We start from the raw sequence: 113,524 nt of genomic DNA, 5'->3' as shown, positions 1-113,524 counted from the left end.
ATGTTCCGTGTAATCTAATGTGTATTATTTACACCGTGTTTTGCAATATGTCAGTAAAACACTGTTGAAGAAATCAGAAATGAGCTTCACGATTTGTTTCCAGGTCGTGAAATAAGTTCAAGCCTTCTGTGTGACGAGTCAGCATTTCAGCCACAAGATTACCTCACTGAAGCATGTTTTGAAACATCTTATATGTAACTTAAAAGAAACAGATAGTGGATAGGTATATACCTTCATTGGATCACACATATTGAACACATTTTCTAAGGATGCCCGGGGTTGCTCCACGAAACATTATCACTTTGGGTGATCATTTTATTATCGACTTTGCCCTTCACTCTGAGGGCCATCTGTGATACGACCCTAGAATACGTAGAGGGCATCATGGAAAATAGTAGATGTACAGTGCTCTAGAGTCCGAAAACGGCTAGAGACGCATCCTGACTGACAAATATGACCTATTTCGCAGTGGAATAAAATCATGAATATTACTGAATTCCCTGCCCTTTCGTCTTTGATGTGTTGGAAAATATTCAGAAAAGCATCGCAAATATACTGATATATAAAATGCCATACTTGCCTCACGCAAAGTTGTCCTAATAACAAGGTTTCCTATTGTTACCTCTACATCTGTTGGCGCCCAGTGTGTGAACATCCAGACTTGCTGCCAAGGACATATCCCTTCTCCAACCTTGTTGGAGAGTCTTCACGGTCTCTACTGAGATCTCGGAAGACAGCACTTAATGGGAAATGTCCCATATCCTGTTTGGGAGGGATGTAAATCGGATTACTTTAGAGTCCCTATGCTGGTGAACGTACAACAGCTTGAATATACAGAATCTCATGGACTCTGTACATGTCCTGCATTTATTAATCTGTGTAATTGTAGAGTACTAGAATTCAGCAGAATTGACTTTAGCTGAATTCAACTGTTAACAGTACTTCCCCGAAGTGTCCTCACTGGAAAGGGTGTCTACCTGAATCCTGAGTGTGGATTGAAAGATGGTTAGTTCTTGAATAATTCAGAGATAGAGAGAGAGGCGCTGGTCTGCACTTATGAATCTGCTGTCCCGGAGCAGGAATCTGCACTAGCAAATGCCTGCGAAGCAGGTATGAAGAAAGAATATTTTCTTCACTGGTATTCTTAACTGAGGTCTGGAGACCCGTGAAAGTACCGGGTAGAATAGGCCTTCAGCAACCCATGCTTGCCATAAAAGGCGACTATGCTTGTCGTAAGAGGCGACTAACGGGATCGGGTGGTCAGACTCGCTGACTTGGTTGACGCATGTCATCGGTTTCCAATTGCGCAGATCGATGCTCATGTTGTTGATCACTGGATTGTCTGGTCCAGCCTCGATTATTTACAGACCGCCGCCATATAGGTGGAATATTGCAGAGTGCGGTGTAAAACTAAACTCACTCACTCACTCACTAACTAGTACAAGTGTAATGATTCATGGTAATTTTTCAGCAGCTTTTAGCCACTGAATATGCTTTAACTGGTGAATTATGCGATTCTACATTGTGACGCGTCTGGCCGCTATGGGTTGTCTGTTACATATGAGAGCAGAGGTGTAATGAGTAGCGTACTCCGGGTGTGACAGGGTTACAGTAAAGTGTCATTGGTGTTGGTGTTGGTAAACCTACCTATCTACCTGGTGCTGTTTCATTCAAATTGCGTTCTGTGCGGATATGGGATTTAACACCATAAGCACCGGACGGTGATCATTGCATTGGGGTTTTTTTTGTTTCCAAATCTGCATTTTTACTGTTTAGAAGTATCATATTGTCAATATGTTTTTAAGCATTTTCAGAAAATAAGTTTCTTACACGTATGTTTTAAATTTTTGCCCAGGTTTCCCCATTAAAAATGTTTTGAGCTTGTGTTCAACGAAAGTTATATAAATTATCTGAGGTGAACTGTCAGTCAGCACACTGCAGTGTAATGCGTTGTGAAACAATATTATGTTTCTCATGGAGTATACCAGTCATGGAGTAGACCAGTGGAGTATCTGAGACTCGCTGGAATCTTCAAGAACTTACTGACAGAGGTAGATACAGTTCGTTTGATTTCATCTGAGACCAATGAATTGTTCACAGTTATCACGCAATCATAGTTGGTCTGTCGATTTGATGTGCCTGTGCAAAATTCGTTTTGAGGCCAGTTTTTAGATTTTGTGGTAGCGAGTAAGTCATCGATCTCAAATGAAATCAAACGGACGGTAGCTATTGATGTTGATCCCTTAGATTCATAGGTGGAAATGTCAGCTCTCATAGAACAGCATGTCTTTGCAGATTCTTTAAGCGGACTTCACCCTTGTGTGATGACGCCCTTCCATGTCTGTATGCCGTACACAATTCACACACACACACGAATCACTACGACCCAGGGCCCTTATTTTCGAAACGTTCGTAGCCCGAACAATTCTTAAATTTGATCGTAGCCAATGTGTTAAGAATGAGCTTAAGAAGTTCGTAGGGCTACGAATGTTTCGAGAATAGCTAGCCAGGTTTATACGCTACATTATACGTTTTATATGGTTTATTCAACAAGACACGTAGGATATCGGCCCATGGTGCAGCGGTTGTGCAGCAGCTTCAATACGTATTGCCTACATTAACAGGTTTGTCCTAAATTACAATGACTTCTCACCAAACATAGCCAACTTTCTTTCAATACTTGCTTATGATCACAGGGACCTGCGTATGTGTAGATTTTTATAATCATCTTGGATTTATACTCAAGGCTCTTCGTGAAGGATACAGGAACACATTGTGACGGTATAAACACAGAGTAACTGGCTCCGTCATTCGAATAGACATGCCAGAACCAGTGTGCGAGATATGGTTTCAGTGAAATATTCCCTCACTTTACATTACACGTAATATTGAATTGGACAAGTAAACTCTTATATTACAACGGTGTTTTCAACTTCATTATGTAGAAATGAGTGTCCTTATGATCACAGGGACCTGCGTATGTGTAGATTTTTATAATCATCTTGGATTTATACTCAAGGCTCTTCGTGAAGGATACAGGAACACATTGTGACGGTATAAGCACAGAGTAACTGGCTCCGTCATTCGAATAGACATGCCAGAACCAGTGTGCGAGATATGGTTTCAGTGAAATATTCCCTCACTTTGCATTACACGTAATACTGAATTGGACAAGTAAACTCTTATATTACAACGGTGTTTTCAACTTCATTATGTAGAAATGTGTGTCCCGAAACCAAATAACAATTTCCCAATGTACCCGAACGTCCCTGAAAATTGTAACCAAATACAAACCACTCGGATCTTGATCAGCACATAGAGAATCGAAATCAAGAAATCCGGAATATGCTGACTGTTTTCAAGTATGTCACACGCACTGTTACATCTTCAGAGGCGATTCCAAGGTAACGTAGATTCAGAGCCAGGTGTACAAGCACAGATCTATATAGTCACATTATATAAATGAACAACTGAGTCAACTGAGTCAACTGAGTCAAACGTTTATGTGAACTGTAAATAAATACGTCAAAATCCTTCCCATCAGATAGCTCTGAGTATCGATTGTATGATTCATGATCATGTGTTTACAACTTGTTGTTAATATAGTAATGACACTAGATGAAAGAGTTAGGGTATCCTGCCTCACCGATGACAACAATCATGAAATACCACGAACCCTGTGCAAACACAGATCTTGAGGCAAGAGTAGAAATCTTCAGCATACAGTACAAATACCAAATGTACCAACGCAGATCTCCAGTTATAAATATAAGCACAGATCTTCAAAGATGAGTACAACTTGAGTCTTCGAGCACATATCTTGAACCAGCTGTGTGTGGCCTTTTGCCTCGACATAACGAAGATCAAGATTCAGGTTTATTGCAGAAGTACACAAAAAAACCAATAGTAAGTGATTGTCTTCCATGGGTCATTATCTTTCGCAGGTCCGTTTCTTCCACAGGTCAATGTCTTCCATAGGTCCTTGTCTTCAACGGAGCATTTTCCTCTACGCGCCACGGTCGTCCATGGGTCATTGGTTTCCACGGGTCATTGTCTTCCGCGGGTCATTGTCTTTCATAGGTGATAGTCTTCCGCGGGTCATTGTCTTCCATAGGTCATTGTATTCCACGGGCCATTGTCTTCCACAGGTCATTGTCTTCCACGGGCCATCTTGGTCCAAAAGCATTTACTAGTGGAATGTGCGTGCGTGCGAGATTTATGTTTTCATGATTCATGGCTCTGTTTTCCCCTGCTTCACGACATGCAGTGCAGCTACTCAGCACATCCACCAGTGCCGATTGTGTCGCTACGGACAACCGACACCAGGTCCTTCTGTAGCATACCTTGAACGATGTTCTGAAAAACAGCATGTACCCACTGATGGATTGGCCATAGCTTTGAATAACTCAGCGTTAATGTTACGAATGAGTGAGTTAATATTAAACGTCACATCGGCAATTTTTCAACCATACTGTGACTGTTTTAAGTGTTTCGTTAATAAATTCCAAATAGTTTCAGAGTTTCAGAGATATGGTCCAGTGAAAAATGACAACAGACAGACGGACGAGCTGATTCCTATACTTCCCCGTATTGTAATATGGGAGGATCAAAATGCATGGGTACTTTTAAAGTTTGAGAAATTAAAGGAATCAGTCATCGGGTTGATACAGAGGTGTTCTGTCGGAAGCGTGCAGCACGAGACAACTAAGTCGTAAATAGTCGTAGGTATCTCGTAATTACGACTGAGCAACTGATACGTACGACATAGTACCTCGTAATTACAAAATAACTATCTCGTATTTGCGACTTAGTCGTCTCGTGCTGCACGCTTCCGACAGAACACGTCCGTATCAACCCGGTGACTCATCCCTGAAACTGAAACTATTTGGAATTTATTAATGAAACACTTAAACACACACTTAGATCATATTGTGAATTGGTGCCCTTTGCTAATTTTATTTGTGGTTATCCCTTGATGACTCTTGTATACTTTGTTCGAGGTTATGTTACTAGTTTGTTACTCCACTATAGGATAATTCATAGATGAGGAACTTCAAGCTTTCTTGAGGAAGAGAGCTGTACCGGAAGAAACAATAAAGAAAATGGTTGGCGATAAGGTTTGTAACTTTATTAGTATGTTCTAGGCAATATTAAAAGAGTGAGTGAAGTAGACCATGCTGAAAATTATTTATCATGTAGTATCATAATCAGAGAGATTTTCTGAAACTATCAGTATAAATACATTACATACATACATTACATACATATATTTCCTACATTACATACATACACACACACACACATACGTACGTACATACATACATACATACATACATACATACGCACACATACATATGACAGACGAACAAACAGATAGATAGATAGATAGATAGATAGATAGATAGATCGATTCTTATGTTACGCGTTCAACGAAATGAATTAACTTTTGTGCTTAAAGTAATCAGCGATCTAAACCTTCGCGACTATCTGCCTTATTCAGGTGACAGAATAGCAGTAAAAGATTTTGTCAGCACAAAGAAGGAGGATAAAGGTAAGGAAAGGCGATCTTCGCTACTACAGTCTTTTCGGAAAAAGCTTCTAATGAAGAAAGGTAAAGATCCACCTGATTAGGATGACAACTCCCCTAAAAAGAAGGGTCTGTGTGGAAACACTAATGCAAAGAAATCTATAAGGAAGATAGAACTTGGCTGGGTGAATTTCGACTTCTCTGCAAACACATACAAGCAGGTTAGAAGGAAAGGCGGTGGCAGCACCAGGAAAGTTGACATGTTCAAACATGCAACCAAGCCAGATATCGAAGAAGCTGCCAAGTCAGTCTTCTTCCATGGTGGGAAATCAAAACTCGGAAAGTTAGACAGTTCTACGTTTGATGTCATGGACTTCTCAGAAGACATTATGAACACACATGAGACAGTAGGTGAGATGTACGATCACACAGGCATGAATATCTTGCCGAATTACCTTGCCAGTAAGATGACTGATGAACAAAACGAGGATCATGTTAACATCACTCCATCTGAACCAGAGGACATTTCAGGGGAAACAACTTCTGTAACCTGTACCGCAAGCGCAGTCGCTAGCTGCAGTTTCAACATAACCGAGACTGAATCTGAGTTCGAAAGAATCATTGACTCGACGGGAGCAGAAGGTGCCTCGAACCTTCCTTATTTGGACGAAACAGACACAGAAATATTTTCTAAGATAGCAAATGTAGAACCCGCTAATGAAATCACAGTTCCGCATAGCCCACGGTCTGCATCACAGATAATCCCACTGGAGATGACGATCCAATGTGGACCATTGGCCTTTTTGGAGTTAATCAGATACTTTAGGGATCCTTACATACTGCATCATGCGCTGTCAGTCACCCGGATCTTACCCAAAGGAGGCAAGGAAATGACGGAGGATACCGGAGGAGTTCTTAGAGATATACTGAATTCTGACAAGCATTCTATGATAAACGTACTATGGGGAGAGACATTAAGGTGTCCAGTTTAAGACACGATTTTGGCGCTGAAGAATGGAGATCAGTGGGAAGAGTTTTAGGATATGACTATATGAACACTGGCTACTGGCCAATAGAAATCTCCCAAGCTTTCATTCGACAGAGCATGTTCTAAACTATAGAGGCAGATGAGCCCTATCGGATGAGTGACTTCTACAGCTACATTTCTTTTCCTTAGAAGGAGATATATCAGAAGGCTACAGAAGACTTTTCAGCTGCTGATACTAAGGAACTACTGGATGGCCTTGAAAACCACGATTGTCGATCAGTCGTCACTGCAGAGAACTGCAAGGATGTTCTTCGTGAGATCGCTCACAAAGAGATTCTGCAGATACCAATATTTATCTCTAAATGTTGGAAAGAGGTATTCATGAGTCAGCGCATTTCAGCAGACAAACTGGAGGAGATCTACACAACAATGGTTCCAACTCACAAATCTGTTTTGAAAATGCTGCAGTTTCCAGAAAGTCTAGATGTTCAAGCACATGGTGTGTCAAAACTAATTAAGAGATATGTTAGGGAGCTCGACCCCACAAAACTTTCTCATTTCTTGCGCTTTGGTAGGGGATCGGATTATATGACTGTTCCAAACATGAGAGGGCTCAAGAGAAGTCCAATAGTCAGAACCTGTAGTTGCAACCTGCAGCTAGCTAGAAACTATGAGAACTATATGGAGTTTAGATCGGAGTTTGACAATGTGCTTGAGAGCAACATTTGGATTATGGACATTGTTTAACTTTAATGTTTTCAGGACACTTACATGTGCAGTTCACGCACGGAATTTATTGTGTTTGAGATGGTGAGAAGGTTACATCTTTATCAACCGTTTTGTTTTGTTGTTTTGTTTTTGTTCTTTTTTTTACATATCTCATTATTTTCAGCTACATGACGGAGAGGATAATGCACAATTTGTGCATTTGAATTAAAGAGTTATTAACGAACATATATTAGTATCGAAACCCAGGTGGGGTTCTATCGTGTGCTGGGAAGAATCATTTGCAATTTCACTGTTTACGTTTGAATGATTTCAGTCAATAACTTAGACCAGAATGCTGGTCTATTTAGTTCTTTGTTGTTAACTCTCATTTCTTTTGTCGTTAGATGTTATTCTGGCTTATGATCTGCTGGTGATGCCCAGCTCAGACATGAGTATGCCAATGGGATCGACATAAGTTATCAATGTTTATCGTGTTAACGTTTTTAAGAACATCCGATGATTAAGCTCATTTTGTTGCATAAACTGAAAACTGAGTTGCTTTTCTGAAACCTTTAGTTTAACTAATATTTTGCTGACAGAAAATGTCAATTAATAGCGCAAGTATGATTGAAACGACGGATGGTCGTTATCATGTGGTAAAATTAGAGACTAATAAATACAGCTGAGTCATTCTCAGACTCCATAATATGTAATATCAAGTTGTTGAAGTGAGTATATGTTTATCGTGTTAACTTTAACAAAGTCTCAGTAGTGGCAAGGACTTGCAAGTGGATGCATACGTTTGATAACGAGTTTGCAAGAAGACCTTTATCAGTCATCAGTTCAAGGAATACAAAGGTAACTCACCATTAAACATTACACATAAAAACTGAAGAACATTCTTTGTGTACTCTACATGCTAGGTTCAGATTTAACTGTACAGTCATAAACATACACAATTAGTATAAGCTATCTGGTTTCAAAGAGAAAGATCCTGAATAAGGGTTTCGCGTAGATCTGTGTAAAGTTTTAAACCTTCTTCTACACTCTCAGGCATTTCCAAGTTCTTGTTCGTATACAGTTTACATAGTTCATGTACGTCTGATCCTATGGGTAACGTTTGCGATAGATACACTCTTTTTACACACATCTATTTCACCTCATCTACTGGATGAAGGTAGCTCCGAGTGTTATAAGAGGCAGGCAGCATGTACATGACAACAGGACGGCGGCTATGAGGACAGTTCTGGTTCTTCGTAGGTCGGATGTGGTGCGTGTTCCATGTATGAGCCATAACGTCAAGTTCCTCCTGTAATGATTAAGATGTTGTTAAGAGACATACACATGTGATCTAAAATTGATATTCCAGTTAGCTTCACGTTGAAAGACGAAAGATTTATTCCCGATTTTAAATGTCTCTCAGGCAGCATAATAAAACCAGTTTTAAGATATAACATGAAGCAACCATTCCTGAAGTAAAGACAAGAAACAGAACTGCAGAAGGTTAACATCGAGAAAACTACTATCTGTCAGAGATGCAAGAGCATCCACCCAAAACTGACAACACTATTTCCTAACAAAGCTCCCTGCACTTCTTCCACGTAAGAAAGTAGCCTTCTTTGACAAGAATTCTTGCATCTGAGCAACATGTCCATTTTCGGTCCCCTTGTCGCCTCTCATTACAGATGGGTACCCTCTCCTCTCTCGAATCGCTTCTATGTAGTACCCAGCAATAACTCGGGGATCATATGACCTGTCGTGAGAAACCATCAATGCATCCACTAATGCATAGTCTTGAGTTTGAGCTTATCATACGAATCCATATGCCAAAGATAATCTGGTCCACGCGCAAAGTGTTGTCTCCTCCTTAGGCGTCTTTGAATTCTGAACTGGACACCTTCTGGATCTAGAATGCCCATTAAGATTTCAACACTCTCCCTGGATCTTGGTATGCCTTTGTGGAGACACTGGAGATGCATCCATCTGTATCCCTGCACCTTTGTGGAGACACTGGAGATGCATCCATCTGTATCCCTGCAGGTTGCCAGATGATTTAAGCTTGTCTTCTGTAAATAAGACTGCTTCTAAGACGTTAGAGTAAAATGTTCTTCTGAAAAGACCCAGCGATCTTAAAGTTCTTTTAAGTGTCCATAAACGTGTGCATATCCCAAGTAGCTGAGTTAGAAACATCAATATATGTTTGTAACTTAAACCTATATGAAAGTAGAACTTGCACAAAGTTGATCTATCCATGACTTGAATCACTGAAGAGAAACATACATATTCATGTATGAATATTTTGCATATTAATGCATATTTAGTGCTGTTACGGTTAAGAATTTACCGTGACAACAATTTTACAAATCCCCTGGTAAACCAGCAAAACAGAACAAAGACAAGTTGTAAACGTTAAAATTCTATATTGTTATACGACGAGAGCAAGATATACAGAGTCACAAGTCAAAATAACAGTGCAGATTTCAGGTACAATTCAAGAGAGACAAAATCTAAGTCAGTGGGTCACAAAAATACAATATATCAAACTCACCAAAGTCTTGATGTGAGAGGGAACAGCTATGGCAAAATGTTAACACAGCGATCGGTGCGACAGTAGATAATGTAGATTCAGGATTCCAAGTGTTGGCAGGATTTGATTATCAAGCGTGGCAGAGATCCAGCAAACATGAATGAATGTCAGTGTCAGTGTGAGTGTCGCCTTCCACACGGCAGCCAGCCTATTTATATATAAACTAAGTCACTTCCCGAAAGTTCGGGCACAAACGGACGTCGTCAACACTGTAGAATGGTCTCGAAACAGTATCCCGGAAGTGAAACATCGAAAACTAGGAGCAGATAAATTCCGGAATGCCAGAATGCCAAAAGTGTTGACCAGATATTAAAACGAAATATGACCCATAATATATACTATTCAAAACACTAAACATTGTGACCCAATAATAATTAATACTGAATTAATAAGAAAATATACAGGAAATACACACTCGTAACAGTGCATACTACTTTACAGAGGTTTACAGTGAATAGTTATGTTTGAGTGTCTCATTTTGTAATTCCCCGTTAACGATGTCGGAATAATAAATCAGCCAAAGATGTACACACACAGTAAAATGATTTTATGTACATACCTAAAAACAACATTTGAGAGCTCAGAGCACGAATGTCGTCCAATTGGTGAACCCAAGAAGCGGCAACATGTATAATAGGAAGACTGTATCTTAAGTCATAATTACGACTTGACATGTAATTACGAGTTGTCCTATCGTAAGTACGATTTTATTATGTCGTAATTGCGAGGTACTTTGTCGTAATTACGAGGTAGTAAGTCGTAATTACGAGATAAAAAAACAACTTTTTGGTGGCACTAACCGGTTTGCGTAGAAGATTTATCTAGGTTTCAAGAAAAAGTCACAGGTAGAATGGATCACGTAGACAGCAAAACGAACCAGGTAGTCAATATTTGAAGTGTCTAAAAGGTTGAATACATAGGTGTTGATACCAATATTTCAGCCAATCACAACACAGATCGTAATCAAATTCCATCATGTTAGAAGTGCAGGGTTTAAAACAGTCAGGAAAACAAACCGCATAGGAAAAGTGTTTTAATCAGAACTAATCACATGTATTCACAGGGATCAGAGCAAGGATTTTCATACATTAATCAGATGCATAACTCATTGTGGTAGTGAACAATTGAAAAACATATAATAACCTGTCTGCTTTTTAGCGTAACAGGGAACATGTGTATGTGGGAACAGTAACAGGCTTGTCATAACACTTACCAAACACTGTTGAACTACTCGGACCTGTAGTCTGTAGAGGCAGGGAATGCCTTGAAGCTGTCGTTCCTGATGATGATTTGAGAGATTTTACACGCGCTTAGGTTCCCAGCCAGTTTGTCTGACCGAAATCAGGAGCGATTTTGACCCAAAGATATCGCAACCTGAAGGGCATTTTGGGGTTTGTATATTTATCATTTGTGTGATTTTGTTAACTGGAGCGAGTCTGGACCAGACCAGACAATCCGTTGATCAGCAGCATGAGCATTGATGTGCGCAATTGTGAACTGATGACGTCTCAACCAAGTCAGCGAGCTTGACCACCCGATCCCGTTAGTCGCCTCTTACGACAAGCATGGATTGCTGAAGACCTATTCTACCCCGGTCCTTCACGGGTCTTTTAATTGGAAAATTTACCAGATGTTTTATTATTTACATATCTATAACTATAGCGCACATATCCATACAACTATTTCTTGCTCAAGGCGCTGGCATTTGTTTCCCTCGATCACAGGAAGTCCGTCTGAGCGTCTCATTGGATGTCTGTTATCAATCTCCCTGGGGAGTACACAACTCGACTTGCTTCCACTAGGCTCACCAAGTATAACATGCCTTTTGAAATAACAAGTATGGAAGTATGTTTTGAGCGTTTTTTTACGTTAGAAGATGGACGTGACAGTACGTGGACGTGACGTGGACGTTACAGTACAAGCTCTACATGTCTTTTGAAGGCAGACAATATCATGCCCGTCGTTGTTGTCAGATCTAATGAATTTCGATTGCACAAGTTGCACATATCGGTTTCGATGTAACGGTTTTACACAATCCCTGGCTGAAGGCTAAATATTAGTATAGTACCTACGAGTGTAAAATCAAACAAAAGTCTAAATGTCATGGTGAGTAAAGTATCTGATAATATATGCTGTCATAATATGCGCGCACACACACACGAGCACATGTTCAGCTGATATGGCATCAGGTAAAAAAAGTCAGATTCTAGGGTGGAAGGTAATACTCCTTATCGTTGTTGGATAGGTTATGAAAGGATATAATTCGGAATCGGTTTCATAAATTACTTGTGTTTAATATACACACTGATATAGTTTATAAGTAGTGTCTCTTGTAAATGATGGGGCGATTCTCAACAGCTGCTAAAAGCGGCGTAAACCTCGCTTACACAACCCGTAGAGATCTGGGTTAGAACTGATCTTCAGAAACGATGTTTATCGTAAGAGTCGACTAGCTCGATCGGGTGGTCAGGCTCGCTGACTTGGATGACACATGTCATCTGTTCCCAACTGCGGCGATCGATGCTCATGCTGTTGATCTTTGTCTGATCCAGATTCGGTTATTTACAACCCGCCGTCATATAGCTGGAATATTGCTGAGTGTCTCTGATAATACGGACGCATAATACGAGCGATGGAAAACACACTGACAATAACTGATTCGGGTAAGAGTTTTCACTGATGTTGGCAATATTCCCTTCTGGCGTGTGGTGCAGGAGACGGGACTACACACATTGAACTTAAGTCGGGAATCGAATACCGGCGTCGTGAGAAATGTCGTTAACCACCTGACTACCCCGACTCCAGAAGAGTGTGTGAGTAAGTAAGTTTAATTGTTTAACTTTAATGTTTTCAGGACACTTACACGTGCAGTTCACGCACGGGGTTTATTGTGTTTGAGGTGATGAGAAGGTTACATCTTTATCAACCGTTTTGATTTGTTGTTTTGTTTTGTTTTTGTTTTTTTGGGGTTATGTTTACATATCTCATTATTTTCAGCTACATGGCGGAGAGGATAATACACAGTTTGTGCATTTGAATTAAAGAGTTACTAACGAACATATATTAGTATCGAAACCCAGGTGGGGTTCTATCGTGTGCTGGGAAGAATCATTTGCAATTTCACTGTTTACGTCTGAATGATTTCAGTCAATAACTTAGACCAGAATGCTGGTCTATTTAGTTCTTTGTTGTTAACTCTCATTTCTTTTGTCGTTAGATGTTATTCTGGCTTGACATGATCTGGTAGTGATGCCCAGCTCAGACATGAGTATGCCAATGGGATCGACATAAGTTATCAATGTTTATCGTGTTAACGTTTTTAAGAACATCCGATGATTAAGCTCATTTTGTTGCATAAACTGAAAACTGAGTTGCTTTTCTGAAATTTTTAGTTTAACTAATATTTTGCTGACAGGAAATGTCAATTAATAGCGCAAGTATGATTGAAACGACGGATGGTCGTTATCATGTGGTAAAATTAGAGACTAATAAATACAGCTGAGTCATTCTCAGACTCCATAATGTGTAATATCAAGTTGTTGAAGTGAGTATATGTTTATCGTGTTAACTTTAACAAAGTCTCAGTAGTGGCAAGGCAAACTTGCAAGTGGATGCATACGTTTGATAACGAGTTTGCAAGAAGACCTTTATCAGTCATCAGTCCAAGGAATACAAAGGTAACTCACCATTAAACATTACACATAAAAACTGAAGAACATTCTTTGTGTACTCTACATGCTAGGTTCAGATTTAACTGTACAGTCATAAACATACACAATTAGTATAAGCTATCTGGTTTCAAAGAGAAAGATCCTGAATAAGGGTTTCGCGTAGATCTGTGTAAAGTTTTAAACCTTCTTCTACACTCTCAGGCATTTCCAAGTTATTGTTCGTATACAGTTTACATAGTTCATGTACGTCTGATCCTATGGGTAACGTTTGCGATAGATACACTCTTTTTACACACATCTATTTCACCTCATCTACTGGATGAAGGTAGCTCCGAGTGTTATAAGAGGCAGACAGCATGTACATGACAACAGGACGGCGGCTATGAGGACAGTTCTGGTTCTTCGTAGGTCGGATGTGATGCGCGTTCCATGTATGAGACATAACGTCAAGTTCCTCCTGTAATGATTAAGATGTTGTTAAGAGACATACAAATGTGATCTAAAATTGATATTCCAGTTAGCTTCACGTTGAAAGACGAAAGATTTATTCCCGATTTTAAATGTCTCTCAGACAGCATAATAAAACCAGTTTTAAGATATAACATGAAGCAACCATTCCTGGAGTAAAGACAAGAAACAGAACTGCAGAAGGTTAACATCGAGAAAACTAGATCTGTCAGAGATGCAAGAGCATCCACCCAAAACTGACAACACTATTTCCTAACAAAGCTCCCTGCACTTCTTCCACGTAAGAAAGTAGCCTTCTTTGACAAGAATTCTTGCATCTGAGCAACATGTCCATTTTCGGTCCCCTTGTCGCCTCTCATTACAGATGGGTACCCTCTCCTCTCTCGAATCGCTTCTATGTAGTACCCAGCAATAACTCGGGGATCATATGACCTGTCGTGAGAAACCATCAATGCATCCACTAATGCATAGTCTTGAGTTTGAGCTTATCATACGAATCCATATGCCAAAGATAATCTGGTCCACGCGCAAAGTGTTGTCCTCCTTAGGCGTCTTTGAATTCCGAACTGGACACCTTCTGGATCTAGAATGCCCATTAAGATTTCAACACTCTCCCTGGATCTTGGTATGCCTTTGTGGAGACACTGGAGATGCATCCATCTGTATCCCTGCACCTTTGTGGAGACACTGGAGATGCATCCATCTGTATCCCTGCAGGTTGCCAGATGATTTAAGCTTGTCTTCTGTAAACAAGACTGCTTCTAAGACGTTAGAGTAAAATGTTCTTCTGAAAAGACCCAGCGATCTTAAAGTTCTTTTAAGTGTCCATAAACGTGTGCATATCCCAAGTAGCTGAGTTAGAAACATCAATATATGTTTGTAACTTAAACCTATATGAAAGTAGAACTTGCACAAAGTTGATCTATCCATGACTTGAATCACTGAAGAGAAACATACATATTCATGTACACAATATGTGACAGTCAGACTTGTTATTCAGTAAGGCCCTAGGGACCTTAATGCATATTTAGTGCTGTTACGGTTAAGAATTTACCGTGACAACAATTTTACAAATCCCCTGGTAAACCAGCAAAACAGAACAAAGACAAGTTGTAAACGTTAAAATTCTATATTGTTATACGACGAGAGCAAGATATACAGAGTCACAAGTCAAAATAACAGTGCAGATTTCAGGTACAATTCAAGAGAGACAAAATCTAAGTCAGTGGGTCACAAAAATACAATATATCAAACTCACCAAAGTCTTGATGTGAGAGGGAACAGCTATGGCAAAATGTTAACACAGCGATCGGTGCGACAGTAGATAATGTAGATTCAGGATTTCAAGTGTTGGCAGGATTTGATTATCAAGCGTGGCAGAGATCCAGCAAACATGAATGAATGTCAGTGTCAGTGTGAGTGTCGCCTTCCACACGGCAGCCAGCCTATTTATATATAAACTAAGTCACTTCCCGAAAGTTCGGGCACAAACGGACGTCGTCAACACTGTAGAATGGTCTCGAAACAGTATCCCGGAAGTGAGCAGATAAATTCCGGAATGCCAGAATGCCAAAAGTGTTGACCAGATATTAAAACGAAATATGACCCATAATATTTACTATTCAAAACACTAATGAGTGAGTGAGTTTAGTTTTACGCCGCACTCAGCAATATTACAGCTATATGGCGGCGGTCTGTAAATAATCGAGTCTGAACCAGACAATCCAGTGATCAACAACATGAGCATCGATCTGCACAATTGGGAACCGATGACATGTGTCAACCAAGTCAGCGAGTCTGACCACCCGATCCCGTTAGTCGCCTCTTACGACAAGCTGAGTCGCCTTTTATGGCAAGCATGGGTTGCTGAAGGCCTATTCTACCCCGGGACCTTCACGGGTTTCAAAACACTAAACATTGTGACCCAATAATAATTAATACTGAATTAATAAGAAAATATACAGGAAATACACACTCGTAACAGTGCATACTACTTTACAGAGGTTTACAGTGAATAATTATGTTTGAGTGTCTCATTTTGTAATTCCCCGTTAACGATGTCGGAATAATAAATCAGCCAAAGATGTACACACACAGTAAAATGATTTTATGTACATACCTAGAAACAACATTTGAGAGCTCAGAGCATGAATGTCGTCCAATTGGTGAACCCAAGAAGCGGCAACATGTAGAAATAGGAAGACTGTATCTTAAGTCATAATTACGACTTGACATGTAATTACGAGTTGTCCTATCGTAAGTACGATTTTATTATGTCGTAATTGCGAGGTACTTTGTCGTAATTACGAGGTAGTAAGTCGTAATTACGAGATAAAAAAACAACTTTTTGGTGGCACTAACCGGTTTGCGTAGAAGATTTATCTAGGTTTCAAGAAAAAGTCACAGGTAGAATGGATCACGTAGACAGCAAAACGAACCAGGTAGTCAATATTTGAAGTGTCTAAAAGGTTGAATACATAGGTGTTGATACCAATATTTCAGCCAATCACAACACAGATCGTAATCAAATTCCTTCATGTTAGAAGTGCAGGGTTTAAAACAGTCAGGAAAACAAACCGCATAGGAAAAGTGTTTTAATCAGAACTAATCACATGTATTTACAGGGATCAGAGCAAGGATTTTCATACATTAATCAGATGCATAACTCATTGTGGTAGTGAACAATTGAAAAACATATAATAACCTGTCTGCTTTTTAGCGTAACAGGGAACATGTGTATGTGGGAACAGTAACAGGCTTGTCATAACACTTACCAAACACTGTTGAACTACTCGGACCTGTAGTCTGTAGAGGCAGGGAATGCCTTGAAGCGGTCGTTCCTGATGATGATTTGAGAGATTTTACACGCGCTTAGGTTCCCAGCCAGTTTGTCTGACCGAAATCAGGAGCGATTTTGACCCAAAGATATCGCAACCTGAAGGGCATTTTGGGGTTTGTATATTTATCATTTGTGTGATTTTGTTAACTGGAGCGAGTCTGGACCAGACCAGACAATCCGTTGATCAGCAGCATGAGCATTGATGTGCGCAATTGTGAACTGATGACGTCTCAACCAAGTCAGCGAGCTTGACCACCCGATCCCGTTAGTCGCCTCTTACGACAAGCATGGATTGCTGAAGACCTATTCTACCCCGGTCCTTCACGGGTCTTTTAATTGGAAAATTTACCAGATGTTTTATTATTTACATATCTATAACTATAGCGCACATATCCATACAACTATTTCTTGCTCAAGGCGCTGGCATTTGTTTCCCTCGATCACAGGAAGTCCGTCTGAGCGTCTCATTGGATGTCTGTTATCAATCTCCCTGGGGAGTACACAACTCGACTTGCTTCCACTAGGCTCACCAAGTATAACATGCCTTTTGAAATAACAAGTATGGAAGTATGTTTTGAGCGTTTTTTTACGTTAGAAGATGGACGTGACAGTACGTGGACGTGACGTGGACGTTACAGTACAAGCTCTACATGTCTTTTGAAGGCAGACAATATCATGCCCGTCGTTGTTGTCAGATCTAATGAATTTCGATTGCACAAGTTGCACATATCGGTTTCGATGTAACGGTTTTACACAATCCCTGGCTGAAGGCTAAATATTAGTATAGTACCTACGAGTGTAAAATCAAACAAAAGTCTAAATGTCATGGTGAGTAAAGTATCTGATAATATATGCTGTCATAATATGCGCGCACACACACACGAGCACATGTTCAGCTGATATGGCATCAGGTAAAAAAAGTCAGATTCTAGGGTGGAAGGTAATACTCCTTATCGTTGTTGGATAGGTTATGAAAGGATATAATTCGGAATCGGTTTCATAAATTACTTGTGTTTAATATACACACTGATATAGTTTATAAGTAGTGTCTCTTGTAAATGATGGGGCGATTCTCAACAGCTGCTAAAAGCGGCGTAAACCTCGCTTACACAACCCGTAGAGATCTGGGTTAGAACTGATCTTCAGAAACGATGTTTATCGTAAGAGTCGACTAGCTCGATCGGGTGGTCAGGCTCGCTGACTTGGATGACACATGTCATCTGTTCCCAACTGCGGCGATCGATGCTCATGCTGTTGATCTTTGTCTGATCCAGATTCGGTTATTTACAACCCGCCGTCATATAGCTGGAATATTGCTGAGTGTCTCTGATAATACGGACGCATAATACGAGCGATGGAAAACACACTGACAAAAACTGATTCGGGTAAGAGCTTTCGCTGATGTTGGCAATATTCCCTTCTGGCGTGTGGTGCAGGAGACGGGACTACACACATTGAACTTAAGTCGGGAATCGAATACCGGCGTCGTGAGAAATGTCGTTAACCACCTGACTACCCCGACTCCAGAAGAGTGTGTGAGTAAGTAAGTTTAATTGTATGTCACACTCAGCAATATTCCAGCTATATGGCGGCGCTATGTAAATAATATCGAGTCTGGACCTGACAATCCAGTGATCAACAGGATGAGCATCGATCTGTGCAATTCAGAACCGATGACATGTGTCAACCAAGTCAGCGAGCCTGACTGACTCCAGAAGACCGTATATGAAGACCACGATACAATTTTGCACTCATAGTTGCAAGACTGGCAGGGTAGCTGATATGAACACGTCAGTTCCTTCTACCAAGCAAATATCTTCCAAATGTTTCCAGGAAAGTGCGGTTAAATGGCAAAACCTTGGAACTTGTCAACAACCAAATACCACACAAGACATTTAATAAGCAGGCAGATGGCAGTACGTGGGAACACCTTTGGATTCATCGTCATCCTCGACGCCAACATAGCGGCCTGCCAATCACACGGCCATGGTACCATTGTTGGATAATTATAGCAACATTAAAAGGTTTAGGAAATGAATGTTTTACGTGGTGTTTATTATCTGAGAAAGTATGTATGTTAGAGGTGCTTGGAAGGACGGCATTTACGGAATACAGGAGTGCACAACATATTTCCATTTGCTAATAACACAGATATGTAGACTTATTTGAAGTAAGGCATTTACGGAATACAGGAGTGCACAACATATTTCCATTTGCTAATAACACAGATATATAGACTTATTTGAAGTAAGGCATTTACGGAATACAGGAGTGCACAACATATTTCCATTTGCTAATAACACAGATAAATAAAACAAATTAATCATAATTATATACTCTTTAAAAAAGTGGGTGAACCTGAACTTTGAAGTGTGGTAGAAAGAAAACCCATTGAGGAACGTTACAATGACATTCATCTTGTGTATGCAGCATCATTTCACGTTATCACTACACGCAAACACAATGCATGGGAAGGACGTGCACAACTTGGGAGCACGTGCATTGAGGTGTCATTATGAATCTTCACTATGCAGGTCGATGAATCACTGTAGACCATTGTTTCCGATGATTTTCTTGCATCTGTGCATGGTCAGAGTTTTCAGGGTCAAATCACACACTACTGACTGAAAATTGTAAACCTGAAATTTTTATGTCATACTCCTAACAAGGGGGGTAACTGAACGAACAGCTTTGCTTTGAATGAAATCCATGTGGTGATGCATTCTCAAAACATCCATTATTATTGTATCGACAATGATTTTTACCGCTGGCGTATTGCTAAGTGCGGCGTAAAACTAAACTCACGAACTATAACATTTGTCAGTGACAGCTCATAATATGTCAACTGTTGTATTCCAGAACTGCACCAGAGTTATGTCGTTTTCTTGACAGTTTGAGTCGTTTCTATATCGAGTGATTTCATACCGGCTTATTTAGTTATATATAGTTTTGAAAGGTACTTATGGTTTTGATAATTACTTAAATGCGAACAATATGTGCGGCGTTTGATAACAGAACTATTTTCACATGAAACACATGATCCTAATGTTAATTTAAGACGTCATTGTAAGTGTACTTGGTGGAAACCCACGAACTTTCACAAGTCTAGTTTGTGCATGATGCACACGTCGGCATTTATTCCGCAACGCCAACAATTTTCAATAAATTTTACTGTCACAACGATACGAAGTAGGTTATCAGATGCTCAGTAAATCTGTTTCCTGCAAAGCAAATGGTCGGGAAATGAGTGTACACTACGCAGTTGTCAGTCAATAGCTACAGGGAAACCAGTAGGTAGAAGGATGTGGACAACCAATGGTGACGTTAGATCGTGGAGATAGAGCTGTGTTGAGGCTCATTCGATTAGAATATGAAGTACGCATTGGTCCTATGACAGCCGACTCCTTCTTTATGAAGCTGATGGACGCTTGAGAGTTTGGAGGCAGCGAAATCCAGTAAGTCTTGGATCCAGCTTTCCCCTATTTTGAAAATCATCCTCTTGCTATAAGATTTTTAGGTATGGATGTCAACGCTAAGACACAAAGCCCGATTCTCTAGCTTGCTCCATACTTGAAACAGGTACATATAATTAGTGTTTGCGATAATGTCTATTGAAAAGTTGAAGGAAACTGCCCCTTTTGTGTCTTCTTGTAACAGAAAACAATGCCGCTTGACGAGAGTACGGTGAAAACCAATGATGGAAGCTTACCGTTTGCCCTGGTGTTGTATATGAGGCATAGAACAGAGGATAGAAACTTCACAAATAATTTGCAAAATAATCAGAACAGTGGGGTCAATCACAGTAACGAAGCTGGTACGAAACCCATCCGTTTTCAGACGTCATGCTGAATGATGCATTGTCTCTGTTGTAGAGGGCGCAGATAGCCTGTTGTTTGTTGTAGCTATACATGTGGCAGTTTCCGTGTGCCTGGCACTGTATGCCACAGTGTAAGCTACTCCACGCCTTGGTCTCGTATAACAGCCCATCGGAGTACCTCCCGCTCCGACTAGCAACTCCATACAGCGACTCATACCCCTCACCTGCAAACACAAATATATTTTAAGAGTTATGATAGCCAAGAACTGTAAGAAGCTTACCGTGGACGATGCTTATACCCCTGAAGAAGCCTGTAGGATGATTTCCCAGTATTTGATCAATTTTCCAATGCCTTCATTGGAGCTTGCAGCATAGGTAAAATCTCTAGACCGAAAGAATTTGTGAATTGAGTTAAGGATGTTCGCTGGGCTCGTTTTGAACTTCAGCTCAAACTGTCGTATTCGGGTCATGTTAACGACAAATATAATAAATAATATTCACTAACATTTTATCGTGACTGAGTATTTTACCATAATTATCGACGCTTAATATCCCTCGAAATATAATAATCACTTTAAAATCGAAAGCTAACACTTATTTTACGACTGCCGCAAAGCAAATGTTTCTATAATACATTTCTTTCCTCATAACCGTGTTTCTCATGTGGTTTTGTTACATTGGTTGGCTGTACAGTGATTTACAAATATAAATGATCCTTGAGATTTTGGTCATGTAAACTACCGGTTGTGCGATACTTTTGAGCGTAGCTGAGTTAACTTGAAGCGCCAAGGGGTTGATTCGTATGCAAGGTTGTTATTTAGCCTATGTTCCAACTATGATGGTTCAAACATGAATGCACTCATAAGTTAAAGAAACGTTATGAAAAGAAGTGCTGTCTCGGGACGACCCTGCATCTGTTCAGTCAGAGCAGAATGGTTAAAATGCAACGATGCAAAAGCCTTCTAGCGCCTTCTAACAAAATGATAACATAGGGGTACAGAACGATTAGATCCACAGATAGATCCGTACTGGCGAAAAATATCGGGGTAAGTGAAATACTTAAATGTTTAACGTCCTGATAAAACGTGAAGTGTCTGTTAAAGTGTGTAATTTAGGACAGCCATCTAAAGGCCAAAAACTATACAGCCAAGTCATATCATACTTATTTGTTATTATTTACATTATAATAATTTGCATTCTTCATCAGTATTGCAGTGTACATTGCCTTGTCAGCCACCGTATTCCTCTTTGACATTTCATTTATACAGATACAACATTTATAGATACATTAGACATGTTTGTATCTGTCATCATATCCACTGTATGAGGAAGTGCTATTGTTTCTTTATCTGCCCATTGTTGAATCTTTGTCTGTCTATTGTTGTCAAAACCTGCACATACATGTGTTCACATCTACACTGGAAGTCCAGTATCCCGACTGCCTGTGTAGGGACGACCACGAGCAGGATTATGCCACTCGTAGGAAACGCCCTGGGTTGAGCTGGAACTAGGCCCACCTCATTCATGTATACTTGTTTGTCATGTTTTGTGAAAGCAGCAAAAGAAGTTTGAACCCAACTATGCCTTCATCTTCGTCAACGTATTGTTCGTCTTAATTATGAGCTAATTCCTCAGCCACGCAACCGGTTCATATGTCTACCGGTCGTCAGTGTGTTTGTCTATGTCCGTAGGATGACAGAGGACTGTCAGTCAACCGTCATCTATTACCTTTTTGGTCGTTTACTTCAGAATACTTCATTGTCTGCTGTTTGTTCAAAGGTTGTGCTCGTCAGCTGAATGATCAATACAAAAAATAGGTACTCTACTTGTTGTTCTATGTCGCCATCACCAACCAGCGCTTCCCATTGTATTCTATGAGACAACACACCACGTTGAACTATCCCCAGTCTGTTGGATGAATTCCTGAAATTGGCGCTATTGATCAGTCACTATGTTGGAAATAATTACTTCGAAAATTGCTTCCATCTTCTTATCTCGAGGCGGACACGCAAATAATTAATGCAGTTTAAATACAATAGAAGGTAATTGATGAATACACATTATCTGATACAGGAACCAGCGTCGTTAAATGTCATATACACGTGTGTGTTGCGCACTCAGGAACATTTCAGCTATATATGCTAGTCTGTCAATAACCACATTTGGGGCAGAAGATCCAGTGATTAACATCATGAGCATTGATTCTACTAGGATAAGATGGAATGTATCAGTCAGTTCATCGAGCCTGACCACCTGTTTCCGTTCGTCGCCTATATATCACGTGGGCGTGTGGGGTGATATGGACAATATAATTCACTTTCTCAGGGAAGAAGGAGCAGAGGAAGAACCTACCCAGAATGTACTCCACCGTGTATACATATGATGACACACTGAACACCTCAATGGGTCTGTTGATTGGTTCATCAAACACCAGCTGCGAGCCCACAATGCGACCTTCACCGAACTTCAGGCGACCTTCACCCCACCAGAACCAGAACCACCTATAAAAGATTGGTAGCACAGCAATTACACAATAATGAATCAAGATTGTTGGAAGGTATTTCGAAATCGCATGTTCCTGAATACTCAATCTCATGTAGAAAGTGATTATAATGTAACGAATGTTTCAACTTTCCCAGTAAAGTACCGTTTCAACTACTGCTGATGCTTTCTACATTCCAGCAAGTAATCGCCAACATACAACAGGCCCCCCTAAGTAATTGAAGGAATTACAGCAAATTTGAAGGAATTGCATCTCAAATGTAAACAAACGCAGCCCACTCTCGAAACAATTGCAGCCATATCGGCAATTTAGCGGTAATAACAGAAACACATCGGCCATATCGGAAGCAATGTCGGTAATACTTGAAAGTTAACGCATTCGGCCGTCTTCGGAGATTTTTCGGCTCACATCCGTGATTTGTCGGCCGCGAACGGAAACTCACGCAGCAAAACATGGCGTCGTTCGAAGAAGCACCCGTCTCGGTGAGTTTTGTTTTTAGTTCCTACTATTACATTTTTATACTTATCCATCTTTGACCACCCTTGTTGAATGCGTTTGGGTATGAGGTGTTGTTGGGGCTATAGCTTATAGTTTTAGGAAAAGACTGTCACTGCAGAAGAGTGTCACAAGTCATGCCCCTGGAGGTTCAGATGTAAACAACCTCCAGGGGCATGACTTGTGACGGAAAAACAGAAGAGACGAGATAAAGAAACAGCAAGGGAAGGAGCAAGAACTTTGAACAGACGGAATCGGTGGGTACGTCGGTTTCTTCATGTTTACATTTGTTAAGCTGTAAGAGTGCGTATCAATGTTGATCATTTGTTTTTATTTCTATTTCTAGGATTTCTAGGGCCGGAAATTATGTTTCAATAAATTTGCTTGATATTTGCATCTAAACCGGGAAAGGCAAGTTTATTTCTTTTTTGTTGTTGTTGCTGCAGGCATAAACAAACGTTTTGAGAGTAATGTACAAATAATTTTACAGAATCCTTTCATTGGGTCTCAAAGCATGATTATTGACTTAAATATTACTAAGTTCGTGTTTTTCCTCCAGATTAGTTCGAAACTGTCTTGTCAGGTTCTGAGGTTTTCTGCTGTCATATGAAATTTGTTCAAGTATCTGTCGTTCCTCAGTGCTAATGAAGCAGTGACTGTTGTCAGATATCCCCATTTGATCTCACTATCAGTGACCTGATTTCAACATATACAACCCGAGAGCAGAACACGGAGATCCAATTCCTCGCGAGTGCAAGACAATCCACTGACCAGAAAAAAGAATTTCTGTGACAGAGCGTTTTCTAAAGCAGGTCGTGTCTGTAGAATAACTAAATATTCAGAACATCAAATACCTTGAACTATTCAAATGTTTTGAAAACTCACTATTTTCACGATGCCTTTGCGAAAAAAAAATTGGAAAAGATGATATATAAATACGAGCTTTATTATTACTGTGTTCCATATCTTCTCTGTTTATTCATGCTGAAAGGCTTCTGGGTTCTACATCGCAGTACGTTGACATGAAAAACTGAGCCTAAATCAATGTGTTAACCTGTATATTGTATATTTGTCTTACGTTTGTGTAGTCTCCTTCTAGGCGATGCAGCTGGGAGGGTTTCAGGTAATCATATTTTGTTTCACCTCATTTCTCATTTGCTCTCACGTTCTTTCATTTCATTTTTCTGTCACTTCTCGGCGTTTGTGAGATGTGTGATTTCCCCACGCAGTCAACACTGTCTGCACACATGATAACTATACAAATAATGACAGTATAGTGAAAACTGTCCAAACCGGCATTTGTCCAATCCGGCAAGTTGTCAACACCGGCATACAATCTCAGCCCCATCCATGGCTTGAACATTTGCCATCAGGTCTACAATTCAGCACTTTGTCTAAACCGGATTTATTCTTCAGTCCCAAAGCGTGACCGTTTTAGACAGCTTCCTCTGTATAAGTGAAACATATTATGACAATGGGTAATTCATCATTCTGCTAGGGGCCTCAAATCAGAAGCAGCACACCACTTTAACTTACTCTGTATCCCATGAACGCCCATTCTTCATGTCACTTGTCAAAGGGAACGGAACGGACGAAGTAAAACGACAAGGGTCACGGCCACTACGATACAATAAGCGTGTCCGTCTGTGGGATACAGGGTGATAGTCCATAATTCAGTTCTTCAACTCTTGTTTTGACTGTGTTCGTAGAAAAAGGGATAAAAAAACTTCAAAAGCATATTTGACTGATTTCCATAGCAAGACACCTATGTCTTTCAAAAACAATATGTAAAATTCAACTTCAACTCTGGTTTGAATATTTTATTTAATTTCCATAAGACACCCAAGTCTTCAAAAACAATTAAGGCCGGGCGGGACAACTTAGGAGTGGCCAGCGAGTCCTAAATTGACACACAGAAGGGAGCAAGCTGCAAAGACATACTTTATATCATTGGAAAGATCTCGAGGAGATGAACACGAAAAGTTCATGTGCCAGTGTGTTCACGTGCCAATAAGCTCACAAATTGGTTCTGAAAATGCATTTCTGCAGACATTTCTGGCAGAATTTTTTCCTGCAGAAATTTCTGCCAGAATGTTGTTATTTCACTATCAGAATTATCTTAATCTAACAAAATTAGAGACTATAAGTAATGATACTCCTGCGTGTGTGGTAGTTTCCAAGTAAAAAGCACTTAGCATGATCAACTGATCTGATATTTTTGTTTCGCTACCAGAATTATGTTAGTTGAATAAGATTAAACACCATCGTTCTATAATTTAATATAGACTTTCTTTAAATGATATCGTTTTCCTATTCATTTTTAACACAGTTGCAACTTCTTAGTGGATTCACGTCGTGCAAGATTAATTTAACAGTATTGGGGTGCATTTTCCAATCCCAATAAGCCTACATTGTTTTTGTATGCGATATGGGTTGAAGTCGAATACAGACGAAATCGGACATATACTAGATGCATACAATAATAACAATGTAAGACATGTGAGCCATAATTTGAATTCATCAACATGCTCGAAAAGACCAGCGTAACAGATGAGATGATAAACAATACCTATGCGACAATGCATCAGTGTTCAAAGTGACAATACTGTACTGAAAATGTAATTGCCTCGTTGAACCAATGATTTATGCCGAAGTGGCCACCGAGTTTTCACACCTGTTAACTGGTGGTTGATCAGATTGTCTCTATAAGCGGTCATCGTTGCGGTTCGGTTGTCCTTGAGTGGACACTGCGGTTAATAATTTCGCAAGCCAGAGAGCGGCCACTCGGGGAATACACCGAAACAATGTCAGTTGGTGCTGCATGGACAATAGACGTCTTATAGAGTCTCTCCAGTATGTTTTGTCGTTTCAAGGTCACATGCAACACAAAACAGTTCTTTGCACATTCTGATACAGTTCGGTAACAAATTATCTTAAATACAAATTAAAGTTATAAAGCTGAAAAATAACGCGATTAAACAAAAACATGTAATCGAAGTTCAAACGCTTCATCAGCGCCGACGGGAAAAGTGGTTTCACCACCCGTGCAGTGATTAGCTTGAACCGGGAAGCCAACTCGTTAAAACACAAGTGATGTGTGCAAGATTATCGTTGCGGTCGAAGTGGGAGAACAAGAGATGTTTCTTGTGGTTACAAGCAAACAAACTACCTCCATTCTTCCCGGATGACTGGGTCGGACGGAACTGGGTGCAAACTCAGATTGTCAGTTTCAAGTTCTGTACGTACAAAACCCAACATTTCAATACATAATATTTATGGATAACAACTTCTTCTATTGTATATGCTTAGATGTTGATGGATGAGTCATAATGATTGGAATATTTTCAAATAGTTTAGCACTGTATTTTGTACGAATCCAAGAGTGACTAACTTAAGTCTTTCTATTCCTGTTTGAAAAACGTGTAACTGATAATATGACGACGATACACTAGAAAACTGATATAAAGTGTCATCATCACAGACACATTTATACAATTTAACATTTCAACCAAAGACCTTTGTTACGAAAACACGCCAATCAACTTATCTTACTAATTTCTGTCATGATGAGATGATAATTAACTTACTGGGGTCTTGGTGAAAAAGGGCACCAATAACAAATATAAACGGGATATTGTACCACGTTAGTCATTCTTGAATGGAATTTTGTCCAAAGAATTTTTTATATGGGATTTTGTCCGTTCCCCAATGAGACGGCTGACAGTAACATGTTACTCCGCGGGTCTTTTTAACCATCATCGATGTAATGGCATCTTAATCCTCGGTTCACAACTCAAGCATGGCGCAAGAGTTTCCTTAGTTTGTTTTCAACTTACGTTAAGAATGTAAGACACGCATACGCGGTATCGGGTTATATTAATAATAACTTCGTGTTACCTGCATATAGCAACGTTTCTGTGTAAGTTCTTATAGCATGTTCATGCTAACAGTGACAACAACCAAGTGATTAGAATTATCGAATGCTGTGACAAACATAATGTACTTGAATAACAAGGAGTAGATAATTGGATCAGGCCAGGTGGGAACTAAAAACAACAAACAGTGCAGCCATGAAGCAAATAATCAAGAGGCATTAAGTACTAAAAACAGTAGTAAACGAACGGGTGCTGATTGATAAAGTCTGCCTCATCCGACCTCTTTGCCAAGAGGTACGCCTGAAACATAGTGTATTTGATAAGTCTAACACAGAACTGAACCAAAACATCTAATGACATAATGATATGAATTGTTCAAATTCCCCATACCTGTCCTGGAGGTAATAACATCATCATCATCCTTTTTATTACCTGAAGTTTACAAATACATGCAAAACATCATGAGGATACTTTATACCCACAGAAGTGTACATACTATTTTCAGTTTCCTGCTGATGAATCAGATATTCGTATTCTGATGCAAAAATACCCCAAGCCCAACAATTCAGATCATAAATTCATGTGTCATAATTTATCTGATACAAGTGAAAGGACGCACTCTTCCAAATATTTAGCCTTTTAAATGTATTTACACAGAATTGTATTTGTCTAGATAGTTTTGTGACTATGATTGTACTATCAAGAAGACATCATCTAAAGAAAGTCCATAATAAGGTATCCAAAGAAAGTCTGTAATTTTATTCAATTAAGATAATTCTGGTAGTGAAATAAAAACATTCTGGCAGAAATTTCTGCAGGAAAAAAATTCTGCCAGAAATTTCTGCAGAAATGCATTTTCAGAGCCAATTTGTGAGCTTACTGACACGTGAACACACTGGCACATGAATTGTTCTTGTTCATCTCCTCGAGATGATATAAAATATGTCTTTGTAGCTTGCTCCCTTCTGTGTGTCAAGTTAGGACTCGCTGGCCACTCCTAAGTTGTCCTGCCCGGCCTTAATTTGCAGAATTCAACGGACAGTACTTTTCATGTTTTTCATATCCTTTAGGGCTTGAAGGCTTTCATTAATAAAAATATCGCCCTCATATGTTTGTTGCTTTTCAAGAGACAATCTGACATCTGATTCAACACACATGTCAAGATCTTCTTTCCAATTTGTATCCTGTTAACTTGTATACAGACAGAGAAACATTATTTTTATCAACCGGTACGTTGGGGTAGCCTCGTGGTTAATGCGTTCGCTCGTCACTTCGAAGACCCGGGTTCGGTTGGGTACATGGATACAGTCTGCGAAGCTCTTTTGAGGTGTCCCCCGCCGTGATATTGCTGGAATATTGCCACAAGCGGCATTTTCTGGTAACAGGTTACATTGGATATGGTCTGTCATAAATCCTAGGACCTGAACCTTTGTTTCAGTTTTTTCGTACATCCACCTCGTACTTAAAACATGCATGATCGATTGTGGATTGTCATATCTTCCATGTCTAGACATACCTGTATAAAACACTCTCCAAAACTGATTATATCCCCTTTATTGCTGTCTTGTATTTGCATAAGAACTTGTGTGACGTATATACTATGTTGTGCATAGGAACTTGTCTTAATTATTTTGTTTATCTACCTTATAATGTAAGATTAGGCAGCATCCACTGTGGAACGGCATATCTTCCTTGTAGCATTCCGAATTCATATTCGTGCGAAATATGTGTCACAATATGTCAATACAGGTATATTTTCCATACCACAATCTACCTTTAAAAACTTTTATTTTTTTATTTGGGGTAAATGGTTTGCTAGGTCTTCCATGTCCTGATGATATTGTAAAAGTGCTCGTTATAATATGTATCATTGATAGTGGTCTGAATGTATCCTCCATGCTGTAAATCAACGACCTTCAAGCACCTGATTATATAATGTATAAAATTATTATCTCGATGCCATTACACATCCGTTCCTTGTTAAACCCGTATAATATTAGTTATGAATGATCTGTGACATGTTTTAGGACTCCAGTCTTTATTTTGCATAGTCTCGTACAACGCAGGGACCATGTTGTACACTGGGCTCTCTCTTAAACCTTTTGCACATTTACTATGCAGTGTGTAATTATGCATTATTGACCATGGAATGATGCATCCCTGGATATACATGTATAAATATTCAGTAAACCGCCAAATACCCTTGTATTTGCACGCCTCTGTATATTGCTTGGACCATGTTGTACATAGGGCGGATGGCCCACATAAAATAAAGAGAAAAGAAAGAAAAGAAAAGCTACAAGCGGCTTCAACCTAAATTCAGTCACTATTTCCATCACATAATTCACACGTCTTTGTAAAGTTTTTTTTTTCTTAAGAAAATATTCTGTGTTTTTCTCCCCTTCCTCGTACCGATTTCTTTACTTCTGTACGTTGTCTTTACTGAGAGTTTCTAATTCAGATTTCTTCTGTTAGGATTCTCTATTCATGTTCATTTAAATTTTGATAGCTTTGATTTTTTGCAAAATGTTTTTGTTTTGATTGAACGTGAGAATGATTAATAGTACTGTTTCCAATTTTCTCTAAAAGATTTTGAAAACTGTCTGGTCAGTTTATTGAAAACTGTGTGGACATTATACCTTTATTTTCAGCTGAGATGCAGAATTCGTTTATTGTGTCGGGGATAATTCCATTAACAAGCTTTATGAATTGTTTGTCACTCAGAAGAGAGTTATTGAATTTCCAATCGCCAGGTTGCACAGAGAGTTCTAGTGATTATAAATGTACGATCTGATTTGTAGCTAATACCTATTAATGAAGATTTAGACAAGTACATGGCATCTTCAGAAATAGGAAAATCTACTTTGTTTAAGGATATTTGCTTTGCGCCATGTATATTGCATTTAATCGGGAGCGAGTATTCTCCATGGGTCAACTGACACTACAGTATCTTTCATTTCTTCTATTGCCTATTAGCTAAAGGATTATTTCTGTGCTTATGATGGTTTTCACTCGCGAGAACTACATCTCATTTCAATTACAGGCACCCGTGGCGAGCCACCTCCTCGTGGTGGGTGCTGGGTAACGCTAAGAGCTCGCCGACACCCCCGTTGTGGACCCGGGGGGATATTTGGTCCACCAAGCCGTTTGCCGTGGGTTGCCCTGTGTCGGCGGAGGAGGGGATCCTGGCGGTTGAGGGCAATAAGAGCAGGACCGGTGTTCCTGTTGCTCAATACACCACTTTGGCCCTGACTTCGCCTAGACGGGTGGTTGTCATTGCACAAATTTTAATTGGACTTTTACTTTCGGTCTTGGCTTATTTGTTCATTGAGTTTTTCTAATTTTAAAATGCATTTCAGTTCTGAACTTTTGCCTAGAGTCTTATGCCGAGAAGGCGGTGGCTCATGCGCCAATCTGGTAGATTAATTATTTATAATTCTTCTGCTGGAGTATATCATCCTGGTATCCTTGGTGCTGCAAGCTGGAGGCCCGCTTGCTATAGCATTGTCCTTGTGATACTCCGTGGTGGGTTGGGGGAGCTCTGATGATGAACCATATTACACTAACCATGGCTTATGAAACTCCAATAAAAAAACCCATAACGTCCACTTGATATTTGACTCTGTTGATACTGACCATAGACCGTCTGCATCGTTTGAGTATTGGCCGCGTTTCATTGTGATTGAGACTCCTGACAAGACACCGTTAAAGTTGAACCCCTTTGCTGTATCTAATGGTATTCAAGTTATTGCTGGGGATGTGAAGAACATAAGACGCTTACGTTCGGGTGCCCTGCTAGTCGAGTGTGGGGGAAAAGCAGCAAGCAACAAATCTGATGAACATTAAATCTTTCGTGGGCATTCCGGTCACGGTCTCTCCGCACAAAACCTTGAACACGAGTAAAGGTATCGTTAGAGATCGGGATCAATTGTTTGCTGATATGTCGGACCTTGATATAGCGTCAGAAATGAAGGATCAAGGTGTGCTCTATGCCAAGCGCTTTTCAACTCGGAGAAACAACGAAACCATCAAAACCAATACCTATCTGTTTACTTTTCAACTCAAAATGCACCTAAATCAGCGAAGGCAGACTACTGTAACATTCAAGCTGATACCTACATCCCCAACCCGCTAAGGTGTTTTAAATGCCAGAAATATGAACACGGTGTAAATACTAGCACATTGTCTGTTGTGTGTGTTCACTGTGGTGAGAAGACCTTCGTCATTTTAATGCGTATCATTGTTTTTCACCTCCGGGTGATAGGGCCACTGGCGGATCATCCATTCTAGTCAAACAAAATGTTATTCAAAGTCCTGTTTCACTTAATACGAATATGCAGGTTGTTGCAGTGAGAATTACTTAGTTTACATGTAGCGTTTACGCTATACTCTCTCTATATTTCGCCGTCTTCGACGTTTGCCAAAACTGATCTTCACGCTCTCTATGACCAACTCCCGACGCCATGTAATATAATGGGAGATTTAAATGGGTACAACCCACTCTGGGGTAGTGTAACTACAAACACTAAAGGTAAATTGTTGGAGGAATTTTCTTCTGACAATGATTTATGTATTTATAATGACGGTTCCAGCACGTATTTACACCTTGGTACATGGGACGTATTCTGCTCTCGACTTGTCACTCACAAATTCGGAACTACTAAATGAATTCGAATGGTCAGTCCACGATGACCACTGTGGAAGTGACCATTTTCCTACTATACTAAAATCTGTAACTCCATCTGATGTTCCTCCATCATCAAGGCGGAATTTTATAAAGGCTATCTGGGCTTTATATGAAACACTGTGTGCTGAAAAACTTAAATCTGAACGTTTTATTGATGTTCCTGATGCTATTAAATGCTTTTCTGATGAACTGAACTCCATAGCTGATGAGTGTATACCAAATTCCTCTGCAATTCCACATACTCAGTATTCGAAAACCATGGTTCAACGATGACTGCAAACAAGCTAGGAAGGCAAGGAATCCGTCGCCATCCTATGGTGCATAATTTAAATAAATTTTAAATTTTAAATGCTAAAGCACGGCGTACTTTTAAACAGAACAAACGCCAATCTTCGTAAAATTATGTATCTAAAATAAATTCGACGACGCCCATGTCCAAGTTATGGAACATGGTCCAGAAAATTAAAGGTAAAGGTACTAAATCTACTGTCCATCATCTTAAACATGGAGATCAGTTACTTACGAATAAATCAGACATTGCAAATCCTCGCTAAACACTCTTCCTCTTCTAATTATTTACCTAAATTCCAGCAGTATCAAAAACAACAAGAAAAGAAAACTATTAATTTCACCTCAGACAATGGGAAAGATTATAATGAAACTTTTTTCTATTCATGAGCTCCATACTGCTCTTGATCAAGCTCATGATACTGCTACAGGAGCTGATAACATACATTACCACCTCCTGAACCATTTACCAGAATCCTGCCTAAAAATTCTTCTTAATATTTTTGATGATATTTGGACATCGGGTAACTTTCCTCCCTCATGGCGTGACGCGATAGTAATGCCAATACCTAAACCTGGACGTGATCATACGGATCCGTCCAATTATCGACCTATTTCACTAACTAGCTGTGTTTGCAAGACCATGGAACGCACGATAATCGACCTGTTTGGTACTTGGAAACGTTATCACAGATATACAATGTGGTTTCCGTAAAAACTAAACTACAGTTAGTGCGTTTGGAATCATTTGTGAAAAATGCGCTAATTAACAAACAACATGCTGTGTCTATCTTTTTTGATCTTGAGAAAGCATATGACACAACCTGGAAATATGACATTTTAAGAGATACACATAATTTCGGCTTGCGAGGTCGTTTGTCTGAACTCATAGCCAAATTTTTAAATAACAGATAATTTCAAATCCGCGTCGGTTCTACCCTGTCTGATCATTACAATCAGGATCAGGGTGTTCCACAAGGCAGTATTTTGTCAGTCACACTTTTTAGCATCAAGATCAACAGTTTATCAAAAGTTTTAAACGATTTAATAGATGGATCTTTATTTGTGGATGATTTTAATATTTCTTGTCATGGTATAAATATGCATACTACTGAACGGCAAGTACAGTTGTGTTTAAACAAAATAGATAAATGGTGTCTTGAAAACGGCTTCAAATTTTCTAAATCAAAAACCAATTGTATACACTTCTGTCGTAAATACAAACCCCATAAAGACCCAGAACTATTTCTAAGTGGTACTCCAATCAAAGTTCTTGGGCCTTATTTTCGACTCACATTTGACCTTTTTGCCGCATATCAAATCCCTTAAAGCCAGATACCTGAAGGCACTCGATTTATTAAAGGTTGTTTCAGATTCAAAATGGGGCGGGGATCAAACTACCCTTCTTCACTTATATAGATCACTGGTCCGATCTAAACTTGATTACGGCTCCATCGTATATGGTGGAGCTCGTCAAAGCAACCTAAAACTACTTGATCCTGTGCACCACCAAGGCCTTTCTCCTATCGAAAGTCTATACGTCGAAGCTGATAAGCCTTCTCTCACCCAACGCTGTATAAAACTATCTTTACAATACATTACAAAATTAGCTTCTAATGGGTCTAATCTCGCATTTAATTGTGTCTTTAACCGTCTTTTTGAGGATTTGTATAACAAAAAGTCTTCCCTTGTTCCGCCTCTTGGGCTCAGAATTAAGCCATTTCTTGCTGTTTCTAGTATTGAGCTGGAAATTATAGCTCCTTCCCGACTTCTTTCTTCTCCTCCTTGGCAATTGGTTAGGCCACAAGTGGACCTAACATTAACTACAAAAATCAGAAACTAATGAATTACAATACAAACAAGAATATAATCAATTAAAACATAATTATAGCAATTTTAAATCCTTATTTACAGATAGGTCCAAGGACGGTGGCGCAGTGGCGTGTGCCACTGTCATTGGATCCAGAACAATATCTTCTAGATTACCAGACAACAGTTCTATTTTTACAGCAGAAGCTAACGCCATATTAACAGCTCTTAAATATATTGAAAGACACCCTAAACGTAAACAATATATAATCTATTCCGACTCTCTTTCTTGCCTACGGGCGATTAAAATATTTCTTGCAAACATTCACTTTTAATAGAAATTATTAAATTGTATAATGATCTTGCCACTGGCCAATACGACATCGTCTTCTGTTGGTTACCGAGCCATGTAGGAATCTCTAGGGAACACACTGGCTGACCTTGCTGCTAAGGCAGCACTCAACAAATCTGTGACATCACTTCTTATTCCTTACACTGATTACAAAGCCACCATTAGATCTTATATCCGTGATCTGCAGAAGACGTGGGACACCCAAGTGGGTATCAATAAATTACATGAGATAAAACCTTACATTGGTTATACCCACTTGGGTTGTCAGTCCAGATTTGAAGAGGTCATACTACGACGATGTCGTATTGGCCATACCAGATATACCCATATAGATACCTGTTAAAAGGTGAGGATCCTCCATTTTGTATCCCTTGTGATGAGAGAGTCACGGTCAAGCATATCCTGCTTGACTGTTGAATTCTCCATCACAAGGGATAGATATTTCAATGTCAGAACCATCAAGGATCTTTTTACCACTGTTGCTTCTCATTTAGTTATTGGTTTTTTAAAAGAAATTGATTTTTGGTTGAATTTTGAGTAATATGTTCTGTAAATAGATGTATTTTAAATATTGGTAGCTTAGATTAGTAACTTGTATTGTTAGTGGCTACACCCTCAAAGGGGGTTGAAGTATTCTAAAACTATTGTCCTCCTGAGTAATTCCCAAAACATTCGATGTAAATTTAAATCTACCACGATTTTAATCGTAGTATTCTTGTCATTTTAAATTTGGCTAGCATTTCGTACACTCGCCAGCAGCTGAAGGGATGGTGTAAATCCAGCTAGGGTCCATGCAGGTAGCAAAGGTACTGTAAGTCCCTATGGTCCCTAGTATGGTGATCTACCTTCGGTTGTTGGCGATCTATAGCCCGTGTTCTATAATGTATTGTCTTCTTTAATTACAATGTTTTAGTTTTTCATGCTGGTTTTATATTCATATCTGTCATATTCTAGTGTTTTTACTGTCCTTTGTCGACAGGTTTTTATATTCCATTTCAGTGTTAAGTTCCCGTCACGATATGGCTGAAATATTGCCGATGTGACGTTAAATATTAACTCACTCACTTTCAAGTACATCATAAATTACCTACCTGGATTAGTTAGGGATTTATTACAACCCCATGGTCCTGCACAACGTACTATATCTCCCAGAAGATCGATGTGCTTCAAATTACAACTGTAGAGCAGCTTGATACAGTCAGTGTCAGTGTATTATGTTGTTGTAAAATTATCTAATACCCAGAACGTGGAAGACTTAAGAAGGAAGGGTATATTGTAGTATATTGTATTGCTTAGTATATTGGAGTAGAGGTAAAGATACACTGAAGTAAGGCAAGCCCCGTTCTATTTCTTCTTTTACCGATCTCACCGGTCGTATTTTATTTTTTTAAGAATAAGAAAAAAAATCAGCTACAAGTTTTGAAGCAAATGAGCAAATATCAACCTTCAATAGATTTTTCTTAAATGGCATGACACTGCGCGTACCATACCCAGGTGGTACTGTGTGGTGACGAAATCACAGATTACAGATTATATACACGTAGAATGGTTAAACTAACTCTCTGGCAACTGCACAATGTACGAAACGAACGTATTTCTTGAACATTTCTTCCTTTGATATTTTACCTTCGCATGACACTGTCACACATGTATCCACCGTAATGCACTAAATACTTGTATTCAAATTGAGTAAGTGGCGACTTAACAGGAAACCACTTAACCTGAACATTATGCCTAAGCTAGGATACACGAGTATTGGATTTTAACATATTGAAAAAAAAATACTAATCGTTTCAGTTTTTATAATCTGTGCAGTTTGGACATTCAGTGATCTTACCTGAATTCATCACAGTCTATCCCTCGTGGATTTGGGAAGAATATCTCAGTGCTGTAACATTCACTACACTGTCTTAACCCGGTCTCTGCTCTCCTCCAGGTACCAATCTCATAGGAGTTGGTGGGTGTTCCGTCCCCTAACCACACATGTGCTTGGTCACAGGCCTTGATCTGCAGTGGGAGATTCGTACACGACCTGATGTCGACACCATACTGGGAGGTGTTGATGAACTTCCAGTCTCCAGGTGACTTTATGTGCAGAGAAGCTAAACACAGATGGCGATGTAGGTCTGCAAGGTAGGTAGCTACATAATTGTCACGCTTCATCAACATTCAAACTTTATCACAAGCATTTATACGGAGTAAAATGATTCTGGCCAATCTAGAAAATATCCGCCACAATGAATGGAAACACTAAAAAGTAGAAAAGCTAATGTAGAACACATTTTGATATGATCACCTTTGATATTATAGAGCGATAAGCAGACCAAGAGCAGCAATACGATAAATCTGGAAGTCATTGCGAGAAGACGCCCAAGTCCCTGTTCTACGTTACAGAATCCTGTAGCCTTCTACACAATACTTACCTGGTCGTCGATGAGAAGTTACAGATCAATATGTTCTTGAGTTAAATGAGTTCCAGCCACATTTCTACCATAGGTGCTATACGATGAATCTATAATGCCATGTTTGTCGTGAGTGCGGCAATTTTGTTCCAATTTATTTCACGGTGGGTAGCTGTCGTGGGAGAACGAGTATTTTGATTAAATTTGCCAGATTCCGAGATTGTCAAGCACATCATAAGATATCTCTGTCATTCAGTTTGACCAGTTTCAAATTATGTGACAATTGCTTCTTACACACACAACAATCGGTCATTCGACCTTTGTTGCAAACCGCTCTGCAAACGGGTTTCCGACCATTGTAGAAGTAAAAAAATGTAACAATTGTCGACAATGTCAAAAAGTGGAGTATACTATGCAAATATATCAATATTCCTTTTAGAAAGTCGGGTACCATTTCCCAGAGGAGACCAAAGTCAACAAAACTAGTCTAGTCTATGTACAAGTATTATTGTGTTGATTTAATTTTTCAGAAGTGGAAAGGAAGACACATTATGTAATGACCTGCATCTGATATGATTGTCATAAATATCAATAAACTAATGCCAAGATAATGTAGAGATAATTAAGAGAATGTGTTGATGCATTAGACAAATATTATGCTCATTACTGCACTGGGACTAAAGACTCATATGACCTCTGACATTTTACTTTTGACATGTGCAGACTGACCTTATTTAATACTGCTGATAGAAATACATATTCATGATAATGTCAGAAGTGGACAATCGTCGAGATTTCGCAAGGATGTGGGAAGGGTTTTGTCGTTAATGTTTCCATATCCAATACTCTAAGCTAAAGGAATGCCGTGTTTTGTAACTGCAACAATTCCAGCGATGGTATTCCTGGTTGACCGAACGGAGGTGATGATGGTGGTGACGGCAGTTGTTTCTCCAACAAGGAAGTCACAGTATCGATGTAGCATACCACTATCTAACATATACTTTTTCATGTGGATAGGTATTGCAATTGATCTACTATCCTGTTTATCTCTAAAACACTTTAATGTAAAGATTCGAAGCACGTAAACTGCTTACGCTCAAGATACAGATATATCTTGTGTATCAATATGACTCAATGCCCCAGTATGCACTTAGTAATTAGTAGATACAAGTAGATTCCACAAGTGCTTCTGTTAAGGTTACAGGCAAACATAGTGGGAGAATGATGCGTTTAACAGGTTTAACAGAATCGTTCTGCAGATATTGTACAGATGTCGATCTGAAACACTAGCGATTCTGTGTGTGGCACAACACACGGGGATTGTATTTGATATTCATATACAGTATGCTCTGTGAGTCAGAATGGCTGAGCTACAGTCAGTAATATACCAGTTATATGGCGGTGGTCTTCAAATAATCCTACTTTACCTCACACATAAATGTCGCTGTCTGGCTGGCTGAATGAGTCCTGTGAATAAGCGAGGTGCATTGCAATACACCCCGCTGCCAATAACAACTGACCACACCAAGGCTTCTCCATCATCGATGATCTCCAGGGTATACCTTACGATACATTTCCACTATATCTTGTATGCATCAACGGCATACAAGGTATAGATTTTATTACCTCCCTTTGCTGACGTTTAAATCCAGTCAGATGTCTACGCTGAGCGTACCAATCACAACTCACTTTCGCTTCTTAAATTATCTAACCGATTAAACTTGGCAACACAAATGATGAAGAGGAACTCTGAAAGAGACAGAATGAGTTCTTACACGTATTGTTTTAAAGTTTCAGATCTGTCAATCTGTTTGTCTGATTTACTTCAAAATCCGAGTCGCACTGCCTACAAACCATCGAGTCTGCAACCGCTGTCTTTGATGTCACTGGCAAGGTAGGTTGTAACGGCGGTTTAGCTGATTGGCTACTGTGAGAATGCGGAGCCAGCAAAGGGAGATGCATCGAGATTGACAAATATGACCTGTTTCGTAATGCAATAAAATTATGGATATTACTGAATTCTCTGTCCCTTTCGTCTTTAATGTGTTGGAAAATATTCAGCATATTAAGCACAGCCAATATACTGATATATAAAATGCCAAAATTGCCTCACGGATACCAAGTTGTCCTATCGCTACTGGTTCCTTAGGTGTGGCACCTCTATATCTGTTGGTGTACAATGTGTGAACATCCAAACTCGCTGCCAAGGACATATCCCTTCTCCAACCTTGTCGGAGAGTCTTCACTATCTCTACTGAAATCGTGGAAGGCAGAACTTCCTGGGAAATGTCCCATACACTGTTTGGGAGGGATGTAAATGGGATTTCTTGTCCTTGAGCTGGTGAACCTAAAACAGCTTGAATATACAGGGTCTCATGCCCTGTATTTAGTAATTTATGTAATTGTAGAGTACTAGAATTCAGCTGAATTCAGCTGTTCAAAGTACTTTCCTGAAGTGTCCTTACTGGAAAGGGAGTCTATCTGAATGAGTCCTGAATGGGGATTGAGAGGTGGTTAGTTCTTGAATAATTCAGAGAGAGAGAGAGAGGAGGAGGAGAAAGAGAGAGAGAGAGACTGTTCCGCTGTTATGAATCTGCACTATCAATTGCCTGAAAAGTAGGTATGAAGAAAGAATATTTTCCTTCACTGGTATTTTTAATGAGTTCTGGAAAGTAGATTGGAGCAACGTTCGACCCGTAAAATGATTTCATGGTAATTTTGCAGCAGCGTTTAGACACTGAATATTCTTTAACAGGGCAATTATGCGATTCTATTATTGTGACGGAACTGGCCGTTGGAGGTTGTCTGTCAGATGTGAGAACAGATATGTAATGAGTAGTTTGTGATGGTAATCTGAGTGTGACACGATTACAGCAAAGTGTCATTGGTGTTTGTGTTTGTGTTTGTGTTTGTGTTTGTGTTGGTAAACCTTCGTAGCTACCTGGTGCTGTTTCGTTCAAACTGCGTTCTGTGCGGATATGGGAGTTAACACCGTAAGAGTCAAATACAACTGCCGGGCGGTGATCATTACATTGTTTGGTTTTATGTTTTGAAATCTGCATTTTTACTGTTTAGAAGTATCATATTGTCAATATTTTTGAAAACAACATTTTCAGACAAGAAGTTTATTACATGTATATTTTCAATTTTTGCTCAGGTTTCCCTAGTAAAAATGCTTGGAGTTTGTGGTCAACGAAAGCTATCTGAGGGAAGGGGAACTGTGGGTAAGCACATTGCAGTGTAATACGTTGTGAAACAATGTTTCTCTTGTCATGGCGTATACCAGTGGAGTAGCTGAGACTCGCTGGAATCTTCAAGAACTTACTGACTGTATATATAAGGTAGGTATAGTCCGTTTGATTTCATTTGAGACCGATGAATGTCTCCCTGTCCGATTTTTCTATCCCTGAGATTTGAAAGTAATTATATAATATGTCCCTGCTTGATTAGTCCATCCCTGTTCATATACTGATCAACGCTTCAACGAGTAAATTGCGTAAAATAATCCTGCTTGATTACTAGTATTCTATCCCTGCAAATAAAAGTGAACACTTCAAGGAGTAACTGTGGAATACCTGCCTGATTCATTATTCTATTCCTGTAAATACTGGTGAACGCCTCAACGAGTAGTAGTATAATTACTCTCTGCCTGCTTATACCATCACTGCAAATATTTGTGTACACAAGGAGTAATTGTATAGAATCTCCCTGCTTGAAAATATTTTGGTGAACACTTCAACGAGTTATTATTTACTATCCGGGCCCCGTTTCACAAAACCCTCGTAAGCCTAAGATCTCATAAATTTTCTCGTAACTTTCGTACCTGCTGTACTGTAACATAGGAAGTAGGAATGTTACGAGAAAAGTTACGAGACCTTAGGCTTACGAAAGTTTTGTGAAATGGGTTCCTGCTTCTTCATTGTCCTCGTCATCCTCACCCTTTCTTGCCATGGATTTCAACACTTATAGAGGTTTGATACCGAATGGAAAGAGAGTCTTCTCACTGGTGGTGATTAGAGTCATATCTGGAATATGTGTCGGTATCTCGTTTGTGAATATAAGTGAGCATTCAAAGTTCTACTCACCCAAGTTGTGACAAGGTGGCACTGACAGTTATTTTATTTGCATCACAACATCCTGCAGCGACCAGGTTTCTGCAGGCATCAACGCATAACCCCGGTCAAAGATCAGAGAGGGTATTCACAAACTTGCTCTTCAACTCTTTCAACAAGCTTTCTATCAAGAAGTCGGTACAGGTCAAAATCGGTTGACAGGTGAGGGTGAACTCCACTCCAAGCTTTTTCGCGGACGTGCCTGAATGAACAATATATTAAACAAAAAGTATGGAAACGCCCTAAAAATCAATAGCCAAGTACAAACTTAAACGTCATTTATACTGTAAGGCAAATGCAATTATTTGTATGCTTAAAGCTTAATGGCAGTGAAGCAACTGATTTGAGTTTGATTTAAATGAAATATTGTCAAAACAGCGAAAAACAATGGTGCTGAAATACACCAACACCATGTTTAAATCAATCGCCAATGTGTGGAAGACACACTTCACATACAGCTTGTGGCAACGACTCCTTTGCATCAAGCTGCAGACAATAATGAAGCCTCACAACGCCTTCACGATTCACAGCTTAGAGCTCCGTTGAGCTCCCATGACAGAGGGCACAACCTTTGCACGGTTACAGGATACAATCATTATTCATCCAAGCCAAAGCCTAATGCAGTCATTTTATTCAGTTTACCGTTTTATGTATTTTCTGCAACTCGTTTCCGGGCACGTGATACCAATATTTCAACCATGCAATCACAACATAGAGCGTCATCAAATGCCCTCATGTTAAAAGTGAAGGGTTTCAAACAATCAGGAAAACAAACAGCTTAGGAAAAGTGTTTTAATCAGAACTAATCACATATATTCACGGGTATCATAGCAAATATGTTCATACGTCAGTCCGATGCATAACTCATTGCGAGACTGAACATTTGTAAAACAGATAACAACCTGTCTGCTTTTTAGTGTAACAGCGAACATGTGTATGAGGGATCAGTAACAGGCTTGTCATAACACTTCCCAAACAGTGTTGAACTACACGGACCTGTAGTCTGTAGAGGGTACTTAATGTCGCGTGATCTGCTAGCAATTTTGTTACCTCCTTTACAATATATTTGATGGTAGATTTTATGTTACCGAGTGGTCCTGGGACATTTAAATTTGGTACTAACTTTGCCACTTTTTGGAGATATTATTTTTTGGGGGGTATTTATTATTTCTTTTTGCAGGCTTTTGACTTCGATTTTATATAATGCAATGTTTAAGTTAACTTTGGGTGGTGGAGTAACCTGGTGGTTATACCGTTCGCTCGTCACGCCGAAAACCCGGCTCAGTTCCCCCAGTGGGTACAATGTGTGAGGCCCATTTTTGGTGTCCCCGTAGTGAATTTGCTGGAATATTACTAAAGCGGCGCAAAACCAAATTCACTCACTCACTTCAGTTAAGTTCTGTTAACTTAGTTTAAGTGCCGCCTTGGCGGCTTGGCTGGGTTCCACGCGAACTGTACCTTTTTTGTCTAAGGCCTTATCCTGTGTGATTTTCAGTATTTCGTTTATGAATTTAAGTAGACCTTTGATATTTATTATTGCCGAAAGTCCTCTGAACGACACTGTTAGAATTATAATTTCATCGTGTTGTTTGTCGAGCGGGTCATGGATTGCTGTCACTATGCCCATCAGTTGATTTGTTAAATATTGATTGGTTGTCGAATATGGTTTAGTTTGTCTACAGCGTAATCGGTGTCAAACCTGCGTCTTCTGGCCCGCCTGTGTAATCGGGGCACCAGTTTGGTTAGCCAGCCCTCGAAATTAACTATAACGTCGGCCCTATGGCCCGAAGCCGACTGAAATCCACAGTTTTTGTTTTTTGCAGGTCCATATGGCCGGCAGCTTTTCATCCACATGCAATAACTAGGAGTATTATTTCCATATTAAAACATAGTCCCTCCAAATTCTGATAACACAAATCTTTATGGTCCTGGGCTCTTAGGGTCTGCAGCTTTCCAGGGTTAAGGACTGACCAGTGCTTAGCCCTGATTACATATAATTTTGTGGGTAACAAACTAACCATATGAATGGAAATGGAGTTCCACGGAGACCAGAGATTCTGAAACTGTGGAAATCTAGACTTGCTTCATTCAAAGTTATAGCATTGCAAAGAGTGCTTGGTAGTAGGGAAAATAATGTGATTCAGGAAGTCTGAGACAGACTAGGTTAACTGGTTGTAATGAGATAAGTGAAGTTCATTGCGATGTGCGTGTGATTGTTTTAGGGCTTTCTTTTGTATTCAGTTTTGAGTTCAATTTATTAAGTAGTTAGTCGTTTAGAGTATTGTAGTTTATGTAGTGAAAATCTCTTTTGGATCTATAATTAGTGGCCTATTTATGTGCATACAGATAGTAGGGTCTCCTTTGTAGCCCACCAGTTAGAGCGACTAGGCAGTGAAGGGTATTTACGTTCTTAGTGCAATAAGTCCTTATTGTTATTTAAATACATTGTTATCTTTGTGCATTAATCCAGTTATTGGCTTCATAAATCTATTGTTATTTTTGCACATTCTCCTTCCTTACATCTACCAATTTCCGATTCCAAATAATGCATAGATATTGTGACGTTTCAACAAGAATCAGTAAAGTTTAATTGGGGCTCACCAATACGTTATTCATGGCGAAAAGAGAACCTGTCACTTCCTTAAATCCAGCGCTTCGATCACTCAGAGACACCATGCAGTGAAATACATATCTTCACAGAACAAAACACATCAAGACACTGAATCTTCTACATTGAATTAGCTATGTAGTCTCATTATCACTTTACTGCATTGATTCAAACTGGTAAAACTATGTACTTGCGAACACTGCAGCGGCGGTGCGCACGTTTCGTTTTAATATTTGGTTATTCATTTTCACTATACTCTTCAGTCCGGCTCAGCCCGGCTCTTTGTCAGATCGCCATTTTATGCAAATTGAGGCGGAAGTGTTTCGGTGTGTTTTCTGTGTTTGGGCAAAATAGGAGGCTAAAGAGAAAGTAATCACATATCTGAGTATACGCAGCAAAGTAAAAATATGTCGGTGTACTACACGGAATATTTTTAACAGACGTCATTTGGTATGTATTCGATCTGAACGATTTTAATTGTGCCATTTGAGTCGATGTGAAAATGATGCCTTATAGTTGCACGCTGAGGACGTATTCAAAAGAACAAAATACGCTATACGACCAAGCAGTCGATCACGTTTTGCAGACGATGTTGGAACGCCTTTTGGCGTGCAAGATTGTTTTTGTCAGTGTTATTACATTGACATTTCAGAAGCACTTTAGTCGCTGTTTATCGTTGTTACTTGTGTTACTTAGCAACCAGATTTAGAAATTACCAAATTCTACCATGCAGAGATTTACCGGAAAGTATTTATGCTCAACTGCCAGAAGCATGGCCGTGTGTCTTTGAAGTATTAATTTCCTGGTGTGAATCCTGTTTTTCGGTTGACTAGTTAAATCTATACATCTGTCATGACAGTGTCACACAAATTATAAATTTACTTAGGGCTACATGCACAATATATAGTGATTGTCATACGAAGAATGTGCTGACTACAGAAATCTGCTCAGTGCCTTCACTTGCTGCCGACAGCCTTAACTCGTCACTGACGTCAGTGTGGTGAACAAGGTGTAAGTGAGACAGGTTCAAACCATGCAAGGTAACACTAGGGGGTCAGTCATTTAAGCAGATCGTTTGACCTGTGGTAAATAATAGTGCAGGAATGGTGGGCACAGACCTCAGCTAAAAAGTGACTTAATATATATGAAAGGTTTGCAACCATTTTTCTGTTTAAGTGCTTCAAACCCATTCTATGAACTAATACTGGTATTATATTAGTAATATGTGTTTTATTCATTCTACAGGGTACATTATTCTCCCCTTCCAGCTAATATCTCTTTCTTCCTGTTGCTGTTTAACAATATTAAAAATCGGTTCCAATAAGAAATATTAAAAGTTTCCCTTTTAATGCATTTTATAGTTTTGAGAAAGTTTACACGTACAGTGATTAAAATTTCTCATAGCATGTTTTCAAAATTTTTAAAATTCAGAATATGAAATATGAGTTTTAGTTTTAATCATTGATAAGGCCAGACCAGTTTTATTTCTTGTTTTACAGAGTGTCAGATCCTGGTAACCTGCTGTATTTTTTCAAGAATTAGAATAAAAATAAGAGTGAATTTTCCCTCTCAAAAAATAAAATCTTAATGTTTCCATTGGCCAAAAATGTAAACTGACAAGACAATCTCTTGTTAGGTTGTTTTTTGCCCCATATACACTTCATAACTTGTCAAATGTAATATATTTTGAGTACTTAGATGGAATAATACTTTGATGGTAATTATATTTTTATTTTGTTTTACCTCCTACCTTTGGGTCTTCTGAGCACAAAAATCCGTCAAACAAAAAATAAAATTGGTCTGGCCTTATCAATGATTAAGACTGAAAGTTATTATTAACTTTGAGTATGATCACTGAACTGAAAATGTTTTAAGGGACCATGCATAATTTATGGCAAGGGGGATGCATGATGACAAGAGTTAGTCACCTTTTGTTCTGGGGTGTAGAGGGTTATCTATTTGTACATGAATACAAAGTGGAGGTGAGTTCAGCAATTTTGCACATAAATATTGCTAAATGTATGGGATTTGGTGTCTTCACATTGTACAAACTTCACCACCAAAATCATAATCACCCCTCTAGCCATAAATTATGAATTGTCCCTAAGGCAGATTATGATTATGCCCTGGTATCACATTTTGAATACTATCCTATTTCCTCTCAGAATCAAAAATGTCTGACCTCATGGGATTCTGATACTGCTGTGTCTGTCAGAAGGTGCTATTTTCCTGAGAACCCTGAATCAAGTTACATCACATACACATACATCAGTCCACATACGGGGCATTGGTTTGAGCAAGGATGGCTGTCACATGTTTCGACAGGGTGATGTATGTCATCAATCTGGCCAGCTGCATGGTTGAACTACCCATCATATGGAGATTCCCTTACGTCTATTTTCAAAGTGGAGGTGGTGAGCATTTTAATTTATAAAGTTATGTCAGACACTGTTTATCTCACAGTAAAAGTTTTGTACCTGTATGTGCCTTCTTTAGCCATATTTTAAAGTTGCATTTGTGTAAAAACTCTAAAAACTTGAAATAGTCATGTTTATCCATACAGTGTGAGTGAGTGAGCTTAGTTTTATGCTACACTCAGCAATATTCCAGCTATATGGTGGTGGTCTGCAAATAATCGAGTCTGGACCAGACAATCCAGTGATTAACAGTATCAGCATCGATCTGCGCAATTGGGAACTGATGGCATGTGTAAACCAAGTCAGTGAGCCTAACCACTCGATCCCGTTAGTCGCCTTTTACGACAAGCATAGTCGCCTTTTATGACAAGCATAGTCGCCTTTTATGACAAGCATGGGATTTATCCATACAACTTCAACATCAGTGTTTGTGCTACGTTTCAGTAGCTATACATGTTCATTATATTGTGTGGAACCTCTGGAAACTTGAAGTAGTCATGTATATGAATGACAAGTCTTTATGGATCATTGAAAACAGTATAAGTACCTAAAATGAAACGTACAAGAAAGGAGTTGATCATCCATAAAAACTTGTCCTCCCTATTACTTACAACTTTGAAAATGCCTCTCAAACAGTGATGTAATGTATATCATTACAGCTTCAACATCAGTGTTTGTACTAGGTTTCAGTATGTATACATTGTCATTTTTATTGTATTAGATATTATATCAGATTGAGAGAGTCAGGACTCATATAGCTTACTCTTGTGGCATATTTCCAGGTGTGTTCCTCATCCCATACTTGTTGGCCATGTTTGTGTGTGCATTGCCTGCCACAGTGTTGGATTTGCTCTTCTGTCAGTTCTCCAGTCGTGGTCCAGGACGTAGGTGGATTATCTGCCCTTTGTTTCAAGGTGAGACATGGTCATGTCTGGCACTACTAATTCAAACAATAAAAAGTTTGAACTGATAAAAAGTACATCTGATAAGTTGTGGAAGTCAGGTGAGGGCTAGCTGGTGTGTCAACTTATAAGCTGCTCATGTGTGACATAGTTTAAGGCATTGCTGATTATGTTTTTGACATGCTCATGGATTTGCCCAGTTGTAAGTTTTTGAAGTCAGCATCACTTCCGCTTTCATTCCACTGATACTGAAATGCTGTGATACACCTGGATATTCAGTACTGTCCGTGCAGCTTTAAACCCAACCTGCTGTGTCACTCACAACTAGTTAAAGCTAGTGTGACCAAAAACTAAAATGATGTCAGAGTGTTTAAGGTGTTTTTAAGTAACATGCCATAATACTTTTTGTGACAGACGCCAACTTTTGGCCAGGACATATTCAACTTACTGCTCATCATGAGTTAGCAATAACTGCATTGTAAAGTTAATGTTATTTCAGCCCCCTCTTAAGGACAATGAATTGCAAATTTCATGTTTGCTGTCTTCTACACTCAGAGTCAAAATGATTAGGCACTTATCTTGTGATAGCAGATGTGCTTTCCAAGCCACACAAGACAAGTTCCAGACCAACTGGCATGGACCATAGATATCCTGGGAGGGACTTCAGTCATATGCGTTCGCTCAACCTGTGCCACCTAGCAAAGAGCTCTGGAATCCTAGAAAAGGTTATGCAAACAGGGAACACGAGACTGACTTTGGTAGTCTCAGGGCATTAGTGGGAAACACAATCTAAAACTCCAACAGATGAAAGACTACCTTACCAGAAGAGGGTATTCATTTGGAATGGCCAAGACTGTCTCTTTAGCTTTGAAAGGATCTGTCTGGAGTCTTTACAAATAGAAGAAATTTGACCAGTTTGCATGGCTGAAGAGAATCTCAGCAATAAAGACTACACATTCTCAAGTTGCAGAATATTTGTGTCATTTGAGACATTTCAAAGGCTCCTCTTTGGCCACTAACTTAAAGGACATAACTTCTGTCCTGACAATGAACCTAGGAACCCAGTCCACTCTGGTCTTAGGTGGGACTTTATGATCCAGAGCAGCCTGACTGAAACTTTCATATCCCAGCTCTATCTTCGGGCAAGAAGTTACAGAAGATCTATCTTTGTGCCCTGCTAGAGCTCTGACAGTTTATCTAAAAACAAAATCCCTGAGAATAAGGATCGAGTGTTCATCACTATATCGCCCAGCACTTCTACTGAAGTCTCGAGAACCACAACCATGTTCTGGATTAGAGCAGTGATTCTGAGCGCCTACCAGGTGGTGGGACTTAATTCTCCTAGGGCATCCAGTCTGCATGAAATAAAAGTCATAGCGCCATGGCAACTGCTCATGAGTACAAGTCCATCAGTCATGGATGGATGCTTCTGGTAGTCTCAAAGTGTCTTCGTAACCTGGTGACTACATTAAGGACTTTCATAGAAGGTGTCGCAGACCCAGTTCTGTCCCTTGGTTGTTGACAGTGCTTTCAAGAAGATAAGAACTTGCCCATATTCATGCAAATTCAGTGAAGTGACTGTCCCATAACCACTGATTGAGAGTCCATACCCCCATTCTACTACATAAATCAGATCATGAGTATCGATTCAGTTATTATGATCTTTTCTTAACATACAGATCAACTCAAGACAAGCAGACAACAAATTTGACATGCATCTTTAAAATCCACAAAATCTTGTGATTTACTTCTTTTGTATAAAATATGTGGTACCTTGTGTATCTGCATCATGAAGATTTACTTAACAGGGGTTAAAGGAATAGTATTTATATGTCCTAAATAATTAGCTGAACTTGTCCTTCCAGCTTTCAGATAGATCTAAGCAAGTAATGTCATGATAAGGAAAATATGTATTTTGGGGTATAAAGATTATATAATGACACTTATCCTGACTCAAAGATGCAGTTCTTTCAAAACCGTCTCCACTCTCCACTAGCTTTGGCAGTAAGTTTGGATTTGAAAATGGACAGAGTGACGAGTCATTGCACTATCATGGTTTTGATGGTACGCATGTACAGGATGTAGTGCATTTGGGTTTGATGTTTTTACTATTTTCAAGAGACGTTTCCACTATAACTTGAGCTGAAAGAGACAGAAGAAAATAATGTAAGTCAGGATGAGTATAAAATATCATATTGATCCCCAAAATATCATATTTATCATAAAAACATTTTCCTTGTTGCAGGTATAGGATACGGCATGGTTGTAGTCAACGGTATCGTCAGCATCTACTACAGCGTCATCCTCGCCTGGAGCCTCTACTACCTCTTTGGTACATTCAGTGAATTCCTTCCATGGACCCTGTGCACCAATGAATGGAACACTGACCTGTGTGTTGGTGTGAACAGTCGAACAAATTCATCCTCTCTTGTCAGTGGTACAGGGTTATCGCATATGAAAACGACAACCTTGTCTCCTGATGTCACAACTCACATGGTCTCATCTTCCGAGGAATACTGGAGGTTTGTTATTAGGCAAATTCTGTTTAACACTGAAAACTTGCTGAATTGGAGGATGGACTTTTACTTACTTACAGTTTTTGCAGAAATTATTAAGAAAATCTTAGTTCTCAATACTGATAATAGAATATTAAAAGTGGTGTTACACTATATACTGAATATGGGAGGCAACTCATATAGGCGTTAGAATGAACCCTACTACATCAAGAGTTATCTCACCTTTAGTAGCAGATGACTTCCTTTAATGACATGACAGATTTGACAGCAGATGAGAAAATAAAGCTGGTTCTAGATGATTTTGAAGAGGGTATGGCTACTGCAGAAGGGATAGCTGGAAGCCATGACATTCTTCTGTCTACAGTATATAGAACTTTAGACAATATTCATTCAGGAGTTCGGATTGAGCACAAGACAGGGACAAGGAGACCATTAAGTTCAGTACTACTTATCATAAAGTCTTGGTCAGACAGGGAGTAGAGGAAAATCCAATGGTACAGGTACAGGAGTACCAATGGTACAGGCCAGAACGATGCCAGCATTGGCACGTTTATGTGATGTATGCTGGGTACAGATGGTTTACTGTTTCCTATCTGGGCGTTTAGGCAGTGATCATCATCAGCAACTGGTTCCTCTACTGGCTAGAGACCAGTTATCGCCATTTTTTTATGATTTGCTCCATAACTTCGTAACAGAATGAAATTAAATTTGTCATGATGATAGATCAGCTATTTTTTTATGATTTGCTAAATAACTTCGTAACAGAATGAAATTAAATTTGTCATGATGATAGATCAGCTATTCACCGATGTTTTCTGCTTGTTTACAGTTGCCGATCGTGTTTTTTTTTAAACGTATTCAACATGAAGCGTGGTAGTGTAGGTTGTGCTTTCCCTGCAACTAACAAGACGAATTTTTGACATTTCTGAATTCTTTATGTCATTCACTTATTTTGACATAAACTTGGTAATAAAACTATCGTGTTTCAAATCTTGACATGCTGAAGAAATTTCATTTTTGGAATTTGTTTAAAACATAAAGAAATTTAAAAGAACAAAACTCACTCTCAATGTGAATGTGGATGCTGATATAAGCTGTTGAGAAAATGGAGATGTCATCGAGGGGTTGAACTTATCAGAGTTGACATTTCGGGTAGTAGTTTACAGTTTTTGCAGTGTTTGTTTTCTTGGGGAAGAACAAAAAGATAAAGGTGAAAATTGACAGTTACAGTTTGTCAGTATCGTCTGCATGTAATCTGTCGAGTCCATAAAACGGAGATGCAAATTTGGGTCAGTTCAGAGTTTGGTGATTGAGTCTTGGCATTATGGATATGTTCAGACAAATTAAACTCTGCACTTTTTATAGACTGAGTTGTAAAGTCATGTAGATTCACAACACGACCAGGATGATATTCATTCAATTCTCATCGTTTATGAAATGTCATGGCAATACACTAATGGTCACATGACATCCCCCCCCCGATGTGTTTGTCTCTCGTCTTCTGAGGGATTCATATTTGTAGCGTCTACAACGTAAAATACTCACAGTAATTTTAACTCTTGTAACCTATCATTTTTTGGATGTATCAATGTGTGAAATACTACAGAAGTACGAGTCAAGATGTATGCGCAAGCGCTACAGCCAGGTGTTGGCGACAACTGGTCCGCAACAATAACTGGTTGCTAGGCAGTAGTGATATTGACTGTAGAGAGTGATAGCAAGGATTGTGAAAGTAAGTAGTGACTGATGTCTGTATTTCATAAAGTTAGTAAACCGAAGTAGATAGCATAATCATTCTTACTGTATAAACAATTCAGTTACAAAATGAAATGATTGAGTTTTTTTCTGTAGTGTTGTTTTCCGTGACAAGTTCTGTAATGAATCCATGTTTCCATGTATTGTCTGAATGCAACATTAACCACACTGACTCTGGTCCCCTGTTTAATGAGGTTAACTCAGCCTGATGTCTATGCCATTTGACTTCCTGGTCTTGCATATTGTAGAGTAGGTCAAGTCAAGCCGAACATGCTGTAGCTGTGAAGGCACCACTGCCAGGACCTAAATTTGCAGTGAATAACCAGTTTTGTGCAATTGTACATGATGTGTTTGTTTGTACATTTCAGCAAACACTTGCTTCAGATGACCACTGGAATTGATGACCCAGGAACTGTTCAATGGAAGCTGGTGCTGTGTTTATTGGGAGTCTGGTTGTTAGCATTTATCTGTATCTTCACGGTCAGGATCAGGACGTCCACTGATACGGTATTGTTTGTGCTTTATGCTGTAATTGTGAAGTACCCAGATAGCATTCAGACGCTGACCCAGCATTGGCCGAATGTTTATCAATGTTGGGCCAATGTCTGCCAATGTTGGCCTATCTCTAACGATGGAAAAATAACAGAAGTTTGTTGAGATCTCATCCTCAGGACATTCAGATTGTCGGCTCCTAGTAACTTGTTCAGAAACATCCTGGACACATTTCCTGGTCTGCATTCAGAAACGTCATTCCTGTTAAAAGTCCAGTCCTGCATGAGAGTTTTCGGGATGGGAACATTTACGCATTTCTGGATTTTACTGCAATTGTCTATTAATGTTTTTTTTTATTATGTGTTTGTCACACATTTCTTAATGTTTTCTGTTGAAGAGCTGTCCTTACAAAACCCCTAAGTTAATAAAACGTGTTAGGAACTTATGTTTACAATAGTGAAAGAGAGAGTGTGACCTGAGTAATATACTGTGATTTTTCCTCTGGGTTCTAATTTCCCTTAGTACAGAAGGTAACTCTCTATATGTATGAGATGAAACATTAGACATTTGAAAGAGGAATTAAAGAATGAGTAGCAAATTCAGACAGGTTCTAATTTCCCTTAGAACAGATGGTAACCCTCTATATGTTTGAGATAAAACATTAGACATGTGAAATAGTTACTAAAGAATGAATAGCAGATTCAGGCAGGTTCTAATTTTCCTTAGTACAGACGGTAACCCGAGACTATGTGTGTGAGATAAAACATTAGACATATGAAAGAGTTACTAAAGAATGAATAGCAAATTCAGACCAGTGTTATTTTTCTTCAATAGTTCGGCTTACATGCATGTCAGTATGACAAATTTCTCTTAAAAAAAAACCATTTTCTTTCTGATTTCTTTTTCTTTCTGTAAAGTTTTCAGAAAAGTCAGTGCAAATTGAAATATGAGCTAATGGGTACTAGAATAGAGGTTTGATACTCAATATTTTCTTAAAGATTTTTCTATAACATGTAAGATTTGATCACATGATTCTACTAGTTCTAGTTAGTTAATTCTTGGTTTTAGTTTCATTTAAAACTTGAGGTTCATGACATTTGTGAGAAAGTCACTATAATAAAAGGGAGACTGTGACAAATTGATGATTCATTTCATGTGAGGATTCATTTCAAGTGATAATCAGCTTAAATCTGTTTGGCCTGAATAAGCGTCTGCTTTCATATACTGTCACAGAAGTGTTAAGACATTTTTATGCAAACTCAGCATGTGATGAGGTGACCAAAGAACCATTGGAAACCATGTTTTGATATGTTAAACAGGAACTGAATTGAAATCTGAGTATCGTTTATCTTGTTTTAAACAAGCATAGACTCATTAAACATTTCCTGTATATTCTTTTATTGTAAACATAAACTGATAAGCATATACCTTAATGCTGTGTGTGTACGTCTTTAGCACCTTGTCAGTTGACATACGCGTTTTTGCAGGCTCGTCATCTTGCTGTCATAGGTGTGTATGTGGTTCTCGTATCTATGCTTATTCGTGGATCGCTGCTGCCAGGTGCCGGGGAAGGAATCAAGTACTACTTTGTACCCCAGTGGGAGAGGTTCTTAGATATTAAGGTGAGCTTTTCTTTTTTATGTGAACATCATGCTTCTAATGTTTTGTCTTCTGTATGAAAGATGTAGTGACTATTAATATTGAACAAACTCTCAATTCTTTTTCAGAACAGGTATTTAGGGTACATATATGCATGTTCATTTTCTGCCATTGAAAACGTCTTATGACATTTGGAAATATTTTTTTAATGAAAATATTGTGCAAGTTAAAAAGCAACAGTTCTCCTGTCCCCTTCCACCTTGGACTATCTCAGTCAATCTCTGTCAGACTCAGTCAGACAGACAGCCTCTGTCAGTCTCTGTGTCAGTCTCAGTCAATCTCTGTCAGCCTCAGTCAGCCTCAGTCAATCTCAGTCCGCCTCAGTCAGTCCCCAGAAGCTGGTCCAAGACCCAAGTCCTCCTTCACATGAAGCCTCGGTCAGACTCAGTCAGGTTCAGTCAGCCTCTGTCAGTCTCTGTGTCAGACTCAATCAATCTCTGTCAACCTCAGTCAATCTCAGTCAGTCTCTGTCAGTCTCTGTGTCATCCTCAGTCAGTCTCTGTCAGCCTCAGTCAATGTCAGTCAGTTTCAGTCTGTCTCAGTTAATCTCTGTCAGCCTCAGTCAATCTCTTTCAGCCTCGGTCAGTCTCAGTCAATCTCTGTCAGTCTCTGTCAGCCTCAGTCAATCTCTGTCCGCCTCAGTCAGTCCCCAGAAGCTGGTCCAAGACCCAAGTCCTCCTTCAAATGAAGCCTCGGTCAGTCTCAGTCAGTCTCTGTGTGCCTCAGTCAATCTCTGTCTGCCTCAGTCAATCTCTGTCAGTCTCTGTCAGCCTCAGTTAATCTCTGTCAGTCTCTGTCAGCCTCAGTCAATCTCAGTCAGCCTCAGTCAGTCCCCAGAAGCTGGTCCAAGACCCAAGTCCTCTTCACATGAAGCCTCGGTCAGTCTCAGTCAGTTTCTGTCAGCCTCAGTCAATGTCAGTCTGCCTCAGTCGATCTGTCAGTCTCTGTCAGCCTGCGGTAAGGGAGGTAATCCCAGGTGAGGGTGCGTTGTATGACAGATGATGAAACATGTTTAATTTTTAATTTGTGCAATATTTTGTTTTAAAATACTGCTTACAACTGTCACAGAAAAGAAATATATGTACATCAACAAAGAGTCTCTTCAAAGACTAGAAAACACTGTTGGAATTGGATAAATGTATTACAAAAAAAGCTGAATTTCATTTTGTTTTTCATCATTGTCTTCAAGGTGTGGCGTAATGCTGTGGCTCAGGCCTTTTTCGCTGTGAGCATAGGGTGGGGAAAAATGTCAAACATTGCAAGCTTCAACGGGATTCATAATAACTGTTACAAGTAAGGCCAATTTGCTGTTTCTAAAGGGCTCATAGTATGTCATTTTCTTTGATGTCTGTATTGCAACATATCCACCACTGGGGCTATTAACACTTGAATCCAACACTTCATGAATATAAGTGATAGTCTTGTTACAGACCATTTCAAACCAAATCATAACTGATGTTTACTGACTTGGATACACAGTTTCTGTCTTGATCTCGTTCTCAAATTGTTCAACTTGTTCTTATATTTCGGCTTATAATTTTCCAAGAGTCTTTGCAAATATATCTTAGGGTTGTAGTGCAGCTTCTCTATACTACATTTGTGTTTGGTTTGTGGAAGATCGCTCATATTCTGGCAGTTCAGTTCGAGATGAGATGCCATGAATGCAAGTAACAACCAACTAGTAAGCCAATGTTTAGAGGCAAACGTCAGTCAGTAGAGTGATTGAGTGAGTTTAGTTTAACGCTACTTACAGCAATATTCCAGCTATATAGCAACTGTCAAGAAATAACTGAGTCTGGTCTAGACAATCCAGTGATCAACAGCATTGATCTGTGCATTTGGGATCTGATGACATGTGTCAACCAAGTCAGCTTTTAGAACTTTAAAGCCATCCCAGACTTGTGGAGATTCAACTATGGCTGTTGTGGGGGCTTTGTCAAATAAATAAATTTAGCAAATACATTTATACTTTTCAGAATTTTGGCTTCTTATCATTTAGACCTCTGAAGGTCTGGGTAGAATAGGCCTTCAGCATTCCATGTTTGCCATAAAAGGACTGCCACCATATAGCTGGAATATTGCAGAGTGTCGTGTAAAACTAGACTCACTCACTCACTCACTCACTCACTTAAAATTTATTTATTAATAAAGCTGAACATTTTGCATTTTATATATAGTTCGTAGTTGGTAATTCGTTACTGTAGGACATACATATTTGGGCATGTCATTATGTTTCTTTCCTGTTGAATTGGTTCGACAGCAGCACTGAGAAGATTAATTTTCTATAAATCAAGTTGATAGTATGATATTGTTGTAAACTGCGCAAATATGTTCAAAACAATATTCCTATATATGTGTCTTTTTTTCCTTTCAGAGACGCTGTAGCGATTATTGTCTCAAATTGTCTCGCCAGCCTGTTCATAGGATTCATCGTTTTCTTGTTCCTGGGTAATATGGCCAACGAAACAAAATTGCCAGTCTCAGACGTAGTAAATGGAGGTGGGTGTGATTAATATACAAAATTTCCAATATGGATTCAGCATTACAACAGTCTTGTTTGATATATAATAATAGTCTATATTTAGAAGTTGTTGAGTAAGATAAGGACAAACTTTATATGAACAATTTCTTCAGTCTTGAACAACGTTACTTCACCTGAATATTAGTTGTTATCATACCATTACAATAGTGTCTGAAACATACTTGGTCCATCTCATTGTACTGAGAGTTGTGCAAAATGTTGATATACCTGCCACGTTGCTACGTAGACTTTGATAGTGACAAAACCTGAACTGTTACAAAACTGAAACATGGCCCAGAGTGACTGAGCATGGTTTTACCTGGATCTTCACGGATGTCAGAGAGGAAGTTTTATGCCACTATTCGGAATAATTCAGCAACATCACAGCAAGGGACACAAGAAATGGGCTTCATTCATTGTATCCATGTTTGGAATTGAACTTGAATTTGACCATAGGCTACCCCACTACCATTTGTGCCATGTAATAGCTAGTGTTGACTGTAAGCAGTGTCACAAGTGTACAACGAAATCTTGCTTGGAAAAGCAAATGTGTTTCATGACATCTGCTGTTTCCCTGTGAGACTTACATATTTATTACAGCACACTTAACGCTGTCAGAGAGGTACTTGAAACTGAGACTGAGAGTATTTTCATTCCATATCAATTATATCTAGTCATTTCAGATACTATCTTGTATTTTGAAAAGAAACTTGAAATGAAGAGAAGATAATCTAAATTATGGGAATAATGAACAAATAAATGAAATATCAGGAAATTTCTGTTTACAAAATATCAAACTATCATCCTAGTAGATCACAAATTAAACCCAAAGCTTCATTAAGAAAACCTGACTTTTATGTTATTGACTTCAGGCCCTGGTCTAGCAATCATGGTGTACTCCAAAGCTGTGTCTACAATGCCTGGGTCTCAACTCTGTTCGGCCATACTCTTTCTGTCGCTGTTCATCATCGGTCTGGAAAATGTGGTAGATTTTTAATACTATTGATTTCCATTTATGATACTATTGATTGCCAAATATTTGAATTTCCCCCCAGGTGTGAACTGGGAAATATGTTAAAACACAAACACTGTAAGTGATGTCAAGATTTAACTTTACTTATTGCCGAGACTCTGGAAAACAGATTGGATTCATATGTTAAATGGGGATGGTTGACAGTGAATAACAGTCAGACAGGTAGAATTGGATGCTAAAACAATCATTTGGGATTGATGAGTGTTGACAACTTCTACTGTAGTTGTCAAACAAAAGGTAACGGGGAAATGTGCTGCCAATAACAATTATGTTCTCAAATTACCTAATTTCACAGATCTATATGTATCAAAATGAAGATGTCATTATGGCAGTATTGGGATAAGGTTAAATATTGCCCCTTACTGAGTGAGTGAGTGATCAACAGAATGACTGTCAACCTATGTCAACCAAGTCAGCGAGCCTAACTTTAATGACAAGTGAAAGTTACTGAAGGCCAATATTCTAACCTTTATCTTCATGGGGACCAGTTACTGAATTGCCAGATACAACAAATAAAACAATGTATAATACTGATCATGACAACAGAAAACAAGAAGACACAGTCATCAATATCCCATGCATTACCTCCAATTTCAGTCTAAGTCACACACAAATATTTTATTCAGAATTCCAAAACTATCAAAAGGCACCAGTACACCTCTAGATCTATCCATGTGTCAGGTTTGGTGAAGAAATATTGAACAGGTTTAGATTTCTGCTGCGGAAAAAATAAATGTGCACGGACAGACGGACGGACGGACAGGGTGCATTGTAATACCCCCTGCAAAACGTGTTGCGGATGATAAAAAGGTTGGTTCTGTGGCAAGTTCTAGCAAAGAGCTTTACAATGAAGGTGACATGTGGTTTACATGAAAAAGGTGAGATGTGATTACAGATGTGTGAAGTAGAATGTTTGCTACTACAGTATATGGACTACGTCCATGTTGTGCCAGTGTTGTGATGAGGGATTAAGTCACTGGATGCTGTATTATCGGGAACTGTATTATTCGGAGCTATATTATTTGGAACTATATTATTCGGAACTATATTGTTAAGTATGATTTGAATTTACTGAGTTCATTTGCTGATTTTAGCTCACTGATATTATGCTGATTACTGTGTTCTCTTAATCGATGTGAGTGAACCTGATTAATTTGTTCACTCAGTCAGTGCCATACAGTACACTTACTTATCTTACATATTGTATGAATACCAGTGTGGGTATTAATGTTGCATAAAATTTTCTTATCCAGATTCTATGCGTCAATTCAGTTTTGGTTGGCATGTATGACGCCTTGAGAAGAAGTACTGAAGCCTTCAAAGCGGTATTATGTTGTGCTGGCTTGATACTGGGACTCTCCTGTATTACACAGGTGAGCAATGTCCATCATTCAGGTGAGCTATGTCCATCTCAGGCGGATCACTCAGGTGAGCTATGTCTAGCTATGTCCATCCCACCAGGATCAATCAGGTGAGCTATGTCCATCCTAGCAGGAATTCTCCATCATTCAGGTGAGCTATGTCCATTCCAGCAGTATCACTCAGGAGAGCGATGTCCATCCCAGCAGGATCACTCAGGTGAGCTACATCCATCCCATCAGAATCACTACTCAACTCAAGTGAGGTATGTCCATCACTCAGGTGAGCTATGTCCATCCCAGCAGTATCACTCATGTGAGCTATATCCATTCTAGCAGGAATACTCCATCACTTAGATGAGCTATGTCCATCCCAACAGGAAATCTCCATCACTCAGGTGAGTTAGGTCCATCCCAGCAGGAAATCTACATCAATCAAATTTTTATGTTCTTTCTAGCATGTGTGACTTTTGACTTAGATCAGTCTTTCCACAGTTAGCCCCTCATGCAGCTGAATTATGCCTGTAAAAAGATTTGTTAAAGTTAGTTTTCCCTATCAGACTTTGTACCTCCCCAACTAAATACACCGTTTACACTGTTCCAGGGAGGAATCTATGTTCTGTCATTGATGGATTGGTACATCGCCAGTATATCAGTCTTGGTGCTGGTGGTAGCAGAAGTGCTGGTTCTGGCATGGATATATGGTAAGCAGGCTTTCTACGAGGAGCACATTCCTTGTTATGTGTTCTTTGTATAAAATCATGTCAGATTTGTACATCAGTATGATCTATCGAAAATGCTGATCACCCCAAAATTCTGGTAAGACTGGTAAGCCTGTAGTAAGCCTGCTCTGACTGAGATGCTCTGTGATTCAAAAGAAGATAAATTGTCCGTTAAATTGTTTATGTATAGAATAATGTTAGTTCTACATATTCTAGCATGACATTGTGGAATAGTTGATTCTGATTGGTTGATTGTTGCATGTGACTGTCCTTAAACATGAATCGAAGGTTTATCAAATTACATGTAGAACCCTTTACCTGTTTATGAATACATAGCACTCGTGGACACTGTTGTTTGTGAACAAACATGTCTACAGAATCAGACCTTGCAGTTGTCATCTTGGTAACCTGTACAGGATATTTGGAGAAGAATTTGATCTGAAATCAGAATGGTTCAGTGACAAGCTACTGGAACCAACTGATATGAATGACATTCTTAAACAAGAGAAGACAGGTACATCTAATAACCTACAAAACAGTCATCACTTTAAATGACATTTACTGGTTTAAAATCACCAGCTAAAGGACCAAAATTATAAAAAACAGAATACCTGCAAAACTGGGGTGCTGTTGACAATGCAAGCTTAACACAATGTCAGTGTATGGGCTTCACAAACTGTACCCACATGGGGAATCCAACCTGGGTCTTGGACGTAACTAACAGATGCTGTAACCACAAGACTACACCACCGTCCTGCATTTTTGAGACAGCAGAACCATTTAATGTTTAATGTTGAGTATCTCTGTGGTCAAGGTATTGTTGGGGTCTTGTTAATGCACATCACGAATCAATGCCAGTAGGTTGGTTGTTTTCTTGCCATAAAAGGCAATTATGCTTGACGTAAGAGGTGACTAACGCGATTGGGTGGTCAGACGTGCTGACTTGGTTGACACGTGTCATCGGTTCCCATTTGCAGAGATCGATGCTCCTGCAGTTGATCACTGGATTGTCTGGTCAAAAAAGAAACTTCACAAAATGTAATTTTTAAAAATATTGAATAATTTGTCTCTTACATCTATGTACCCGAAAGGGAATCCCTATCTTTCGACTCTAGAAAAAGGTAAGCAAAACCCACTCAAACGAATCCATTCGTTGTGCAAATGATGTTAGTGCCCAATCTGGTTTTGCACGTTCAGTCGATCATGTGATCTTTGCATTCAAAGTTTTCTTCATTTGCACATGTTTGCATTGGCCTCAAGAATTGAAACAAGAGTTTTAAACCACTGTTCTAACGGTACTGTAAATGCCAAATTATCAAATGTGAAACGTGAACATGCCATTGGCATGTTGCAAGCGGGAAGATCGGTTATTGACGTTGCAAGAGCAATGGGATGCATCCATCATACTGTGTATGACTTGCGAGATCGTCTACGTCACACTGGCACCACTTCTGATCACCCAAGGTCGGGTTGTCCATGTGTGACGTCACGATCAGAAGACCGTCAGTTTGTCCTACATCACAGATTTCTGCCGCCTACGCAAACCAGGGCTGAGATGACATATTGTAGAGTAGGTCAAGTCAAGCCGAACATGCTGTAGCTGTGAAGGCACCACTGCCAGGACCTAAATTTGCAGTGAATAACCAGTTTTGTGCAATTGTACATGATGTGTTTGTTTGTACATTTCAGCAAACACTTGCTTCAGATGACCACTGGAATTGATGACCCAGGAACTGTTCAATGGAAGCTGGTGCTGTGTTTATTGGGAGTCTGGTTGTTAGCATTTATCTGTATCTTCACGGTCAGGATCAGGACGTCCACTGATACGGTATTGTTTGTGCTTTATGCTGTAATTGTGAAGTACCCAGATAGCATTCAGACGCTGACCCAGCATTGGCCGAATGTTTATCAATGTTGGGCCAATGTCTGCCAATGTTGGCCTATCTCTAACGATGGAAAAATAACAGAAGTTTGTTGAGATCTCATCCTCAGGACATTCAGATTGTCGGCTCCTAGTAACTTGTTCAGAAACATCCTGGACACATTTCCTGGTCTGCATTCAGAAACGTCATTCCTGTTAAAAGTCCAGTCCTGCATGAGAGTTTTCGGGATGGGAACATTTACGCATTTCTGGATTTTACTGCAATTGTCTATTAATGTTTTTTTTTATTATGTGTTTGTCACACATTTCTTAATGTTTTCTGTTGAAGAGCTGTCCTTACAAAACCCCTAAGTTAATAAAACGTGTTAGGAACTTATGTTTACAATAGTGAAAGAGAGAGTGTGACCTGAGTAATATACTGTGATTTTTCCTCTGGGTTCTAATTTCCCTTAGTACAGAAGGTAACTCTCTATATGTATGAGATGAAACATTAGACATTTGAAAGAGGAATTAAAGAATGAGTAGCAAATTCAGACAGGTTCTAATTTCCCTTAGAACAGATGGTAACCCTCTATATGTTTGAGATAAAACATTAGACATGTGAAATAGTTACTAAAGAATGAATAGCAGATTCAGGCAGGTTCTAATTTTCCTTAGTACAGACGGTAACCCGAGACTATGTGTGTGAGATAAAACATTAGACATATGAAAGAGTTACTAAAGAATGAATAGCAAATTCAGACCAGTGTTATTTTTCTTCAATAGTTCGGCTTACATGCATGTCAGTATGACAAATTTCTCTTAAAAAAAAACCATTTTCTTTCTGATTTCTTTTTCTTTCTGTAAAGTTTTCAGAAAAGTCAGTGCAAATTGAAATATGAGCTAATGGGTACTAGAATAGAGGTTTGATACTCAATATTTTCTTAAAGATTTTTCTATAACATGTAAGATTTGATCACATGATTCTACTAGTTCTAGTTAGTTAATTCTTGGTTTTAGTTTCATTTAAAACTTGAGGTTCATGACATTTGTGAGAAAGTCACTATAATAAAAGGGAGACTGTGACAAATTGATGATTCATTTCATGTGAGGATTCATTTCAAGTGATAATCAGCTTAAATCTGTTTGGCCTGAATAAGCGTCTGCTTTCATATACTGGCACAGAAGTGTTAAGACATTTTTATGCAAACTCAGCATGTGATGAGGTGACCAAAGAACCATTGGAAACCATGTTTTGATATGTTAAACAGGAACTGAATTGAAATCTGAGTATCGTTTATCTTGTTTTAAACAAGCATAGACTCATTAAACATTTCCTGTATATTCTTTTATTGTAAACATAAACTGATAAGCATATACCTTAATGCTGTGTGTGTACGTCTTTAGCACCTTGTCAGTTGACATACGCGTTTTTGCAGGCTCGTCATCTTGCTGTCATAGGTGTGTATGTGGTTCTCGTATCTATGCTTATTCGTGGATCGCTGCTGCCAGGTGCCGGGGAAGGAATCAAGTACTACTTTGTACCCCAGTGGGAGAGGTTCTTAGATATTAAGGTGAGCTTTTCTTTTTTATGTGAACATCATGCTTCTAATGTTTTGTCTTCTGTATGAAAGATGTAGTGACTATTAATATTGAACAAACTCTCAATTCTTTTTCAGAACAGGTATTTAGGGTACATATATGCATGTTCATTTTCTGCCATTGAAAACGTCTTATGACATTTGGAAATATTTTTTTAATGAAAATATTGTGCAAGTTAAAAAGCAACAGTTCTCCTGTCCCCTTCCACCTTGGACTATCTCAGTCAATCTCTGTCAGACTCAGTCAGACAGACAGCCTCTGTCAGTCTCTGTGTCAGTCTCAGTCAATCTCTGTCAGCCTCAGTCAGCCTCAGTCAATCTCAGTCCGCCTCAGTCAGTCCCCAGAAGCTGGTCCAAGACCCAAGTCCTCCTTCACATGAAGCCTCGGTCAGACTCAGTCAGCCTCTGTCAGTCTCTGTGTCAGACTCAATCAATCTCTGTCAACCTCAGTCAATCTCAGTCAGTCTCTGTCAGTCTCTGTGTCATCCTCAGTCAGTCTCTGTCAGCCTCAGTCAATCTCTTTCAGCCTCGGTCAGTCTCAGTCAATCTCTGTCAGTCTCTGTCAGCCTCAGTCAATCTCTGTCCGCCTCAGTCAGTCCCCAGAAGCTGGTCCAAGACCCAAGTCCTCCTTCAAATGAAGCCTCGGTCAGTCTCAGTCAGTCTCTGTGTGCCTCAGTCAATCTCTGTCTGCCTCAGTCAATCTCTGTCAGTCTCTGTCAGCCTCAGTTAATCTCTGTCAGTCTCTGTCAGCCTCAGTCAATCTCAGTCAGCCTCAGTCAGTCCCCAGAAGCTGGTCCAAGACCCAAGTCCTCTTCACATGAAGCCTCGGTCAGTCTCAGTCAGTTTCTGTCAGCCTCAGTCAATGTCAGTCTGCCTCAGTCGATCTGTCAGTCTCTGTCAGCCTGCGGTAAGGGAGGTAATCCCAGGTGAGGGTGCGTTGTATGACAGATGATGAAACATGTTTAATTTTTAATTTGTGCAATATTTTGTTTTAAAATACTGCTTACAACTGTCACAGAAAAGAAATATATGTACATCAACAAAGAGTCTCTTCAAAGACTAGAAAACACTGTTGGAATTGGATAAATGTATTACAAAAAAAGCTGAATTTCATTTTGTTTTTCATCATTGTCTTCAAGGTGTGGCGTAATGCTGTGGCTCAGGCCTTTTTCGCTGTGAGCATAGGGTGGGGAAAAATGTCAAACATTGCAAGCTTCAACGGGATTCATAATAACTGTTACAAGTAAGGCCAATTTGCTGTTTCTAAAGGGCTCATAGTATGTCATTTTCTTTGATGTCTGTATTGCAACATATCCACCACTGGGGCTATTAACACTTGAATCCAACACTTCATGAATATAAGTGATAGTCTTGTTACAGACCATTTCAAACCAAATCATAACTGATGTTTACTGACTTGGATACACAGTTTCTGTCTTGATCTCGTTCTCAAATTGTTCAACTTGTTCTTATATTTCGGCTTATAATTTTCCAAGAGTCTTTGCAAATATATCTTAGGGTTGTAGTGCAGCTTCTCTATACTACATTTGTGTTTGGTTTGTGGAAGATCGCTCATATTCTGGCAGTTCAGTTCGAGATGAGATGCCATGAATGCAAGTAACAACCAACTAGTAAGCCAATGTTTAGAGGCAAACGTCAGTCAGTAGAGTGATTGAGTGAGTTTAGTTTAACGCTACTTACAGCAATATTCCAGCTATATAGCAACTGTCAAGAAATAACTGAGTCTGGTCTAGACAATCCAGTGATCAACAGCATTGATCTGTGCATTTGGGATCTGATGACATGTGTCAACCAAGTCAGCTTTTAGAACTTTAAAGCCATCCCAGACTTGTGGAGATTCAACTATGGCTGTTGTGGGGGCTTTGTCAAATAAATAAATTTAGCAAATACATTTATACTTTTCAGAATTTTGGCTTCTTATCATTTAGACCTCTGAAGGTCTGGGTAGAATAGGCCTTCAGCATTCCATGTTTGCCATAAAAGGACTGCCACCATATAGCTGGAATATTGCAGAGTGTCGTGTAAAACTAGACTCACTCACTCACTCACTCACTCACTTAAAATTTATTTATTAATAAAGCTGAACATTTTGCATTTTATATATAGTTCGTAGTTGGTAATTCGTTACTGTAGGACATACATATTTGGGCATGTCATTATGTTTCTTTCCTGTTGAATTGGTTCGACAGCAGCACTGAGAAGATTAATTTTCTATAAATCAAGTTGATAGTATGATATTGTTGTAAACTGCGCAAATATGTTCAAAACAATATTCCTATATATGTGTCTTTTTTTCCTTTCAGAGACGCTGTAGCGATTATTGTCTCAAATTGTCTCGCCAGCCTGTTCATAGGATTCATCGTTTTCTTGTTCCTGGGTAATATGGCCAACGAAACAAAATTGCCAGTCTCAGACGTAGTAAATGGAGGTGGGTGTGATTAATATACAAAATTTCCAATATGGATTCAGCATTACAACAGTCTTGTTTGATATATAATAATAGTCTATATTTAGAAGTTGTTGAGTAAGATAAGGACAAACTTTATATGAACAATTTCTTCAGTCTTGAACAATGTTACTTCACCTGAATATTAGTTGTTATCATACCATTACAATAGTGTCTGAAACATACTTGGTCCATCTCATTGTACTGAGAGTTGTGCAAAATGTTGATATACCTGCCACGTTGCTACGTAGACTTTGATAGTGACAAAACCTGAACTGTTACAAAACTGAAACATGGCCCAGAGTGACTGAGCATGGTTTTACCTGGATCTTCACGGATGTCAGAGAGGAAGTTTTATGCCACTATTCGGAATAATTCAGCAACATCACAGCAAGGGACACAAGAAATGGGCTTCATTCATTGTATCCATGTTTGGAATTGAACTTGAATTTGACCATAGGCTACCCCACTACCATTTGTGCCATGTAATAGCTAGTGTTGACTGTAAGCAGTGTCACAAGTGTACAACGAAATCTTGCTTGGAAAAGCAAATGTGTTTCATGACATCTGCTGTTTCCCTGTGAGACTTACATATTTATTACAGCACACTTAACGCTGTCAGAGAGGTACTTGAAACTGAGACTGAGAGTATTTTCATTCCATATCAATTATATCTAGTCATTTCAGATACTATCTTGTATTTTGAAAAGAAACTTGAAATGAAGAGAAGATAATCTAAATTATGGGAATAATGAACAAATAAATGAAATATCAGGAAATTTCTGTTTACAAAATATCAAACTATCATCCTAGTAGATCACAAATTAAACCCAAAGCTTCATTAAGAAAACCTGACTTTTATGTTATTGACTTCAGGCCCTGGTCTAGCAATCATGGTGTACTCCAAAGCTGTGTCTACAATGCCTGGGTCTCAACTCTGTTCGGCCATACTCTTTCTGTCGCTGTTCATCATCGGTCTGGAAAATGTGGTAGATTTTTAATACTATTGATTTCCATTTATGATACTATTGATTGCCAAATATTTGCATTTCCCCCCAGGTGTGAACTGGGAAATATGTTAAAACACAAACACTGTAAGTGATGTCAAGATTTAACTTTACTTATTGCCGAGACTCTGGAAAACAGATTGGATTCATATGTTAAATGGGGATGGTTGACAGTGAATAACAGTCAGACAGGTAGAATTGGATGCTAAAACAATCATTTGGGATTGATGAGTGTTGACAACTTCTACTGTAGTTGTCAAACAAAAGGTAACGGGGAAATGTGCTGCCAATAACAATTATGTTCTCAAATTACCTAATTTCACAGATCTATATGTATCAAAATGAAGATGTCATTATGGCAGTATTGGGATAAGGTTAAATATTGCCCCTTACTGAGTGAGTGAGTGATCAACAGAATGACTGTCAACCTATGTCAACCAAGTCAGCGAGCCTAACTTTAATGACAAGTGAAAGTTACTGAAGGCCAATATTCTAACCTTTATCTTCATGGGGACCAGTTACTGAATTGCCAGATACAACAAATAAAACAATGTATAATACTGATCATGACAACAGAAAACAAGAAGACACAGTCATCAATATCCCATGCATTACCTCCAATTTCAGTCTAAGTCACACACAAATATTTTATTCAGAATTCCAAAACTATCAAAAGGCACCAGTACACCTCTAGATCTATCCATGTGTCAGGTTTGGTGAAGAAATATTGAACAGGTTTAGATTTCTGCTGCGGAAAAAATAAATGTGCACGGACAGACGGACGGACGGACAGGGTGCATTGTAATACCCCCTGCAAAACGTGTTGCGGATGATAAAAAGGTTGGTTCTGTGGCAAGTTCTAGCAAAGAGCTTTACAATGAAGGTGACATGTGGTTTACATGAAAAAGGTGAGATGTGATTACAGATGTGTGAAGTAGAATGTTTGCTACTACAGTATATGGACTACGTCCATGTTGTGCCAGTGTTGTGATGAGGGATTAAGTCACTGGATGCTGTATTATCGGGAACTGTATTATTCGGAGCTATATTATTTGGAACTATATTATTCGGAACTATATTGTTAAGTATGATTTGAATTTACTGAGTTCATTTGCTGATTTTAGCTCACTGATATTATGCTGATTACTGTGTTCTCTTAATCGATGTGAGTGAACCTGATTAATTTGTTCACTCAGTCAGTGCCATACAGTACACTTACTTATCTTACATATTGTATGAATACCAGTGTGGGTATTAATGTTGCATAAAATTTTCTTATCCAGATTCTATGCGTCAATTCAGTTTTGGTTGGCATGTATGACGCCTTGAGAAGAAGTACTGAAGCCTTCAAAGCGGTATTATGTTGTGCTGGCTTGATACTGGGACTCTCCTGTATTACACAGGTGAGCAATGTCCATCATTCAGGTGAGCTATGTCCATCTCAGGCGGATCACTCAGGTGAGCTATGTCTAGCCCACCGGGTTCACTCAGGTGAGCTATGTCCATCCCACCAGGATCAATCAGGTGAGCTATGTCCATCCTAGCAGGAATTCTCCATCATTCAGGTGAGCTATGTCCATTCCAGCAGTATCACTCAGGAGAGCGATGTCCATCCCAGCAGGATCACTCAGGTGAGCTACATCCATCCCATCAGAATCACTACTCAACTCAAGTGAGGTATGTCCATCACTCAGGTGAGCTATGTCCATCCCAGCAGTATCACTCATGTGAGCTATATCCATTCTAGCAGGAATACTCCATCACTTAGATGAGCTATGTCCATCCCAACAGGAAATCTCCATCACTCAGGTGAGTTAGGTCCATCCCAGCAGGAAATCTACATCAATCAAATTTTTATGTTCTTTCTAGCATGTGTGACTTTTGACTTAGATCAGTCTTTCCACAGTTAGCCCCTCATGCAGCTGAACTATGCCTGTAAAAAGATTTGTTAAAGTTAGTTTTCCCTATCAGACTTTGTACCTCCCCAACTAAATACACCGTTTACACTGTTCCAGGGAGGAATCTATGTTCTGTCATTGATGGATTGGTACATCGCCAGTATATAAGTCTTGGTGCTGGTGGTAGCAGAAGTGCTGGTTCTGGCATGGATATATGGTAAGCAGGCTTTCTACGAGGAGCACATTCCTTGTTATGTGTTCTTTGTATAAAATCATGTCAGATTTGTACATCAGTATGATCTATCGAAAATGCTGATCACCCCAAAATTCTGGTAAGACTGGTAAGCCTGTAGTAAGCCTGCTCTGACTGAGATGCTCTGTGATTCAAAAGAAGATAAATTGTCCGTTAAATTGTTTATGTATAGAATAATGTTAGTTCTACATATTCTAGCATGACATTGTGGAATAGTTGATTCTGATTGGTTGATTGTTGCATGTGACTGTCCTTAAACATGAATCGAAGGTTTATCAAATTACATGTAGAACCCTTTACCTGTTTATGAATACATAGCACTCGTGGACACTGTTGTTTGTGAACAAACATGTCTACAGAATCAGACCTTGCAATTGTCATCTTGGTAACCTGTACAGGATATTTGGAGAAGAATTTCATCTGAAATCAGAATGGTTCAGTGACAAGCTACTGGAACCAACTGATATGAATGACATTCTTAAACAAGAGAAGACAGGTACATCTAATAACCTACAAAACAGTCATCACTTTAAATGACATTTACTGGTTTAAAATCACCAGCTAAAGGACCAAAATTATAAAAAACAGAATACCTGCAAAACTGGGGTGCTGTTGACAATGCAAGCTTAACACAATGTCAGTGTATGGGCTTCACAAACTGTACCCACATGGGGAATCCAACCTGGGTCTTGGACGTAACTAACAGATGCTGTAACCACAAGACTACACCACCGTCCTGCATTTTTGAGACAGCAGAACCATTTAATGTTTAATGTTGAGTATCTCTGTGGTCAAGGTATTGTTGGGGTCTTGTTAATGCACATCACGAATCAATGCCAGTAGGTTGGTTGTTTTCTTGCCATAAAAGGCAATTATGCTTGACGTAAGAGGTGACTAACGCGATTGGGTGGTCAGACGTGCTGACTTGGTTGACACGTGTCATCGGTTCCCATTTGCAGAGATCGATGCTCCTGCAGTTGATCACTGGATTGTCTGGTCAAAAAAGAAACTTCACAAAATGTAATTTTTAAAAATATTGAATAATTTGTCTCTTACATCTATGTACCCGAAAGGGAATCCCTATCTTTCGACTCTAGAAAAAGGTAAGCAAAACCCACTCAAACGAATCCATTCGTTGTGCAAATGATATTAGTGCCCAATCTGGTTTTGCACGTTCAGTCGATCATGTGATCTTTGCATTCAAAGTTTTCTTCATTTGCACATGTTTGCATTGGCCTCAAGAATTGAAACAAGAGTTTTAAACCACTGTTCTAACGGTACTGTAAATGCCAAATTATCAAATGTGAAACGTGAACATGCCATTGGCATGTTGCAAGCGGGAAGATCGGTTATTGACGTTGCAAGAGCAATGGGATGCATCCATCATACTGTGTATGACTTGCGAGATCGTCTACGTCACACTGGCACCACTTCTGATCACCCAAGGTCGGGTTGTCCATGTGTGACGTCACGATCAGAAGACCGTCAGTTTGTCCTACATCACAGATTTCTGCCGGCTACGCAAACCAGGGCTGAGATGTTTAGAGGTCAACTGTCCTCACAGACCATTCAAAACCAGTTGGGCGCTGCCAACCAACCTCAGAATTTGCAGGAACTTGGTGCTACCTTGCAAGAGCAAAGGCGCAGAATCCCCAACCACGTGTTCACAAGCATCAGGCAGTCCATGAGGAGACACTGTTTGGCAGTGGTGAATGCGTGGGGTGGCCTTACACAATATTGAACTGAGAAATGTCAATTTTATTCATGTGACATTCTTTATACCCATATTTTGGAACGGTGGTGTAGCCTAATGGAACTGATAGTGGCACTGTCGGTATATCGAGTACATCACACAGCATCTCATCTCAGCAATGAAATAATAACAATTTCACGATCTTACCATCTCTTGTTCTTTCAAAGTGCCCTGAAGAAAGAATGTGAAGTTTCTTTTTTGACTCAGTATATGTCTGCATGTTCTGAAACAGGTGTAAACCGTCTGTACGATGATCTGGAGATGATGATTGGCTACCGGGTGTCTCCTGTCTGGAAGGCCATGTGGCTAGTCGGCACGCCTCTCTGTGTCATTGTGAGTTTTCATTTATTGTAATTTGATTGAACCAAAATGTGGAACTGGGTATGGTTTTTCTGTAGTAATATCAGAAGTGGGACAAAAGAAATGGGATTCAGATATTACACCCATGTGGGAAATTGAACGCTTTTCTTCAGAATGAAGAAGAAACATTTTAACAAGACTTCCACATTGCACTATTAAAGCATATCAGTGCACCCAACTGTAGTTTGGGTAAAGTTGCTGTAAGGCGTTACTTATGTTTTATTTACTTGTGATAATGTAGACCAGCTCACCAATGGTTAGCTCTGGCAGACTAACTGACATTGTATTGGAGAACGAAATACATGTGATGCCATTCTTTGTTTGTTTGTTTGTTAGTTTGTTTATTGGAATGTTCTTATGACAGGTGTTGCTGATAGGCGGCCTCATAAATCTTTCACCGGTCACTCCTGGCAAGACAGGTTATCCAGCATGGTCTCAGGCCATTGGTTGGGTCATTGCCATGTGCCCTCTGATTCCAATACCGGTAGGAATGGTGATCGCCTTTCTGAAGGAAGAAGGTTCCAGTTTTAAAGAGGTGAGAATAATGGCCATGGGCAGCTCATCATTGAGATGAAGTGAAGGGGATGTGTGTTAAGATTACATTATTGAGATATGGATTGTTTATATCTTTGATATTTACCCTTCAGAGACTGATGAAAGCTACAAAACCTAGAAAGGAATGGCACAGAGGTCAGACAGAAGAAGAAGAAGAGGCATGTAAAGAGAAGGAGGATTCAAATCATGAGCTTGATGACATTAGTTCCACATAGATTTACAGTCTTTGATAACATTGCAAGATGGGTGTTTGATATTTATCCAAATTTACAACATCAGTGACAACCCAACACTATTATACAACGAACAGATTCTTTAGCCTGCAGAGGGTTAGATGGAGGTGTGAATGAAAATCAGAGAATCTGTGATGGCACAAAATCCATGTCATTCTCAGTGACAAGTTGACCGTAGACGGACAAGAATGTGATCTCTCCTCACTCAACAAAAACATTTTGACTGGGATAATCAATCATCCTTATATTTATATTACAAATGACAGGAATTGAGTAGGATTTTGGCAAACATGAACAATCAATAATCAGTTTGAGGAACCATTGAGAAGGTAATTTGCTGTGCTTTGATTATTTTGTTGAGACCAGCCCAGTTTTGAGAACAAGATACTGTATTTGCTCCACATGGTTACTGCACATTAATGATCCATGTCTAAATTTGAACATATTTTTTTGACATGGGATTTGCAATATATGTGTGACATTTTATCCAGCAGGCTTACAGTGCTTCTTCCATCCATCCAAGTGTATGTAATCATTTTGTTTCTAGGGCATAACTCAAAACCTGTTTGATATATCTGTTAGAACCTGAGGCGGTACCTTTTGCTATTTACAGATCTTTCACATTTTTACTTTTCCTGAGTTGGACTAAAAATGGGGTGGATTTCAATTAATGGATGTCAGTTATAAAACTGCATAATATATATATATATATATATCAGTGTTGTATTTGTCAGGACGGTCTCGAAACTAGGCACTGTGAACAAACAGTACCAAGCAAGCTACAAACCTACAAACTTGGTCAGTCTATTTTGAACAAATTGGCTATGATCTAATTTAAGAGTCCTTAGGGTAAGGAATGTTTCAAGAAAAAGGGCCCAGGTTGTTAACTGCTGACTTCAGCTGTTGGGGATTTTTATTTGTTTATTCCTTCAAATTTGATATTGATGTGTACCTGACATAGAAGTATAGAGGTACTAATCCCAATTCCGTGTGGCTGTTTTGATGCTTTAGTGACTATTCTTGTACATGAACAGACGGATTAGACAGAAATCCTCTCATCAAGCTGTACTTAAAGTAATTGTCAGATGATTCGTTCTTTCAAATTTGTTAGGCTGTGGGGAAAATCTGACATTCAGGTGTGAGCATATATTAACAATATTTTCTGAAGTAATAAGAACTATGAGTGTGTTTTGTTGCTCATTTTATTAATTATATTTTATTTTTAATGGATTTAATGATAGGTGCATTGTAATTGCATGCGTTTAGGGTAGGTGTCCAGTTGAGATTAGTTGCCATTTTGTTACTATAATATGTCTATTTTATGAGACCCGTGAAGGTCCCGGGGTAGAGGTGGTCAGACTAGCTGACTTGGTTGACACATGTCATCGGTTCCCCATTGCGCAGATCGATGCTCATGTTGTTGATCACTGGATTGTCTGGTTCAGACTTGATTATTTACAGACCGTCTCCATATAGCTGGAATATTGCTGAGTGCGACGTAAAACTAAACTCACTCACTCACTCACTATTTTATGACAACAAAGCTACAGTCATAACAATGTTCATTCCAGTCATATGACAACTGTATGTAATTTCTCTGAATCTCTTGATCTTCATTACAATATCATGTTTTGTTCTCATTAATCCCTGTAATATGTGTTTGTATTAGTAACGTTAAAATGAACTGATTGATGCTTCACCTGAGTGTTCTTGCTTTTGCTTGGAAAGCACCCGCAATATATTGTGTGATGAGCCAATATGAGGCATTTATACTCATTACTTTGGTTGAAGTAATCGTATGGTTTGGCGTGGGCAGATCCAGAGGATGGGTGTGGAGGGAGGGGAGGGGTGTGTGTGCACCACCTCTTAGATCCTGAAAGTTCATTATGTGACCTGTGGAAAAGAAGTGCGAGACCTCCCTTTCACAAGAGTGTGCAATCCCTCTTACTCAAACATCTGTGTTTAGAGCGAAGTAATTATTCGCACTATTTGACGCTCAATTTGCTAGTTATATTTCATATTTATTATTGTGTTTCAAGTGAAAACCTTTTAGATATATTTATTTTTATATTGACCATGTTTAATTGTTTCTATATTTTGTTACAATGTTTGTATTATGTGTGTTTTTGTTATGTAATGTAGTATTCCAGTTGAGGCTGTGCTGCATGTTTTTAGGGAGTGCTGTTTTGAAGCTTTTATGGCAAAAAAAAGAACTTATTTATATCTCTGGTTGTACTTGTCATACTTCAGCTGCCTTCGACGTTTTTCATATGTACATCTGATTCCATATTTTGGTACAATGTTTATATTATGCGTTGTTATGTACAATAAACATTCCAGTTGAGGTTGTGCTGCATATTTTTAGGGCGCCCTGTTCCGAAGCTTTTCCTGGAAAAAGTTACGTTATTTTTATCACTGGTTTTACATTTTATACTTCAGATGCCTTTGACCATTTTGATATGTACTTCTGATTTATACATAAGTTTTGTATGGTAACCAGCGTAATGACAGTGGTTTTCTGCCAGTGAGTGTTGTTGAATAAGTGTTGTTTATGTACAAGCAAATAGATTTTGGTATTGTATCAAGTATGAAATGGTGACAATAAACAAGCCTGCAAGTATGCTTGGTCTTATACATGTTGTTGATTAAAGGTGTTCCAGGAGAATGAAAACTTGCTGTGTTATTGTATTGGTCAAATGTATGATGAAGGTGGAGGGCACAACACAAAAGCTATAAAGAGATACACTCAAATAATTTGTTATATACAGTTGACATCACTGGAAAATATCGCATGGGAGGACACTCAAGCATCAGATATGTTTCAGGTTATATCAGTATGCAGAGAATTACAAGACACCTAGGACGCCAGAGATGTAGTACCCAGGGCACTTCCATGTCCACCTGGAAATTCCTGATTGTTATATGAGTTTTTGGGAAGTTGGTGAGTCAATAACGAAGCAGACGACTTTATGGAGATCTTGTTTATTATGTAGAGCATACGGTGTGGACTGTCGAGTCCTTATCATAATATACAACATTTGCAATAATGATATTAATAAATCTGTGTGTGTGTGTAAACGCAGTTAGTTTGTATTGGTTGGCCATACCACCTTGTCTCGTTGCTCATTTATTGTGGTCCCAGTATCAGATTTTACTTCAAATCGTACCCACACAATCTTACCTTTATCCTTTATAAAATGGGATGCCTTGAAAGCGATTTATGCAGCTAGTGTTCCACAGAAATGGAATCTATGTTCCCTTTGTACTGAGAATGCCATTACACACGCTCCATGTGGAATGATTTGAAAACTCGGTTGTTATGAGAAGCTCATAAATATTTTTTAAAGAAATTGTTTTCCTTGGCTATACGAAAAGAAATTATCACTCACTTAATGTCATCACACTAATACCACAACATTATATATTTATATTCACCAGAGCATCGCCAAAGACAATTCCAGAAATCGACCTGTGATAATAAACCAAATGTGAATAGTTATCTTCAAAGCTTGAGTTGATATAGAAGAAATTCATGTCAAGAAAGCCAGGCATAACAAGATCGACACAACGACATCAAAGGTCGACACTATGTCATTAAAATATCGACACCATGACATTTCAAGGTCAACACCATCACGATGCATACTGTCGACCTTGTAATGTCATGGTGTCGACCTTGTAATGTCATACTGTCGACCTTGTAATGTCATGGTGTCGACCTTGCAGTGCCATTGCGTGAACCTTTAATGTCATGGCGAGGGAAATGTAATTAACAGCCAACAATCAAGTAGACATGCGTGTCTGTAGCTCTCCCACATACTGTATTCATTGTGTTTCTACGTAAAATACATGTATATTTGTCCCGGACAATTAGCATAACGACCAAAACGTTCAGTGAAATAAATGTAGCACTTGAGGCAAACAACTGTCACTTGACAGGACATTTGCACCAATGTTATGAACGATAAACCCAGTGAACATTTGGGTCAAAACGTGTCCCTGGAATCTTATCATTTTTGGGGGGTTGGTCGGAAAAGGAATGATAAAACAAGGCTTTCAAATTTCGCTGATCATCTGTTAATATATTCGTGTCACAGAAAGATCTGTCTTGCAACAATCAAAGTGACACTGTGCGTGGTTACTTGAAGCATAAAGAGTATGATATTACACATTAAAGACACAGTATGTAGAAACGACGACACAACAGAACCTATATGAAATCACGTCAGGTAAACGTAGATCTCAGATAAATGAAAATCTCAGATAAACACAGATACAGTGCGACCTAAATTCACATTAGAAAAACCCTGAGACAATGAAGGAGACACTGTCGACTCTCTTCCTGGTCACCACCTTCATATCCCACACGTCGACGGCAAGGTCGACACCACGACATGACGAGGTCGACAGCACCATATTACCAAGGTCCACACCATGTGACATTACAAGGTTCACACCATGATATTACAAGTTCGACACCACGAACAAAGTCGACATTGTGGCATTACAAGGTCAGCACCGTAACACTGGCGAGTCGAAACCACATTACAACGTCGACACCATGGCATTACAAGGTCGACATTGTGGTGTTACCAGGTACACACCGTAACATTACTGGGTGAAAACCACGACATTTCAAAGTCAACACCACGACATTACAATGTCGACATTAAAGGCTCACACCATGACATTAAAGGTACACACCGTGGCATTACAAGGTCAACACTATGACATTACAAGGTCAACGTCACGACATTAGAGTCGACACCATGTTGTTACAAGGTCGACATCATGACATTACAAGGTCTACACCATGATATTACAATTTCGACACAACAACATACAACAGTCAACAACCAAGTTGCCACAGGCACCATATTTACTGAATTTCTAAGACAAATACATGCATATTTGCCACAACCTCTCTTCAGGCATTTAGTAAAACGACTACAACGCTCCACGCTGTTCTAGAGGAGAGCAAAACTATCAATTGACCGGACATTTACACCACTGTTATGAACGCTAAACCCCATGAGGATTTGGGTCAGAGAGAAATGAAACAGTGCAGGATTTTATCTTTGCAGATAATTTGACGATGTATTCGTACCACAATAAGATTTGTCTTGGAACAATAGAAATGACTGTGTATGGTTACTTGACATATGATGTGGATGAAGCTTAAGGCAGTATACATTATAGACACAATATGTAGAAATGACGACACAAAACAGTCTACATAGAATCACATCAGATAAAAGTCGATCTTAGAAATACGTGACATACATTCACATAAGAAAAATCCTGAGACAATGAAGGTAACACTGTCAGCGCTTCTCTTGATCACTACCTTCACATCACACACAGCAACGGCAGGAGTCAATGTTAGTGTTGAGATTTTAACAACACAGGTAGTTTCATTTATTGATGACTTATTCATTGGTGTCACTCTGGACTCTCATCTCCTACCTGCTCCACAACACTGGGGAGGATTAGACTTCAAGTAAGTATGTCAAGGTGATCGAATAAAGCATGCTAATCACGTTAATATTTTTCAAGGCAAATGAAATCAATTCAACTACGTTCAGATTTATTCCGCCAAGCCAACTAACTTCCGACTAAATCCACTAATTAACACTTTGTTAATATTTTAGAGCTTTGGTATATCAACCCTTTGTTTCTGTCTCGACGTGGATAGATATGAACGTGTTCATTTACATATGTGTGTAATATTACATGTATGTACATATTATATTATTATGTCCCGTTTGCTATCCCCTAGCTCTCAGAAAATTCAGGCCCTGGCTAAAGGTTTGTCTCCATGCTATCTGAGGATTGGTGGAACTGCGGGCGATGGTTTGACCTTTGACTCTACTGGCCATGGCACAGCAGATGTCAATCATACATTTACAGGTGCGTTATGAGGTGTGAGGTGTAGCGTGTCATGCTATAGTTATATGCATGTATATATCTGTATATATGAATGCCGATATTTTCATGGAGGTTGGATAATATCAGGTGCATTTACTGCAGCATCTGAAGTAATCTCAATATGTTGTGTCTGCAGGAGCTACCTGGGATATCATTAACACATTTGTCCAGGATGTCAACTGGAGGTTTATATTCGGTCTGAACGCTCTGAAGAGGAAAGAGGGGAACTGGGATCCTACCAACGCAAAAGAACTGCTGCAATACAACAGTGCAAAAGGGTACAAACTGGCAGGCCTGGAACTCGGAAATGGTATTGACATAACCATATTGATCAACGCATAACATTGCCATTTTATTTCTTTAGAATGACTTGAATTCAACAAAGCGATTAATGTGCTAAAAATTAACACAACTATGTATATGACCATATTCACGGATACAAGCCCCGAGCATATTCATCTTTTTTCCAAAATGAACAGAATTTCAATAAGCAGAAAATAACCGGATGAAAAAAATGTCATAAAGTTGAATTTTAAAGTTTTAACGAAAATTCACATTTGTCCCAAATTTTATACTCCTTTCCTTCAGTTAAGAAAAAGGTTCAAATGTTCAAATGAGAATGTCATATCATGTCATTTAATTTCTAGCACAGTGTTTCTCAAAAAGTGTAACTGTTACAGAACCTGACATATTCCCCGAGAAATATAACATGACTGTGAGTGGCAGTCAGTTGGGTATGGACTTCTACAGCTTCAAGAAGCTGCTCCGATCAACACCCGGATATGAGACAACACCAGTGATTGGACCTGATATGGCCTCTTTAAAGGGATCAAAAACGCAGTTCTTTGCTGAGTGAGTGTATTTATCTGACAAGGAACTTACCATCTAGCGGTAGACATATGTCGAATCGCTTTATGTCTTTTAAAATCGTTCACGCAAAACCTAACCTCGTGGATAGGATAAAATGAGATAAGATGGAAATATACATTAAAATGATATCACTCATAATTGAATGCAACCTCGTTTCTAGTTTCTTCACAGGAGGCGGGGACAAAGCTGTAGACAGGATAACTTTCCACCAGTAGGTTGATTTTGGTATCTACGAAAGGTTCCAAACTACTCAACTGTTCAAATACTTCATTTCAGTCATATTTGTACGGCTTAAAGTAGTTTGATAAATGTGAATGAAGGCACCTTGTAATGTAACACCTGAAACGTCACCAATGTTGTCTTGTACCTACGAGTATCCACATCTGCTCATTTACACATCTTCACACAAATCTGTTCCAGATGTAAATTCCATTTTATCTATCTATCAGAATTGTTAAATGATGGCATACCAAAAAGCATGTTGCATGATCAGTGAAATATTGCTATAGAGCTTATCCTCCTTTCGTACAGATACTACACCAATGGCCACACTGCTCACCTCTCTGACTTTACCGATTCCAAGTTGATGGACCGTCTGGTCAGTGTTGTAGAGACAGGGCTGGTTGTGTCAAGACGCACCAACCCACTGACTCCAGTCTGGCTGGGAGAGACGTCATCCTGTTATGATGGCGGTGCCCCTGGAATCTCCGACAGATACGTGGCCGGGTTCCTGTGCGTAAAACAGCAGTTTATAGTAAACAATGCTCACCTCGTACCTTAGACATCTATACACACATAATAATGAACAATGTGTGGTCAAAATAATTCGTTCCTTAATGATGTTTATGTTTATGATTAGGTTTGTCTTTAATTGTAAGGACATATGTCAAATGCTGGTTAAAGTACAGACGTGTTAAAATAAACGGAACATCTACACCACCTCGTGGTGTATCCTGTTCAGGTGGCTGGACAAGCTTGGTATTGCTGCCCGGATGGGGTTGAAAGCAGTTCTCAGACAGGATTTCTATGCCGGAAACTATGCCCTGATTGACAGTGGAACCTTTGATCCATTGCCTGTAAGTATATAGACGAACATTTTCTTCTTCTTTCTTGTTCCAATAATCACATGATATATCTTGGACAGTCATATCACTGACTGTCCGCCCTCAAGTCTCTATTTGTACTGATTTCGTGCTATATTTACCTATAATATTGATTCGATGTTACAAGAACCTACCTTTCAGATTTGTGTGGTTTGTGTGGTTATGGCCTCCCTCTTCAAGCACAAACGTTTTGACATGTAAATTAATTTCAACAATATATTATGGACTGTGTAGCCCCGTTTGATAACACTGCCTTTAAATAGATACTTGTATCAGTGTTTTTCGATATCGTCCCGGCGGCGAAACTATAACATACGGAATCTTAGATGCGGATTCGGGCATGTTTGACTTTGTCCCGAAGCTCCTAATAAGGAAATATTTATGAACGTTTTCAAACATCGTTTATTAGATGCCTCAACTCAAACACGAACGTCTTGACAGCGATTTCCGGACATTTTACTCCTTTGTAAAATATCTGCTAGAGTTTGAACGGTATTTATGTCTCGTAACATCATCTAATGAAAGACAGATCTTAACTGCATTTGGATGTTGTGATATGGACATTCAAATCATGACACTTAGAACAGGACTGAGCACATAGATGATATCAATACATTGTGCTGGACCTGTTTATCCATAGAATATGAGCGTCATATATTGCACGACTGCACCACACATGCAGACATAAGCAAATACCTTTTTCCAAAGCAAAACGATAGTCATTATCTATTCTTTCCCTTGTAAATTCTTGAAATTACGAAATCATTAATAATCTAGCTAAAAATATTTTCCATGTTTTAAACGAGCGGAACTGTAAGCTCTACCTTACTGTTAAATTGTTTTGAGTGTTTAATGTATATGCACAGTAGGTTTTGAGGCCGTTAATACGAATGAACATGCAAACATTCAAACATATTGAAATGAACGTTCAACGTGGCAAAATATGTTAATGACAGATTATAATGTGTTTGTTTTGTTCATGTATTCCTCTGCAGGACTACTGGTTAACTGTCCTGTACAAGAGACTGGTGGGTGGTTCCGTGTTTTCAGTGGAGGCGAGCGTGAACAACAGCACCATCAGAGCCTATGCCCATTGCACAAAGCCATCCAGGTAAATTGCAAAACACAAATGGTGAAAAAACTGTTTCTTCTGAGACATATCTCTTACATAAAGCTATCGATTTTTCCCCTTTGTCATAAGGTACGTTTTACGATTAATGTTAAAGCCAATGGACGCAGTGTTGTCTTTTAGTTCCTACGGTTACCTGCCCGGCAGTGTGACGATGTACTTCCTGTTGCCCACGGATAACACCATCTCCATGACGTTTCCACAATTCCCCGACCAACCTGTAGATTTGTTCTGGTTGACGCCAGTCGATGGACTCACAAGCAAGTAAGTGCCTCCCCTCTTTCAAAATATCCTAGCTCATACTATTGAACAGACACACGATCATAAAAGTCACACTTCCTCATGTCAATTTATATAGACATTCTGGTCTACACCAAGCGGTAGACTCATTATCATGGCTTTTCCACAACAAAGGTTTAGATGTATGTAACAGGTAGAAAACTACATTAGTAGTTTCTTTTGGAAGACCTCAGAAAATAAGTTGAAACGTGTTATAAGTGACCTGCCATGACAACACATGCAAAATAAGTTTTAGGAATGATACAACATACAATTATCATGCAAAGTTCTTAATCAGTCTTCACCATCTCAGGACTGTGGCTTTGAACAACAACCCAATAAGGCTGGTCAACAATACTCTGCCGGAGCTGAAACCTAACAGGATGGAAACAAACACGGTTACCTTCCCTGGGAAGTCATTCGGGTTCCTCGTCTTCCCGGAGGCTGATGTGGCCGCCTGCAGCGGTCATTGAGGATGTTCACAGAATGATTCCGAAGAACCTCTTATATCTGACCTTGCTGTGAAAATAAATCTGATGTTTATTCTCGATTCAGTTATTTTGTTATCAAATTAAATTATATCTAGGCGTTTACCGGTCACATTATTTTATATGTACAGGGATGTGCGCCTGCCACCTAGATATCAATGAAAGTCATGCTACCTCGATTATTCCTCTTTGAACCAGGTTATGAATTTACGTGCAAAATGCATGTAAAACCAACTGCCCACATGACCTGAAATATGTTATGAGACAACACCAGTAATTGGACCTGATATGGGATCTGTTACGGGATCAAGAACACACGTTTGCTGAGTGAGGACCTTTATCTGACAGTTAGGTCACTGAACTAACTAATGAGAAGTGGACTTTCTTCAAGCACCAGTAACATACGCAGTAAAATAGCTGAGGCAAAATTAACCTCAACATTCATTTGAAAACATTCCCCTACGGATTCATCAGTTCATGTTTGGTCTTTAAAATGTCGAGTTTATGGCTCGCGGTTATCTTAAAGAACAATCCTCATGAACACATGAGACAACACCTCACACTCATAATTTAACTCCACGTCGTTTCCAGTTTCTTCACAGGGGGCGGCTAGAAAGCCGTAGACAGAATAACGACCCACTAGTACGTTGGGTTTAGTATCTATGGACTGTTCTGAACTGCCATCTGTTCACTTTGGTCTTTTCTGATATGACTGCTTCACCTGCTGGATTGCTTCATTTCGATCCCATTTGTAGGCATTAAACTATTTTGATAATTTTTAAAATACATCTTCAATTTTCTTCTTCTTTAAGTGATATTTAGAATCTTTGATGGTGAAAAGGAACACAATTTATGGATACACAACTTCTTTATTGCAATATATGCAGTACATCTACACCTAGACGTCGTATCAGTAAAACGTGATCCTGTACACCTTGGAATGTGGCTTCTGAACCATCACCAATGCTTATCTTTCAGAACGGACATCTGCACATCTACACATGAAATCAGTTCCTGAGATTATTCCTATTTTATCTGTCTTGAAGTTGCTAAATGATGGAATGACGTGAAGCTGTAATGTTTCAATTATTAGTGTATTAGTGTAATGTATTGCATGTTTTACGTGTTTGTGATACTTCAAATCAGATAAGGTAGATGAAACATTGCTATCAAGCCTATCGCCCTTTCGTATAGATACTACACCGATTCCATGTTGATGGACCACATGATCTTTACCATACAGACAGCTTTGGATGTGACACGTCGCACCAACCCACTGACTCCAGTCTGACTGGGAGAGACGTCCTCCTGTTATGATAGCAGTGCCCCTGGAATCTCCGACAGATATGTCGCTGGGTTTCTGTGCGTAAAACATCAGCAAAAAGAAGCCACATACACCTAGTCAAGTCAACTCGCATAAATATGAATAATGTCTGTTCATAGTAATTCTCGGTGCGGTGAGGTAGCCTAGTGGTTCAAGCGTTCGCTCTTCACGCCGAAGACCCGGCTTCGATTCTCCACATGTGTACGTTGTGTGCCTATTTCTGGTGTCCTACGCCGTGGTTTTACTTGAATACGGATAAATATGGCGTAAAACAAAATTCACTCACACTCACATGATATTTTATTAAATTAATTTTTTCAAAAACTAATGTTCATAAACCAAATATCCAAGATAGGATTTGTCTGGAAATGCAACACAATATAAATGACACCATGCATCCAAAGGCGGGGTAGGTGTGCCGAAATGACGGCAGGCGAAGGCGACCTGAAAAACATCAAACTCAACAACAACAATATACATGGAATATCTACACCACCGTTTTAAAGTGTACACTGTCCAGGTGACTGGACAAGCTTGGTATTGCTGCCAAGATTGGGATTGAAAGCAGTCCTCAGACAGGATTTCTACGCCGGAAACTATGGACTGATTGACCATGTTACCTTTGATCCTTTGCCTGTCAGTATGGAGACGACCCATTTGTGTTCTTTCATTCTTGAATCTATGTGTGTCACATCTCTTGTACTGTTGTAACATCATACAACACATGCCTCTAGTTTTCTGATTTTTTTTTGGTTGATGAGCCCCTTTTTCAAAACTATACTTTATTACAAAACTCACGGGGGTAAAGCAAACTTTATTTCTCAAATATAATAGCCTTACCTGGTTCACATCGAACACTATTTTCTTGTTTGGTCAGTGTCAGACCAACTGAATAACTTCTATGAACCTTTTGAATAAGATCTTTGAGATGATAATAGTATTCATAATGCATTTTTAGAATTTATCATTGGGACAAAAGTTCGGTTATCTTAAAAGCTATACCCTGTTGAAGAATTCACAGCTATTTGTCCTTTACGCCAAACAGCATGTGTTTATAACGCAAGACTAGATATTTTCTTGCATTGTTTTTTAAAAAAATATTTTAGCTATGAGCGAAGTTTAATCCTATCTGACTGGTAACTAGAATAAACAGTGACACATGTCAAAGTGTGTTGAATCTTTTGTAGTTATCTCGATGAACCACTATGTCGTGATTGTGCAATATGCCCAATGCGGCATTGAGCAGTACTCACCCACTATCCTGACCATGTACATACTTGGTTATATAGACAACCATCACTCAGTGCTCACACAGTTAGTAGTACAATACCGGAGATAACGATAACACTCGTTGGCATTGTGTAATCATTGTATAATCAACGGTGGAAGGGTTTGTCAAATTGGATATATGAATGCAGAAAACCTAACATTGTATAGATTGAATATGATATGATATAGGATATTTATATAGCGAACACATCCACGAAGTAGTGCATGCTCAAGGCGCTGGAACATAGATGTTTCAGATCGGTCAGTGTAATTATTTTTCTCCTCATCAAAGACACGGCATAAAAAAATTTAAGCATTTAAAGTAGCAATGTAGTGAATTCCATCATTGCTGCAACTTTACATGGATGTTAACGACACATTATACTGAGTTTCATTAATGTGTTCCTCTGCAGGACTACTGGTTAACTGTCCTGTACAAGAGACTGGTGGGAGGCGCCGTGTTTTCAGTGGATGCGAACGTGGACAACAGCACCATCAGAGCCTACGCCCACTGCACAAAGCCATCCAGGTAAATTGCAAGTTTATCTACATATCGATATAATTCTTTCGCCAAAGATTATTCTATATTTACAATATTAAACTATCAAATGTTCCCATTTTCCTTCATTGTAAAACACGTGTAAAGATAGTTATGAGCATAACCAATACCAATACTGACTTTAGGACTACAAATCTGACTATAGGACTAAACAAAAGGATCATGTTCATGTTAAAGCCAGTGGAAGCAGTCCTGTACTATTTACCGGGTCATCAAACATTTATACCCTGGAAAGTGCATCAGCACAAACATTGTCCTTGCCTTTAATGTGTTTGATCACAAGACTGAACCCTTGCAAGGTCAAACTCCACCTCAAAAGTCTCTGATTTTTGTTCTTCATTTTGTGAAGAAAAGTCAAGGGATTGTGTATTATGTATCATAGGCAATACAACACGTCGTGTATCAATGATGGCACAACACAATATGTTTAATGATACACATCACAGACGACACAACACGACATGTATCAACAATGGCAAAACACAGTATGTATGAAAGACAAAAATATATCGTGCCAGCGGTGAAACGAGGCAATGTTTATTACAGACGACAAAACCGGTCATTCATGAAAGACAACACGACACAATATGTATCAACGATGGCACATCACATTAAATATGAAAGATAGAAACAACGTGTACGGGTCAGTAATGAAACAACACAATAAAGAGACACAACCAGCATGTATCAGTAACCACACAACACAATACATACTCTTTTGGAGTTTACTTACTGAGTGTATGACATCATCGCTCAATTTCAGTAAAATCACCACTTTACACTATTCAAAATATGATTAACCGGAGAGTGTTCGGTAAAACCGTAGGGTGCAAGCAAAGGCATTGGGTCAGAATACAATGTTAGCATCTGGCGTGACAGCTGAAGTGCTATGTGTAGTTGTTGTATTGACTGCAGTAGCGCATTACGCTGGCACAAGCGTTAGTCAAGAGTATCTCATCGATGTTCAATGGGAGACAAATCGGTGATCGAGAAGGCTGAGGTAACACCTAAACACTGTGTGCTGAAGGAAGTCCTGTCAAACACGAGCAACGTTAGGTCGAGCAGTGGCATACTCCATAGATCAATCGTTGCAGCGGATGAAGGGAACGGAGTGACGTTGAACTGGCCTTCCGGCTAAAAGTTTGGCTTCCCATAACCTACTGTGCACTGTCTGGTCGGATATTCGGCGCAGGCAAGGGATTTGGATTTTTGAGGACCAGGCGGCCATAGATGTCTCAACCAGATATACCTATCCTGGGCGGCCGTGATAAATGTAGGTCGATCTGACCTGGGTCTGTCATTACCTCTCCCAGTAGTTTTGTCTCTGGCCAACAGGCTCTCTGTCTTGACACGCCGAGGTGTGTTGCCACCTCATGCTGCTATGCTGGCCTTGCGAACGACCGATGGCGTTGTGTCGCTTAGATTCTGTCAGTCGTTTCATTCTCTTGTCGTCTATAGTGACTTAAAGCAATGTATATGGAGTACCATTGATGTAGCATTGTAAAGTCTACAGTGATACGCTACACAATTCCATAATGCACATACAGCTCATGTAGGGTGCGTTTTGGCGATTCACTACAGACGTGAATGTAACGTTACGTTTTTGTTCAATGATTCTTTTTTCAAACTTTTTGTCGTCAGCAATCATTACCGCACATGTTTGGATTCAGCATAGATCGGTTCGTGTCAAATGTGTTCATAAAATTCACACTTTCCTATGTACATTTTCTTTATCAAGAGTATTTATGAAAGATGATAAATAGTTCTATTGCCTTATGACGATGCCACATCCATGAAGGAAACATGACGACACAATACAGTCTATGTACATATGAGACCACTTGAGAAAAGTGCAGTGTTCCTGTGACATGCATTCAGATAAGAATAATCCTGGGACAATGAAGGTGGCACTGTCAGCTCTCCTCCTGGTCACCGCCTTCATATTCCACGCGTCAGCAAAAGTAGTCAATGTTAGTGTCACAGTTTCAACAACACACGCAGTTTCATTTATTGATGACTTATTCGTTGGCGTAACCCTGGGCTCCGGTCTGCTTCCCACCTCACAGCACTGGAAAGGGCTGGACTTCAAGTAAGTAGGTCAAGACGTGATCGCCAACAGATATTAGGTTACCGAAAGATCTGTTCTTTTAAAGTTGATAACGAAAATGTGATGGTGTCTTTGAAAACAAAATATAGTATACCCTATTTGCGCTCTTGGGCACGTTATATGTCAGATCTTCATTTCTGACAGTCATTCACAAATGCAGATAGGAGAACCCAATCAAGCTAAACACTTCAAACAAACTTCAGTTGTGAAAATTAGCAGATGTCTTTAAGAGTGATGGTGTCCAGACCTTTTGGCAAAGAAACGTAATGCATGTCAGTGCCTAAATGTCATTTCTGTTTTGGTGTTGTCAGTGAATACATTATAGGTTTATGGTGCTTCAGGTCGTAATAGTGAGAGTGAAAACTTACTGTAAAGACTGTCCCTGTTACACTTTATGTTTTTTTATCTCCAGCTCTCCGAAAGTTCAGGCCCTGGCTAAAGGTTTGTCTCCATGCTATCTGAGGATCGGAGGAACTGGGGGTGACAACATGGCCTTTGTCCCTACAGGTCATCACAGAGTAGCTGGCAACCAAGTGTTTACAGGTGCGTTAATCCCCTTTCTCCTCCTCCTCATCTTCATCTGGGCACTCTTCGCACTTGCCAAGTTTTTCAGTTGTGTCCGTGATGGGAATGTTTCAGGGCATTCACAATTCTACCATAAATGTCAGCTTCTCTAATCAACAGTAGGCCAAACACGATCAAATCAAGGATCTCCTCACATAAGGTTACATTAGGTGGAGTGGGAAGCATGCAATGGAATTGGTTTATTGTAATTCCAGTGGTACTGCATTAATGGAGATTAACATGAAGACATGTAATATGTTACTGATGAAGTTCAAATAAGAAAATGACAAATACATTTTTGATTTGTTCATTATACTGACAGCTATTCATTTCGAACATGACTTAACTTATTTCAACCATTAGACAAGAGGGTAACACTTCTTGTGTCGCTTCTCGTATCTGGGACGAATGAGAAGTAGACCACGAGAGGTTAATTGCATTGGGACCTACGATCGCGCCACACTCAAAGGGCTCCTTGTGAAAGCGGTTTTCGCTTTAAATTGGTTAGCAATATATATAAATACTTTGGTCTTAAACTAAAGTTGCCTGTGCTGAATTCCATGGAATCCCGGAAATTCAACAAACCAAACAATTTATCTTCTGAAAGTGAACCCCGACTTTGTTCATCTGCACACAATGAAATTAATTCTATATTAATTGTACTTTAGACATGCGATCTATGTAGAGCACCGTTTTTGTTTGTTTTTTTGTATCTCATAGCTTCGTGACTCACAAGTGGTATAGTGAGGGTAGTGGTAGTAGTATAGTGACGTCATTCTCATTATGATCACACAGTGTGAAACCGGTTAGAACTGAAGTAATTACATCTTAACTAAGGATCATCAGACTTTTGTGTGATGTGTGTATATATCAGGTGGATCGTGAACACACACAGACACACACAGACACACACAGGCACACACACAGACACACACAGACAAACACAGACACACACAGACACACACAGGCACACACACAGACACACACAGACACACACAGACACACACACAGACACACACAGACACACACAAACACAGACACACACAGACACACACAGACACACACAGGCACACACACAGGCACACACAGACACACACAGACATACACACGATGCGAATTGAATTGACGATATTATGTCTGTGGCAAGGATCTTCAGACTTTTGTCTTTTGTGTGTGTATCACTTGGACCATAAACACATATTTAATGTTGTTTTCTATATTGAGATGATTCAATTCTCACTATGGTTAATTATAAACGTGTTGTGTCTGTAAATCTATATTTGTCGAACCAAGATGCTGCACACGTGTATACCTCGAAGGACAATACTGTTGGGTATGGGGGCTCAGGATACAATCTGCTCCTGATATTAGTGCACCATAAGTATTTGTGATCTCCCTACCCTTAAGCTTGTTGTGTCTGCAGGAGCTACCTGGGATGCTATTAATAAATTTGTCCAGGATGTCAACTGGAAATTTATATTTGGTCTGAACGTACTGAAGAGGAAGGAAGGACACTGGGATCCAACCAACGCAAAAGAACTGCTGCAATACAACAGTGCGAAGGGTTACAAACTGGCAGGCCTGGAACTCGGAAATGGTATCAGTATAACCATGTACATATGCGTGAATGTATATGGCCGAACATAACTATGGTATTTCTATAGAGTGCCTTGAACTCTTACCGAATTCAATATGCAAAACTGTGCAAAATCATAGCTTTATTTTGTTTTATCATTTTTTTTAAATACTTTAGTCCATAATTTTTCCATTTCTCGAAAATGATAAGGTTACACTTCCCACATTATTACTTCAACCATGTACTTAAATAAATGACTGAAAGTTATCACGTTCGTAATAATAATAGTTCTTCATATGTTCCCATAAAAGTATCAAATATTACAGAAGCTGACATATTCCATGGGGCATATAACGTCACTCTGAGTCCCAGACAGCTGGGTATAGACGTCTTAAACTTCAAGAAGCTGCTCAGATCGACACCCGGGTATGAGACAACACTGGTTATTGGACCTGACGTGAACGTAGGTCGATCAAGCGCATACGTTGCTGAGTGAGTACATCAGTGAGTCTTTCGCATATTGAGAAACAGTATGCACCATAGATGTTAAAAACTGCTGTGGGTACTTTCAAGTTGTTTCCCTTAGGACCGAGTACAGGTTTATGTGTTGTAACAGTAATTATTTGTTAGGAATGTATTACCATGCATTGTGATCAGTGGAAGTTTATTAATGGCTTATACACTACTGTATCATTTTGGACCATAATTCTCGACAGTCGATATATCCGCACCTAATATTTTGCAGCTAATCACGCAGATTTTTCTTTGTTTCCTCAGATACTTCAGAGCAGGTGGAGACAGGGCCGTGGACAAAATATCTTATCACCAGTACGTGCAGTTATCTTTGATATTTATGAATTATTCGATATTGCTCAAATATGTTAGTGTATGGTTTAATGCCCTAACCTTATTTCCTTCATACTTACTGTACATACAGTTCCAATTAATATGTCCTTGCCATATTCCGAGATCAACTAAGTAATGAATCCACATTTGTCGCTTGAGAATGACCTTCTGACCTTTATTACCAATGTTTGAAGTTCATCACGGCAGGCGTCCACTGCTGGTATAAAAATGTCATGCTACTGAACACAGAATCACGTTCTATTGGTTTGCAATATTTCCAACTTTGCAAGTAGATAACACAAAAACTTGTTCGTGCAGATACTACACCAGCGGCCGAACTGCTCACCTCTCTGATTTCACCGATCCCAAGTTGATGGACACATTGGTCAGTTATATACAGACAGGGCTGGATGTGGCAAGACGCACCAACCCACTGACTCCAATCTGGCTGGGAGAGACGTCCTCCTGTTCTCATGGCGGTGCCCCTGGGATGTCCGACAGATATGTGGCTGGGTTTCTGTGCGTAAAATATCGCCTAAGTATAACCAGTATACACTTTGTAACTAGTCCTCTAGACGCCCAATAATAAGTGAGCGAGTTCTGTTTAACGCCACCTATAGCAATATTTCTGCAGTAAGACTGTGGGAGACACGATAAATGGGCTTCATACAGTGTGCCCATGTGGGGAATCGAACCCGAGTCTTCGGCGCGACAAGCGAAGGCTTTGAACACATGGTAGTTCATAGTAATTCTTTGCGAGTGATATTTACGAAAAAAGTTGCCCAAGATAAGATCTTCAGCTTTTATCACGTTAGTTAAATTAATTGACGTTGGTTTACATTCAAATGCAGTTTCCCACAACACCTTTAGAATGTGTACCCTGTTCAGGTGGCTAGACAAGCTTGGTATTGCTGCTCGGATGGGACTGAAGGGCGTTCTCAGACAGGAATTCTACTCTGGAAGCTATTCACTGATTGACACCGGTACTTTTGATCCATTGCCTGTAAGTATGCAACTGACGAGTTCTTCATGTACTAATATTTATCTTGTATGGATCAAATGTCCAGTTTTCAAAGATAGTGTTTATGTTTATACCAAACAGAACAACCCCCAAATCAAACCTTTCTAAGGGGATGTGGTTGGTGTGTGAAGGGTAAAAGGTTGGGCAGGGTTGCGTCCATCTGCTGGGATAACGATGACCTGGGAACGTCACACCTATGTTTGATACCGACAGCTAATCAGTCAGCGAAGTGAAGAGAAAGTACCTCTGTAAGAGTGAGTAAGGTTAGGTTTACGCCGCATTCAGCAATGTTCCAGCTGTATGGCGGGTAAATAATCGAATCTGGACCATACAATCCAGTGATCAACAACATGAGTATCGATCTGCGCGATTGGGAACCGTTGACATGTGTCAACCAAGTCAGCAAGCCTGACCCCTTAGTCACCTCTTACAAGCACGCATTTTACGACGCTAACGGAATTGAAACATTGAGTAGGTGTTATAATAATATATACTTGGGCAAATTATTAACGCAAATGGTTCATTCTCAAACTTTTCACAAGATACTGTCAGCAATAACACAACACACTGCGGTTGTAGTGACTTCTATCATTCCTGTATTTTCATCTGTATTAATGTAAGGTAATGAGTTTTATTCATGTGTTCCTCTGCAGGACTACTGGTTAACACTCCTGTTCAAGAGACTGGTGGGAGATGCCGTGTTTTCAGTAAAGGCGAGCGTGGACAGCAGCACCATCAGAGCCTACGCTCACTGCACAAAGCCATCCAGGTAAATTCAAACCGCCTAGTGCAGCCAGATATTGTAGTGCATTAGTCTGTTTCCACTTAGATTAATTTTAAAAAACTTTGTTGAATGACATGACGTCAAGGTGAGGTTGAAATGCGGTTCGGAATCAAAATCAAAGATTTTACAATTAGGAACGGATCAATATGTAAGTGGGTGAGTTTAGTTTTATGCCGCGCGCAGCAATACTCCAGTTATATGGCGGCGATCTGAGTCCACGGATCAACAGCTTGAACATCGATCAAAGCAACTGGGAACCGATGACATGTGTCAACCAGGTCATCAAGCCTTACTACCCGATTCCGCTAGTCGCTAGTTGACAAGGATGGGTTACTGAAAATCAGTTCTAGCCCTCATCTTCAAGTATGGGATGGATGAATGGATGGACAGACGTATGTGTGCAGACTGTTGGCACTGGGCTGGAGAAACGCCGGTAACCGTTGTGCTTACATTTCCTTCATTTGTAAAGCGTGTGCCCATTGATCTCCGTCCGTGCCATATTCAGAACAAAACATGATCAGTGCAAGATATAGGACCAAAATATACATCTAATAATGTCACATTCATGTTCAGTCAAGGGAACGGTCCTCTAATATTTAGTGTTGTGTTTCAGCTCCTATGGCTACGCGCCCGGTAGTGTGACGATGTACTTCCTGTTGCCCACGAATAACACCACCTCCATTAAGTTTCCACAATTTCACGGCCAACCTGTAGATGTCTTCTGGCTGACGCCAGTCGGTGGACTCACCAGCAAGTAAGTCCCTCCTTAATCTTAAGTCTTCTAGTTCACACTGTTCAACAGACTCATCGTCAAATACTTCCCCCTACAGACACTCTCTAGTTCACATTAATATGTAGACCCACTGCAATGAGAGTTTTTTTAGACCCAGTGAAGCATGCTCTCTAGCGAGCGTCATATCTCTGTCATCGTTCATTCTTTATTACGTATAGATGCCCATGAACCAAGCAGTACAACGTGTGCAAACTGTAAGGTAAAGATATGCATATACGCCACACTGATAGTGTAGATCATATTACAATTGATATGATTATATATTCACAGAGATATTTTGTTTCAATGTACAAACCTTTTTAAGGAAGATACATAAGTTTAAAAGGCTATTATTATCGCTTGTTTTCATCAGTTCAATAAATATTTGAACTCGAGGATTCTTACGACATATTCATGTAAATATCACGATAACCATTGTAAACAGGACACACTAATGCAATATGGAATTCATCTGCTAGTTCAGTCTCGCGGGAACTACAAAACGCGGTATCCTATTTTTAGAGTATCTATACGAATTATCACAACTGTGTACATTAACACGAAATTTTGTCAAACATCTCCGTAAATCATTTCAATTAATAGTTACAAGATATTTTTAAGAGAATAGTGTGTGGTTAAATAGAACGTCAAGGATTTGGAAGAAAACTACGTAATGATGCAAGTCTTGGTAATACATATCTTTGCAATGCTGTTTAAAACTATCGCGAAAACATTTCTCGTTACCAACATTTTGTGCTATCCATACATAGCCGAAATCATGTCTAAATAATAAGATTCTCTCTTTTGATACCCAGTTCTGATCCCCATTATCATTTAGTCTTTTTAACATTTCATAACAAGTCTTTGTGTATCTTTATCGCGATTAGCGGAAAATCCTCATCGAAAACGACAGAAGGCTGATATCAATTTGTTAATTTTGACAAGACAGAAGTTACAGTGTTCAGAAATGGTGGTAAACAAAGCGTGGTTGTTTAAGTGTCGAAGGTTGAAAATTTCAACCTATTATGATTACTTGGGTTTATTATTTTCCAGTAGGCTTTCATGGTCCAAAACTTGGTTAATACAGCAAAACATGCCCTATGTTCAATTGAACTTTTTATTTGTAAACTTAAGACTATCTCTCCGGTAGTTATGTTCAATATGTTTGATGTACAGATTAAACCAAACATATTATATGCTTCTAAAATTTGGGGGTATCAAAAATGGTCATCAGTTGAGCAATTCCATACTAGGTTTTGCAAGTTTGTTTTGGGCCTGAGTCATAGAGATACTAACGTTGCTGTTTTAGCAGAATCTGGTAGGAATTATATATATGTTGATTCTTTATTTAATGTTATAAAATATTGGATAAGATGCCAGTGGATAGATATCCTAAGCAGTGCTATCTCATGATGTATAATTTACATAAAGGTGGTCGTAAAACCTCGGTTTATCATGCTAGGAATATTTTGTTTTCTCATGGATTCGGTTTTATGTGGGAGAATCAAGGAGTTGGATTTAAAGATGTCTTTTTATACAATTTTAAGAAAGTTTAAGAAACTGTCATGCTCAATCAATTATGGCTGATATACATGTATTCTTTATAATACCATTGTATAATGATATAAGAATTAAACACTTTGATAATATCCTTTTGTACATAAATGAAGACATCATGATCTATAATCTCCAAAGTAAATCTCAGTTTGTTTTGATGTCCATTTCATTTTTTTTGAAAGAAGCCTTAAACATTCGAAATAGATTTGTGACATAATGACAAGCATGTAACTCTAAGCATCATTTTGTGTATATTATTCTGTACGTGGTCGGACGGCCTTATTAGTGAATGAAGGAGCTGAATTGAAAGCTGATATGGGCAAATACTTCAATAGGATAATGACCGCACTCTGCCAGCGCGGCTTTCCTTGATGCCCTAGAGCCACTCTGTAAGACATATTCACAAAAGCTTGAATGAACCCTTCCACTTGGTTTTTCCCATCCCCAAAACTCCGCCCCATATAAAAGTATAGACTCAATCTTGCCATCAAATAGCTTGTCTTCATTATAGTTTTCACAAGTTGTGTATTACATATGTGAAAGTCCTTTCCTAATTCGTTGTAGGGGGAACAAAGATGTCGGAAACAATTCTCAAATAACGGATGCGATGAGTTCATGTGTTTTTTCATGCGTTTGGAACGAGAGCCATCTTCTTGAAAATACCTAGCATGATCATTACACTACATCACTTCAAAAACAGGTCCTCATCATATGCTGGGAATCTTACAATGGGATATGATATAGGTTGCTTACAATATACAATAGAAGGATTTAAAAAATCCGAAAAAGGTGAATACTTCTCTCAGTGTAAAAACTGCTGTCTTAAAGATTTCTGTTTGGAACAATATCTAAATATGTAATAGTTACTAAGTGGAGTTTTATTTCAGGAAAGTGCGTCTTAATGGAAAGCTACTAGCGTTAGTCAACAGCCAACTGCCTCGTCTTCCACCGAAGACTGTCACTTCAGGATCAGTGACTGCCCCTGGGAAGTCATTCGGGTTCATTGTAATACCCGGCGCTAATGTCGCAGCATGTAAAAAACACACTCAGAGCCCCATAATTGGCTAGCCACGGAAATGTAATTGATCTTACAATAAATATTTCACAATATCTGCAAGATACTTCAGTGAAGAGTGGGTACAAATTTAACGACTCATAACAATCACGTCGGCTATCAAGAGATGAGACCAAGTTTTGACATACACTTACGATAAAATTTTAAACGTGTAGCACGAAAGCACTCATTCATAAACACCTTTTAGAACTAGAGTTACATTTACAGCTTACAATAGGGGCTATAACAAGGAACCATTTTAACCAGCTTGATTTTTGCGCTTTCCGGGGAGTGGTCTTCGCGACATGCATGAAACAAGGATGTGTCGTCCCGCTAAATCTCAGGCTATACACTCTTGCTGTGGCACAAGAGAGTGATTCTGTAATTCACAAAAGGTAGTTCATGTACATTCGCTAAGTATCATTGTAATTCACCATGCGCTATTGCTGTAATCATTGTAGTATGCAAAGGTCATGGTATAACTGGAATCATGATCAAAGCAGTGTTAAAACCAACTCACTTGCTCAGTCATTCACTTACTCGCTCTAACACACAGACGAGAATATACATCAACACCTCTAACATAACCATCAGGTGTTTTTTTTTGTTTGTTTGTTTTTTTCATTCTTTGAGGCCGTGATGATACACGAGTCACAATCAAAACAGGTTATCGACTACACAGTGGATTCCCAGCATCCAGATTGTCATGTGACCATGTACTTTGGATTTCAATCCCCTTACACCTCTGGGCAGCTTCATCCGTGGTGGCCATGGCCTCCGTGACCGTGACCTCCGTGGCCATGACCTCCGTGACCATGTCCTCCATGACCGTGACCACCATGTCCATGACCATCGCCTCCATGTCCGTGACCACCATGTCCTCCATGACCACCGTGTCCGTGACCACCATGACCGTGACCACTAGCCAAACCCAAAACGGCTGCCAGAGTTGGATAAAAAGCAAAACATACACCTCTTTACACATGATTAGATTTTATATAGAGAGAAGTAACCTTCTTGCAAACATAAGTAAAACAATTCTTGTGAGATATGTATAACACTGTATAGTTTTCAGCATGGCTTATTTTGATATCACAACATTCGCAATTCACATGCACACAAGTCCTTTTCATACTACTTTCACTCATTTTATTTCGGGTAGATGAGACCATTAAAATCGTTAATGCATGATAAGGGCATGAAGATACTCACCAAAGCCAAGAAGTTGGAGAACTGGATATTGTCTATTGATGCCCTTCTCTGGTTAGTGAAAGGCAAACGCTGACAGATGAGTGTTGTTTCCAACTTATATAGCCAACGATGGCGGAAATGGTAGAAAAATTATATCATAATGATATTATTGCATTAACCTTCTTTGTAACGCTTGTGGTGATGTCACAGTGGTTTTAGTTACCCACCAAGCTCACCGCAGAGCTCTAAGGAAGCCTAGTATTACCCCGCAGTCGATGCATGTGGTGATTTGTTGTGGATTGAAGTTACAATAAATTAATAGTTTTGGAATCAAGTGTAATTTGTAATCTCCTTTAACATTTACGGTCTAATCCAGCAAGCTATGCCATGTTATATAATATCAAGACCAGCGATCTTCGCCGGATATCTAACCTTGTCCTATGCTGGAATCGTGACCACTGTTTACAATGTTTACAACGGGACACATGGACACATAACATTTTACAGCTAATCCCACGTCATTCCTCTTGTTTCCTCAATTTCCTCACAGCAGGAGGAGATAGGGCCGTGGACAGAATAACCTTTCACCAATTAGTGCAGTTATACAGTATGGTTCAAAATTATTGAGAATAGCTAAAGCATTTCATATTATTAAACGAGAACAAATCAGATAAAATTGAATGTATTGTGAAAGTGAACTGACCTTTTCATGTTGTGTAGGTAACAATTTAATATTTTATCAAGTCTCCTTGAGCTTCACGGCACAGTCTAAGACGGGTAGGCATACTTCCTATCAGAGAGGTTAGTGTCTCGTGAGTTATGCTGTCCCAGTATCGGACTACTTCTCTCTTCATGTCTTCAATTTTTGTCAACCCCTTTTGATTCACACATTCCTTCATCATCCCCCAAATGTTCTCAATGGGATTTAAGTCAGGACTATATGCAGGAAATGGTAATGCAGTCACATTTTTCTCCTGAAACCACTGCTTGGCATGTTTTGCGGTGTGTTTAGGATCATTATCTTGCTGCAAAATCCAGTCATTTCCATAAAACACATGTGCACTTGGAAGGGGAAAATTATCTAATATGTTAGTGTAGCGTTGACTTGTCAGATTTCCCTCAAACACACACAGCGGGGTCGTTCCTAATAAGGATATCCCTCCCCATACATGAAACTTTGGGCTGTATTTAGGTCGTCGATACAACGGTGCTGACGCAGACTTTGTCCATATTTTCACATTATTGGGATATACCCATATTGAGCTTTCATCAGTAAAAATCACATTTTCCCAGTCAAAGTTTTCATGTGCCAAACACCACTCAACACGCCTGTCTTTATGTTCTTGTTTCATGTGAGGAGAAGGAATTCCAGTCTTTTTCTCCCATCCAAGATCAATCAAATTTCTTCTAACTGTAGATTTTGATACAACTGTTGATCCCCTTTCTATCATTTCATACCTGATGTTGGAGATGCTTGCCCTTTGCTTTTTAGACGCTAAAATTCCCAGCCGGACGCGATCTGAGAAGTCCAATTTTCTGGGTCTCCCTGCTCCTTTCTGGTGCCCAAAATCCTTTCCCTCTTTAAAATTCCTCCTAATCCTATACACAGTAGAAAGAGGAGTTCCTGTTCTCTCTGCCAATGTATTTACATCATCAATTCCTTGATTACACAACTCAAAAATCAACCTTCTTTTATCTTCAGCAGACATTGTTGACAGTGCTGAGGAAAATGACGTCTGCTACAAATTCAGGGGAGGTAACTCTAATTGTACTATACTCAGTAGGCCAAGATGAGTTACCTCCCTTATACCATAACTTAGTTTTAAGTATCAGTGAATCAGTTGAGGTGTTAGGATAGCTCAAAGTAAGAAGAAAAATTCTCAATAATTATGAACCAGACTATATTTCATATATATGGATTATTTTATATTGCTCAAATATGTATATTGTATGGTGTAATGTTCTAATCATACTCCATACAGTTCCATTTAATATCTACTTGGCTTGAAAGATCAATAATTAATGTCTAATTACGAGAGCCCACATTTGTAAATGATAGGAAAATGACCTTCTGACATAGATCGTTCATCATGGTAGTCGTGACTTCTGTAACTAAAAAGTCAAAACACGGGTTTGCAATGTTTCCAGTCTGGCAAAAAGTGGCAAATACTATCAAACCCATGTTTTTTTCCTAGATACTACATCAACGGCCATACTGCACACCTCTGTCCATTAATAGAGTTGACATTTGTTGCATGAATATGACCTTCAGAAATATAGGCTTTTATCATCAATCGTTGAAGGTCATCATGGCAAACGTGACTGCTGTATAAAAACGTCATGATACTGAACACAGTATCACGTTCTGTTTGTTTGCAATATTTCCAACTTAGCAAGCGACTACTACACCAGTTGCCGAACTGCTCACCTCTCTGATTTCACCGATTCCAAGTTGATGGACACACTGGTCGGTTATATTCAGTCAGGGCTGGATTTGGCAAGACGCACCAACCCCGTTGCAGTAGTAAATAGTTAGGCAAGTTCAGTGTGATGACCTTCTTCTCAATCAGTTCACATGTTAAAACACTGTCAGCAATAAATTAAAGTTAACATTTTGCACAGGAAACTATGCTTGTAGTGAGAGCGTGAGTAAGTGAAAGAGATCGAGTACATAACACATGATGGTTTTTCTGACCCTAAGAATATATCTTGACTCATGGAAAACGACAAAATGATGGCAAATCATGTTGACTTTATGATGACAATTGCTCAGCCAAACATTAATTTCATACAAAACCATTGCTGTTCACGTATGGCCATGGAATGTTTAAAGGTTGAATTTATTGATGAATGTCATTTTGTGTGTTTTTCACGATTTAAGTTAAATACCCAGTGTAACCTGGATATGACTATGAAAGTCAGCACTTTCTTCCTCATACACCCTGTCAACCTCCTGACCCTCTTAAAGCAGCGTTTTTTACATGAGCATTCCTTTGCTGCACACGACGACCAGTCAATTCCCAGATATGTTCCAAAGGGTTACCATCGGGGCTCACTCAGTCGTGAGATATATCAGGGGATGCTCAACTAAATTCACTGTGAATATATAAAAGAGTATATCTAAGTACTATTTGCTTATGACGACACAACGTGATACACATGCTGCCACAGGCATGATTGAAACGTGACGACACAACACACGTGAGACTACCTTATGTAAATGCTGATTACCTGCGACATACTTTCAGATTAAAAAATCCCAGGACAATGAAGGTAACGCTGTCAGCTCTGCTCCTTGTCATCAACTCCATATCTCACGCATCAACAGAGGTAGTCAATGTTAGTGTGACAGTTTCAGCCAACGTAGTTTCATATATTGATGACTTATTCGTTGGTGTAACCCTGGACTCCGGTCTACTGCCCACCTCACAGAACTGGAAAGGTTTGGACTTCAAGTAAGTGGGTCAAAGAGATCATCAATAGACTTCAAGTGATTGAACATTCATTTAAAGTTAATACTTAACATTCTGAAGATACTTACACAGTAAACTACGTTTATGACAAACTGACGGATACATCGAAGTGTTTATGTTGTTGCTTCTTCCAGCCTGTGTAGGTATTTTGTACCCGAAACGAACTACACATATAATAACGAACTAAAATATACAGCCTCTTTGGGAATATACATAATGTACTCTACTTGCGGTCTTGGGCACATCATATGTCAAATCTTCAGAAACTGATGTAGTCCCAAGGACATTTTGAAGCTAACCAGTTTACACACACTGAATATAGTTCAAATTAGAAGGTGTCTCTCAGAGCAATGTTGTCCACACCGTTAAGCAAAGAAACGTGAAGTATGCCATTTCAGTTTTCATATGTTGTCAGGAAATTTATTTTGCATGTCTGTGGTGCTTCATCTTGTTGCTTCTGCTTCGACGCCAATGTGTATTAAAGCAGTAACATACTGGAAAAACTGTCCCTGTGTCACCTGTTTTTCTTCAGCTCTCCGAAAGTTCAGGCTCTGGCTAAAGGTTTGTCTCCATGCTATCTGAGGATTGGAGGAACTGAGGGTGACAACCTGACCTTTGTCCCTACAGGTCATCACACAATGGATAACAAGCGTGCATTTACAGGTGTGTGTAAGGAAAATACTACACGAGGTCTCATTACATACGAATTATACGAGGATTTGATTTACATGAGACATCAGCCGTGCAGGTTGCTTTAAGGATACGAAATGTTACAATGTCAAGAAATTCCTAAATTTGGTATAATTTTGTAGTTAAATGTGTCCTGAATCTAACTATTCAAGACTGATATGGAAAAAGAAGGAAAATCTAAAATAGAAAAACATGTTACCGGACGACATCCCATACTCACGTTAAACTTGATGGGGGACATAACTCTTGCCCAGGATAAATGCATGTGTGGCCAAACTGTCCTGAGGTATGAACAGAGAAGGTGAAAGGAACATTCCCCTATTTTGTGCTGAGGTATGATTAGAAGCAAGACAAAGGGACATAGCTGCGGAACATTAAAACAACATGACAAATATGCTCCTACTGTCCCGTCCCCTCGAAAATATGGTTTCCAACTTCTTTAATGTGTGATATTGTACACCTATACCCTTCTGCGAGGTCAATACTGTTGGACATTTGGCGGTTGTGCACCGTTTATTGGAACATTATAAGTATTTGTGATGTCACTGTCGTTAAGCTTGATGTGTCTACAGGGGCTACCTGGGATGCTGTTAATAAATTTGTCCAGGATGTCAAGTGGAAGTTTATATTTGGTCTGAACGTACTGAAGAGGAAAGAAGGGCACTGGGATCCTACCAACGCAAAAGAACTGCTGCAATACAGCAGTGCTAAGGGCTACAAACTGGCAGGCCTGGAACTCGGAAATGGTATGAATATAACCATACATTTTCATGAATGTATATGACCGAGCATAACTGTGGTATTTCTATAGAAGGGCTCGAATTCGAATTTGAAAATGGCATAAATATAAGCAAATCCAAGGAAATATATGACTGAAAGTTACTTCGTTATTGCCGCATACTCACTTGAATTCCACGTACCAAATCTGCAAATCTCACACCTTTAAATGTTTTGAGGCAGAGTTTCACTTCACTTCAAAATCAAAGTGTAGTTCCTACTGGTATGTAAGTAAGTACTCAGTAATAACAATAAGCCATATGTTAAGTGTTAATTGTTACAGAAGCAGATTTATTCCCTGGGACATATAACATCACTGTGAGTCCCAGACAGCTGAGTACAGACGTCTTAAACTTCAAGAAGCTGCTCAGATCGACACCCGGGTATGAGACAACACTGATAATTGGCCCTGACGTGAACGTAGCTCGATCAAGCACATTCGTTGCTGAGTGAGTACATCAGTGAGACGTCTGGCACTTTCAAATATTGTTTTCTCAGTGTACAAGAAACAATATGCACCATGGATGTTAAACAATGCTGTGGGTATTTTTAAATTATTTCCCTTAGGACCTTGTACAGGTTTATGTGTTGTAACAGTAATTAATTGTAAGGAATGTATTTCTAACTAATGTGATCAGTGGAAGTTCATTAATGGTTTATACACGACAGTACGTAGATACCATTTTGGACCAAAGCTCTCGACGATATATCAGCACCCAACATTTTACAGCTAATCACGCAGATTTTTCTTTGTTTCCTCAGTTACTTCAGAGCAGGTGGAGACAGGGCCGTGGACAAAATATCCTATCACCAGTACGTGCAGTTATCTTTGATATTTATGAATTGTTTGATATTGGTCAAATATGTTTAGTGTGTGGTTTAATACCCTAACCTTATTTCTTTCATATTTCCTGTACATACAGTTCCGATTAAAATGCCCTTGACATATTGAGAGATCAACTAAATAATGTTTCATTACTGGAGTAGACATTTGTTGCATGAAAATGACCTTCAGTAATATAGCCTTTTATCATCAATCGTTGAAGGTCACCATGACAGGCGTGGCTGCTGGTATAAAGACGTCATGATACCGAGTCATGCTACAGTATCACGCTCTGTTTGTTTGCAATTTTCCAACTTAGCAAGTCAGATCACAAAAACGTGTTCGTACAGATACTACACCAGTTGCCAAACTGCTCACCTCTCTGATTTCACCGATCCCAAGCTGATGGACACACTGATCAGTTATATACAGACAGGGCTGGATGTGGCAAGACGCACCAATCCACTTACTCCAATCTGGCTGGGAGAGACGTCCTCCTGCTCTCCTAGCGGTGCCGCCGGAATGTCCGACAGATATGTGGCTGGGTTTCTGTGCGTAAAACATTGTCTCATTATAATCCGTATACACGAAGTACCATAGTCGACTAAGCTCGCAATAATAAGTGAATTCTGTTTAACGCCGCCTATAGCAATATTCCTGCAGAAAGACTGTGCCTTCAGAACTTTATCGGGCTCTTGTTCAAGTGAGTGAGTGAGTGAGTGAGTTTTTAGTTTTAAGCCGCTTTTAGCAATATTCCAGCAATATCACGTCGGGAGACACCATAAATGGGCTTCATACAGTGTACCCATATGGGGAATCGAACCCGAGTCTTCGGCGCGACAAGCGAACGCTTTAAACACATGGTAGTTCATGGTAATTCTATGAGTGGTAATTCACTCATATTTACGATAAAAGTTGGTTTTACAACGTTAGTTAAATTATTTAACGTTGACTTACATTCAAATGCAATTTCCCACCTTTTGAAAGTGTATACTGTTCAGGTGGCTGGACAAACTTGGTATTGCAGCCCGGATGGGACTGAAAGGCGTTTTCAGACAGGAATTCTACTATGAAAGCTATCCACTGATTGGCAACGGTACCTTTGATCCATTGCCTGTAAGTATGCAACTGACGAGTTCTTCATGTACTAGTATTTATCTTGTGTGGATCAAATGTCCAGTTTATAAAGATAGTGTTTACGTTTATATCAAAAGGAACCACCACCCCCCCTACCCCCCACCCACCCCCACCGAGACTGACTAATCTGAAACCAAAAATGTTTGATATTTTATGTATGCGTAAACCATGGTGATGGTGTGACTAAGGTTATTAATCCTCTCAATGCTACGGTCGAACCCTATCGGCAGGAGTTCATGATAATAACATCTCCATATAAAACTTGCAATAATTATTTAACGAATCGGATTTACGTGTCCTGTGAATTATGTATGGAATGTACTTATTCTCAGCGTTATAAATATATTATCTTCTATACGTTTATATACCTTAAAAAGAAATGTCTACGAATGACAAAAAAGTGATCTCCAAATTTCTCGGCACGAAGTGGAAAATAACGACCATTGTTGACTTTAAGCACACCACGTCGAGTAGTACCCAGTTTAATATTTTCTTCAAAGTGAGATATTTTTTGATAGTTTGATCAGTATTTTTGTTCTTTGACAAAGAGAAAGCGCATAAGCTTCCCATTTTCTAAAAATTAGTAACTTTCGGCTTAAATAATTGTAAACAAAACCAATCTCAATGTTACATCACCGATTGGACGAACACGAACGATCATGGCAACGGCGGTAAACAAACAACTAAGCATGCGCCGTGATACCGAAACAAACGTGCCATCCTTTTGATATATCTAACTGTTTCATCTGGAATTAATTACATGGTGTGAATAGGTAAATGTTATTGTTTCTGCAGAGAAAGTACCATATTTAGCGAGTTTATTTTGATTTCGTTTGATAAACCTTCCAACATTCACAATGTTGACAGCCGTAGGTGACCCGATAGGACGTGGCGGTTTTTCTAAGTGACAAGACACGAAGTATGTTTGAATACGCGTTCATACGCAGAATCTGACCTCATATACATTGAAAGAAAACGATTCAATACCTATATAATGCAGATCATGAAACAATCTCACAATATTTGTAATTGTACCCACCCTTGATGAAACCGGAAGCACGTACACGGCATGGCATTCATGGAGGTTGGAAAACGAAAACGACCATTGATACATTTTCTAAATTGATTCAAATTCCCGTAAGATCCATACTATACACCACAATTACCTTTCAAACATCTTCAATTGTTTACTGTTAGCTGTGTTCAATAGCAGTTGTCATTTGTTGCCTGTGTTATTCTTTACTTTAGCAAAACCATGGTCGATGATTTTCGCGGTTGATTCTTTTTCAAAGATTGTCAGTGTGTGTCATAACAATAACAATGTATTGTTCTGTGTATATCGTCTCAAGAAGTACAATTTTGATGATTGAAGATGTCATGAATGAAATCTTTTTCCTTTCTCATAACCGAATGAAATGAGAGCCAGTGTGAGAATGTCATGTAAATGGATTCCATAAAAAAAACATGACTGCTTAGAAAACAATTGTCATCGTCAGTGTGAATCACTATTTCTTTTAGACATTAAAACAGCTAAACAGCACATCTTTTGTTCACGAATGTGAAGCAAAGTTGAAATTATGCCCTTACTAAAAAAGCAGAGCTTTCGGAGTTTAATTCTTCCTACTGTACTGCAGGTAATGTTTCAGATCAAATTTCTTATATAAAGAAAATCATGTCATGTGACACAGTCCGTGGCTCCATACGGCTTTTAGATATTGCACTAGTGCAACCTGAACTCCAAAATGTAACCTCATGTTTATGGCCATGCTTATACCTACTTGCACATGTTCATATTTTACTGTTAAAAACAGACTGATGATTCAAACTGTCTTGGAGCAATGAAAAGAGAGACTTATGAAGTAATATGAAATTATGATACCAGACCCAGAATGATTTTGTTGTAGTGATGTTGTGCATATGGAATATCAAAACTACAAGTGACAGATAATTAATTGTTCAGCATGAGGTGCAACCTCCAATCACTGATTTCTTTTTCCTAATACTGAGCTCTGCAGTGAGTGTTTTTTGTTGTCCAGTTTGGAGCTATTTCATTAAGATTTCATATTTGGAATTTTTCAATGCCACAAGTATGTGGTAAAGACATATATCAAATGTTTCCATACCCTAAAGGAAAGAGTGATCAGACTTTGGCATTTTTGTTATTCAAAGAAGTCTGTTCTTGACATTTCTTGTTTTATGATGGTTTAGGCTATTGGACACTAAATAATTGGAGTACATCATCATCAGATACTTAAGCAAACAGAAACAATCCTTGAAAGTTCAAAAGATAAATTTCTCATCATGACATTTGCTGCTAAACCCAGGAAAAGATAATAAGGTAGGATAATTTCTATTTACAGAATGTAAGGACTGTTTACTTTCACCAGAGACCATATAATTATCTTGCATGCATATGTTTTCTTTTTTTTCATCAGATGATAACATTTTGTGATACACTGTTACAGTAACATCATAAATGATATTAGTTATCTGTGATTCAAAACAGTTCACCAAACAAAGAGGTACTGTTGAAAACAAAAATAGTTCATCACCCGTTTGTATTTGATGTACATTGTAGCGAGATATTATGTAGAAACAAAATACACAAAATAATATGAAACATCTATCCACACATTTTATGGCATACGTGTAGCTGTATTAAAGAATTATGTAAATTGTCAGTTTTCCTCATCACTGAAAGACATCAATTAAAAACTGGCTATTTACACTTCGCTAATGCACTGACTGATCCTGTGTCTTTACCCATGACTACTGTATTTGGGAGATAAAAAATCTTGTCATATTATGCATATCAATATAGATATCAAAAATATATTAAAATGTTTAAAGTTGTAACAAGCTATGAAACATAAAGTATTGACAAATCTATCATAATTATTCAGCAAGAACGTTAATTTATTGCATAAAATTATGAATGTAATTCAGCTTGTTCTGAGGTGAGGCATATAATTTTGCATACATGTAATATGAACGCAATATTAATCAATCATCACCAAATTCATGTGAAACGATAACTGAAAATATAATTTTGTTTATAAAACATGTATCGTGCAGCTGCTACTACACTACATCGTCACAAAAAGAAAAGCATGAATGTTATTTTGAAACACAAATGCCACGCCCATATCCGCACACTGATTGTTGCGGCTGATGCTTGTAAACGTTGCTGCGGTGTACCATGTGAAAAAAAAACTAGCAAACATGCATCACAATTACATGTTTGCTATCTTCATATTCAGTGTAGAATAAAGTAATGGGCCTAATATGAACAAAACATTCAAATAAAAGATACTGAAAAACATGCATCTGAAGTGTTGATCGACTACTGTTTCCGGGTCACGGAAGCATACAAGGTCATACTGGTTCCGCTATGTGCCAATATTATGGTCAAAAATACACCCAAAATTGCTATGAGCTCTGATTAATCACTTTTAACAGTTATTTGTGCTAAATTTGGGTTTGCCAGACGAAATATGTCCGAATTTTCTGTTACTATTCAACAATGAATTTTAGCAGGCAATTCCTGTCTTTTACATCACATCCGGTGACCTTTGCACTTACCAGAAAACAAGTTAGATTTCGGGATCTAATTTTTTTCGTCTGTCTCTCGTCATACTAAACGGAAAGTGATAAATGAAATGCTTGTAGAATGCCAAATTCTCGCTCTTTCGCCAGGTTTTACACAGGAAAGTTCTGTAAACTTTCTTTCGATATAAAAAGCTATATTTTACGTCGGGGTTGGACATGTTTGTTTACGTACGTATGACACAACCCGATACCGGGTTTCGGTGGGTTTGTGCAAATATTAATGAATCACAACTCTTGAAATTAGGACCCGTGAATGATTATAAATCATGTATTTAATTCCTCTGTTTCCATGACATGTCACTTTGAAATAAACGTAATAGTGCCATTTGAATAAAACATGTGATGACATCGAAAATATGATTTGTTCACAACGAACGTTTTCGATTATTTTCTTTCAGACTTCATTCTTAATTTGTCGTCACGCGGATATTTGCCTATACAAATATACGAAATATGGTCAGATAATTATGAGGTATCGGTAATAAGAATACTGTAATCGGTTTACTCTAATTTCACAAGTTATTGGGGTGCTAATATAACACGTATTCGGCTGTCAATCTAGTACTTCAGGTAAATTCTGGAAAATTTAGTTTATTTATGTTTGTCTTGTAATTAATCTCTGTACGTTTTTAATTATCTGGATATTTTTTATTATTAATGTTTATTTTTCCGTCTAGCCCACCCTCTTATCAACGTCTTATGCTGAAATTAATTCAGCAGGCTAAAGTTTAAAGCAGGTGCTGAAAAAACGCAAAAGTGAAATTAATCATATGACAATGAAATATCAAGCAATAAAAGCATTACACGTCTAGCAACGAATGTGATGAAAGATTCCTGGTGAGGGGTTAAGCCATGTAATCACTCACACACTTTCACTGATGTTATATATACTTGTTCATATGGGCGTCTATCTTATTAGAGATTCATATTCCGGTACACGTCATTTGAAAACAGTGATTTCCGCGATAACGATATAAATTTGTTCATTGCCTATGATAAGTGTACATGGTGACGCACAACAGAAAAAAACAAAACAAAACAAAACAAAACAAAAGCAAACGACACTAACGGAATTGTGTAGATGTTACAATAATATATAGTTAGGCAAATTATTTAGGCAAATAATGTATTCCCAAACATTTCATAAGATAAAGTAATGTCAGCAATAATTAAAAGTAAACATTTAACACCACATACTATGGTTGTAGTGACTTCTATCATTCCTATATTTTCATCAACATCAGTGTAAGGTAATGATGGTGTTTTATTCATGTGTTCCTATGTAGGATTACTGGTTAACTGTCCTGTACAAGAGACTGGTGGGAGGCGCTGTGTTTTCAGTAAAGGCGAGCGTGGACAACAGCACCATCAGAGCCTACGCCCACTGTACAAAGCCATCTAGGTAAATTCAAACCCCATATTGCAGCCAGAATATTATATTGCACTGGCCTGTTTTCACGTAGGTTTTCAAGAAATAGATTTGTTGAAAATGATGGAGGCAAGGTGAGGTTAGATGCTCAGAAATGTGGTTCGGAATCAAGAATACTGGCTCTACCATTCGGGATCACTCTCTACTCAATATAATGCGATAGGTGAGAAAACGGGCACGTGAAAACGGAGTACTATATACCACACTAGATAGCATGGGGACTTAGAGCACTGTTGCTACCTATGTTGATCCCGCCTATATTTTCACCTTAGCCTGGGCATAGTTAGCTAAAATTGGACGAAAAGTAAACTGACAAATGTTCTACGTTTAGCATAGTGTTAGATTTAAAACTGGACGATGTAGACCTTCTTGGGCACTAAGATACCATGTCGCAAAATATTGTGTATATCATATACACCTTAGACTCTAAGTACTTCTCTGATCATATTACTGCCGAGCACCTACTTATATGACCCTGCCAAGGAACGAAATTTACGTCCACCTGTTTTGCCAACATTTTGTGTACATTTTCCTTCATTTGTGAAAAAAAATTGTGTCAACATAGGTCTCCTTCCGTGTGTCAGTAAGAATGAAACATAATCAGTGCTAAATACAGGAGTAAAACATACATGTAACATGTTCACATTCATGTTCAGCCAAGACAAGTGGTCCATAAACAATACTAACTGTAGGAATGAAACATAATAGGGTCAAATGTATGTTGATGTCAATGGAAACAGTCTTCTAATACTTAGTCTTGTGTTTTAGTTCCTATGGCTACGTCCCCGGAAGCTTGACGATGTACTTCCTGCTGCCCACGGATAACACTACCTCTATGACGTTTCCACAATTTCCCGACCAACCTGTAGATGTGTTCTGGCTGACACCAGTCGGTGGACTCACCAGCACGTAAGTCTCTCCCCCAGTCAAGACGTCTTCTAGTTAACACCATTCAATAGACACACCGGCAAATTGTTCCTTCAGCCAACAGTTTCCACAACGAGAACTGAGATTGATCTTACATGTGGTTCATATCACCAATTTCTTCATTTCGGAATCCATGATACAACATATAATTATCATGCAAAGTTCATAATCAGTATCACTATCACAGAACCGTACGCGTGGCTTTGAACAACAACCCATAAGAGCTGGTCAATAATACCCTGCCGGAACTGAAACCTAAAAGGATGGAATCAAACACTGTTACCTTACCCGGGAAGTCTTTTGGGTTCCTTGTCTTTCCTGAGGCTGATGTGGCTGTCTGCAGTAGCCAGTGAGGATGTTCATTAAATGATTCAGAAGAACATGTAAACTTGAAAAAAATAAACCTTAATATCCATTCATGATTTAGGAATTTGTTATGTTGTATAAAATTATAGTTTTTCCTTCTCTGTATTACACTCAGTGAGTTACATAATCAAAGTGAATTCAAAATAGGATACAGTTGAACAGCAACAGAACAATAATAACTAGGTGATCACTCTGCACTAATATGAAGAACACCACTGATATTGGTAGTAACAGCTGATCAGTCAGGTGAATGTATCATATATAAATGGCAGCAGAGCTGAACCCTAATACATGGGCCAAACAGTCAAAGCATGGTTTGTGGTGCATTCCATTTTCAGTTGGAAAGACTGATTCTGTCATTTTAATAACAATTTATTTTTCTGCCGTGAAGACGTCTTTTGGGGTAATCTTAAATGAATTAGTACACATTTTCGGTCCTTTAATATTCATAACAAATATGTGTCGTTTGGCTACAATTATCAGTAGTGTTAATAAACGGTCAACACAAGAAGAAAAAAGAATGTCATGGTGTGTTAATTGAATGTTTTCCTATTATATCAAAATAGTTGTTAAAATATTCCCAGAAGGATTTGACGTATGGACATTCAAAACGTAGAAAGTTAACCTTTTCACTTACTTACCAACAAAAAGAGGACAAATCGGAGTCAAACATTTTCATTTTTAGTACTTCCTTTTTGGTATCAATTATTAAGTGCAAACATTTGTATTGAAATGGTAAGAGTTTTGTATCGTTAAAAATACACTTCTAGTCAGCAGATGTATCAACGTCTCTTTCCATTAATCCGTTTTCATCACGGATATCGTTTACATAAACTATACCTTTGTTAAAACCAGTTTTTATTATGATAAAGTTTGAGTCACGATGGTGATTTAACCAAAGTGGTTGCATTAAAATATCCTTGATGTCCTCATATTGACCCATTATGTATTAACTTAAAATGACACCTTATATTTCCACATTATAGCGATCCGCAATCCACAGTATCACGACAACGTACAGAAACAGGCACGGTAAAATTGGTTTGTTATGTACAATACAAGAAGTTGCGTTTGGCAAAAATACTAATCCTTTCTGCAATTTGTTCCCAAAGCCAAATAAATTCAGGACGATCACAATAGGCTCTTTGGAAACCGTGTCAAACAGTTTCTCAAAATCAGTCAGTAATAATGAATGTTCTTTATCTGATCTTTTAGTTTCAAACAGAATATCGTAGAGGTGTTTTGTTATCTGATATGCGTCGACAATTAACCTCTTTTTGGTACCATTGCTTATGATGATTTACGTTCATTAGTTAGACGTCCGATTAGTTAAACATCCTGGACAAGGGTCTGATATCTGCTTGAGTGTAATACATTCGACAGGCCATTCCTATTTCATTTAGAGGTAATAGAGGAATTAGCTGCGCACTCAACCAGATTGTTTGTTGTTTTAACCTGTCTGACCATTGGAATATCTGACAAATGGGAGGATACCTCTTACTCCGATGGCAACTTGTTATTACAATAGTAAAATGAAAGCAAAGATTTGTGATGTTATATTAGAAATATGCCTGTATTACAAAATACCCGTCAGAATCACTTGCATATATCAACATCAGCATCAGGGAATACAAGAAAACCGAAGGGCTTTGCTGGTAACATGAGGAACCCGCCATAGGCCTTTAGAGGGGGCCCATCGGGATTGGTGTTATTCACACAATCCTGTCAGAGTGACATTCCTGCATATACTTGGGCGATGTCATACGGCCATTTTATTTCTCTGCCAATACGATACATAGTAGCCTAGTCCAGTGATGATATAAGTTGTACATTTGTCTGATAGTTAGGGAAAAGTCATTCACACATGGCCCGTTTAGTATGTATAAAGTTGAAGTCACAGGGTTATTTTTGGCCTTTACGAGAAAGCATTTACGTTCCATTATATTCGTCTCACTACATGTAAAAATCACGTGTCCAAATACTTGCCTGGAGGTTAGTTCTATAAACTCTGGTTTCAGCCAGAAGAGATCCAAACGCTTCTGGAACTGTGGGATGCTGATGACCGTGGTGTAGCTATTAACGTTGATTATATAGACTTGTAGTTGTACAGGCTGTGGAAACGTTGGAAATAGGAGGAACGCATTAAATAGTTGAGCAAATCAGAAGAATCACAGAATACAAATTATATGGCGCAAAGTGTCCCCAGAGAAGAAATATTTATCTCTCATAATCAGAAGTTCTAATATAATTAGAACCAGATTGAAACATCATCACCCGTGTCTTGTATATTGAGCATTCCTCAAAACACGTTCCAAATGTGTACCTGTCTTGTCTGGGACAGTAGGCGTGAGTTGGTCTGTACAGACAGCACCTTGTTCCCAACCTCTTGTAGAGCAACGTTAAATAATAGTCCTGGAAAGTGATAATTGTCCCAGATTGGGGAAAGACAGATTACCAGTATGGTTGATACAGAATACCAGATACCTTCCGCCATCTTTAGGACAACGCAAACTATGTGCCACGCTCGACTTGAGCTTTTAGTGCTTTGTTATCACAAGGTACTACACTGTTAGTCCTTGGACATCCATTACTAGCTCCTTTGGTGTTAGTTTAACGAATATGGGTTAGGGTTTGGGTTATTTGCAGGTTGGCACCCACATTCGCTCCTTCTCCCACAATTCCGCTTCTCCGTGTTTTCAAAGACGTATACTAGTATATGTTATATTTCCTAATAAATTATCTGTCATTCTCGCTGCTGAATTTCACTAACCAGACGTCGTCCCAAATAATCCGATTTTAATGGCTATTGTTTATTGTAATTCTCCCGTATAATTTCTACATTTGTAACTCGGGCCTCTGTGTAATGGGATGTGCACGTGGCACTACAGAATGGTTGATAGATATCCGTTATTCTGTAGATATACCCAGATTGGGCACACTCATACATGCACACATATAAATAATGTAAATCTGATTCATCACAAGTGATACCTTCAGGCAGTAAATAGGCGCATTCCTATTCAGAAATGTCTGCTTAAAGCAGAGTCGTGTGTACGATTCAACCATATTAAAAGCTCATTAGATACAATGATACAATAGCGTACGCCACATGCATGAATGGCACACCATACCACAGCACTGCATTCTGGTTTACATTGGTTGCACTGTGAGATGCATAAGTGCCAGCAAAGCATGTTTACTGCTAATAATCAAAACTGGACCAACGTCATTGGGTATATGAAAGACATGTATGGACTTCGAGAGTCGAAAATGTAATACGAAGTTTTTTCCTCTATGTAAAACATGATGTGATCCTTAGAAGCAATATCCTATCTGAAGTGTACTTCTTTCGTGAAATATCTGTAACATGTGCTGATATTGCACTTGTATTAATTGTATATTATATATATGGGCCGGATGCCTTAAGGACAATAAAAATCTTTGTTTCATCTTGAGAGTAGGGACATCATCAATGAAGATGTAATGAGACTTCACTATCTTGACGACCAGACCTTGGGCGATCCGAAGTGGTGCCAGATTGTTGTAGAAGACCTCGCAAGTCATACACAGTACGACGGTTGCATCCCATTGCTCTTGCCACGTCAATAACTGATCTTTCCGCTTGCAACATGCAAACGGCACATTCACGTTGCACATTTGACAATCGTGGCATTTAAAGTACCGTTAGAACTGTGGTTTAAAATTGTTCTTTTTTTCAATTCTTGAGGCCAATGCAAATCCCGTTTCGGATACATAGATGTATCATCAGAGAAAAAGTATTGATTCTAAATACATTTTGTGAAGTTTCTTTTCTGACCGAGTATATATCTCCCTCCGTCTTCTCTCAGGACGCCTTAACAACCAAACAGCTTCAGTCTCCCATATGTATCAGTTGATTATAACAGTTTAATTAATGTAAATCAACAATGGCAGCCAGATGGGATTAACACAATGAAATAAAACTTCACTGATAAGTTTCTGGGTCAGGATTCAGTGACTATGTGTTGCACAGGCTATAGATGTGACTCACTCGCACACATGACACACCCGACATATGTACGAGTAGACAGTAATTGGGACTTGTCATAAGAAGCTCGTTTAGCTGATTAAACTGATTACTTCTTCTAACCTAGCATGCTCTGTAGCTGCAGTTAATCATGTTAGCCAACATGACCGTGGCCTTTCTAGGGGAGCGGTCTTCACGACATGCATGAAACAAGGATATCCAGCCTTGACTTGTATTGGAATCTTGACCACTGTTTACAAAGTTTACAACGGGATACATGGCAACAGGTGCGGCATTGCAGTGCTCAACGATCGACACATGGACACCTAGCATTTTACAGCTAATCCCATGTTTCCTCACAGCAGGAGGAGATAGGGCTGTGGACAGAATAACCTTTCACCTGAGCACAGTATCATGTTCTGTTTGCAATATTTCCAACTTAGCAAGCCAGATCACAAAAACGTGTTCGGACTCGAACTCCTCCCCTGTCTGATTTCACCGATTCCAAGTTGATGGACACACTGGTCAGTGATAATCAGTCAGGGCTGGATGTGGCAAGACGCACCAACCCCGTTGCAATAATAAATAGTAAGGCAAATTCAGTGCGATGACCTTTTTTCTCAATCAGTTCACATGTTAAAACACTGTCAGCAATAAACTAAAGTTCCCATTTTACACAGGAAACTATGGTTGTAGTGAGAGCCTAAGTGAAAGAGACTGAGTACATAACACATGATGGCTTTTTCGACCCTAAGGATATTTTGACT

General features: G+C 39.0%; 5 protein-coding genes and 1 pseudogene across 5 annotated transcripts; 5 read left to right on the top strand and 1 right to left on the bottom strand.

Moving 5' to 3' along the window:
• Positions 1-20,581: 20,581 nt before the first annotated feature.
• On the bottom strand, positions 20,582-37,007 carry LOC137268393 (uncharacterized). Its single transcript, XM_067802962.1, has 4 exons — positions 36,911-37,007; positions 36,452-36,716; positions 22,958-23,106; positions 20,582-20,829 (listed from the first exon to the last, which is right to left on the bottom strand). Exons 1-4 carry the CDS (start codon positions 36,969-36,971, stop codon positions 20,582-20,584), a joined length of 723 nt encoding a protein of 240 aa, XP_067659063.1. The 5' UTR covers positions 36,972-37,007.
• A 7,123-nt stretch (positions 37,008-44,130) lies between these two features.
• LOC137267806 (sodium- and chloride-dependent betaine transporter-like) lies at positions 44,131-73,770 on the top strand. Its single transcript, XM_067802244.1, has 21 exons — positions 44,131-44,186; positions 45,902-46,150; positions 46,936-47,067; positions 49,301-49,577; positions 51,695-51,833; positions 53,306-53,440; positions 54,667-54,770; positions 55,852-55,976; positions 56,871-56,983; positions 58,285-58,404; positions 58,994-59,133; positions 60,801-60,939; positions 62,412-62,546; positions 63,713-63,816; positions 64,898-65,022; positions 65,917-66,029; positions 67,331-67,450; positions 68,063-68,162; positions 70,184-70,284; positions 70,676-70,846; positions 70,959-73,770. Exons 2-18 carry the CDS (start codon positions 46,039-46,041, stop codon positions 68,111-68,113), a joined length of 2,184 nt encoding a protein of 727 aa, XP_067658345.1. The 5' UTR covers positions 44,131-44,186; positions 45,902-46,038; the 3' UTR covers positions 68,114-68,162; positions 70,184-70,284; positions 70,676-70,846; positions 70,959-73,770.
• Positions 68,255-71,081, top strand: LOC137267805 (sodium-dependent proline transporter-like). The gene is made up of 5 exons (XM_067802243.1): positions 68,255-68,277; positions 68,597-68,694; positions 70,184-70,284; positions 70,676-70,846; positions 70,959-71,081. Exons 1-5 carry the CDS (start codon positions 68,255-68,257, stop codon positions 71,079-71,081), a joined length of 516 nt encoding a protein of 171 aa, XP_067658344.1.
• A 2,638-nt stretch (positions 73,771-76,408) lies between the features above and the next one.
• LOC137267804 (heparanase-like) lies at positions 76,409-80,881 on the top strand. Its single transcript, XM_067802242.1, has 10 exons — positions 76,409-76,599; positions 76,879-77,009; positions 77,164-77,337; positions 77,708-77,879; positions 78,058-78,108; positions 78,429-78,629; positions 78,859-78,973; positions 79,996-80,111; positions 80,253-80,393; positions 80,722-80,881. The coding sequence occupies exons 1-10, from the start codon at positions 76,409-76,411 to the stop codon at positions 80,879-80,881; spliced, it is 1,452 nt and encodes a 483-aa protein (XP_067658343.1).
• Positions 80,882-85,908: 5,027 nt separating this feature from the next.
• Positions 85,909-94,401, top strand: LOC137267962 (heparanase-like). The gene is made up of 10 exons (XM_067802422.1): positions 85,909-86,137; positions 86,568-86,698; positions 88,143-88,316; positions 88,622-88,787; positions 89,073-89,123; positions 89,460-89,660; positions 90,030-90,144; positions 90,816-90,931; positions 91,560-91,700; positions 94,163-94,401. The coding sequence occupies exons 1-10, from the start codon at positions 85,917-85,919 to the stop codon at positions 94,341-94,343; spliced, it is 1,497 nt and encodes a 498-aa protein (XP_067658523.1). The 5' UTR covers positions 85,909-85,916; the 3' UTR covers positions 94,344-94,401.
• A 4,386-nt stretch (positions 94,402-98,787) lies between these two features.
• On the top strand, positions 98,788-108,738 carry LOC137268544 (heparanase-like; annotated as a pseudogene).
• The last annotated feature ends 4,786 nt before the right edge of the window (positions 108,739-113,524 follow it).

Source organism: Haliotis asinina, chromosome 16 (genome assembly GCF_037392515.1).
Source record: "Haliotis asinina isolate JCU_RB_2024 chromosome 16, JCU_Hal_asi_v2, whole genome shotgun sequence".
In the NCBI taxonomy this organism is placed as follows: Eukaryota; Metazoa; Mollusca; class Gastropoda; order Lepetellida; family Haliotidae; genus Haliotis; species Haliotis asinina.
Note: the sequence above shows the minus strand (reverse complement) of the source record. Positions and strands in the feature narration are given on the sequence as shown.

Bases quoted from the DNA above. Each gene is read 5' to 3' on its own strand.
- LOC137267804 (XM_067802242.1), top strand. From the start codon at position 76,409: ATGAAGGTAACACTGTCAGCGCTTCTCTTGATCACTACCTTCACATCA. The intron at 77,010-77,163 runs GTGCGTTATGAG...TTGTGTCTGCAG, and splicing joins TGTCAATCATACATTTACAG to GAGCTACCTGGGATATCATT. The intron at 78,630-78,858 runs GTGCGTAAAACA...TATCCTGTTCAG, and splicing joins AGATACGTGGCCGGGTTCCT to GTGGCTGGACAAGCTTGGTA.
- LOC137267805 (XM_067802243.1), top strand. From the start codon at position 68,255: ATGCTGATCACCCCAAAATTCTG. The intron at 70,285-70,675 runs GTGAGTTTTCAT...TTCTTATGACAG, and splicing joins GCACGCCTCTCTGTGTCATT to GTGTTGCTGATAGGCGGCCT. The intron at 70,847-70,958 runs GTGAGAATAATG...TTTACCCTTCAG, and splicing joins AAGGTTCCAGTTTTAAAGAG to AGACTGATGAAAGCTACAAA.
- LOC137268393 (XM_067802962.1), bottom strand. From the start codon at position 36,971: ATGACTTCCAGATTTATCGTATTGCTGCTCTTGGTCTGCTTATCGCTC. The intron at 23,107-36,451 runs GTAAGATCACTG...AATCTTTTATAG, and splicing joins ATAGACTGTGATGAATTCAG to GTGGTTCTGGTTCTGGTGGG. The intron at 20,830-22,957 runs GTAGGTTCTTCC...TTGTGTTTGCAG, and splicing joins CACGGTGGAGTACATTCTGG to GTGAGGGGTATGAGTCGCTG.
- LOC137267962 (XM_067802422.1), top strand. From the start codon at position 85,917: ATGCATTCAGATAAGAATAATCCTGGGACAATGAAGGTGGCACTGTCA. The intron at 86,699-88,142 runs GTGCGTTAATCC...TTGTGTCTGCAG, and splicing joins TGGCAACCAAGTGTTTACAG to GAGCTACCTGGGATGCTATT. The intron at 89,124-89,459 runs GTACGTGCAGTT...TTGTTCGTGCAG, and splicing joins GACAAAATATCTTATCACCA to ATACTACACCAGCGGCCGAA.
- LOC137267806 (XM_067802244.1), top strand. From the start codon at position 46,039: ATGGCTGTCACATGTTTCGACAGGGTGATGTATGTCATCAATCTGGCC. The intron at 49,578-51,694 runs GTTTGTTATTAG...TGTACATTTCAG, and splicing joins TCTTCCGAGGAATACTGGAG to CAAACACTTGCTTCAGATGA. The intron at 55,977-56,870 runs GTGGGTGTGATT...TATTGACTTCAG, and splicing joins CTCAGACGTAGTAAATGGAG to GCCCTGGTCTAGCAATCATG.